Source organism: Oncorhynchus keta, chromosome 23 (genome assembly GCF_023373465.1).
Source record: "Oncorhynchus keta strain PuntledgeMale-10-30-2019 chromosome 23, Oket_V2, whole genome shotgun sequence".
Classification (NCBI taxonomy): domain Eukaryota; kingdom Metazoa; phylum Chordata; class Actinopteri; order Salmoniformes; family Salmonidae; genus Oncorhynchus; species Oncorhynchus keta.
This window is the reverse complement of record NC_068443.1, coordinates 28,044,757-28,188,935: the sequence shown is the minus strand read 5'-3', so window position 1 is coordinate 28,188,935 and position 144,179 is coordinate 28,044,757. Positions and strand designations below refer to the sequence as shown.

Below are 144,179 nucleotides of genomic sequence, written 5' to 3'. Positions count from 1 at the left end.
GATATAGCTTGAGTTAATTTGCACACAAAAAATCATACAATGATGGAAAGACCTGTGTGTTGTCCTTGTTAATGCAGACAGAAAAGAGCTCCAACTTCTTAATAATAGCCTCAATTTTGTACCGCACATTGAATATAGTTGCGGAGAGTCCCTGTAATCCTAGATTCAGATCATTCAGGTGAGAAAAAACATCTCCCAGATAGGCCAGTCGTGTGAGAAACTCATCATCATGCAAGCGGTCAGACAAGTGAAAATTATGGTCAGTAAAGAAAGCTTTAAGCTAGTCTCTCAATAAAAAAAGCGTGTCAATACGTTCTCTCAATTAAAAAAACGTGTCACTTCCGTATGTTGTAAAAGCATTACATGGTCGCTGCCCATATCATTGCATAATGCAGAAAATACACGAGATTTCAGAGGCCTTGCTTTAACAAAGTTAACCATTTTCACTGTAGTGTCCAAAACGTATTTCAAGCTGTCAGGCATTCCCTTGGCAGCAAGAGCCTCCCGGTGGATGCTGAAGTGCACTCAAGTGGAGTAACGGACATATACCAGGAGCTGTGCCAGGCCCGCCACGTCTGTTGACTCATCCAGCTGTAACGCATAGAATTCACTGGCTTGTATGCGAAGCAGTAATTGTTTCAAAACATCTCCTGCCATGTCACTGATGCGTTATGAAACAGTGCTGTTTGATGAAGCCATTGTCTGTATAGTTTTTTTTGGCCTTTTCCCCCAGTATTGTCCCAGCCACATCTGCCACAGCAGGAAGAATGAAGTCCTCCACAATAGTATGGGGCTTGCCTGTCCTAGCCACTCGGTTGCTCACCATATAAGACGCTTCTAGCCCCTTCTTATTAATGGTTTCTTTTGCTTTTATACGTCTTACTACTCGAAAAGTTGTCTTTATTCTCGCTCAAAAAACTCCCGTGGCTTATTCTTCAATTTGCATGTTTAGTTTCTAAACCTGTGCAAAAGCAAAGGTTTCCCGTGAGAGAGTAACGGTTAATGTGATTGTGATGTTAATTATTTGACTAGGCTACCTGTATTTGTAATTGTGTAGTTATTTTGATGAACACTAGATGGTTTAATTATATTTTTTGGCAGTGAAACAGGGCTACTGAGGCGAGAGAAAAAAAACTCACCCAAATGTATAACCCGTTGGAATTTTTTGAATAAAAAAATAATAATATATTTAAATATTTTTTAAATGTGAATCACGTTTTTATTTGGCGCACCCCCGAAATACACCCTCCTTTTCTCAAGAGTGAAATAGTTATATAGTTAACCTACTTGTCACTACTTTTCCCATAATCCTTAATCTTTCTGGCAGAAGGTAAAAGGAGTGTTTTCATACTGCTCAGCTTGTCCAAACAAGAATCTCATGCTTTGTGCTATGCTATCATTTCGGGGAATCCTGTGAACGACACATGTCCTTTTGCTGCTGCCTGTAGGAGAATAAAATGTGAAAAGTGTGGACGTACAGACAGGCTCAGAGAGTATGTTTATCTATGTCATCGGTGGATGACCGTGAATGGGCCTGTTTTTGTTTCCATGGCAGCTGGGGCCCCGATGCTGGCCCTGGAAGTGGCGCAAACACAAACCACACTGAACATGTTGTGCTTCAACTGCACTGCAACTCAGAGGGAGGCGGAGGTTGCCCGAGACAAACTCCCTGGGTGGTCTGTCCGGTGAATGTTTATGATCTAAACCAACCTAATCCAACTGGCTTGTTTAAGGGAATCGAGAATGATTTACAAGAGCTGCTAAAGCCAGGAATAGGAAATCTGAGGAAATCACGGCAGCCTTATGGATCAGGCAGGGCTTTTGCTCTATCTCTTTATTCTTATTATGGCCCTAAAAGACTTCTTTACATCAATGCCTTTGATTGCCAAAATGGTCAAGCTTTGATTGTCATGATCTAGGGCTCAGTGGATTTGCAACGGGTTATGAAGTTATGAAGTTTTGCACCTGCATTTCCATGGTTTCGCATCTATCAAATTACCCACAGAAAGAGGAACGACAAATCTTATTAGCGGCTAGGTTTTTTCTTTCTCTTTCTGAAAATACAATGACGTGTTGAGTCTGTGCAGAGTTTGAATTTGATCGGTAAAAACCACAACGTTAGTTCTAATACTCCCTCTTAAGTTGCACATTCTAACATAGTAGATCAAACAATTGGAAATGAGATATTCAATCATTAGTCTAATGGTATAAGAATCATTACCCTCTGGCCAGGGTTACTAGTGGATATTAATAATATAAAAAATACATCTGATATTTTCAAAGCACTGACATTTGTCAGTATAGCAAAGCGTGAAAATAGTATGGTCTCATAATACCTCTTATAAACGTTTGTTTAGCCTTTTAAGACGCTGCCTTGGTCTGTACTTTGTGCCACACTACTAAGAGCACATTTTCTGCTACTTATATTATTATGAGATTTCAATTGGACCTCACAGTTGCCTCTTCATGTTTTGGGGCCAGAAATGTGGAATGTCATGCGAATGTTGTAAAAAAAAGGAAAAGGGATAATCTCACAGTGTCGGTGCTATGGGTTGACTTTTATGATAGCCTTAGTTTTAGCCAGAACCCCTTTTCGTGACAAGAGTAATGCCATCTGCATGTAGAAAACACCTTGTAAAAGGGTTGATGGTGAGGACCAGGAAAAGTAAAGAAACCATTTGTAGTAGAAGCATGTCATGTGAGCCGGATTTGAATAATGAAGATCTTTGGTCCATGGCTTTTATTCCATCTCAGATGAATACATGCTGCCATATTCTACATCAATCAACCATTGTGAGCGACAGGATCATCAGGGCAAATACAAACGTTGTACTTGGATGTTATGCATGGCTCTTCTCTATTTTTTCAATCATACTTGAAAGTTTTGGAGGAAAAAAGTGAAAGTTCACCCAAATTACAAAGTTACATGTTGGGTTCCATACCCTGTAGGCAGTCTATGGACAAGGTATGACAGGAATACATGCTTTGGTTTTGTTTACCTGGCCACTGTTTCAAATGCTAACTTATTAGCATTTGTGGCACAAATCCAATGGAAGTCAATGGTACCAATATAAGCATTTTCACGCGTCATCTCCAAATCATCTATAAATAACTTAATTGAGTTACACAATCAGTTTTTCGATACTTTAGGTCAGACGATTTAGACATGAAGCATGAAAATGCTTATATAATGTAGGTACCATTGACTTGCATTGGATTTGTGCCACAAATGCTCAAACGTTGCCATTTTAAATAGTGGCCAGGTAAACAAAAACAAATCATGTATTCTTGTCATATCTTCTCCATAAACTGTTTACAGGTAAAGGAAACCAATATGTCATTTTATCATTTGGACGACTATACCTTTAACCTTCCCCCTTTCTTTCTGATAGGCTACCATGCGGTGATTTCAAATTCATTTTTAAAGGAGAACGAATGATTTCTGCCTTCCATATAATACAAATAAAATGTGTGTGTTTAGTTGGTTATAAAAATGTTAGTACTGTACAACTAATATTTATTTGTGATCATTAAGTGGGATTTAATTGGCAAAGTGTCAGTGGACCAGTTATGTACCATGGTATTGAGGAGGTCAAATACTACACTCACTGCCAGTTGACAAACTTCGCTCCCATCATTAACGCATTATTATCCTGGTGGTCTAACTGCTGTTTTTCACCACAGTAAACATTTGTGTGTCTAAGCAGCACTATGGTGACCAGAAGGAGTTTAAAATGCATTCTCATAGCTGTGTCAGTGAACATTTACACAGTTTTCCTCTTTCCCTTCCCTCTCTTCAGAGTGAACTGTGATAGCTTGTCTTGTTATTTCAATGCTTCCACTACAGGCAGCTACCAATGAAGCTCATCTCCAGTCCAGAGAAAACAAAGCCACGCCACATTCCCAGAGTTAAATTTGCTGTTACATCGGAGGTCTGAGAATTGGGGTTTGGGCTCTGTCTGGAGGAGCTGGGTGGCTGGTAATCTGCACTGGTGGGGGCCTCAGCCCAGCCTGGAAATTGCTGGTGTGAGTCCTTAGGAATCTCCCTGTAAAGACACACAAAGTACATTTTCAGCTTTCCTTTCATACATTCTTTTATGATAAAATCATTATAATAAACATCATGAAATCATTTTTAAACGTCAACGTTTTCAAATGAGCATGAGCATGTCAACCAAATAGCAAATTAACATTGTGATAGCTTAAATAAAAAAATATGTGATAAGGATAAAATGCAAAACAGCAGACATGAAAAAGCCAAAAGTTATTTAATTCTCACAAAAAAACAAGCAACAAACATATTGATGATGATACTGATAGTGTTGGTTTTGTTGAATGTTTAAATCCTGATATGTTTCATTCTGACCAATGTCTGTATGAACAAAATATCCGATTTTAGATCTAGTTTTCTCCCTGGCCGATTTTTTGATGATGATGGTTACAATATGGATGTTGTTGTTTTTGTCGACTGTGTAAATCCTGAATTGTTTCATTCTGACCAATGACTGTAGGAACAAAAATATCAGTTTTTAGATATAGTTTTCTCCCGGACTGATTTCATCAACGGTAGGAAGTGTCATCATACAAGTTAGCATGGTGCTAGTCAGTTTATCGAACTGTATCTAATAATATTTTATTGTTTCACAAAAAGTTATTATCACGTATTGGTGAAGGTCTGCACATATTATAATAAGCTCATGAAATTGTTGATCTCGGTTGAGACTGTGGAACATTGCAAGATATCGAACTATTGGTTAGCTTGTTAGCTAACACTTGTGACAGCACAGCGCTGTCATATTGGGGACAAGTATATTGCTGCTGAATAAACAAACCTGTTGACGTTCTCCAAAAGGTAGGTCACGTGATTTGCTTGATCTACTACTGGGAGTCAACCTGACAATTGGTATTACTGCTTGCAAGTACTTAATCCGTTTGTTAGCGATTGAATTGTTGGCTAGTAAGGTAGCTAACATTAGCTAACTGAACATGTTTGTGTGGGTCACGTTTTTGGGATAATGTAGGAACTTACTTACTGTATGACGTCAGCAAGAGAGCAAGCACAATCGTGTTGATGTGGTCATATAAATTGGACCGCTGGTGTGCGTATGTATAACAGAAGATGGAGCTGCAGGCGGTATTGATGGCTGCTGGTGGTGGTTCTCGAATGATGGACCTGACCTACAACACCCGCAAACCTCTGCTACCTGTAGGGAACAAGCCCCTCATCTGGTAGCCCCTCAACCTGCTGGAGAGAGTGGGGATTGAAGGTAATATTCTCTACATTTATGGCTCGATCCAATCAAACCCACTTTGTTGTATTACTTTTTTTCATGTTCAAATAAAATCCCAGAATCATGGTGTTGGATACTACAACTACCAAGTGGACTCCCTCTGGTAGATGCTTCCTGTTTTCATAATAAGAGGTGTGTGTGTGTGTGTACCTACAGGCTGCAATGACACTTTCAAGGTAAAGGAGCTAAATACTTCAACAATGTAAAAGATATTCACATTTCTGTGTGACCTGAATGCAACAGATACCACTTATCCATGTTATTTAAGAATGTATGGGTAACACCGCCAGTGCCACCTCACCTCATCCCACATGACAGAGCAGCCCAGCATGGGAATGCAGTGTGACCCAATAACATCCCCACTCATGCCATATGTCAGTGTTCCCCAACTGGCGGCCCGGGGCTGGATTTGGCCCGCATGTGGTTTTATTTGATCCCCTAAGTTTTCTGAGCAAGAAAAAACAGATTTTAATTTTGGAAATCTCTTCCCAAGTATTCCAACGCATGATAGAGACACGTGATCGTATACAAATGTGAGCAAGGTTTGAAAGGATTGTTTTAGTCAAATATTATAACTGGGCTTCTTGCTGTCAATTTGCAGTCTACAAATGATTTGTAATTATGTTCCGGCCCCCCGACCACCCGCTCAATACAAATCGTCCTGCTGCTAAATCTTGTTGATGATCCCTCCCATATTTGTTGATGCATGAACCAATGGCGCAATAAAGGTCACTTAGGGACTGTGAATAAAAAGTACTGCTCTAGTGCTGTCAGTGGCAAAGCCATTATTTCTAAAAGGATGTATACCACCTTTACAACACCTTGGCCTCCTACTCCTATGTGTGTTTCTTAGTATTTGTTTCAGAATATAATGAGTTGGCTTATAGCCTAGCTAACATGTTTTTTGGAATACATGAGTCTAGCTAAGAAACTTTCAGTTAAGACAAAGCGAATGCATGGGTAGACCTATTTACAGTGTTTATAGGTCCCAGCAGTGGAGTCAGTTTGCTGCCAGGCCTCTATGTAGCTCAGACAGTCAGGCTGCATTTGGGTAATGATAAGTCAGAGGTAATTATTGGGGGATAAATGACTAAGATTGTTATAGAGAGCACATTTTTCTCCTCCAATCATGTGGGCCAGGGCTTGATTTTGGACTCCTCACGGCCTAGTTGTAATAGCCACCACTGTGGTCTGGGAAAGCTGTTCTTGGCCACCTCTTTGCTTCATTAAAGTGCACATGAGGGCCCTCCACTGGAGTTCAGTCTTGTGGAAGGTGTGGTGTGTCTGGTTAGGAGTGAGTGGATTTTGGGGGGTTTTTTAAAATGATTACTTGTTGAGTTCCTCATTATCCTTAGTGTTGAAGTAGCCCAAGGTAATTTCCATGTAAAAGGAGCCATGAGCACCAACGTGAAATCCACAGGAACATGTCAGATGAAAGCTAAGAGTCTATATTTTTGAGAAATGAAATTATATGTACATTTTCAACCATTTTCCATCCTAAAAATGTGGAATAAGCAAAGGCTTTGATTTCTTGTCAAAATATAGAAAATATATAGAAAACATCTACCATAAAAAGTCTTAGAAGGTAAGACCCCTGCCAACTAATATCAACACTTTTATGTTTAGTTTAGGGTCATTTTTTCTGCCTTCTGTATGTTTAAAAAACATTGCCTTGTGCTTTGAAATTTCATTACCAAAAACCCACATCATTCAGATATTTTCTAATTTCTCTTCCTTGTGTGGAGGTAGGATAATGACATTTCACAGAAGTAACAAGTAAAGGTAGACCTATCAGTTAGTGTTTTTATTGATATCAGTCGAGTACAGTACAGTACACAGTAGAGCACACTAGAGTTGAGTACACTGTACTGTTCTGTGTTGTACTCTACTGAGCTCTCCTGTGCAAATAATACCCAAATATGCAAAGGAGAATATTGTATATTTCTACCTTTTGTGTACCTATTTAGGATACATCACCATGAAGAGAATGACATTCATATCCATAATTATGTATTTCTGTGTAGTATAGATCAGGGAACTATGATGAAATTCCTTTACCACAATTCTGTTACCTGATATAATTCAATAACCAAAATAGTTTTCAAACTCAATGTGTCATGCCATAGCTGACACCATTCTTTCTACAGACATCTTGAATCTTAATTCGGAGCAGATATTTAAGAATTTTGGGGAAATGTGTTCATATAAAACTGAGGGAGGTTTTACATCTGCATCTGCACAGTTCTTTCAGTAAATGTGTTTAGTAAAATGTTCAGTGTAAATTGTCAAAGTAGGCCTTGTGCATAGAATTGTATGGTTTGTTAAACTCTGTTTGGCATACATTTTAAGTAAAGAATCGGATTCTTCCTTAACCATGGAATTGCCCCATAGCGGGATTGCCCGTTAAAGCAAGGTTTTATCATACACATTAGGGGAATTTCAACATAAAAAAAGTTCAGGTTCTCTAATTAGTGCATAGAAGTAGGCGATATGGGGTTTTCAAATGGAGATACTGTAGTGAAGGTTAACATACTATTCCAAAATTGTGTAGCTGGTCCACACTCAAGGTTTATCTTTAGTATTTATTTCATTCAGGGGTTGGTAGATATACAAACGTTTCGGCCTAAACCTTCGTCAGTGTCATTAGCGTCTCCTCTGAAGGTGTGCTTCTTTACTGTGGGCTCGTTAAGGGTAACGACTGACAGGTGCACTCACATGACAATAATGCATCTAAAAAAACTTTTTATAATAACGCATTGGAAAAACATTGGGCTATGTAATACACCTATTTCTTTCAATATTGTCACCTCTAGCCCAAATCTTTTCTATACCAATACACTGCAAGTCATCAGTTATATGACCCGCTTCCATAACATGTTTGGAAACAGGACAGGTGACATCACAGCGCCTGTCACGCCTTGGTCATTGTATTTTGTGTTTTCGTTATATTATTTGGTCAGGCCAGGGTGTGACATGGGTTTATGTTATATTGTATTTTCGTATTGGGTTTGTAGTATTTGGGATCGCGGCTGATTAGGGGTGTTGTATAGGCTTGGCTGCCTGAGGCGGTTCTCAATCAGAGTCAGGTGATTCTCGTTGTCTCTGATTGGGAACCGTATTTAGGTAGCCTGGTTTCGCTTTGTATTTTGTGGGTGATTGTTCCTGTCTCTGTGTAGTGTTCACCAGATAGGCTGTATTAGGTTTCTCGTTCCGTTTGTTGTTTTGTATATGTATAAGTTATTTCATGTTTCGCTCTTCATTCATTAAAGTCATGAGTAACTACCACGCTGCATTTCGGTCCGACTCTCTTTCCACAAACGAAGAACGACGTTACAGCGCCAATGTAACATTTGTTTTTGCAGGCAAACATTAGCAAATAAACTACATGTGTAGTGTTGCAGGTTATACAGGAGTTTATGTTATATTTACGATTGGAGATGGGACACATTAAAAAAAGGGTTGGTGATTGGGTTTACAGTGCCTTCAAAAACTATTCATACCCATTGACTTATTCCACATTTTGTTGTGTTACAGCCTTTTTTTCTCACCATTCTACACACGATACCCCATAATGACTGTAAAAACATTTTAATTTATTGAAAATGAAATACAGATATCTCATTTACATACAGTTAGAAGTCGAAAATTCCAGAAAATGGTGTCATGTCTGTAGAAGCTTCTGATAGGCTAATTGACATAATTTGAGTCAATTGGAGGTGTGTCCTGTGGATGTATTTCAAGGACAACTTTCAAACTCAGTGTCATGGGAAAATCCAAAGAAATCAGCCAAGACCTCAGGAAATAAAATGTAGACCTCCACAATAGAGGTCAACGATTAATCGGAATGGCCGATTAATTAGGGCCAATTTCAAGTTTTCATAACAATTGGAAATCGGTATTTTTGGACACCGATTTGGCCGATTTAATAAAAAAAATATAAAAAAATAAACACTGTACACCTTTATTTAATCTTCATTAAACTTGGCTAGTCAGTTAAGAACGCATTCTTATTTTCACTGACGGCCTAGGAACGGTGGGGCAGGGGCAGAACGACAGATTTTTACCTTGTCAGCTCAAGGATTCAATCTTGCAACCTTACAGTTAACTAGTCCAACGCTCTAACCACCTGCCTCTCATTGCACTCCACGAGGAGCCTGCCTGTTACGCGAATGCAGTAAGCCAAGGTAAGTTGCTAGCTAGCATTAAACTTATCTTAGAAAAAACTATCAATCAATCATAATCGCTAGTTAACTAAACATGGTTGATGATATTACTAGTTTATCTAGCGTGTCCTGCGTTGCATATAATCGATGCGGTGCGTATCGTTGATCCAATGTGTACCTAACCATAAAAGTCAATGCCTTTCTTAAAATCAATACACAGAAATATATATTTTTAAACCTGCATATTTAGCTAAAAGAAATCCAGGTTAGCAGGCAATATTAACTAGGTGAAATTGTGTCACTTCTTTTGCGTTCATTGCATGCAGAGTCAGTGTATATGCAACAGTTTGGGCCACCTAATTTGCCAGAATTTTACGTAATTATGACATAACATTGAATGCTGTGCAATGTAACAGGAATATTTCGACTTATTGATGCCACCCATTAGATAAAATACGGAACGGTTCCGTATTTCACTGGAAGAATAAACATCTTGTTTTCGAGATGATAGTTTCTGGATTCGACCATATTAATGACCTAAGGCTCGTATTTCTGTGTGTTATCATGTTATAACTATGTCTATGATTTGATAGAGCAGTCTGACTAAGCGATGGTAGGCACCAGCAGGCTCGTAAGCATTCACTCAAACAGCACTTTCGTTTTGCCAGCAGCTGTTTATGACTTCAAGCCTATCAACTCCCGAGATTAGGCTGGTGTAACCGATGTGAAATGGTTAGCTAGTTAGCGGGGTCCGCGCTAATAGCGTTTCAAATGTCACTCGCTCTGAGACTTGGAGTGGTTGTTCCCCTTGCTCTGCATGGGTAACGCTGCTTTGAGGGTGGCTGTTGTCGATGTGTTCCTGGTTCAAGCCCAGGGAGGAGCGAGGAGAGGGATGGAAGCCTATACGGTTACACTGGCAATACTAAAGTGCCTATAAGAACATCCAATAGTCAAAGGTATATGAAATACAAATCATATAGAGAGAAATAGTCCTATAATTCCTATAATAACTACAACCTAAAACTTCTTCCCTGGGAATATTGAAGACTCATGTTAAAAGGAACCACCAGCTTTCATATGTTCTCATGTTCTGAGCAAGGAACTTAAACCTTAGCTTTCTTACATGGCACATATTGCACTTTTACTTTCTTTTCCAACACTTTGTTTTTGCATTTTTTTAAACCAAATTGAACATGTTTCATTATTTCTTTGAGGCTAAATTGATTGTAATTCATGTATTATATTAAGTTAAGTTAAAATAAGTGTTCATTCAGTGTTGTTGTAATTGTCATTATTACAAATACATGGGGGGAAAAATCGGTATCAGCTTTTTTTTGGTCCTCCAATAATCGGTATCGGCGTTGAAAAATGATAATCGGTTGACCTCTACTCCACAAGTCTGGTTCATCCTTGGGAGCAATTTCCAAACGCCTGAAGGTACCACGGTCATCTGTACAAACAACAGTACGCAAGTATAAACACCATGGGACCACGCAGCCATCATACCCCTCAGGACAGAGACGCGTTCTGTCTGCTAGAGAATGTACTTTGGTGCGAAAAGTGCAAATCAATCCCAGAACAACAGCAAATTACCTTGTGAAGATGCTGGAGGAAACAGGTACAAAAGTATCTATATCAACAGTAAAACGAGACTTACATCGACATAACCTCAAAGGCCGTTCAGCAAGGAAGAAGCCACTGCTCCAAAACTGCCATAAAAATAGCCAGACTACATTTTGCAACTGCACATGGGGTCAAAGAAAGTACTTTTTGGAGAAATGTCCTCTGGTCTGATGAAACAAAAATAGAACTGTTTGGCAATATTGACCATCGTTATGTTTGGAGGAAAAAGGGGGAGGCTTGCAAGCCGAAGTACCCATCCCATCCGTGAAGCACGGGGGTGGCAGCATCATGTGGGTTTGCTTTGCTGCAAGAGGGACTGATGCACTTCACAAAATAGATGGCATCATGAGGCAGGAAAATTGTGACTATATTGAAACAACATCTCAAGACATCAGTCGAGAAGTTAAAGCTTGGTTGCAAATGGGTCTTCCAAATGGACAATGACCCGAAGTGTACTTCCAAAGTTGTGGCAAAATGGCTTAAGGACAACAAAGTCAAGATATTGGAGTGGCCGTCACAACGCCCTGACCTCAAACCCATCGAAAATTGTGAGCAGAACTGAAAAGGCGTGTGTGAGCAAGGAGGCCTACAAACCTAACTCAGTTACACCAACTCTGTCTGGAGGAATAGGCCAAAATTCATCCAACTTATTGTGGAAGGCTACCCGAAATGTTTGACCCAAGTTAACCAATTTAAAGGCAATGCTAACAAATACTAATTGAGAGAACGTAAACTTCCACTGGGAATGTGAGGAAATAAATAAAAGCTGAAATAAATCATTCTCTCTGTTATTATTCTGATTTCACATTCTTAAAATAAAGTGGTGTTCCTAACTGACCTAAGACAGGGAATTTTTACGAGGATGGAATGTCAGGAATTGTGAAAAACTGAGTTTAAATGTATTTGGCAAAGGTGTATGTAAACATCCGACTTCAACAGTAACTATGCACACCCCTGAGTCAATACTTTTTTTAGAAGCACCTTTAGCAACGATTACAGAGTCTTTAGGTTAGGTTAGGTTAGGTTAGGTCATGCTGAAAGGTGAATTTGTCTTCCAGTGTCTGGCGGAAAGCAGATTGATCCAGGTTTTCCTCTAGGATTTTGCCTGTGCTTAGCTCTATTCCTTTTCCTATTTTTGTCTTCAAAAACTCCCCAGCCCTTAACAATTACAAGCATAACCATAATATGAAGCAGCCACCACTATGCTTGAAAATATGGATTGGGGTACTCCGTAATGTGTTGTATTGGATTATCCCGAAACAACACTTTTTTTATATTCAGGACATAAAATGAATTGCTTTGCAACAAGTTTTGCTGTATTACTTTAGTGCCTTGATGCAAACACAATGCATGTTTGGGGACATTTTTATTCTGCACAGGTTTCCTTCTTTTCACTCTGTCAATTAGGTTACTATTCTGGAGTAACTACAATGTTGTTGATCCATCAGTCTTCTATCACAGCCATTAAACTCTAACTGTTTGTGACTTGTTAAGCACATTTTTGCTCCTGAACTTATTTACGCTTGCCATAACAAACGGGTTGAATACTAATTGACTCAAGACATTTCAGCTTTTCTTTAAAAAAAAAAAAGGTTTTCTAAGAGATGGGTTATTGTGTGTAAGTCAGTGACAATTTTTTGTAATTTTAATACATTTTAAATTCAGGCTGTAACACAACAAAATGTGGAAAAAGTCAATTGGTGTGAATACTTTCTGAATGCACTGTAGTTGATTTGGGTATGTAGCACGAAAATGCATACTATCCCACCTGAAAGTCAGAGCCCTCCCAGTCCCTATAGTAACTTCATGTGTGGCAGTATTTACTGTGAGCAGCCAACTAGCAAAGCCCCGCAATTAGCTTTTACAAGACTAAATACAGCAACAGTAAGCAAACTACTTTGGAAGGAACATTTCTGCAGTCAAGACAACCCTTACAATGTTTTCGATGTGTAAAGAAGCAAGTATTACGTTTTAAGTGTTTTGAATTATTTTATTTTATGCACATATTCAAGTAATATATTCTGCCATCTGTCCCATACAGTGGGGCAAAAAAGTATTTAGTCAGCCACCAATTGTGCAAGGTCTCCCACTTAAAAAGATGAGAGATGCCTGTAATTTTCATCATAGGTACACTTCAACTATGACAGACAAAATGAGAAAATAAAATCCAGAAAATCACATTGTAGGATTTTTTATGAATTTATTTGCAAATTATGGTGGAAAATAAGTATTTGGTCACCTACAAACAAGCAAGATTTCTGGCTCTCACAGACCTGTAACTTGCCCCACTGTATGAGTGACTGGGTTTAGTATTCCTAAACATCTTTGTTGGTCCTCTATAGAGGTAATTGTGATCACAACCAAAGAGGTGCAGAAGATGATCAGCACAGATCCCAAGATGAAGCTGGATGTGAAGATGAAGTTAGACATAGTGTGTATCCAGCAGGATGCTGACATGGGCACCGCAGACGCCCTCAGACACATTCAACAGAAAATCAAGGTGGGTCTCAGACTCAGACAGTTGATCTCATAAAGTGCGTCTCAAATGGCACCCTATTCCCTACGTAGTGCACTCCTTTTGACAAGGGCCCATAAGGAGGATAAGATGCCGTTTTTGACACATACACAGACAGTTGACCTCATAGCCAGATTGGCTGCTCTCTCTGCCCATGCATTGACTGGATCTAATGTGGGAGCTCCTGGGGGTTAAATCCTAACCTTTAGTTATGGGTTATTGACGTAAATCATCCAATGAAGTCAATGGGAGATTTTCCCAAAAAATAATGTGGAGTTGAATAAACTGATTTCAGGTTGAGATTTGACTTTCAACCGTAAATACTGTTTAATGTATCCTCCCTATTGTGAACTGGAGATTTTAATGTGTTTAATGTTATTTTGAATGTTATATATCTATCAATATACTGTACAGGCCTGTCAATGCAGACCACATGAGTGTACTGTATGTCCAAGACAACATGGTCTCATAGTAGAGCACCTTGTTGATAAATTGGAATCAATGATTAATTGCTTTGGTATTTGGGGGGCACAGAGTCAGCTGATAATGGCTGATCATTTGAAAGAATGAGAAAATGGGAGAAAATGCCAGGACAAATGTTCTCAGAGTGTGTCAGTGTGTGTAGGGCTGTAGCTGGTGAAGGTGGTTCAGCCAGTGAGGGAGCGAGGGTACTACTAGCCCCAGAATGAGCCTATAGAAGACAGGCGCCCCATGTTTCACTTGGACACGGTATGGAAAGACTGAGGACAGCGAGGCTATTAAAGCAGGAGATCCTGTGTGCCGCTGGGTGACCACTGACCCGTGCGTTCCTGGTCCCGGCTAAGCGAAGGGCCTCATTTCACCTGCTGCAAACCTGCCTCCCCCACTCCCTCCCTACAGCCGTTCCCCTCTCTCCCCCTCCCCTTGCTGCTCTTCAAACAGATGATGTCAGTACTGTCCAACGCACGGAGCGGATCACTGAAACCCACCCTGGTCTGTAGCATTCTGGAGCCAGGACAAGGAGACATGTTGAGGGGTCTGGGATCGCTGGGGAACAGAGGGGAGGGATGTGGACTGTTGACTGGATGGCCTATCTTTCTATATTTTATCATGTTTTTGTTGTTGTCCAAATGAGATCATATTCAATGTTTTTTTGTTATGGTTTTATGCACATTGATTTATTCTAGTAAGGAGTAAGTAAACCAGAGATGTTGTATTGTAACTGTATAAAGTATTAAGACAAGTTCAGACTCATGAGCCCCTATTCAGACTCTGTTTGCATTAAACTTACAGTAAAGCCACATTACAAAAACACAGACATTTCCATTGACTGTCTGGGGGCAAACAGAACCAAGCGGGCTCAGCTGGCCTCCGGGGAGAGAAGAGGACTGGCTCCAGCATGCTCCCTCCCTCAGTGCCTCCACATGCTTTTCTACCTAATCCAGCACAGTCACGTAGATTAAAGGCATTGAATTGCACAGTCCCCCAGCACACAAACTGACCCTGAGGTGATGAGAGAGGAAACCCTGCAATGGGGCTCCAAATCCCCGCATAGGAATCACTCTGTTGTCTCTCCCCTCCCAGACCATCCCATCAACACGAACACACTGCACCTGGGGAATGATGGGTGTATCTGACTAAATACTGTAAATTCCGTTTGCCTAAAGTCACATATTGAGAAAAAGATTAGTGTACAAGGACTTTGTGTTCAGTGATTAAGCATTAAGCCACATTGACGTCTGTGATTTGGGCAGTATGTAAGACACAGAGCAGGCTTCTCATGTGAGTGGGGACACAGGAGACATGGTTGAATGAGAGCGGGAGGTCAGGAGTTCTTGCTATTCCCTCATATATACACACACACACACACACACACAGAGCTTTTGATAGAGCTCCCCCTCTGTCATAAGTGCATACAATAAAAAAGACTACTCTTGAATAAGGCTAAAAACAACTTTGAACCAGTCTATATCTTTCTGATATTTCATTTTTGGGCAAGTGTTGGTGATGAGGTATGAATAAGAATGATTAGAAAGTAATTGTATTGTAATGCAATTGTAACTATTGTGGGATATTATTAGCCTTAACTACGGGACAAAATGCACATTGAAAAATAATAATAATAATATATGCCATTTAGCTGACGCTTTTATCCAAAGCGACTTACAGTCATGAGTGCATACATTCTACGTATGGGTGGTCCCGGGAATCGAACCCACTACCCTGGCGTTACAAGCGCCATGCTCTACCAACTGAGCCACAGAAGGACCGGCGTCCCTCCGCATTATTATTCATGCACACATAACCTAAACTGTTAAATCGAGATCAGTTGTCACTGGAATGTCTCAACTGTATATGCCAAGTTGAGAGTGCTCAGCAGAGACTTAGCCTTATGAAACCAGAGGTGTCTGGCTGATTGATTAGTCCGCTCAATGAGCATGCATGCGTGTTGTGTGTGCGTGCTCCGTGTATGTGCTCAATGTGTGTGTTTGTGCGTGCCGTTTGTGTCTGTCTATGGACTGTGTAGAGACAGCAGGAATCGAGCTGGCAGGCACTCCTGACAGATAGATAGATAGATAGATAGATAGATAGATAGATAGATAGATAGATAGATAGATAGATAGATAGAGAGAGCACACCCTCTCTCCTCTCTACAGTGCTGCGTGCAGGGTGGTCTCACCTGGCTGAGAGTGGAGGGAGCCTGGGAGGGGGAACAGGGCCTTGGGGCAGCCAGGCAGAACCAGGCAGGGGAGGCAGGCAGTGTGGGTGGCCATGACCTAACCACCAGAGATCAGGCCTGCTGAAAGGCCACAAACCCTGTCAGATAATCCTCCAGCTGACACCATTCCAGTGTCACATTATACGTCCCAAATGGCACCCTACTCACTATCTAGCGCACGACTGTTGACTAGGGCCCATAGGGCTCAGGTCAAAAGTAGTGCACAATATAGGGAATAGGGTGCCATTTGGGACAGCCACAGAGTTGCCTACTGACTGTCTGACAACCCTCAGCCCTCAGTCCGCCTCCGACCCACCATCCGACCGCCCGACTGGACAGACAGACCGCTCCCTATTGACCGGCAGTAACAAAGGGATTTTTGCCGCTTTTAGTGGTTGGTTAACTTGGGATTCAGAAATAGAAATGATTGCTGTGTTTAACCATTAGGAGCTGTCTAGCAAATCAGTTTACTCTGATATTGTGACTTCACCTAATGGGGTTTATCTCAGCTGTTGAGAGTATACAACATTGTACAGCCAGATGTATTAGATGCATATGTAGTTATGTGACCTGACCTGAATATAGTAAGTGTAGCCTATTACTATTTTCATGGTGGTAATGTAACTTATGCCTCAAAGAGACACTCAACAGGATATATTTCAAGCAAACGTTACTTTGTCACGATTTACTGTGAAAAGTTTTACAGTGCTTCAAAGTCTTTCTTGACAATATATGTTGAAACCAAACCCTCACCCCCACACATGTCTGTTCTAACAATTCAAACCGGTCTGAAAACCTTAGTGTTGGGATTAACAATAGGAGAAGATGCTCCGGTAGTCTCTCTCCAGTAGCACAGAGACAGACAGTGGGATTGGGGCCCCTGGCTCTGGCCTGGTTGTTATCTGTTGACCATGTGTGCTGTGGACTGTGGAGCAGAGCAGAGCCTCACAGAGCCTGACTGCTGAGCTGCGTGCCCCGTGTGCAGAACGTCACGGCAGGGCCTCTCCCCAGGCCTCCCCAATGAGGCATACAGCCTTTATAGAGCTAGGCATGCTTTAACAGGCCTCACTCCTCACTTGCCTTCCCTGTTTATTTATCCACAGGCCCAAGATGGCCAGAGCAGATGGGAACCAGACATCTCAAACAGAAACAATGGCAAATGCAGTGCAAGATTTATCGCTGGATTCCCCTGTGCCCCTTGCTACACTACGCTAGGCTGCCTGGGAGTTAGGAGAGCACAATGTTTATCAAGGAGGTTCACCCTCCTTTAACGCTCCTTCTCTCTCTCCCTCTCTCCACTCTCTCCTCTCTCTCTCTCTCTCTCTCTCTCCTCTCTCTCTCTCTCTCCTCTCTCTCCTCCTCTCTCTCTCCTCTCTCTCTCCTCTCTCTCCACTCTCTCTCTCTCTCTCTCTCTCTCTCTCTCTCTCTCCTCCTCCCTCTCTCTCTCTCTCTCACTCTCCACTCTCCCTCCCTCCATCTCTCTCCACTCTCCTTTCTCTCTCTCTCTCCACCTCTCCTCTCTCTCTCTCTCTTCTCTCTCTCTCTCTCTCTCTCTCTCTCTCTCTCTCTCTCTCTCTCTCTCTCTCTCTCTCTCTCTCTCTCTCTCTCTCTCTCTCTCTCTCTCCTCTCTCTCTCTCTCTCTCTCTCTCTCACCTCTCTCTCTCTCTCTCTCTCTCTCTCTCTCTCTCTCTCCACCTCTCTCTCTCTCTCTCTCTCTCTCTCTCTCTCTCTCTCTCTCTCCTCTCTCTCTCTCTCTCTCTCTCTCTCTCTCTCTCTCTCTCTCTCTCTCTCTCTCCACCTCCCTCTCTCTCTCTCTATCTCCACTCTCCCGCCCTCCATCTCTCTCCACTCTCCTTTCTCTCTCTCTCCATCTCCCTCTCTCTCTCTCTTTCTCTCTCTCCACCTCCCCCCCTCTCTCTATCTCTCTCTCTCTCCACTCTCTCTCTCTCCACTCTCCATCTCTCTCCACTCTCCTTTCTCTCTCCCTCCACTGCTCTCTCTCCACTTTGCCCACCCCTCTTATGAACCCATTTTCATTGTGACTGTCGTTAAGAGAAACATGGCCAAACTTTTCATGCACTAAGGACTTTTTGAGCATCGTTGGCTCATATGTTCATGCATATATGCACATCGTTTGAGATGAATGTCACAGCTCGAAGAAGCTCAGGTGTTTTGAGCATAAGGTAAAGCTGGGGGGAATAAAGTGTATTTCAAGGCTGGAGTGCGTGATAACTTGTTGAGCATTGGCTAGGGACAGCTAAATGTATTTTCAATTTCATTTGAAGGGTGTTCCTCCTATTAGGCAGAATATTGTCACGGACTCTGATGTCAAAGGGTCCTGGGCATGCTGTAGAAAAAGTTTAAGAGGATATTGTCCTAGATTAAACGGTATATTTCAAAATACCGGCGGTATGATTTTCAATACCGTAATTTTGTAAAAATATATTATAAATAAATGACATTCCGCTCAGTGCTCCAGCTATGCATTTGATTTTCTAACACGATGCTTATGAATCTCTGTGGTCCTCCTCTATGTCTCCCTCCAGACGGACATTTTGGTGGTGAGCTGTGACCTGATAACGGACGTTGCTCTCCACGAGGTGGTTGACCTGTTCCGGGCTCACAATGCCACCCTCTCAATGCTGATGAGCAAAGCCCACGAGTTCACGGAGAGACTGTCCCTGGACAGAAGGGCAAGAAAAAAACGGGTACACAAGATTCACAAAATTACACAACTGCCAGTATTACACCAGGTCTGCACAAAAAAGTGACACACCGCACTACCTAGTCATATCAGTAGTGCAGTGTCAGTTTTATGGATGACATTTGAAGTTGCATTTCCCCAAATGAGGCTATTCCTCGGATAACTGTTCATTTGCTTGTAATATTCTACAATCAAACTCTTTAATGTTTTTTAGTAAATCTGTCTTATTAAACCCAGTGAACATCCATAGGCCTAGATGTTAGTTTACAAGCCGGGCAGATACCAAGCTTGTTAGCCGTGTGGTGAGATCTTAGCCATTGCTGTGTGATTGTTCATCTGGTGTCTTCCTTTTCCCAGGGGAGCAGAGGGACTTTGTTGGGGTGGACGGAACAGGGAAGAGGCTCCTCTTTATGGCCAACGAGGCCGACCTGGACAAAGGTCTAGTCATCAGGAAGTCCATCATGAGAAAGTGAGTATTACTTGAGCAGCACAAGCAATGGTGTACTTCCGGCGCCGACAGAGATGGCCGCCTCGCTTCGCGTTCCTAGGAAACTGCAGTTTTTTGTTTTTTTTTACGTGTTATTTCTTACATTAGTACCCCAGGTCATCTTAGGTTTCATTACATACAGTCGAGAAAAACTACTGAACATAAAAGCAGCGTCAACTCACCATCAGTACGACCAAGAATATGACTTTCACGAAGCGGATCCTGTGTTCTGCCTTTCACCCAGGACAACGGAATGGATCCCAGCCGGCGGCCCAAAAAACCGACTTTGTAAAAGAGGGAAACGTAGCGGTCTTCTGGTCAGACTCCGGAGACGGACTCATCGTGCACCACTCCCCAGTATACTTCTCGCCAATGTCCAGTCTCTTGACAACAAGGTTGATGAAATCCGAGCAAGGGTAGCATTCCAGAGGGACATCAGAGACTGTAACGTTCTTTGCTTCACGGAAACATGGCTCACTGGAGAGACGCTATCGGAGTCGGTGCAGCCAGCTGGTTTCTCCAGGCATCGCGCCGACAGAAACAAACATCTTTCTGGTAAGAAGAGGGGCTAGGGGCGTATGCCTTATAGCTAACGAGACCTGGTGTGGTCACAAAAGCATACAGGAACTCAAGTCCTTCTGTTCACCTGATTTAGAATTCCTCACAATCAAATGTCGACCGCATTATCTACCAAGGGAATTCTCTTCGATTATAATCACAGCCGTATACATTCCCCCCCAAGCAGACACATCGATGGCTCTGAACAAACTTTATTTGACTCTTTGCAAACTGGAATCCATACATCCTGAGGCTGCATTCATTGTAGCTGGGAATTTTAACAAGGCTAATCTGAAAACAAGACTCCCTCAATTGTATCAGCATATCGATTGCGCAACCAGGGCTGGCAAAACCTTGGATCATTGCTATTCTAACTTCCGCGACGCATATAAGGCCCTGTCCCGCCCTCCTTTCGGAAAAGCTGACCACGACTCCATTTTGTTGATCCCTGCCTACAGACAGAAACTAAAACAAGAAGCTCCCACGCTGAGGTCTGTTCAACGCTGGTCCGACCAATCTGATTCCACACTCCAAGACTGCTTCCATCACGTGCACTGGGATATGTTTCGTATTGCGTCAGACAACAACATTGACGAATACTCTGATTCAGTGTGCGAGTTCATTAGAACGTGCGTTGAAGATGTCGTTCCCATAGCAACGATTAAAACATTCCCAAACCAGAAACCGTGGATTGATGGCAGCATTCGCGTGAAACTGAAAGCGCGAACCACTGCTTTTAATCAGGGCAAGGTGACCGGAAATATGACCGAATACAAACAGTGTAGCTATTCCCTCCGCAAGGCAGTCAAACAAGCTAAGCGTCAGTATAGAGACAAAGTAGAATCTCAATTCAACGGCTCAGACACAAGAGGTATGTGGCAGGGTCTACAGTCAATCACGGATTACAAAAAGAAAACCAGCCCCGTCACGGACCCCAGGCAGACTAAATAACTTTTTTGCCCGCTTTGAGGAAAATACAGTGCCACTGACACGGCCTGCAACCAAAACATGCGGCCTCTCCTTCACTGCAGCCAAGGTGAGTAAAACATTTAAACGTGTTAACCCTCGCAAGGCTGCAGGCCCAGACGGCATCCCCAGCCGCGCCCTCAGAGCATGAGCAGACCAGCTGGCTGGTGTGTTTACAGACATATTCAATCAATCCCTATCCCAGTCTGCTGTTCCCACATGCTTCAAGAGGGCCACCATTGTTCCTGTTCCCAAGAAAGCTAAGGTACCTGAGCTAAACGACTATTGTAGCACTCACTTCCCTCATGAAGTGCTTTGAGAGACTAGTCAAGGACCATATCACCCCCACCCTACCTGACACCCTAGACCCACTCCAATTTGCTTACCACCCAAATAGGTCCACAGACGATGCAATCTCAACCACACTGCACACTGCCCTAACCCACCTGGACAAGAGGAATACCTATGTGAGAATGCTGTTCATCGACTACAGCTCGGCATTTAACACCATAGTACCCTCCAAGCTCGTCATCAAGCTCGAGACCCTGGGTCTCGACCCCGCCCTGTGCAACTGGGTACTGGACTTCCTGACGGGCCGCCCCCAGGTGGTGAGGGTAGGCAACAACATCTCCACCCCGCTGATCCTCAACACTGGAGCCCCACAAGGGTGCGTTCTGAGCCCTCTCCTGTACTCCCTGTTCACCCACGACTGCGTGGCCACACACGCCTCCAACTCAATCATCAAGTTTGCGGACAACACAACAGTGGTAGGCAACAACGACGAGACGGCCTACAGGGAGGAGGTGAGGGCCCTCGGAGTGTGGTGTCAGGAAAATAACCTCAATTGATTGTGGACTTCAGGAAACAGCAGAGGGAACACCCCTATCCAAATCGATGGAACAGTAGTGGAGAGGGTAGCAAGTTTTAAGTTCCTCGGCATACACATCACAGACAAACTGAATTGGTCCACTGACAGCATAGTGAAGAAGGCGCAGCAGCGCCTCTTCAACCTCAGGAGGCTGAAGAAATTTGGCTTGTCACCAAAAGCACTCACAAACTTCTACAGATGCACAATCGAGAACATCCTGGCAGGCTGTATCACCGCCTGGCACGGCAAGTGCTCCACCCACAACCGTAAGGCTCTCCAGAGGGTAGTGAGGTCTGCACAACGCATCACCGGGGCAAACTACCTGCCCTCCAGGACACCTTCACCACCCGATGTTACAGGAAGGCCATAAAGATCATCAAGGACAACAACCACCCGAGCCACTGCCTGTTCACCCCGCTATTATCCAGAAGGCGAGGTCAGTACAGGTGCATCAAAGCTGGGACCGAGAGACTGAAAAACAGCTTCTATCTCAAGGCCATCAGACTGTTAAACAGCCACCACTAACATTGAGTGGCTGCTGCCAACACACTGACTCAACTCCAGCCACTTTAATAATGGGAATTGATGGGAAATGATGTAAATAAATCACTAGCCACTTTAAACAATGCTACCTAATATAATGTTTACATACCCTACATTATTCATCTCATATGTATACGTATATACTGTACTCTATATCATCTCCTGCATCTTTATGTAATACATGTATCACTAGCCACTTTAACTATGCCACTTTGTTTACATACTAATCTCATATGTATATACTGTACTCGATACCATCTACTGTATCTTGCCTATGCGGCTCTGTACCATCACTCATTCATATATCTTTATGTACATATTCTTTATCCCCTTACACTTGTGTGTATAAGACAGTAGTTTTGGAATTGTTAGTTAGATTACTTGTTGGTTATGCTAACCATGTGTATGTGACAAATAAAATTTGATTTGATTTGACATGGGTTATTACTGAAATGCATTGCTCAGAGTCATAATGTAGACTCCATAGGCTATATCGCGTCTGGCTCTGATACTGCTCATTATCTACCAGGTGATATATTTACTCTAATGAGGTGTTATTGGATGCCTTGTAAGATTTTCATTCAAATCTTGTTGTTGCTGTGTTGAATCAAGTACTTTTCACACGATGAATGACGTTTCAGAACATTTTCAAATAATGTGACCTGGAACAACAACTAACACCTCTCTGGTTTAGCAATTCAGGGATACATATAGCTTGCTAGCTTGCTATTTTTCTCCCAATCCTTATCAAGCCACCATGTTGTGTGTGTGTGTGTGTGTGTGTGTGTGTGTGTGTGTGTGTGTGTGTGTGTGTGTGTGTGTGTGTGTGTGTGTGTGTGTGTGTGTGTGTGTGTGTGTGTGTGTGTGTGTGTGTGTGTGTGTGTGTGTGTGTGTGTGTGTGGAGCACACAAGCTAAGGCGTGGGAGTGGAGGAGTGTTGGAAGGAACAATGCAAACTTGCTCAGCTCTGACCCTTCATTTGTGTGGGATTGCTAATAAAAACACAGCACTCCCCAGTCTTGACTGTCATGAGACTTGCCAATTACTCCAGCTATACAGGGATTTGCTCCTGCTTTGGCTGTGTTCTGCTGTTTTTCCACGGCAGACCCCCTGTTCCAGCTGAGCGCATGCTGTGGCCCTTTTTCTTTTCTTTCACTTGTTCTCTCTCTTTTTCCAACATCCATTTAGATGTGTTTTTTCAAGAGGCTTTAGCGTTGAGGTGTGTGTGTGTGCTTGCTTGCATTTGGCTGTTCCTAAGCCTTCTAGTTAAGGTCTTATTCCATCACCACCCTAAGTCTTAAAAGATTTCAAGCAGAATTAATGTTTGTTCAAATGCCAAAGGTGTAGCCTAAATCCTACATGTATACCTGGCCAGATGGATAAAATGACATACTGATGTAAAATACTTGTAGATATACTGCCCACCATCTTGGGATTAGGCTGTTTAGAGCTGATGGAACACCATAGTCATTCTTTATTTTTTTAAATAAATTGCTTATCTCAATAATCAGCAAATACTGGTGCGAACTAGTGTGCAAAACGTATCATGAACCCCTTTTTAGCATTATGTTGCGTCCCCAGTGTGGCATGTGTGTATGATGTCTGGGCTGTGAAAGCTGTCAGCACCCTACCAGGTCCTGGACTGCGGCCCTGGGCCCGGATTCACACAGCATCTCAGAGTAGTGATATAGGATCACTTTTACCTTCTAGATTGTAATAAGTTTACGTGGACAGGTGGGGACTTCCTAGATCAGAACTCCTACTCTGAACCTATACTATTGATACGGCCCCTGGTCCCAGATCAGCACTCCTACTCTGACCCTATACTATTGATACGGCCCCTGGTCCTAGATCAGCACTCCTACTCTGACATTATATTATTTTTTTATTTTATTTTTATTTCACCTTTATTTAACCAGGTAGGCTAGTTGAGAACAAGTTCTCATTTGCAACTGCGACCTGGCCAAGATAAAGCATAGCAGTGTGAACAGACAACACAGAGTTACACATGGAGTAAACAATTAGCAAGTCAATAACACAGTAGAAAAAAATGGGCAGTCTATATACAATGTGTGCAAAAGGCATGAGGAGGTAGGCGGATAATACAATTTTGCAGATTAACACTGGAGTGATAAATGATCAGATGGGCATGTACAGGTAGAGATATTGGTGTGCAAAAGAGCAGAAAAGTAAATAAATAAAAACAGTATAAAACAGTATGGGAATGAGGTAGGTGAAAAAGGGTGAGCTATTTACCTATAGACTATGTACAGCTGCAGCGATCGGTTAGCTGCTCGGATAGCTGATGTTTGAAGTTGGAGAGGGAGATAAAAGTCTCCAACTTCAGCGATTTTTGCAATTGTTCCAGTCACAGGCAGCAGAGTACTGGAACGAAAGGCGGCCAAATGAGGTGTTGGCTTTAGGGATGATCAGTGAGATACACCTGCTGGAGCGCGTGCTACGGATGGGTGTTGCCATCGTGACCAGTGAACTGAGATAAGGCGGAGCTTTACCTAGCATGGACTTGTAGATGACCTGGAGCCAGTGGGTCTGGCGACGAATATGTAGTGAGGGCCAGCCGACTAGAGCATACAAGTCGCAGTGGTGGGTGGTATAAGGTGCTTTAGTGACAAAACGGATTGCACTGTGATAGACTGCATCCAGTTTGCTGAGTAGAGTGTTGGAAGCCATTTTGTAGATGACATCGCCGAAGTCGAGGATCGGTAGGATAGTCAGTTTTACTAGGGTAAGCTTGGCAGCGTGAGTGAAGGAGGCTTTGTTGCGGAATAGAAAGCCGACTCTGGATTTGATTTTTGATTGGAGATGTTTGATGTGAGTCTGGAAGGAGAGTTTGCAGTCTAGCCAGACACCTAGGTACTTATAGATGTCCACATATTCAAGGTTGGAACCATCCAGGGTGGTGATGCTAGTCGGGCATGCGGGTGCAGGCAGCGATCGGTTGAAAAGCATGCATTTGGTTTTACTCGCGTTTAAGAGCAGTTGGAGGCCACGGAAGGAGTGCTGTATGGCATTGAAGCTCGTTTGGAGGTTGGATAGCACAGTGTCCAATGACGGGCCGAAAGTATATAGAATGGTGTCGTCTGCGAGAGGTGGATCAGGGAGTCGCCCGCAGCAAGAGCAACATCATTGATATATACAGAGAAAAGAGTCGGCCCGAGAATTGAACCCTGTGGCACCCCCATAGAGACTGCCAGAGGACCGGACAGCATGCCCTCTGATTTGACACACTGAACTCTGTCTGCAAAGTAATTGGTGAACCAGGCAAGGCAGTCATCCGATAAACCGAGGCTGTTGAGTCTGCCGATAAGAATTTGGTGATTGACAGAGTCGAAAGCCTTGGCGAGGTCGATGAAGACGGCTGCACAGTACTGTCTTTTATCGATGGCGGTTATGATATCATTTAGTACCTTGAGTGTGGCTGAGGTGCACCCGTGACCGGCTCGGAAACCAGATTGCACAGCGGAGAAGGTATGTTGGGATTCGAGATGGTCAGTGACCTGTTTGTTGACTTGGCTTTCGAAGACCTTAGATAGGCAGGGCAGGATGGATATAGGTCTATAGCAGTTTGGGTCCAGGGTGTCTCCCCCTTTGAAGAGGGGGATGACTGCGGCAGCTTTCCAATCCTTGGGGATCTCAGACGATATGAAAGAGAGGTTGAACAGGCTGGTAATAGGGGTTGCGACAATGGCGGCAGATAGTTTCAGAAATAGCGGGTCCAGATTGTCAAGCCCAGCTGATTTGTACTATAGATATGGCCCCTGGTCCTAGATCAGCACTCCTACTCTGACATTAGATGGGCACTTCTTTTTTTAATTTTCTTTTTAAAATTAATTTTACCCCTTTTTTCTCCCCAATTTCGTGGTCTCTAATTGTTTAGTAGCTACTGTCTTGTCTCATCACTACAACTTCCATATGGGCTCGGAAGAGACGAAGGTTGAAAGTCATGCATCCTCCGATACACAACCCGATATACTGTCTTGTCTCATCACTACAACTCCCGTATGGGCTCGGAAGAGACGAAGGTTGAAAGTCATGCATCCTCCGATACACAACCCAAGCCGCACTGCTTCTTAACACAGCGCGCATCCAAGCCGTGTGTTGGAGGAAACACCGTGCACCTGGCAACTGCGGCCCGCCACAGGAGTCGCTGGTGCGTGATGAGACAAGGATATCCCTACCGGCCAAACACGCTAGGCCAATTGTGCGTCGCCTCACGGTCGCGGCCGGTTACGACAGAGCCTGGGCGCGAGCCCAGAGTCTCTGGGTTAAGGGCGCTGCAGTACAGCGCCCTTAACCACTGCGCCACCCGGGAGGCCCTCTAGATGGGCACTTCTACTCTGATACTATAGATGCGGCCCCTGATCCTACATCAGTACTCCTACTCTGACACGAAAGATACGGTCGCTGGTCCTAGATCAGCACTCCTACTCTGAGACACTGTAAATATGGGCTCTGGTCTTAGGCTTTGGTTCTGGGGTGTAGGTCTGGCTCTGGGTTATGGTCTGTGCTTTGGGCTTGGGGTTCTGGTATTGGGCTGTGGACTAAGGTCCTGGGCTCTTGGCTGGGCTGTGGGAGCTGGTCTTTTGGGAGCTCGTAAATACTTCAGGGAGCCAGAGCCACTGTAAATCCTGCCCAATAAGAGAGGGGCCGCAGCAGCTGCAAGCACGCTTCCCTGCAAAAGGAAATCAGCCACACACACACTAATGTGGAGATACACACACACACACACACACATGCAAGCATGTATGTACATACTAGAGCTGGGACGATAAACCAAAAATTATCGACACCGACCATTTCAATCAATTATAATTACTTTTCTGATATTGTTCATTATGATAAGTAACCTATTCTAGAGAAATGTCAAGTTTGAAGTGAAATAAGTTTGCTAATATGGGTGATTGTGCAGTGCAGTCAAAAAGGTGATTTTCCTGTGTTTTATATATACAATGCCTTCGGAAGTATTCAGACCCCTTGTCTATTTCCACATTTTGTTATGTTACACCCTTATTATAAAATGTATTCAATTGTTTATTTCCCCTCATCAATCTATACACAATACCCCACAATGACAAAGTAAAAACCGTTTTTTAGGAATGTTTGCAAATGTAAAAAAAAAACGGAAATATCACATTTACATCACATTTACATAAGTATTCAGACCCTTTACTCAGTACTTTGTTGAACCACTTTTGGCAGCAATTACAGCCTCGAGTCTTCTTGGGTATGACACTACAAATTTTGTACACCTGTATTTGGGGAGTTTTTCCCATTCTTCTCTGCAGATCCTCTCAAGCGCTGTCAGGTTGGATGGGGAGCGTCACTGCACAGCTATTTTCAGGTCTTTCCAGAGATGTTCAATTGGATTCAAGTCTGGGCTCTGGCTGGGCCACTCAAGGACATTCAGAGACTTGTCCCGAAGCATAGAGTTGTTTTCCTGTTGGAAGGTGAACCTTCGCCGCCAGTCTGAGGTCCTGAGCGCTCTGGAGCAGGCTTTCATCAAGGATCTCTCGTACTTTGCTCCGTTCATCTTTCCCTCGATCCTGACTAATCTCCCAGTCCCTGCCACTGAAAAACATCTCTACAGCATGATGCTGCCACCACCATGCTTCATTGTAGGGATGGTGCCAGGTTTCTTCCAGATGTGATGCTTGGCATTCAGGCCAAAGAGTTCGATGTCGGTTTCATCAGACCAGAGAATCTTGTTTCTCATGGTCTGAGTGTCTTTATGTGCCTTTTGGCAAACTCCAAGCGTGCTGTCATGTGCCTTTTACTGAGGAGTGGCTTCCGTCTGGCCGTCTGGGCACCATAAAGTCCTGATTGGTGGAGTGCCGCAGAGATGGTTGTCATTCTGGATAGTTCTCCCATCTCCACAGAGGAACTCTGGAGCTCTGTCAGAGTTAATAGACCAGTAAGAAAGAGTTCCAAACCTCTCTGCTAATAAGTTAGTTTTCCCTTCCCCACTCAGACCACTCCTAGAAAGTAAGGTATTTCATTGTTACCCAACAATTATTTGATATTGAGATAAAAAAAAAAACGGCACATCGGACCTTTATTGGGACAATTGATGGCTACAACCATCAAATTAGTAGTTTAAAGGTTAATGAAATAAAAACTGTTGTTATAAACTTATCATTCTATTTATCATTATCACACCAATTCAGGCCATTTTGTCGAAATATGATTATTGTCCATATCGCCCAGCTCTAGTAAATAAAAACACACACATGTATAGACACACACCAGGATGTTACATGCTGAAATACTTGTGTATATTGGAAACATGTGAACATCAAGGCCTACCCAAGACATAAATTGTATCCACACATAAGCAGGCATAAACATGCACAACTTCAAAAATCTTGTATAGGACTACAATTTTATTAGCATTTTCTAAACATTTGAAACCTACCCAAGTTGAGCTTTAAAAGAGAAGTTGTCAATGAGCACTACACCACTTATTGAGAGACTGAGGTGTAGTGAGCTTTATGATATCTCAAAGCTGCCGGCGAGCCTAACTCTTATTAAGCTAACCCAAGTATCGACACTTTGTCGCTTATTTCAGCCTAAGATGTCAAAAGTCTGTTTTGACTCCGTTTCCCCCATTAACCCTCTTTTCCCCGAGAGTAGGAAGTTTGAACACGGTGTTAGACGTCTGAAAGTCTCCAGTCGTTCCCTAGCTGTTTGTCTAAGCTGTCTCCAGAGTCTTTACTTGTCTGCCGTTGTATTTATACAGACATGGACCGGGTGACATGTGGAATGGGAACGCTGGGCTGCTGTCCTGTCCTGTGGTACTGCTAACCTGGGACCTTTGATATCAATGCATGAGTTATGCGAATGGGCAAGTTACAAACGCTGATCTTGTGTTAGGATCATAAGTTAGTATCCACCCCTTAAATATAACGATCTCTTCAGTTATCTTACCGGTATTTGTTTTTCTGCAGTCCTCAAATTGCATGTTCTTGACCCCTGTCCTAGATTACCACCACATTCTTCCCATGCTAGTTGTCTGAGTGGTGACACCTATCACTACCCATTTCCACATGTGAGCTGAAATGGAAGCCGGAAACCTTCTACACATGTGATATGAGTTGGCCCCTGAATTGATTTGACAGTGTGAAGGCTCCTGCAGATTCCTCTTGCATACAATGTTGCTCCACTTTCCACTGTAAACTCAGCAAAGGTGAAGTTATAGTCTTTATACAGTATATACTACCATACAGTGGCGTAGCTTCAGCCGGTGCGGTTACACCAGGACCCGCGACGTACATGGGCCCGGAGCTGCGGGCCCCCTATGTCATTTGAATACCGCCCCACCATGCCCAAGTATTAATTGGTGATGCCGGTCCATCACGTCTAGAATTTGACGAGAAGATCTGTCTTTAACCTAGGGTATGATAAATGAACCCACTAATGGTTTCACCAACAAAATGTTTTTTGCCACTACATAAGTCAGCATGATATTTTAGTGTATTGATGACAATAAATCAAATTAATTTGCGAAATAAATCATATTATTCGATAGTTTCAATACCATCTTATGGTAATGAAATGCATTCTGGGATTCATTGTGCAAATACTCTCCAAAGCGTTGTTTCTGTCATCGTTTTAAGCATTTTTTAACAGTTGAGCTAGCTATCAAGAGATAACGGATTAAAAAAAGAAAGTTGAGAATAGAAGATTACGGATTTAAAAATCAGCAATTTATCAATACAAAAGTGGAGTCCAAAAGAGGAAGGCCAAAAATGAGAAAGCAAAGGAGGTACAGTATCACAATTTGTTTAATTAGATAATTTTTTCAAGTGCAGTTCATGTGCAGCCATTGCTAGCACAAGCAATGTAGCAGGACCAGAAGAGGATGTGGGTTTATCATCGCCAGCAGCAGCTTTTAGCGGGTCAAGTGAGCCAAGGCCAAGCTGTTCCATTGTGCCAGAGTAGCAACTTTGACAGAGGATACAGGCTGTCAGGTATCATCGGATATGACCCTGAGCACAAGCCAGGCCGGACAAGCTATCCCCGGGCCGGGCGGGGAGGAAGAGGAGCATGGCGAGGCTAGAATCGTGGCGGCTGAGGAAACAGGTGGAAGTGGGACAGACAACCTTTTTACCTATTCAACTGATGGGGCATTATGCAACATGTGGATGCAAAAGTTAAACGGCACGTTATTGCATTAGGCTCATGTAAGCCTACTGGCCCATTCCCAAGAGATGACAAAAGGCGGTCTTTTTCCGTGTCCTATTACACCACTACAACCAAGGCTGGAATCAAATTACCACGTACATGGCTATGTTATTCGGCCAAGCTAGATTGCGCATATTGTGAGCCTTGCTGGCTTTTCTGAGAACGGAGTGCCCCTTCTCTGATGCGTGGGTGAATGGGGTGAGAGATTGGCGCCATCTAACATCCAAAATGGCATGTCATGAGACATCTCAGATTCACATGGGTGCCTGTTTGGTATATGAGCAATGGAAGCTCAGTGGCACTATTGACGCAGAAATGGAGAGTGGCGTGCGTAACGCAGCAAATCTCTGCCGACAGGTGTTGGAGCGCATAGTTAATGTAACTCACACATGCATCATGTAATTTGGCGTTCAGAGGGCACCGTGAAAAGCTGGGGTAGGCCAACAATGGGAATTTTCCTCAGTGTAATTGAACTGCTGTCATTTTACGACCCAGTTCTGAAAGAACTTTTAGAAGCCCTGCAGGATCCGTTCACTATCTCAGTCCTTAACCGAGCGTGGGAAGTGTGACATTCAGGGAGGGGTGCAGGAAGCCTCACTTGTTTTCTTTTTTCTATTATTATGGACACAACACCGGATGTATCCAAAGTTGACCAGTTAGGCTAAGTTTATCGCTATGTGAAAGTGATAAGGGATGCAAATAATGTCGCCACAGATCTGACCATCAGAGTCGTTTTTGGGATTTCTGGACACTGCTGACTCATCAGCAGCTGAGCTTCAACATAAAATCCTGGGCAGCATAGAGGATAATGGGCTGGATATTTCAAAATGTCGTGGACAGGGGTATGATGGAGCTGCTAACAAGAGCGGGGTCTATTCGGGTGTGCAGGCCAGAATATCCGAAAAATAACCGCTTGCTGTTTATGTGCATTGCGCAGCGCACATTCTTAACCTGGCTCTCAACGACTCAAAAATGTGCCAGAGATTAAACAGTTTTATCATACACCTTCTGGCATAGCATAAAGAGATGGTCAATGTTGAGTGGTATATTTGATTTTGAACCAGAAAAAGAAAATGTAACTCTAAAACAACTGTGTCCCACCCGCTGGTCATCTAGATATGAGTCCCTTGCCGCCCTGAGATAGAGATATCTCGCTAGCGACCCACCTCGACAACATCCGGTGAAATTTCAGAGCGCCAAATTCAAAATACAGAAATAGTCATAATAAACATTCATAAAAAATACAAGTGTTATACATCTTAAAGATGAACTTCTTGTTAATCCAGCCGCTTTGTCAGATTTCAAAAGGCTCTGCGGCGAAAGCATACCATGCGATTATCTGAGGACAGCGCCCCGCTTACAAAAGCATACAAACATTTTACAGCCAAGTAAAGGAATTATAAGTCAGAAATAGCAATAAAATAAATCACTTACCTTTGAAGATCTTCATATGGTTGCAATCACAAGAGTCCCAGCTACACAATAGATGTTCGTTATGTTCAATAAAGTCCCTGTTTATATCCCAAAACCTCTGTTTTGTCGGCGCTTTTTGTTCAGTAATCCACTGGCTCAAAGGCAGTCAAAACATGCAGACGAATACATTCTAATAGTACCGGTAAAGTTCGTGGAAACATGTCAAATTATGTTTATAATTAATCCTCAGGTTGTCAATTGTCCAAATAATCAATAAAATTTCAACCGGACAATAGCGTATTCTATAGAAAGGAAAAACAACGAAGGGCGCACACTCTGTCATGTGCGCAAACCAGCTCTGCATTCTTCCTCAGTCCACTGACAGAAAGGTCTCATTCTTCTTCATTTTTCAGAAAACAAGCCTGAAACCATTTCTAAAGACTGTTGACATCTAGTGGAAGCCATAGGAACTGCAATCTGGGTCCTAACCCATTAGATACTCTATAGGCATTAAATTGAAAATACCCACATCAAAAAAATCCCACTTCCTGGATGGATTTTCCTCAGGTTTTCACCTGCCATATCAGTTCTGTTATACACACAGACATTAGAGTGTTTTCTATGCAAATCTACCAATTATATGCATATCCTCACTTCTGGGCCCGAGTAACAGGCAGTTTACTTTGGGCACGCTTCTCGTCCAGACGTCGAAATACTGCCCCCAAGCCATAAGAAGTTTTACGTGCCAAGAAGGACGAGAGGGAGGATGCAGCATTTAGTCGTTCTGCAGACTAAGGTTTTAGAAAATGTGAACGTCATCTCCAAAATGCTACAGGCCAAAGACGCAGACCTGCACAGAGCGGTTAGCCTACTCAGGGACATGATAGAGGTCCTGTCCGGATTCCAACAGGATTTTCCGAAGGCCAAAGTCACTGCAAAGACCCTTGCCGGCAAATGGGGAGATCAGAACGCATTTGAAGACACTCGGAGAAGGAAGGCGAGGCGTCATTTTGATGAGCTATGCGAGGATGAGCGACTGTGTGATGGGGAGAGTAGTTTTAGAGTCAAAGTCTTTAATGCAAACCTTTACATCGTTATCCACCAGCTGTCAAACAGATGTAAACGTCCGTGGGCAACATCGAGTTTGTTTGACTCCATCCATCCCACTACCCTGGCCAACACAGATGATGATGAGATGATGCGCTCTACTAGACCGCCAGGCGGTTGGCTGAACATTACAGCAAAGGTGTATCAGCAAGCTTACATGGCTAATTAATCTCTTTGATGGCCTGTTTTAAGAAGGAAATTGCAAAGCACACTACAATGAGAGACCAGGCCAAGACGCTCATTGTGGATTACAATTCAGTCACTGCTACATTTGGGGAAGTAGTTACAGCGACGCTCCTTTTTATGACTCTGCCTGTAAAACGGTAGCCAGTGCCAAGCACTCCTTTTCCAAACTGAAAATAATTCAATCATACCTGAGGAGCAGCATGTGACAAGAGAGACTGAGTGAGTTGGCCATTCTGTCCATTTGAAAACACCAGGGCCAGGACCATGGATTTTAATGCCATAGTCAATGACTTCGCAGAGCGCAAGGCCCGTCGAATGCCAATCAAATGAGTGAGTAAGCTTATATTTTTACAGGGCAGGCTACCCAGACAGCCTATATAAATCAGGCTTTTATTGAGATTAATTTACATTGAGCGTAGTCGTAGATTGACAAGCAATCTGTTTTTTGAAACCGTGTTCTGGTGCACGGCCGCTGAGCCATTTCATTGTCATTATAGCCTATACGTTTAACTAGGCTATAAGAATAATAGTAATAGTAATACGCACATACGTATCATACACTGTTAAAAGGCATGGTGCCATTTAAGCAATCTGTTTGAATGCTCCTCTTGATTGATTTGCTGGTGTTTTTGCTATAGGCCTGTGCGGGAGGCAGATCATTTGAAATAGCGGTATGTCAGTTTTGCCACCGTGCAAAACCTCAGCGAGCATGTACTGGGCCAAAAGATTTATCTTTATGCTGAGGTTTTATAATATTGACTATTGCCTATTATTTACAGATAAAATCGGGTGTTTTTGACCACTTTGTGCTTTCCATGGTGCTGATCGACTTATACTGGTTAATTTCTGACCACCGTCCATGGTGCTGATCGACTGGTTAATTTCTGACCGCTGTCCATGGTGCTGAATGTATTGGCTGTATTGCTGCTTCTTTGGTAACAGCTTCAAATGTGCCTGTAGATTATAGCTTCTGCTCTGCTGTTACAATGCTTAGTAATATTAACACACAGCCTTACCAACAAAATTATTTACATTTTAAGGAAAATATGGGTGGTGACAGGGGCCCTTAATTTTTTGGGGGGCACCTAGGCCCGTCATGATTAAGCTACGCTACCATAGTTTCATTCTCTTTCCGGATGAAACCATGGATTTGGTCAATCACTTGAGGTCTACAGTACCTGGTTCCCGCAACACTAAATATATTTGAAGAATTTAGTACCATTGCAAAACTAGTAATACAGTATGTGTCTTGTCCCCTGTGTGCCATGAAGCACACTCCTCAAACATTCCTCTCTTTAAATAGCGTCAATGTATTGTCCGATGGCAGGGAATATATACATTTAACTGCACATTTTCCCAGCTAACTACCCAAGTCTGGACATTTTGGGGCCGTTTGTATTTACCTTCTGTGCTCAGACACGAGAGAGGACAAAGAGCCAAGGTCTTTATAGTAAAGCGAAATGTAGCTGGATGCGTGAGCAAATTTGTCTGGGCCTTGCAGTGGTGTTGACACAGACTAGGTCCAGAACAGCAGTTAGCAGTGTCCCCTCAGAGAGAAGCACAAGTACTATTACCTCACAGCACTGCTACCATGTGGAATGTGCTCATTTAGGAGGTAGATCCTACTACATGCTGAGGTTTTTAGTAGTCAGTCATAACGCTTGGGAGTGAATCACCATAGCCTGAGGCGTTTTGCAACAATGTTCTGTTTCACTTATAAGCCAGGCCCCCTAGACCAACAGGAATCACACATTAGACTTGTGCCTGGGAAATGCAGTGGCTTATGGCCAAACAATGTGTATTGTATTTCTACTAAAATGATCACCCAAATGGGGATCCTTCCATCAGCATGTAGGCCGTCCCATTGGACGGACAGACTAGGCCTGTAGCCGCTCCTGCTTGTGTTTAACCATGGTGTCCTGCTCCATAAAGGGCACTTGTCGAACCTCACCCCAACCGCTCCCATCCTCGCCACACCACACCTGACCCCCATACACCGTACACTGATCCCTGGGTATCTCTCCTGCTTGGCCTCCCTCCCTGCCTGCCTGCCCGGCCCCACAGGTGCCAAACAAGGATGTCAGATGCTGGGTGTTCCTATAAATCTAGTTTACTTCCATCTGCATTTGGCATACAGTTCACACACACAGGATATGACAACCTGTTTGCTCTGGTCTGTGTGTGGACCGGAGGACCACATTGGGACCACATGTGGGTGGTGTGATGTGCTAGAATATTCCTGTCTCTGTTTTCAGCCTCTTGTTGGTGGATTCAACACATGGCCCCTCTATGAGCTGGTTAATGGAATGGCTCAAAGTTGTCATAATTTACCTCTTGCCTGTTTACCCTCCTCCCCCTCACAACGTGATTTATACGGCCCAGCATCTGGTTCTGAAATCTGCATCGCCAAACAGACCTCCTGACTTATTCTCAATGTTTCAAATCGCATTCTTCACCCAAGAAAAGGCGGAGAGGGGAGGCTCTCACATAACGCCCCGGAGATGAGATGGTTTTCTTATGGTTTCGCTTCATAAATGTCACATTAAGGGGAGACGGGGGGGTATGGGGGGCTCAGTTGAATGTGACACCACCAGGCAGGCTGGATAGCCGGTTTGTTATGGTGGTGCTTCACCACTCTGATCATGGTGGGTGTTAGGTGGAGGTTTCATTTGTTTCACCTGGTGCTCTGATCCAGAGGTCATATAGACTAGTGAGTGTATGGATATGGAATTTTATGATCCATGGCCTTGGTTCTGTCCAAGGAACTGTTTATGGAGTTGGATCTCATGGTCACTTTATGTGAGCAGTGCTTACAGAGGCCTTCTCACAGGATGAGTTCTGCTTTCACCATGGTCATATCTACTGTGCTAGCTTTGCTAACTGACATCACTGTCTTAGAGAATTGATGTTGGCTTCTGTAGGCAATGTCGACTGTAGGCTTAGATTTAATTCTGTAACTAACCACCATTCGGCAAGTATAGAACGTTATATTATCATGATCATTTTACCCGAGGACTTCAAAAATAAAACCCAAACAGCAATTATTCTCAATTAAAGCGTTTCTACACGATACCACCACAATCTCTGATCCTGTGAGTTTTTCCCATCTCTTTCTTCCTGCCTGGTGCAGCAACCTTTGGTTTGCCTTCAGCTGCAACTCAGAGACTTCCCACATCACTCAGACAGCCTGGCTGCTGCTGCTCTCAGATGAATTAGACTAGCCTCCAGGGCAGGCAGCCGCCTTTGGGCTGTGTCCCAAATGGCACCCTATTGCCTAATGTAGTGCACTATAAAGGAAATAGGTTGCCATTTTAGCCCTGGGCTCTATAGCAGCCTGCCCTGCCTGAACACAGAGCATCTATACCCAGAGCATTGCAGGCTGTAAAACAATTGGGGGGTCCGCTGGTGTTGGCATCTGACCAGTTAACGCAGCACTCACTGCAGTTCAGACTGGACACGGCTGCCATGACAGCCATGTTTCTGGGGCAGGGCCTGTGGACAGAGGCTGGCAGGGGACAATACACAGATGCAGGACTGTTATATCACCTCTTTTTTTGTTTTATCATCACAGATGTTCTGTTCTGTCACATACTGCTTTCAACAGAGTAATTAAGGAGGTAGAATGAAAAGCTAAATTAAAGACTGTAGTTATTTTTACTCTTTGTCATCTAATTAAAAAAACATCTGGAGAAGAAACACAAAAAGTGGTTTTGCTCATGTAAAGAAAGAGGCTTGGTGCCTCAGTGTCTGCTACAGGATACTTTATTGTGTGTTGTGCCATGAACAGTGACATTAACTGTGGTACTGGCACCACCTGTGTTCTCAGTAACCAGTTACAGTTCCCCTTAAACCTGTGTCGTAACACTGTTATTACTCTTAACAGTTGACTTACAGAAGTGAAATAGGGAATAATCCTTAGCCCTCTCGGGTGATAGCAAAAACTCCAAACCAATTGCTTGAGTATGTGATAAGACATGTTAGTACAATGTTTCTATAACGACTACTATGTTACGACACAGTGATAGAGGTAATGCAATCGAAAACATCCCCGTCTTCGCTGGCTTTTTAGTTAACACGTGATTTGATTTACCCCCTCCGTCTGTCTCTCTCTCTTTCATTCAGACATCCAAGGATGCACATCAAAACTGGCCTTGTGGACGCCCACCTGTACTGCCTGAAGAAGTCTGTGGTTGACTTCCTGGCTGATAACAGGTGAGGCCATTTTACTTTGCTTGCTTCCTGAATGGCTCTCTATTCCCTGTAAAGTAGTGCACTGTGTAGGGAATAGGGTACCATTGGGATGTAGCCTTTGTGCATGTCATTTTCTCACAAATGTGCTCGTGTTTTATGTTTAATGTATATCAAATTAGTTTTTAAAGGTACCGATAACCATCTACATAAATGTGAATACAGTGCATTGCTATACACAGGTGAAATATTGAATAGCACCTTTTTTGCCAAGGTTCATGCGTGTTGAATTTGAGTTAAATATGAGAACAGACCTTGACTATAGAAAGGCTTGGAGGCTGGTAGGTATTCTTGTCAGGTGTTAATTTGTTTTACAATGTGCCACTTGAGCAGTTTATTAGGCTTTTTAGCCCCCTTGTGCGTTAGTGTCAGAGGTACACCTCAATCACAACTGTGTTGATCATCTCACTTCCTCATACTTCTGGTTTTCTTTTTAACTGCAATCACTTTGGGCCAATCAGAAAGTCTGTTTATTGCCCACTGTACTTTTCTGGGTTACCGTATATAATAGGACCACCACCATCGACTGACATGTATCTTCCAACATATTGAAGTCATTTAATGGATCTCTGTGGTCACCACCACCAGATCAAATGGTCCACAATTTAAAAGATGTACTGGATCATTAAAATCAAGGCCAAGCTATTGAAGGCACTGTTAGATGCTTAGACCACTTAGTTGAAGTGTGTCCCAATTTGATAAATGTACATCCTATTGATGTAGCCTATATTTCTAGTGGTGTTGCATTCATCTACTCACATTCTCCTGCCCATACATCCTAGGCAGGGAATACTTCAGAACTGGGAGGGGGACAGAACAGGGCTTGAATGAGAAATGGGTCTAGTAATTGCCAGCCCCCACCCTCCTTCCCCCCTCCCGCCAACTCCAGCAAGACCAAAAGCAGCAGCACAACCTCTTCCTCCACCCACCCACCCACCTCCCAGTCCAGTACCCCAGTTAGTCCCCCCGTCCCTTTTGTGCTTGTTAAACTGGCATTGTGAGGAGACCCAACAGCTCCTTTAAGTGGTGTTGAAAATAAGTGCAGGTGGCATTAATTGGGGAGTGCATTGACTCACTCACTCGGCCCACTTTCCCTCCAAATAGGAATTTTCTACTGGGGGTTTACATAAATACTCTGCATTGCAGACGCTTGTTCCTGCTGCTTCCCATTGCTTTAACATTTGAATTCACCAGTCATCCTGATATAAATATCATTTAATGTTATCTGCCACCCAGACTCGGGAGACCTCAAAAGCACTAACCGCTTATTTCTTTCTCTCCCGCATCAAAGTAGGTGGACTTTTTTTTTGTCCCCCTTTTTTTCCATGTTCTCCCCTTTTTCTCCCTCCCTCCCTCCCCCTCTCTCTCTCTCTACCTCTCTCTCTCTCTCTCTCTCCATCTCTTTCTCTATCTCTCCCTCTTGAAGCTGCTCTGCTGTGGAGCGCTCAAGGAGAAAAATGGACAGAGTAACTGTTGTTTCTTTCTCTGCATTCAGATGGAAATTCTAATCTCCCTTAAAAGAAACTAAAAAGAGAGTGAGAGATGGAGAGGGACATTGAGTGGAGTGCAGGAGAGCGGAGAAGGAGGAGAAAGTTAAATTGCCTACCGGGCTTACATGGTAGTTTGAAACCATGATTCAGCCTAATCTTTTTTAACCTGTTAGGAAACCCATGAACGTGTACACTGTGAAATGATCGTGGTTATTTATGTTTTCTGGTTAGCGGTAACCCTCATGAGCAGAGATGGGCATAGAACTTGTGAAAGCGTTCAGTGCATGGACATTAGCTATGTACACTCAAAGGCATTTCCCCCTTCTCACCCCCCCTCTCCCTACTTCCTACTTCTATCATTTTGATTGGTCATGAGGAAATACCTGAATCAAAATATAAATAATATGAGTAGAACGGGGGTCCGCATGCAGGTCAATTGCCACGGTCAAATGTTGTCCTCATTCTGATTCTTTGCTATTACTTTTCAAAAGAGTTGGGGGTCAAATGTTAGACTTCATGAGAGTAAAATGTATTTTTTACTTTCAGTGAATGTACCTATTTCAACAACTGAGTAAGTATTGTATTTTTCTCTCAAAGATCTGTCTCTTGGATTCGGGGAGAGTTAGTCCCGTATCTCGTCCGCAAACAGTTCTCTAAATCCATGACCTCTCCGAATGTCAACGATGAAGCTGATCAAAAGCTTAAGAAAAAGGATGGCAATGCAAACGTAGGTAATGAAACCATACTTGAACATTTTAAGAGAGTTTCCATAGCTGGGTTGTAACTCACCTCATGCACACACACACATACACACTCAACTCTGTGTGTCTGCTGTCTGTGTGTGTAGAGATTCAGATCTTGTCCAGTGATGAGGTGCTGCTGCAGCTAACCCGGGAGAGGTCCTGTTGGAATGACCATCGTGGGGACATGAGTGAGGCCTACCACGGAGGACGCCTGCGCTGCTACGTGCACATCATGAACGAGGGCATGTGTTACCGCGTCAACACGCTAGCGGCCTACGTCGAAGCCAATCGCCTGGTAAGTGAAACTAGATGTACTGAACATGTATTCATCTGTTTCTGACTGCTTCATGGCTAGCATGCTCTTCTCGTACACTGCTTTCCTTACCTGCCACATCAAACTGATAGCCGGCTCTGTTCGTAACCCTATAGCTTACAACTTGTAGATGTGATTAACATGACCTTTTATCTGGTGATGTTCCCTGTACATTACTGGCATTATTGTTTCATCCTCTTCTATGAACATGTATATATGCCTTATTGTCTTGTGTTCCAGGCCCCGATGCTGTTTGATGAGCCTGCAGTCCACCCATCAGCAGCGATATCTGTGCGCTGTCTGGTGAGTAGCGAGCCTAGTAGCTAGATGGGTGGTTCTCTTAGATGTCTGGTACGATGTATATTTTCGGACTGCATCCATGAGTCTGTGTCTGAGTCATTAGCAGGTTGTAGTAGAATGAGCGTTGTGAGTGAGGATGCCATTAGAGTGAGTGTGCTTTGGTGAGTCACATGCTATTCTTGTTAGTTGTCTATGAGGGAAGATGCTTTAAGTGTGTGTCATAGGGGATTAAGGAGCATAAGAGGCCGGGGAGGCCACTAGCAGAGGCCCTCAGCTCCTCTTGTCCTGTTCAACAGTTGGGGACATTTGGCAACTACACCTCTTACAGATGTAGGACCATTGTCATGCTGGAGGGTCATGTCAGGATGAGCCGGCAGGAAGTGTGCCACATGAGGAAGGAGGATGTCTTCCCTGTAACGCACAGTGTTGACATTGCCTGCAACAACAAGCTCAGTCTGATGATGCTGTCACACACCGCCCCAGACCATGATGGACCCTCCACCGCCTTCGACGATAAACACGAATCCGACCATCACCCCTGGTGAGACAAAACTGCAACTCGTCAGTGAAGAGCACTTTTTGCCAGTCCTGTCTGGTCCAGCGACTGTGGGTTTGTGCCCATAGGCGACGATGTTGCCGGTGATGTCTGGTGAGGACCTGCCTTACAACAGGTCTACAAGCCCTCAGTCCAGCCTCTCTCAGCCTATTGCGGACAGTCTGAGCACTGATGGAGAGATTGTGCGTTCCTGGTGTAACTCGGGCAGTTGCTGTTGCCATCCTGTACCTGTCCCGCAGGTGTGATGTTTGGATTTATCGATCCTGTGCAGGTGTTGTTACACATGGTCTGCCACTGTCTCCCTATAGCGCTGTCTTAGGCTTCTCATAGTACGGGCATTGCAATGTATTGCCCTGGCCACATCTGCAGTCCTCATGCCTCCTTGCAGCATGCCTTAAGCATGTTCACGCAGATGAGCAGGGACCCTGTGTTTTTCAGAGTCAATAGAAAGGCCTCTTTAGTGTCCTACGTTTTCTTAATTGTGACCTTAATTGCCTACCGTCTGTAAGCTGTTAAAGAAAGAGTCCTGAAAAAGGGATGTTTCTTTTTTTGTTGTGTGTGTGTGTGTGTGTGTGTGTGTGTGTGTGTGTGTGTGTGTGTGTGTGTGTGTGTGTGTGTGTGTGTGTGTGTGTGTGTGTGTGTGTGTGTGTGTGTGTGTGTGTGTGTGTGTGTGTGTATATAAGAGTTAGATTTTCACACTGGAAATTTGACTGATGTAGTAGTGTAGGAAGGGAACAGAGGGAAGTGCCAATTCTGGTGTGGTCTTTTCGGCTTATGATCTCTTTTTCCTGACATCGTTCTACCACATCTGGTTATTGTCTGCCAGATTGGTGCTGACAGCATAATAGGAGCATCCTGTCAAATCTCAGACAAGGCATACATCAAGAGATCAATGATCGGCGTGTCCACCACCGTCAGAGAGAAGGTCAAAGTAACCAACTCCATCATCATGCACGGAGTCACCATCGAGGAGGGGTGAGTAGAGCCTCCTGTATACAGATCTGGACCATTTCTACCACTGTGTCCTTAGACTTCAGAATCTGTGAGCCCAGGACATTTTACCAGGTAGTCACAGATGACACTTTATGGTAGAGAGAAAGCAGTGTAACACACACACTGTTATTTCCATTTGGAAAAGACCGGGTAGTAAACTCCCTTCTCCAATTATGCCCACTATAGTTTTAAACCACAAAGGGGAACCATTAGGTTTTAGAGGCCAGAGTGTATGGATGACTCCGGAGTATGTGTGTCTTTTGGTTTTACTATCTTTGTGGGGACCAGAAGTCCTCACAGGGATAGTAAAACAAGGAACATTTGCACAAGTGGGAACATTTCACCGGTCCCCACAAGCAAAATGCTTTTTTAGGTTTAGGATTAGAATTAGGAGTTAGAGTTTGGGGTTGGGTTAGGTTAGGTTAAATGTTAGTGTTAGGGAAAATAGGATTTGGAATGGGAATCAATTGTTTGGTTCCCACAAGGAGAGTAAAGCAACCGTGTTTGTGTTTGGGTGGGCTGCAGTGCGAGGAGGGGACTGACTGCCTGAGGCTTGTTTTATGTGATATGTGGGGGAAACAGAGAACACTATGTTGACAATGTCCATTGGTGTGCAGTGAACCAGAGCATGCTTACAAAGGCATACATAAACACATAGGTGATTAATATACATGGTTAAACTATGCTGTAGCTACTAGATTCTCAGCAACAACGTATTTCACTTCCTTCATATAACTCACAAGTGGATTTCAAAAAATTAAATAAAAACTTTTACCTCAGTTTTCTACCTTTTTTAAAGTGTCATATTCAACTATTTATTGTGGGTGGATTGCTTACTATGTAAACCTACTATGAATTGTTTTTTTTATTTTTTTTTATTTCAGTCTAGCATTGGGAGACATTTTTAATTAAAGTATTTTCACTCGTGCTGGCTGGTTGAAAGGATGTCCTGGCTGGTGATTGAAAACTGCAAGCATGACATGAATCGCAGGAGAGAGACCACTGAGAAGTAGAAAAGGACCCTGTTATTTTAAATTCAGACATCCTCAAATCCTGGAGAAGAGCTTTATCTGGCATAGTTGGGCTTTAGCACAGTCTCTCTTAAAGACAGGGAGGCCTGAGCCAGCGGGGGTACCCTCATGTCCGAGTTAGTGCGCACATAAAGAGAAAGGAAGAAAGAGAGAAAATAGGAAAATAAAGAAATGGCAATTATTTCGCAACATAAAAAAAAATGTACGAGGGGATTAGCAAATCCCTGGCATGTTAAAGAAGGCACTTGCATTTTTTGGCCCCTTTGTTTGCATGTAGGAGTGCTTGTTTACAAAGCAGAGGCTATTTGGGGGGGCTGCGGTCGAGGTCGCGGGGAAGCAGGCAGAGGATGTGGGTGGTTGAGGTGTGGGGGTGGGGGGGTCACAGCGAGGAGGAGCACAGTGTCAGTAATTAGTGGTGTTTCAGTTGGGCTTCTTTGGTGGTCTCTCAGTTTAAAACTCCAATCCTTGTAATCTCCCATTGCCATGAACCCCCCACCCGGTTCCCTCCCTCCCTGCTCACCCCCCTTCCTCTCCCTCCAACCCTTCCACCACCACCTGAATAGCCCCAGTGCAGCAGCAGCCAATACAGACCTGCCTGTGTTAGTGGCTGCAGGGCCAAGCTCGTCAGTCTCTCTAGGAGGGAGAGACATACATGTTGCTCCCCAGCCTGCCCCACAGAGCTCACTCTGTTTCTATCCTCCAGAGGAGACCTTATGGTGGCCTTAGTCCGGACTGCCAACCCAGGTGGTGCAGAACATCAACCATCCCCGGGCAGGGTTGTCGGTTCTCCTGCTATCTTAAACTAACCCCAACCCAACACAGCACCACCACCTCACAGACTTTCCATCTGTTGATATTCAGATTGTTAGCATGCCTTTGCCTGTCAACCAGGGTCTGGAGCTTCACTATGACAGTTACACAAAGGAAGATTAGATTAAATCCTGAATTGAGATCCATTGATTAATTCAGGATTTTCTCTATTATTGATCAAGTAAAATCATACCAAACTTTATTTAAACATTTAACATCTCAGTTTAAATGTAGAATAGACACAATCAAGGTAATGAAGGAACAATTAAGATGTTTAAAACATGATATTAACAGTTAATGAGGAATTTGAAAGATCACGGTCTACTTACCATAGAGGATTGCTACCCCACTCAAATGAATGAGCATACTGCCTACCTAGACATCACATAAGCCTAATGTCTGAAACCCACTATTTAGACTGAGCTCAGTACCCATAATAATTATAACATAGGATCCAGAATGTTATTTTTATTTCGACATGGGGCGTGTGCTTGGTCTCAGCCTTGATGAACACCTGTCTAAAATGTTTCGTCACCCCCTGCCCTTGACAAAAAAGAAAAAATTAACCGGACGATATCGAATACCTAATATTCTAAATGTCGATGATAGTGTATCAATTTGCAAACACAAGGTAGAGGCTGGTGTTTTTCTTTAATATGTATGCTAATCTAGTTTCTTGAGGAAAATAAAACAAGACAGCTGAAAACTCTGAGGGGTCATGTTTCCTTTAAGGGAGGGGTTAGAGGCAGGAAAGGACAAGGCCCTCCCTCTGCCGTGCAATTAGCTGAAGACATGAAAGAGAAATTTCATTGTAAATATGTTCTTCATGCACCAAGAAAAAAAAGCTGGCCTGGCCCAGGCATGTTAAGTAAACATCAAACTGTGCACATAAAGTTATAAAGTTTTATGGTGCCAAAGTGATCCCATGAAAGAGTGTGTGTGTGTGCGCGTGCATTAATGAAAGCCTGTGCAGTTGAAAGCATCTTCTCAAATATTGCATCCAGAAAACGTCCTCCTTGAAAATGAAGCCTGGTCGAGTAGATGTTCAAATATAGTACACAAGACCAGGATTTTAACTTTGCATTAGGTGAGAGAGCAAGTGTCCAATGGCCAGCAATCAACTCTGCTATGTCTTCGCAGGTACCCACAATCTGCACAGAGTGATAGTGTACTAGTTCTCAAGGGGAATTCTGGTTGATGGTGCTGTGTGTTTGTTCTACAGGTGAAACATTCAGGGCAGTGTGATCTGCAGTAACACTGTGATCGGCCGAGGTGCACACATCAAATATTGCCTGGTAGGGAGTGCCCAGCGCATAGAGCCAGAGGGTGAGCATACTACTGCATACTACTGCCTCACCTTGCCATCACACACTCAAGTCCCACTCACCTCCACTTTATCCGGCAAAAGTAGGGTTGCAAAATTCCAGTAACCCAAAATTCCTAGGTTTTCCAGAAATACTGTTTGTAAGATTCCTGGAATAAGGACATAGAGAATACGTAGGAAATCTGGGAAACTTCCCAACTGGGATTTCTGAAAAATCTGGGAATTTGGGGAAAGGTCCCTGAGTTTTGCAACCCTAAAAAGCAGGAAATAATACGTTACTAGCCAAAGTAGCATGTGTGAACTTGTGTGGGTCAGTGTTTTATGTGACTGTGATGCGTTTTATTCTACGCTTTCTTAGATCGCATTAAAACCGAACCCTCTGTTTATAATTGAGCTTTTACTTTTTTTATATTCCTAATCCCCTTGTTCATACTCCCTAGATGGAGCTGGGGTGGGGGGGGGGTTGTGTGTGTTTGTGTTCCTGTGATTTAGTCAGTGTGTGTTTTTGGGATTGGGGGTGGTGTGGGGGAGGAGGGGTCTGGGGGCTGTTGAATTCCGGGTGGTCCTGGCCTGTTCTCTAACCTCTCCATCAATGACACTGCCAGAGGCGCCCCTAAAATGTCCAGGGCCTGCTCAGCCTAATTGACTGAACAACAGGGTGTTGCTACACCACGGCCCCCTGCACCAAATACTGCAACATTTACCCCCCTCCCAACCAACCCCCTTCCGTCCCTCCCCATCCATGTTCCAAGTTCTCAGCCCGGCCCAGTTATCAGAGTGCGACTGGACCTGATTAGCCTGCCGTAACCTGGAAAGCACTGACTTATGGAGCGGCTCCCAGAAAACCCAAATTACAATCTAGACCCTTGTACTTCCCACACATTCTGCCCCACAGCCCAGCACAAACCCCACACACAACTCCTTTTAAGTTTAAAGCACAGAAAGAGCACAATTCAAAGATATCCCCGAAAAAAGGCTAACCGAGTCTGTAACAGAGCAGAGGTTAATGTAACCTATCATTATAAAAGCATTACTTATAATAACTGCAATAAATGTCTCAAAATAGCCTGGAGGATAACAACAACCGCTGTCTTTAAGTTCTACACTCAAAAAGCCCTTTGATTTCATCATATCAAAGCTCCAATTTCCCATTCAATTTGAATGTTATTAATCTTAATGAATTAAAAAGTAACATCTTTTTTTCTACGGACTGGCTGCGATTCCGGATTTTCTGAACCTGGAAGTTTTCTGCGCATGTTTGGGATCCTCTGCACGCTTTCCCATCAGAGTCCTTTCAGCTACTGCTCAGTGCTCATTCTCTCTGTGACTCCGTTTGCAGCTTCTTCGAACAAACTTAGTTCTTTGTCTGTTGTAGCAGTAATCAAAGCAGACATAAGCACGACACAACAGGCAGTCTAGCGATTTCATGTTCTTTTTTCAGGAGGGGAGTTAGCCTTCATGCAGCTATTTAGGTTAAGTTATATGTTATAAGTTATATGTACACAGCATATCAACAAGCAAGACGCAGACAGGCAGTCAATAGTGATTTAAAGTGCAAACATTAGCTATTGTAGTTATTTTTTCAGCAACTCTGACTATATGCCAGCATAACTATAAAGATTACATCACACAGAAGGCGGAGTTTTGCCCAAATGCAATGTGTAGAGACTGCGTCTTGCTTGTGCTATGGCAATATCTGTAACAACAGCTTTCATATGCAGTACCAGTCAAAAGGTGACTACCTCATGAAGGTTGTTGAGAGAATGCCAAGAGTGTGCCAAGCTGTCATCAAGGCAAAGGGTGGATACTTTGAAGAATCTCAAATATAAAATATATTTTGATTTGTTTAACACTATTTTGGTTACTACAATGTCCCATATGTGTTAGTTTAGTTTTGATGTCTTCACTATTATTCTACAATGTAGAAAATAGTACAAATATAGAAAAACCCTTGAATGAGTAGGTGTGTCCAACCTTTTGACTGGTACTGTGTGCATACATGTAAACTCAGCAAAAAAAGAAACATCCTCTCACTGTCAAATGCATTTATTTTCAGCAAACTTAACATGTGTAAATATTTGTGTGAACATAACAAGATTCAACGACTGAGACCTAAACCTAAACTCATGTTCCACAGACATGTGACTAACATAAATGGAATAATGTGTCCCTGAACAAAGGGGGGGTCAAAATCAAAAGTAACAGTCAGTATCTGGTGGGCCCACCAGCTGCATTAAGTACTGCAGTGCATCTCCTCCTCATGGACTACACCAGATTTGCCAGTTCTTGCTGTGAGATGTTAGCCCACTCTTCCACCAAGGCAAGTTCCCGGACATTTCTGGGGGGAATGGCCCTAGCCCTCACCCTCTGATCCAACAGGTCCCAGACATGATCAAATGGATTGAGATCCGGGCTCTTTGCTGGCCATGGCAGAACACTGACATTCCTGTCTTGCAGTATGGCTGGTGGCATTGTCACTATGGCTGTTGGCCGTGCCACAGGTGCATGTTCATTAATTGCTTTCTGGTTCATTGAACAAGCATGGGAAACAGTGTTGAACCCCTTTACAATGAAGATCTGTGAAGTTATTTGGGTTTTTACGAATTATCTTTGAAAGACAGGGTCCTGAAAAGGGGACGTTTCTTTATTTGCTTTGTTTATATGTCAGTATTCATGCATACAGTGCACTCGGAAAGGATGCAGACCCCTTGACTTTTTTCACATTTTGTTACGTGACAGCCGTGTTCAAAAATGTTGTAAATTTTTTTTTTTACTCATCAGTTTACACACAGTCCCCCATAATGACATTTATAAAAACTGAGTATCACATTTCCATTAATATTCAGAATCTTTATTCAGTACTTTGTTGAAGCACCTTTGGCAGTGATTACAGCCTTGAGTCTTCTTGGGTATGACGCTACACGCCTAGCACACCTGTATTTGGGTAGTTTCTCCCATTTCTTCTCTGCAAATCCTTTCAAGCTCTGTCAGGTTAGATGGGGAATGTTGCTGCACAGCTATTTTCAGGTCTCTCCAGAGATTTTCGATCAGGTTCAAGTCCGGGCTCGGGCTGGGCCACTCTAGGACATTCAGCGACTTGTCCCAAAGCCACTCCTTCATTGTCTTGGCTGTGTGCTTAGGGTTCTTGTCCTGTTGGAAGGTGAACCTTCGCCCCAGTCTGAGGTCCTGAGCGCTCTGGAGCAGGTTTTTGTCAAGGATCTCTCTGTCCTTGCCACTGAGAAACATCCCCACAGTATGATGCTGCCATGGCCATGCTTCATCGTAGGTGTGACGTTTTGCATTCAGGCCAAAGAGTTCAGTCTTGGTTTCATTAGACCAGATAATCTTGTTTCTCATGGTCTGAGAGTCTTTAGGTGCCTTTTGGCAAACTCCAAGCAGGCTGTCATGTGCCTTTTACTGAGGAGTGACTTCTGTCTTGCAAATCTACCATAAAGGCCTGATTGGTGGAGAGCTGCAGAGATGGTTGTCCTTCTGAAAGATTTTCCGATATCCACAGAGGAACTCTGGAGCTCTGTCAGAGTGACCATCGGGTTCTTGGTCACCTCTCTGACCAAGGCCCCATTCCCCTGATTGCTCAGTTTGGCCGGGCGGCCAGCTTTAGACTGTGTCTTGGTGGTTCCAAACTTCTTCCATTTAAGAATGAAGGAAGCCACTGTGTCCTTCTGGACCTTCAATGCTGCATAAATATTTTGGTACCCTTCCACAGATCCGTGCCTCGTCACAATCCTGTCTCTGAGTTGTACGGACAATTCCTTTGTCCTCGTGGTTGGGACCTTATATAGACAGGAGTGTGCATTTCCAAATCATGTTCAACTAAATCAACTAAATGTTTAGAAAATGTATCAATTTTCCACGGTTTACCATAAGACATGAGCAGAATGCATCAGTGATTTGTGTGTTCCTACAACTTTCTGAAGAGGCAACGAGAATGCCCCTTGTCTGTCTGTGTGCGGTGTCTACCAATGTGTGTAGCCGTTAGCTAATGAAAACAGTCTCTGGTAGATAGAAAGGCTTTCCCAAAAACCTTCAGTTTGATTTGACTTAAATGTTAGCCCAAAAAGTATCCTATGCTTAACTGGCAGAATGATATCATGATTATTATTATCAATCCAGTGGGTATTTGGTTTGCAAACTCATGTGTGCTACAATAACACTGCTAAACACAGACTCTTGCTTCGTGCTCAATTGAATTAAAGGGTAAAAAAAAAAATCTAAATTCTCAGCTTTTTCCCAGACCTCAAAAGTGGTGACCTGATGTGGTTTAAACATTGTTGTGCACTTAGAACATCTAGTGTGGTTTTTGTGTAATTTTGAGAGTGGAAACCTGACATAACTGGGAAAAACAGAAACCTGGGAATATGTGGGCTATTTACTTATTTTTTCTGTTTTAATAAAATACATAAATCAGTCAATTTAAATAAATAAACTAGGCCCTAATCTATGGTTTTCACATGACTGGGCAGGGGTGCACCCATAGGTGGGCATGGGAGGGCATAGGGAGCCAGGCCCAGACAATCAGAATGAGTTTTCCTTCACAAAAGGGCTTTATTACAGACAGAAATACTCCTCAGTTACATCAGCTGTCCATGTGGCTGGTCTCAGACAACCCCGCAGGTGAAGAAGCCAGTTGTGGAGGTCCTGGGCTGGCGTGGTCTGCGGTTGTGAAGCCGGTTGTACTGCCAAATTCTCTAGAACGACGTTGGTAGAGAAATAAAAATTCAACAGCTTTGGTGGGCATTTCTGCAGTCAGCATGCCAATTGCACACTCCCTTCAAACATGAGACATCTGTGGCATTGTGTTGTTTGACAAAACTGCACCTTTTATTGTCCCCAGCACAAGGTGAACCTGTGTAATGATCATGCTGTTTAATCAGCTTCTTGATATGCCACACCTGTCAGGTGGATGGATTTTCTTGGCAAAGGAGAAATGCCCACTGAAAAGGATGTAAACAAATTTGTGCCCAAAATTTGAGAGAAATAAAAAAATTATGTGTATGGAAAATTACCAACATTTTACGTTTATATTTTTGTTCAGTATAAATTGTAAAGTCGTGACTTTCTACACAATATAACAACACATTTTTCCAATCTGGGTGGTGAAGTCGATAAAGTATTCAATAATTTCACTGTGTATTTTGGATAGAATCATGGCATTTGAATGTACCCGAGGTCACCAAAATAGAGCTAATGCAAAAAAATGTCCTGGCTGTCTACTTTTTCTGGTAACACTTTACTTGACACCCAGCGGCATATGTCATAACAGCTGACATACTTTATAACCTGTTTATAATATGGTCATAACACTATCATGACACATATTTAGACCTGTTGTGACATCTATTGCATTATTTTATGGCTGGTTATGACACCTACAGTACCCGTGAAAATGTTGGACACGCCTACTCATTTCCAGGTTTTTTCTTAATTTTTTACTGTTTTCTACATTTTTTAATAGTGATGAAGACATCAAAACTATGAAATAACACATATGGAATCATGTAGTAACCAAAAAAGTGTTAAACATATCAAAATATATTTTATATTTGAGATTCTTCAGAGTAGTCACCTGGAATGCATTTCAATTAATAGGTGTGCCTTGTTAATAGTTAATTTGTGGAATTTCTTTCCTTAATGCGTTTAAGCCAATCAGTTGTGTTGTGACAGAGTAGGGTTGGTATACAGAAGGTTGCCCTATCGGGTAAAAGACCATGTCCATAATATGGCAAGAACAGCTCAAATAAGCAAAGAGAAACGACAGTCTATCATTACTTTAAGACATGAAGGTCAATACGGAAAATTTCAAGAGCTTTGAAAGTTTCTTCAAGTGCAGTCGCAAAAACCAACAACTATGATGAAACTGGCTCTCATGAGGACTGCCACAGGAAAGGAAAACCAGAGTTACCTCGGCTGCAGAGGATAAGTTCATTAGAGTTATCAGCCTCAGAAATTGCAGCCCAAATAAATGCATCAGAGTTCAAGTAACAGACACATCTCAACATCAACTGTTCAGAGTAGACTGCGTAAATCAGGCCTTCATGGTCGAATTGCTGCAAAGAAACCACTACTAAAGGACACTAATAAGAAGAAGAGATTTGCTTGGGCCAAGATACACTATATTAGACTGTGGAAATCTGTACTTTGGTCTGATGAGTCCAAATTTGAGATTTTTGGTTCCAACCACCGTGTCTTAGTGAGACGCAGAGTAGGTGAACGGAGGATCTCCGCATGTGTGGTTCTCACCGTGACGCATGGAGGAGGAGGTGTGATGGTGTGGGGGTGCTTTGCTGTTGACACTGTCAGTGAATTATTTATAATTCAAGGCACACTTAACCAGCATTGTTACCACAGCATTCTGCAGCAATACGCCATTCCATCTGGATTGCTCTTAGTCCCACTATTATTTGTTTATCAACAGCACAATGACCCAACACACCTCCAGGCTGTGTAAGAGCTATTTGACCAAGAAGGAGAGTGATGAAGTGCTGCATCATATGACATGGCCTCCGCAATCACCTGACCTCAACCCAATTGAGATGGTTTGGGATGCGTTGGACCGCAGTGTGAAGGAAAATCATGTGGGAACTGTGCGTTGTGCTCAGCATATGTGGGAACTCCTTCAAGACTGTTGGAAAAGCATTCCAGGTAAAGCTGGTTGAGAGAATGCCAAGAGTGTGCAAAGCTGTCATCAAGGCAAAGGGTGGCTACTTTGAAGAATCGAAAATATATTTTGATTTCTTTAAAACTTTTTTTGCTTACTACATAATTCCATGTGTTATTTCATAGTTTTGATGTTTTCATTATTATTCTACAATGTAGAAAATAGTAAAAATATAGAAAACCCCTTGAATGAGTAGGTGTGTCCAAACGTTTGACTGGTACTGTACATATTACATACAACCTGAGAACAGTGGTTCTCTTATACAGAAATGCTATCCATATGAAGCAAAGAGCAGTTGCTTTATATACACTGCTCAAAAAAATAAAGGGAACACTAAAATAACACATCCTAGATCTGAATGAATGACATATTCTTATTAAATACTTTTTTCTTTACATAGTTGAATGTGCTGACAACAAAATCACACAAAAATTATCAATGGAAATCAAATGTATCAACCCATGGAGGTCTGAATTTGGAGTCACACTCAAAATTAAAGTGGAAATCGACACTACAGGCTGATCCAACTGTGATGTAATGTCCTTAAAACAAGTCAAAATGAGGCTCAGAAGTGTGTGGGGCCTCCACGTGCCTTTATGATCTCCCTACAATGCCTGGGCATGCTCCTGATGAGGTGACGGATGGTCTCCTGAGGGATCTCCTCCCAGACCTGGACTAAAGCTTCCGCCAAGTCCTGGACAGTCTGTGGTGCATTGTCTTGCATTAGGAGGAACCCAGGGCCAACCACACCAGCATATGGTCTCACAAGGGGTTTGAGGATCTCATCTCGGTACCTAATGGCAGTCAGGCTACCTCTGGCGAGCACATGGAGGGCTGTGCGGCCCCGCAAAGAAATGCCATCCCACACCATGACTGACCCACCGCCAAACCGGTCATGCTGGAGGATGTTGCAGGCAGCAGAACGTTCTCCACGAGCATCTCCAGACTGTCACGTCTGTCACATGTGCTCAGTGTGAACCTGCTTTCATCTGTGAAGAGCACAGGGTGCCAGTGGCGAATTTGCCAATGTTGGTGTTCTCTGGCAAATGCCAAACGTCCTGCACGGTATTGGGCTGTAAGCACAACCCCCACCTGTGGATGTCGGGCCCTCATACCACCCTCATGGAGTCTGTTTCTGACCGTTTGAGAAGACACATGCACATTTGTGGCCTGCTGGAGGTCATTTTGCAGGGCTCTGGCAGTGCTCCTCCTGCTCCTCCTTGCACAAAGGTGGAGGTAGTGGTCCTGCTGCTGGGTTGTTGCCCTCCTACGGCCTCCTCCACGTCTCCTGATGTACTGGCCTGTCTCCTGGTAGCGCCTCCATGCTCTGGACACTACGCTGACAGACACAGCAAACCTTCTTGCCACATCTTGCATTGATGTGCTATCCTGGATGAGCTGCGCTACCTGAGCCACTTGTGTGGGTTGTAGACTCCGTCTCATGCTACCACTAGAGTGAAAGCACCGCCAGCATTCAAAAGTGACCAAAACATCAGCCAGGAAGCATAAGAACTGAGAAGTGGTCTGTGGTCCCCACCTGCAGAACCACTCCTTTATTGGGGGTGTCTTGCAAAATGCCTATAATTTCCACCTGTTGTCTATTCCATTTGCACAACAGCATGTGAAATTTATTGTCAATCAGTGTTGCTTCCTAAGTGGACAGTTTTATTTCACAGAAGTGTGATTGACTTGGAGTTACATTGTGTTGTTTAAGTGTTCCCTTTATTTTTTTGAGCAGTGTATAAATCACCTGAAGCAATTGCTCCTCAAGGGGCTCAGTATGCCTCTGAGCACCATCCGTATCAGGTGGTTCGCCTCTCTCATCAGAGGATAAATGAAGAGCGTGGCTGGTAAAAGCATTACGCCTCCACTCACGAAGCAGTTAGATGGAAGTGTCTGTCTTCTGTAGAAAGAGACCACCCTGTCAGGCAGCCACAGACCGACTTACGTCTGCTGACTGCGCAGACAGGCAGGCAATCTGGTGGTTGTGGGATTGCAGGTGTTGCTGCTCCTTCATAAAGAAACCAGACTGTTCTCCAGGCTTCTGGGACACAGACACGCTCTTCTCTCCTCCACCTAGCCCTCTCCCTCACTGTCTCTTGGAAATATACTCCTCTCCTAGTGTTCCATGCTCTATTTCTCTTTCCTTCAAACTCTGAATGTAAAAACAGAGCCTTTTGGAATCGTTCACACTAAAATATGTCTTTATATGGATCATGAATCACTTTCCCCACAGTTTAGTTTGGATTAGTTGTCTTTGTCTGGATGGATAGCAGGCTCGCCTCGTGTTTGTGTTTCAAAAGGCTGCTAGGCTTCACCCTTATTTGAAGCAAGGAATTATCTGTTTTCACCTTGTTTTTGTCCTAAAATCCTAGTCCATCTGCCATATTGAAGTGTAGATTTGGCACATCGTGAACATATATACTTTTTGTCTGGGTTGAGCATGTTAACTACCTTATGACATTTAATATCCGCTTGAAAACGCACTTCAAAGACCAGAACATGACTTCAGTCTATCAAACACTTGTTTTACAAAAGGGTCATTCCACCTCAAAAAGCACAAGAAATAGGATTTTGACACCCTTCATCTCAGATTGTTTTGAAATCGTTTCTGTTAGAAACATTAACATTCCTGCAACATTATTTTGTTTAAATATTTGTTTTCTGAGAAATTAAGCTTAATTGATGGCCCAAATGGCCCATTTTTAATTTAGAAGATTCCTATAATATTCAATAAATATAGTACCTAACATCTGATTTGGACCGAACTTGTTAGTAACAATGAATTAGAGATGACTAATCCAAAGAAATGGTAAAAAGCCATCCACGGGACCACACCCCACGCCAATCCCACCCCAACATCAAGTATACAGTATCAGTTCTTAATATAGTATGGAGCTTATTGTTTCTTCATCCCATGTATTGTATTCTCAGTTAATTTGGTGATGACTTTCTTTCCCTGTTCAGAAAATGTTTTATTTGAATTATTGAATTAGTAATTGTTAGGTTCATGTCCCATCCTATTTCCTCGAAGATGGCGCCGACAGATATGGCAGCTCTGCTTCTAGCTCCTAAGCAACTTTGCAGTATTTCGTTTATTTGTGTGTTATTTCTTACATTGTTAGCCCAGGATGTTTTTTGTGTTATTACATACAGCTGGAAATAACTTTTGTATATCAGAGTGGCAGTAACTCACCAGCATTTATGACCAGAAATACGACTTTCCCGAATTGTATCCTTTGTTCGTACCCTCCAGTGCAATTGAACTTATCCCAGAGGCTGCTCCAAGACGCCACCGGCAGAGAAGAGATATTCTAGTCGTACTCAGGAGGCGTGTACACCACCCAGAGGAGCTCATTGTGAGGATCTCCTTTCAGAGAGACATCAGGGACTGTAACATAGTCTTTTTCACTGAATCATAGCTCTTTCTGGATCTACTGTTCTCGTCCATACAGCCAGCTAGGTTCTCAGTACATTGCACAGACAGGAATAAAAAACTTTCCATGAAGAAGAAATGCGGTGGTGTATGTTTCATGATTAACTACTCATGGTGTGATTGTAATAACATAGAGGAACTTAAGTCCTTTTGTTCACCCGACATAGAATATCTCACAATCAAATGTCAACCTTATTACCTCCAAAGAGAATTGTAGCTGGGGATTTTAGCAAAGCAAATTTGAGGATAATGCTACCAAAATTGTATCAACACATTGCTTGTAGTACGCGTGCTACAAAAGCTCTTGACCACTGTTACTCTCCCTTCTTGGATGGCTACAAGGCCCTCCCCGCCCTCCCTTCGGGCAAATCAGATAATGACTCCATTCTGCTCCTCCCTTCCTATAGGCAGAAACTGAAACAGGAAGTAACATATGCCATTTAGCAGACGCTTTTATCCAAAGCGACTTACAGTCATGTGTGCATACATTCTACGTATGGGTGGTCCCGGGGATCGAACCCACTACCCTGGCGTTACAAGCGCCATGCTCTACCAACTGAGCTACAGAAGGACCACAAGTACCTGTGCTAAGGTCTATTCAACGCTGGTCTGACCAATCAGAATCCATGTTTCAAGATTCTTTTGATCACACGGATTGGGATATGTTCCAGGTAGCCTCTGAGAATAACATTGATGTGTACACGGACACGGTGACTGAGTTCATCAGGAAGTGTATAGGGGATGTTGTTCCCAATGTGACTATTAGATGGCAGCATTCGTGCAAAACTGAAAGCGCAATGCACAGCATTTAACCACGGTAAGGTGACTGATAAATATGGTTGAATACAAACAGTGTAATTATTCCCTCCGTAAGGCAATCAAACAGGCAAAACGTCAGTACAGAGACAAAGTGGAGTCGCAGTTCACCAAACCCAGCCACGTCGCAGACATGAACGTCTTGCACCCGGACAAGCTAAACACGTTCTTCGCCCGCTTTGAGGATAACACAGTGCCACCAACACGGTCTGCTCCCAAGGACTGTGGGCTCTCGTTCCTCGGCGTACACATCACTGACAATCTGAAATGGTCCACCCACACAGTGTATTGAGGAAGGTGCGACAGCGCCTCTTCAACCATAGGAAGCTGAAATAAATTGGCTTGGCCGCTAAGACCCTCATAAACTTTTACAGAGGTACAATTGAGAGCATCCTGTCGGGCTGTATCACCGCCTGGTACGGCAACTGCACTGCCCACAACCGCAAGGCTCTCCCAGAGGGTGGTGCGGTGTGCCCAACGCATCACCGGGAGCACACTGCCTGCCCTCCAGGACACCTACAGCACCCGATGTCACAGGAAGGCCAAAAAGATCATCAAGGACATCAACCACCCGATCCATGGCCTGTTCACCCCGCTATCATCCAGATGGTGAGGTCAGTACAGGTGCATCAAAGCTGGGACCGAGAGACTGAAAAACAGTTTCTATCTCAAGGCCATCCAACTGTTAAATGGCCATCACTAGCCAGCTACAACTCGATTTCTCAACATTGCACCTTAGAGGCTGCTGACTATGTACATAGACACTTTAAATGGAACACTAGTTACTTTAATAATGTTTACATAGTGTTTTACTAATTTCATATGTATATACTGTACTCTACTGTAATTTAGTGAATGCCACTCAGACATTGCTTGTCCTAATATTTCTATATTTCTTTACTTCATTCTTTTACTTTTAGGTTTGTGTGTATTGTTGTGAATTGTTACATACTACTGCATTGTTGGAGTTAGAAAAACAAGCATTTCGCTGCACCAGCAATAACACTCTTGGCATTCTCTCAACCAGCTTTATATAGTGGTCAGAGCCTGGTAATGTCAAAATCAAATCAAATGAAATCATATCATTTTAAATGTGTGTGACCAATAAAATGTGATTTCATTTGATTTGATGTTGACATTACCAGGCTCTGACCACTATATACAGCTGGTTGAGAGAATGCCAAGAGTGTGCAAAGCTGTCAAGGCAAAGGGTGGTTACTTTGAAGAATCTCAAGTATAAAATATATTTGGATTTGTTTAACACTTTTTTGGTTACTACATGATCCCATATGTGTTATTTTATTGTGTTGATGTCTTCACTACTATTCTACAATGTAGAAAATAGTACACATTTAGAAAAACCCTGGAATGAGTAGGTGTGTCCAACCTTTTGACTGGTACTGTATATACACTGCTCAAAAAAATAAAGGGAACACTAAAATAACACATCCTAGAACTGAATGAATTAAATATTCTTATTAAATACTTTTTTATTTACATAGTTGAATGTGCTGACAACAAAATCACACAAAAATGATCAATGGAAATCAAATGTATCAACCCATGGAGGTCTGGATTTGGAGTCACATTCCAAATTAAAGTGGAAAACCACACTACAGGCTGATCTAACTTTGATGTGATGTCCTTAAAACAAGTCAAAATGAGGCTCAGTAGTGTGTGTGGTCTCCACGTGCCTGTATGACCTCCCTACAACGCCTGGGCATGCTCCTGATGAGGTGGCGGATGGTCTCCTGAGGGATCTCCTGCCAGACCTGGACAAAAGCATCCGCCAAGTCCTGGACAGTCTGTGGTGCAACGTGGCGTTGGTGGATGGAGCGAGACATGATGTCCCAGATGTGCTCAATTGGATTCAGGTCTGGGGAACGGGTGGGCCAGTCCATAGCATCAATGCCTTCCTCTTGCAGGAACTGCTGACACACTCCAGCCACATGAAGTCTAGCATTGCCTTGCATTAGGAGGAACCCAGGGCCAACCACACCAGCATATGGTCTCACAAGGGGTCTGAGGATCTCATCTCAGTACCTAATGGCAGTCAGGCTACCTCTGGCGAGCACATGGAGGGCTGTGCGGCCCCCCAAAGAAATGCCACCCCACACCATGACTGACCCACCGCCAAACCGGTCATGCTGGAGGATGTTGCAGGCAGCAGAACGTTCTCCACGAGCATCTCCAGACTGTCACGTCTGTCACATGTGCTCAGTGTGAACCTGCTTTCATCTGTGAAGAGCACAGGGCGAATTTGCCAATCTTGGTGTTCTCTGGCAAATGCCAAACGTCCTGCACGGTGTTGGGCTGTAAGCACAACCCCCACCTGTGGACGTTGGGCCCTCATACCACCCTCATGTAGTCTGTTTCTGACCGTTTGAGCAGACACATGCACATTTGTGGCCTGCTGGAGGTCATTTTGCACTGCTCTGGCAGTGCTCCTCCTGCTCCTCCTTGCACAAAGCTGGAGGTAGCGGTCCTGCAGCTGGGTTGTTGCCCTCCTACGGCCTCCTCCACGTCTCCTGATGTACTGGCCTGTCTCCTGGTAGCGCCTCCATGCTCTGGACACTACACTGACATACACAGCAAACCTTCTTGCCACATCTCGCATTGATTTGTTATCCTGGATGAGCTGCACTACCTGAGCCACTTGTGTCGGTTGTAGACTCTGTCTCATGCTACCACTAGAGTGAAAGCACCACCAGCATTCAAAAGTGACCAAAACATCAGCCAGGAAGCATAGGAACTGAGAAGTGGTCTGTGGTCCCCACCTGCAGAACCACTCCTTTATTGGGGGTGTCTTGCTAAATTCCTATAATTTCCACCTGTTGTCTATTCCATTTGCACAACAGCATGTGAAATGTATTGTCAATCAGTGTTGCTTCCTAAGTGGACAGTTTGATTTCACAGAAGTGTGATTGACTTGGAGTTACATTGTGTTGTTTAAGTGTTCCCTTTATTTTTTTGAGCAGTGTATTTCTGTATTTCATTTTCAATACATTTGCAAACATTTCTAAAAACACTTTCACTTTGTCATTATGGAGTATTGTGTGTAGATGGGTGAGAAATAAAATATATTTAATCCATCTTGAATTCAACCTGTAATGTAATTAAGTCAAGGGTTATGAATACTTTCTGACGGCACTGTGTAACATTGAGTTACACAATCCATTTTTAGATGCTTTAGGATGACCTGGATATGAAGTGTAAAAATTCTAAAATACAGTGCATTCGGAATGTATTCAGACCCCTTGACTTTTTCCACATTTTGTTACATTACAGCCTTATTCTAAAATATATTCAATATTTTTTTCCTCATCAATCTACACAAAATACCCCATAATGACAAAGCAAAACGTTTTTTGAAATTTTTGCAAATGCATAAAAAATGTAAAACCGATACCTTCTTCACATAAGTATTCAGACCCTTTGCTACGCGACTCAAGATTGAGCTCAGGTGCATCCTGTTTCCATTGATCATCCTTGATATGTTTTTATATCTTGATTGGAGTCCACCTGTGGTAAATTCAATTGATTGGACATGATTTGGAAAGGCACAATCCTGTCTATATAAGGTCCCACAGTCGACAGTGCATATCAGAGCAAAAACCAAGCCGTAAGCTCGAAGGAATTGTCCATAGAGCTCAGAGACAGGATTGTATTGAGGCACAGATCTGGGGAAGGGTACCAAAAAATGTCTGCAGCATTGATGGTCCCCAAGAACACAGTGGCCTCCATCGTTCTTAAATAGAAGAAATTTGGAACCACCAAGACTCTTACTAGAGCTGGCCACACTGAGCAATCGGGGGAGAAGGGCCTTGATCAGGGAGGTGACCAAGAACCGGATGGTCACTCTGACAAAGCTCCATGGTTCCTCTGGGAGAATCTTTCAGAAGAACAACCATCTCTGCAGCACTCCACCAATCAGGCCTTTATGGTAGAGTGGCCAGTCGGAAGCCATTCCTCAGTAAAAGGCACATGACAGCCTGCATGGAGTTTGCAAAAAGGGACATAAAGACTCTCAGACCATGAGACATAGGGTTCTCTGGTCTCATGAAACCAAGATTGAAATCTTTTGCCTGAATGCCAAGTGTCACATCTGGCAGAAATCTGGCACCATCCCTACGGTGATGCATGGTGGTGGCAGCATTATGCTGTGGGGATGTTTTTCAGCGGCAGGGACTGAGAGACTAGTCAGGATCAAGGGAAATAAACAGAGTACATAGAAATCGTCTATAAAAACCTGCTCCAGAGCACTCAGGACCTCAGACTGGGATGTGGGTTCACCTTCCATCAGAACAAAGACCCTAAGCACACAGCCAAGACAACGCAGAAGTGGCTTCGGGACAAGTCACTGAATGTCCTTGAGTGGCCCAGCCCGAGCCCGGACTTGAACCCGATCTAACATCTCTGGAGAGACCTGAAAATATCTGTGCCGCGACACTCCCCATCCAACCTGACAGTGCTTGAGAGGATCTGCAGACAAGATTGGGAAAAACTCACCAAATACAGGTGTGCCCAGCTTGTAGCGTCATACCCAAGAATACTTGAGGCTGTAATCACTGCCAAAGGTGCTTCAACAAAGTACTACATAAAGGGTCGGAATACTTATGAAAATTAGATATTTCAGTGTTTTTTTGTGATACATTTGCCTAAAAACCTAAAAAGTATAAAAACCTGTTTTTGCTTTGTCATTATGGGGTATTGTGTGTAGATTGATAAGGGGGTGAAACAATTTACAAATGCTAAAATGTTATCATTAAAACAGTGGCCGACTGCATACACGGTAAGGAAACCATAATGTAATTTGGGTTAACTATCCCCTTTACATGGGGAGGTATTCAATGTTTTTTCAATGCAACAGAATTATCTAGTGGTCAGACCCTGGTAACAGGAACAGAATTATCTAGTGGTCAGACCCTGGTAACAGGAACAGAATTATCTAGTGGTCAGACCCTGGTAACAGCAACAGAATTATCTAGTGGTCAGACCCTGGTAACAGCAACAGAATTATCTAGTGGTCAGACCCTGGTAACAGCAACAGAATTATCTAGTGGTCAGACCCTGGTAACAGCAACATAATTATCTAGTGGTCAGACCCTGGTAACAGCAACAGAATTATCTAGTGGTCAGACCCTGGTAACAGAAACAGAATTATCTAGTGGTCAGACCCTGGTAACAGGAACAGAATTATCTAGTGGTCAGACCCTGGTAACAGCAACAGAATTATCTAGTGGTCAGACCCTGGTAACAGGAACAGAATTATCTAGTGGTCAGACCCTGGTAACAGGAACAGAATTATCTAGTGGTCAGACCCTGGTAACAGCAACATAATTATCTAGTGGTCAGACCCTGGTAACAGCAACAGAATTATCTAGTGGTCAGACCCTGGTAACAGAAACAGAATTATCTAGTGGTCAGACCCTGGTAACAGCAACAGAATTATCTAGTGGTCAGACCCTGGTAACAGGAACAGAATTATCTAGTGGTCAGACCCTGGTAACAGCAACAGAATTATCTAGTGGTCAGACCCTGGTAACAGCAACAGAATTATCTAGTGGTCAGACCCTGGTAACAGCAACAGAATTATCTAGTGGTCAGACCCTGGTAACAGCAACAGAATTATCTAGTGGTCAGACCCTGGTAATGCCAGGATGTAGGATGGGTAATAAACCTAACAACAATGACAGTATTGGTATTTATTACCAAGGGGAAAAAAATTCACCAAATTCACTGAGAACAAATTAAATAGGATGAAGAAACATTACTCTGAGCCTCAGCTCCATACTACTTTTCAGACCGAGAGAACTGTTGGGATTTGATTAGTGTGGGGTGTGGAAGTCCGTGGGTGGCTTTTGACTTTCTTTGGATTCCTCATGACTTACTCGTTAAAATAAAAAACGTTTTGTCCAAATCGGATGTTAGGTACTATATTTATTAAATATTATATACAGTGGGGCAAAAAAAGTATTTAGTCAGCCACCAATTGTGCAAGTTCTCCCACTTAAAAATATGAGAGAGGCCTGTAATTTTCATCATAGGTACACTTCAACTATGACAGACAAAATGAGGGGGAAAAAATCCAGAAAATCACATTGTAGGATTTTTTATGAATTTATTTGCTAAATACCAGGTTCTAAAATGTCTAATTGTGAGTGCTTTCTTCTCACTCTGTAGCGGAAAGGACTAACGAGGTGATTGTTGGAACTGACCAGCTAATGGAGACTTAGACCAGTTGGGAGACTGACGAACGACCAGTCCTACACATTGCTGGTCCACAGTGATGGTCCATTGTCTAAATAAAAGCAACTTTGTTTATCCCTAGGCTCAGTTTCAGTGGTGTTCTTTGTGTGAATCTTGTCTGTTGTTTCTGGGTGATTCTATAAGGTTTTGTTGGGTGTTTGTTCAGTCAGTGTGTTCTCATCTATACATACATTCCTCCACACAACTATTCAGCCTAGGAGTCTGTGTGTTCGTGCTGTGTGGTGCAGCAGAGGACCAGAGAAGCACAATGGGGGTTAAGTTTATTTGTACACAAAAATGGTGGGCCGGACCACCCAATGAGATCTCATCAAGTAACACACAATCCCTCCCACTTTCACAAACTGATAGAAACATAAGAGTTGCTCTCTTTGTTTTGAATTTTTCTTCTTACTCTTTGCTGTCAAAGATTTATTGCATTCCTTTGCCAGCTCATTTCTTAAATTACAGGTCTGAAGTTCCTTGTTGACGAACGACAGATCTCCAGGAAGAGGCTCTGTCTACATCGTGTGATTTAGTGGCCTGCTTTATAGTGTGTCTGTGACCAATAGAAGTCATTTAGTGTCATTGGGAGAGTAGTTATGTCTCTTGTCTTTTCTCATCTTTCCTCTTTTGATTTAGTCATTGGTGACGCTAGAATAATTACTTAACTTTTAACTCACTGTTGCTTTTTCATTTTGTCATCCAGAAAATGGATTCAAGTCCCGAAATAAAAGTTATTGTAAACTTTATTTCTGTCCTAATCGAAACTGCCAACCACAATCTTAAAGACCCCTGTTTTGTGGCTATTTAAAGACATAAATAAATAAATGGTTATTCATAAGATAAAGATCAAAAGTGCCATGCAAACAATACAAACAATATAATTGTCACAAAACATTTTGATGTTGATTATTTTTCTTCCTGCTTTAAACTTTAACCCTTTGAGCAGCCTCTGACCTAAGCATCAAGTCAAGTTTATGAGATCTGGCATGGGTTGTTTTGGAAAGCCAGGTTTGTATATTTATACAGCAGCCTACTCTGAGTCCCTGTGGCTGTGCTGGTTTGGTTAGGGGCTATCCAGCGCTGTGTTCAGCGTCAGTCCCCACCCCTCTGGGCCAAATGTGACAGATGCTTGTGTTTTCCAGGGTTCGGGATCAGATGTCATCCAACATATCATATATCAGCTGTCTCTAGGTAGATCTGGGTTAGTCTGCAGGCCCAGGCTGAGTTAGTCTCCATAGGGCTATTTGTTACTATGATATAACAGGCCCTACCACCATGGACAGACTATAAAGGTTGAAATTGATCAGAGTGGTCGTTCAACAGAATTGGGGGACTTTTTTGACGTGATAATCAAATGTCCATGTTCTATGTTTACTAGATCTACAGCTGTAATTGTTTTTTGTTGATTCCCTCTCTCCACACCTCTTCATACCTCTGTGTCAGCTCAGCTGCATAGTGTGAATGTTGGCAGGCTCTCTCATCCAAATGAAGATGCTAATGTTAACAGGCAGGCAGTGGTTCAATGTGCCTTTGGCAGTTACTGTAAGTAGTGTAAGTGCAGTGGTACTTGCAAAGCCCATGGTGGCATAAATCATGAATACATGATATAGACAGTGATATAAATACTGCCCAGGAGCAGGTCCAAGAGGATGTATCCCACGTGGAACCCTATTCCCTATTTAGTAGTGCATTGGGGACGCACCTACCGCCTGCTCTGGTGGAGCAGTACCCTGCCCTGGCTTACTGGGTGGTGGTCACACTGACCACTGATTGCATGGAACTGCCTTCCAACTCATAAAGCGCAAATTAACAGCAAACCTGGTTAAAAAAACAACGTGAGGCAACACCTCATGGCCCAATGCCTCTCCCCCATGTGACCTCCTTTTTGTGTGTACATATTGACGTGTAACTGAAAGCTGCATACTCACACACGCACACTACATGTTCATGTTTTTAAATGTGTTGTATGTAAATTGTAAAGTCTGTTGTATGTATTTTTTGATATGAGTAACTGTCGCCATTGGCATTGGCTAATGAGGATCCTAATAAAATACAATTAAACCAAATGACAGCTAGGGGAGACAAGTTTCAGAGTCTTGAGCAAAAGAGGCCGTCACCCGCTCTGCTCAAATGGAGGAGTGTGTGGTGGGGTGGAGTTTGGGACTTTGAGGGTGGGTGCAAGGTAGGTGGGTGGTTTTGGGGCTGGAGGGCTGAGCGTGTTGGAGGGTGAGAGACTGGTTAGGCCACCCAAGTGGCAAAAACCTGCGTGTTTGTTGCTGACCCCTACACATCAACAGAACACTTCCTCTGTTTGTCTTCTGTGTTCTTGAGGCACAAACCAATTTCCTCCCTTTTTGCAGCACTATCATTTAAGACACTGCTGCGTCCCCCACGCCTCCCTCCAGCCCCACGCCCACCGCCAACGCACACACACACACACACACACACACACACACACACACACACACAGTATCTTTAAGCAACTCATCAGAAAGAACACTTGCATATGCTACTTTTACAAAGGCTGTGTGTGGAGGAAGTAAGAGATTCATCTAGGGGATAATAAACTATAGGAACATGTGAGGCACACCTACTCAGATATCTCAGTAGTACACCACTGTGGCTTTCAACGAGCTACTAAACAAGGCAGTAGGTTTGAATATTATCAACACCACAGTGCACAGCTTTTGTCACCAGCTAATGTCTTCAATTGAGTCAGACAGACAGCTAGTCTGGATCATTCTCTGTTTTTGTAAATTACTATTTTAATTTAATGCTACCAGATCAAATGCATTCCCCGGTGTGATATGTTGTTTTCTTTTATGGATGCAAAGGTCTTCTGAGTTACTTAACTGTTACTGTCTGGTGATAGATGATATATGTTCTTTGCTTGAATGTACCAGCCCTGAACTTTTGTCAGTGCTAGTAGCCAGCTACCACCCAGTACTCAAACCTGTACCTTAGAGGCTGCTGCCCTATGTACAGTCATTCAACACTGGTCACTTTAATGTTAACATACTGTTTTACCCACTTCATACACTGAGTGTACAAAACATTAAGAACACTTTCCTAATATTGAGTTGCCCTCAAAACAGCCTCAATTCGTGAATTAGTTGCCCATGTTGACTCCAATGCTTCCCACAGTTGTGTCAAGTTGGTTGGATGTCCTTTGGGTGGTGGACCATTCTTGATACACACAGGACACTTTTGAGCATGAAAAACCCAGCAGCGTTGCAGTTCTTGTCGCAAACCGGTGCGCCTGGCACCTACTACCATACCCCGTTCAAAGGTACTCAAATCTTTTTTCTTGCCCATTCACCCTCTGAATGGCACACATACACAATCCATGTCTCAAGGCTTAAAAATCCTTCTTTAACCTGTCTCCTCACCTTCAGCCACAATGATTTAAGTGGATTTAACAAGTGACATCAATAAGGGATCATAGCTTTCACCTGGATTCACCTAGTCAGTCTGTCATGGAAAATATCAGCTGTTCTTAATATTTTATACACTCAGTGTATACTGTTTTCTATTGTACTAAATGTATGTATTTATGTCCTTGAGCTGTTCTTGTCTATTGATATTCTGTATAATGTCATTCTGTATAATGTTTCATCTTTTATGTGGAACCCAGAAAGAGTAGCTGCTTTTGCAACAGCTAATGGGGATCCTAATCAAATACCAAATACCAAGGCTCATACTATATAACTACTGCTGTACATACCTTTTTTATTCCTATACTGTTCATAATGTCTCTACACACCCTCGTATACATATATATTTATATTCCAGACTCTTGACATTGGTTGTCTTGATATTTCTTCATTATTTTCTTAACATGTTGGGGATTTGTGTGTATTGTTAGGTATTACTGCACTGTTGGAGCGAGAAACACAAGCATTTTGTCTGCGATAACATCTGCAAAGTATGTACGCGGCCAATAAAACCTTATTTGATTTATGTTTCAATGGATCATGATACAAAGATATGTCACGGTGCACTGACAACACATGTCAAAGTATTTGATCTGTAGTCTGCTCTCCTTGCTTTGTCTCAGTTCAACCCATCTCACAATATAGTCACATAATGGTTCTCAGATTCACAAGTGATAAGTTGATGAGAGCCCCATAAACAAGCAAAGTCTGATTCTGCCTTCGTTGCCACATGCTAAAGTCTGACAATACCTTTGTTAGAGAAACACAAACAAAGATGAACGGAAAAGTGTTGTTTTTTTTCTTTAAAGAAACCATTCACTACAATGACAAAGGGGGAAAGAAATACATTATCATAATGAATCTTATCTCTGGCTGTGTGGCAGGTCTCTTCTTTTATAGACTGACAGAACCCTTACAATACTGATCTGTACACATCATTCTGTTACAATGCACTTTTTGGCTTACGAATATTTAAGAAAGTCTTTTGTAAACATTCATTAAACCTGCACTCACGGAATATTGGTTTAGTTTGTCTTTTTGTTGCTCCAAACAGTAGGCCAATGGTAGAAGTAAACATCACTTAAAATAAGGTGATTTAAGAGTAAATAGGTCCCTCAATGGATTGAACACATGTACATTTGTGTTGTGTGCTTATTACTGTGTGTAAATATACTACGTATATACTTCTGTTATTACTGTTATACTCTTATCACTTCAAATACATGATTGTCGTATGTTTTTTTATTTAATCAAGCCAGAAATCCATTTAGTTAATAGTGATTGTAATAGATTATGGGTTCTGGTTAGACAAATATTGTTTTAAAGTGGACAATTTGTGTAATCTATCTAATGCGTAAAGGAAAATAAGTTATCCTTATACCACGGGCAACATTGTAATTACTTTGGCTACCAAAGTCCTGTACTCACACATACAGTAACAGCAATAGATTTACACAAAGCCCATCAGCCAACGGAAGTTACAATTAGTAGCACTATTGTTAAGAAAATGTAAAATAATGTATCTATAGAGCTTTAAAGTTACTTATTTTGTTGACTTTCAAATGATGTACCAAAAAGGCACAACATGTCAATTTATACTGTTATGGGGTGGTTTCACGGACACAGATTAAGCCTAGTCCTGGACTAAAAAGATAACACAATGTAGAATCTTCATTGAGGGCCAATTTCCCTACACAGATTAAAGACATTCTCTTGCACAGTGAAGAAGTTTAAAGCCGGGTTTGGATACAAAAAAAATTCCCAAGCTTTAAACATCCCAAGGAGCACTGTGCAAGCGAAAATATTGAAATGGAAGGAGTATCAGACCACTGCAAATCTATCAAGACCTGGCCGTCCCTCTAAACTTTCAGCTCATACAAGGAGAAGACTGATTAGAGATGCAGCCAAGAGGCCCATGATCACTCTGGATGAACTGCAGAGATCTACAGCTGAGGTGGGAGACTCTGTCCATAGGACAACAATCAGTCGTATATTGCACAAATCTGGCCTTTATGGAAGAGTGGCAAGAAGAAAGCCATTTCTTAAAGATATCCATAAAAAGTGTCATTTAAAGTTTGCCACAAGCCACCTGGGAGACACACCAAACATGTGGAAGAAGGTGTTCTGGTCAGATGAATCCAAAATTGAACTTTTTGCAACAATGCAAAACGTTATGTTTGGCGTAAAAGCAACACAGCTCATCACCCTGAACACACCATCCCCACTGTCAAACATGGTGGTGGCAGCATCATGGTTTGGGCCTGCTTTTCTTCAGCAGGGACAGGGAAGATGGTTGAAATTGATGGGAAGATGGATGGAGCCAAATACAGGACCATTCTGGAAGAAAACCTGATGGAGTCTGCAAAAGACCTGAGACTGGGACGGAGATTTGTCTTCCAACAAGAAAATGATCCAAAACATAAAGCAAAATCTACAATGGAATGGTTCAAAACTAAACATATCCAGGTGTTAGAATGGCCAAGTCAAAGTCCAGACCTGAATCCAATCGAGAATCTGTGGAAAGAACTGAAAACTGCTGTTCACAAATGCTCTTCATCCAACATCACTGAGCTCGAGCTGTTTTGCAAGGAGGAATGGGAAAGTCTCTCGATGTGCAAAACTGATAGAGACATACCCCAAGCGACTTACAGCTGTAATCGCAGCAAAGGGTGGCGCTACAAAGTATTAACTTAAGGGGGCTGAATAATTTTGCACGCCCAATTTTTCAGTTTTTGATTTGTTAAAAACGTTTGAAATATCCAATAAATGTCGTTCCACTTCATGATTGTGTCCCACTTGTTGTTGATTCTTCACAAAAAAATACAGTTTTATATCTTTATGTTTGATGCCTGAAATGTGTCAAAAGGTCGCAAAGTTCAAGGGGGCCGAATACTTTCGCAAGGCACTGTAGTAACTCTGCTCATAGATTATGCATGTATGAACTACACATTAACATATCCAGCCCAAAGTGGTAGGTTTTTAAAAAATGTAGTCACCAAAATTCCGGAGCATGTCTTTAATCCTAATCCTGGAATAAAAAACTATTTTCAGGGAGAATTTCCATTGAGCATGCTTTTTAGTCCAGGACTAGGCTTAATCTGTGTCCAGAAAATCAGCTCTTCTTAGGGTTTTAAACTTAAACTTCTCTGCATATACTATTTCTCAAAATTGTTTCCCACCTTGTATGTGCTAACTTCAACTGCAAATGATTTAACCCTGTTAGTTCATGTGAACTCTAACCTAGTAAAATGTGTGCCTGTCTCCACTGGGCCATATGAAAAAGAAATGCAAGCACGCCTAGGTTTACGATAAATAAACACATGGTCGACTGCAGCACAGCTCAGCTGTCATGTGATGCGTGAGTGTGACAGTGGTTCTGTACTTTGCAATTGCACATACAGAACCAGGGCTATGCAGGCATGGCCATGGGCCAGAGAGAGCGGTTTATGTTGGGAGGCCTTGTGATGGCAGATATCTGGACAGCGCATGGTCATCTCTGGGGTTTATTTATCCAAGGCCTCTAGACCTTGGACCAGACCTCCCTCAGTTTGTTAGGCTTCAAGGGGCCACACAGGGCAATTCCTCACATTCCACATTAGCTCCAATTTCCAGCTGCCTTTTCCCCTCATCCAATTCAACAAATTGAGAAACTAGCTGATCATTAGTACCACCCCTGCCTGCCACCATGATATGAAATGAATATTGGGCTGAGTGTGTCCTTTCCCACACATCTCTGTCCACGCTCACAGAGTATTCTAGACTAGGCACGTAGGTAAATTATATTGTTGCCATTGTACATATATGCTTCTCAAATATCAAACATTTGAAAAAAGTGAATCTAAATCAAATTCGCAGTCCAATCGTCATCTTGAAGGGCTGAATTGAAAGTGTTCCAGCTACATGTTATCCACAAACTGAAATGTTTGTATAAGTCGGGCAAATGATGAGTAGACTAAAAGTCAGTGTATATCTCAGTCATGTAGGTGTGTGCTAATCTATTTTAATGTGAAGCCATTGTCTTCTCAGTTTTTGAACAATGTTCCAAATGAAAGTGTTATAGAGCTGTAGTCTCCTTAATGGTTTCATAAAGTGGCAACTATTGCTGTTACACATCCAGAATGCGAGTAGCAAGTTTCTTTCATTTAGCAGTTTGTTGTCCAAGCTTGATACCAAATTCATTTGTCGTTATTTAACATTTTTTTGTAATAAAGTGGTTATGAAGACAAGGGAATTGATTTCTTCTTGTATTAAACCAATACAGTAGAGCACCAATATGTATTTGATTCACAAAGCTATACTGTGTATTGTTTTTGTGTAAGCCTGCACCAAGCTGCTGTATACATGTCTATTGTTCACTCTATAATAAACGATATTGCCTTGAGACTCAGGTAAACAATGTTAGAATAAAGTACTTGACAATGGACTGTGACAGAGAGGAAACAAATAACTACCTGGTTTAATGCCTTAATTAATCCAGGGTTGGTAGGTCTACAGCTGTCAATGTTAAAGACCCACACCACACACACTCATCACAGCTGTTTGGCAAACTGCACAGCACAGTGGAATTAAACATGTGTCAGTAAATCCTTAGCAATTAAGTATAAATAGACAAGACAACTACACAGATGATACAGCAATGAAGGGATTACGTTGTTTTGTGAAATAGTGAGATTGGTATACATTAGTCCAATCAATGAGCAAAGTCAAGCAAATTAATGAACTTTGAAAGTGTGAATGATTAGCTACTTTAAACGTAACCTTTGATTGTAGTACAGTTTATAATACTGAGTTTGTTTCTGAAATTATTGCCAATGAATAAAGCTAGTTTAGTACACAATTTCGACTTATTCAGTCTTCTTTTCCCCTTTTATTTGTGTGAGAAACCACTCTGGATTAATTTAGAATTTTGTTTATGTCAGACTGGATTAAATATAAAACGGTGTCTGTTGTATTAATATATGGCATGTGTGATTGCTTCGTATAACAGAGCTAAGGCAATTGGGAATGTGCAGAGCAGAGCCGGCAACAGTGTGCTGAGTTTATTGAAAGAGTTCCTCTCTCTGACGCCCCTTCGTTCTCCCCCCTCCCCTCGATTTGAAGGGCTGCCTGGGTGGTCTCCCTCTCTCTCCACTTTGGTGAGCTGTTGCTTAGCAGCTAATAATAGGAGATGTTTGCTAAGTAATTTGCCTCTTCCTTGGCCAATGAGAACCAGATCACTTTTCCACCAAACCACCCTTTTCACGATTTGCAGAGGGGCTAGCTTCTCCAAATGTCACTGCTACGGGATCAGAGGCAGACTTAAATATCTGCTCGAGACTTTACTTCGAAAAGTTGTTTTATAAGCTATCAGGACGGATGAAGACTGAAGGATCTATACGGATTTGGGCACATAATGTTGGGATGGAGTTGCAAGACTTTGGCTCAAGGAAAGACTAGTATATATTCTCCTAATTTCTACCCGGTGGATGCGCTAGTATTCTATTTTGGATTATTGTCGCTTTTGCTGAACTCGCACTGTTTCTCTCTCGCTTCGCTCTGTGCTTTGTTTTCTTGTTTGGACTATGGCCTCAGATCCCAGAGTCCCAGGGGCCGGTGTTTTTGGAGATTTACCCCCAAGTTATACACGTTCTCCGCCGCGAGTAAACTCAGATCTTCTCCGGAGACCCAGTTACTGCCACGCTGCTTTCGCATTAAAACAGATTTCTAAGGTGACAAAATGCTTTCAATGGAATATACTTTGCTGTTTCAGTCATCATCTCTCTGAATACGTGCTATGTTTTGGGGTTTCTGAAGAAACGGGTGTTACTACCACTCGAAACGAGGAATATTTTAGGGAGTTTTATGTCCAAATGTAGTACAATGTGATATGCTGCCGTTTTCACATAATATTTCGATGTTACATTGTAACATTTACGAATCACTGGCACTCACATACTTTAACCTTCGATCCCGATCCCACTCTGAATGAAAATAACTTTCTCCTTTCATTTTTAGAAGCAATACAACCCATACTAGTTATTTCTACGTGTGTGGGATCTGTTCAACTCTATTAGTAAGAAGTTAGACTCGGGGTCCCCGTTGTAGGCTAGTTTGTTTAAGGCTAGTTGGTTTGAAAATGCGGTGGATTTTAAGAGGAGTTCACTGATTAAGTTTTATCTGACAAAGCATCACTGGACCGCATGAACGGTTGGATATGTGTCAAAACTCCCAAGTGAAACCAAAACATCTGTCCAGTGTGTCTGTACTAGACCGGTGACATTGTTTGTAAAGTTTGAATGGGTATAGTAGACGGTCTTCAGCCAGTGTTTGAATTTTAAATGATAGGAGTAGGGCTTTTTGATATAGGAACTGCTTATTGTCAAATCCCTGCATATCCTTTTAGAAGCTATGTAGCTTATTAAAGAAAGAATGGTAGGCTACATAACTCCTGACTCAAATGTGTGCAATCTTGTAATCTTTCGACTTCCACTTAAAACTAGGCATTAGTGCCCAACAGCATTCGGTTTCATAGTTTTTCCCAGTTGTTAGGGCAGCTGGCTGAGCATTTAAACGTTAAATATAGGAAAAATGTTAGTCCTAGTCCAAGTGTTGTCAAATATATAGCCCCTAGTAGACCATAGATACTTTTTTCATCCTAGTTGTTATTAGTGTATTATATATGTGTGTGTAATAGGCTACACCAGAACAGCATAGATAGATGACTTTATATCCCATTTGACAACTATGCCGTTTTGTTGTTGTTAAACCTGAACCCATGTAACCATAACTGTGAAGTCTTGTGTTTTGACTCCATAGCAAACCCCTGTGCCTCTGGTGATGAGTGGTTAGACTCACCTGGCTTGTGCCAACTGTGAGGGCCCAACACCAAAGACTGGTTGGTCATTGCTTTACCCTCTTTGGTGTCGGGCCCTCAATTACCTACCATCAAATTAGGGTATCTTCTGACTGGTTATGTTCGGATATTCTCGTGGTATCTATATATGACATCACTTCAGGTGATCCAATTCACATATATATGGTTTGCTCACAGGACATCTGACATGAAGACATATCACTCACGTATCTATCTAGTACAGTAGATACGGTAATGTTGAACATGCCCTTAAGTATGCCACGCTATCATAATCATACTCAGGTTATCTATTTTATTGGTATTCTCTGCCCTAGTACGTCATTCTTAGTAATACTTGAAAGACGACTGTATTGATAGTTTATCTTACTTTTATATAATTTTTATGTAACCTTTATTTAAACAAGGCAAGTCGGTTGAGAACAAATTCTTATTTACAATGACGGCCTACACCGGCCAAACCCGGACGACGCTGGGCCAATTGTGCTCCGCCCTATGGGACTCCCAATCACGTCCGGTTGTGATACAACCTGGATTCGAACCCGGGTGTCTGTAGTGAAGCCTCAAGCACTGAGATGCAGTGCCTTAGACCACTGCGTCACTCGGGAGCAGTTAGATACAGTGTCGTCTTCCATTAGTGAATAGTTGTACTTGTCTATGCCATATCCATGCATCCATGTAAAGCAATATGTTGTTATTAATGTGTAATGAAAATGTTTTCTCTCTCCTCCTGTCTCTTTAGGGGACGGCTGTGGGTCAGAAAGCACCGTTGTGGATTCGGGCGAGGTTCCAGGCTCTTCTCTTTTCTTTGGGCTGTCACATCCAGCGACATTGTGGAAAAGTCCTTTTCATTGGACTGCTTGTGTTCGGTGCCTTGTCTGTGGGTTTGCGGGTTGCTGCCATTGAGACGGACATTGAGCAACTATGGGTGGAAGGTGAGTCAGGCGTTCAGTTTCGGGGGATGGTTTGAGGTGTTGTCTGGAAAGGGGAGAGAGAGGGGTATTCTTTTGCCCAAATTAACTTGTTGTAGACATTTTTCCATCCAGGCTACTGGAGGGGGGCACAATAAACTGTATGGGTGCTGTCTGACTGACTTGTTGCGTCAGTATTTTTGCTCTAGTTTTTTGAGGGGTGCTGCTCTTTAGTTATTCATGATTGGGTGGTGGATACTATGAATTTGTAGTTTTTTCTTGAATTTGACCATAACTTAGTCATTTTTGTATTGAAAGTTATTTTAATGTATTCTAACCTCTGCACCTTTGTGTGTGTTGTTTGCTGATGGCAAAGCTGCTTTGCAATGGGAATGGAGAGTAGTTCAAGAAATTCCAACTTTACAAGGAGCTCGTGTTGTTCCTTGCACATGCAAAGCCTTCTCTTGTTCTTCTCATCAGCCTTGTATTGTTTGCCATGGTGGTTCCATGTTCCATGTTTTATTTGATGTCCTTTCTGTGTGCAGGCTGGGTTATCGGTGCATATTCGGGCAGCTTTATTTGGTTTTCACACTGCCAAATTCCTTTTAAGCCCTCTAGGCTTTTGCCGCACTCCTGATCCCAAGAGCAGATGGGCTGTGTGAATCGTTAGCCATCTTTGAGGTGCTGACCCTCCCCCCTAGCTCTCTGTGTGGTCCTTAACTATTCTTGGATTCCATTCAACAATAAAGGCACCCCCTTTCCGACAAAATATAAGTGAATACAGCTGAAGTTTACCCACCTGTTTTGCACACTCTAAAAAGAGTCACAACAGTTGTAGGATACTCTTAGAAAAAAAAAGGGTTCTGCGGCTGTCCCCATAGGATAACCCTTTTTGGTTCCAGGTAGAACTGTTTGTGGATAGGGTTCTACATGGAACCGAAAAGGTTTCTACCCTAGAACCTAATGGGTTCAACCTGGAACCAAAATGGGTTCTTCAAAGGGTTCTCCTATGGAGACAGCAGAGGAACCCTTTTGGGTTCTAGATGGCACCCTTTTTTCTAAGAGCGTATAAACACTCCCTTTATCCCTTCCCAAAACATTGGCTGGGAAGGGCTTAGATGTTGTCAGTTAAATGCTTGTGGTCTGACACTGTGTTTGAGTTTTGGTAAAATTGGTGAAGCCAAAGATTTTCAGATTTGACTCATTCACTTGTCAGATTGTAGTTAAGTGGAGTCTGACTCACAAACAAGATATGAAATTATTGCAGTGTAATTTGTCACAATCATAGTATTTTGTTCATGTACTGGTGTGTATTTCATACACATTAAAGAAGCTAACTGTTGGTCTTCTGAAAGGAAGTTGTTAGATAGGGTTTGTTGTGCCTAATCATGGAGTCATTCTGAGAGTGAAATACCCAAAAGCTGAAAAGGAATGCTGTTCCTTTAAGAGGCAGTGGCCATGTTTCTAAAGTTTCTGCCTGCGTTGTTTCCCCAATAGCCCATTGACAAAGCTGCTCAGAGCTCAATGGAGAGTAAGTGGTTTGGTAACAAGGAGAGGTTGGTTCTCACACACGCACACACACAAAATCACACACACACACAGAGAAACACATGCACACATCGCTCTCTCTCCCTCTCACTCACTCTCAAACACATACACATGCACACATAAACTCTTTCACAAAACAGAGGAGATATATTTCCTAATAGGACAGAGAATTGCATTGCTCTCGAAGAAAAGATGTGATGAGTGTCCAGGCAGCATCATGTTTTATTAGTTGCAGTCAGAGCAGTATATTTTTATTTTGAAGACAGGCATGTTTAAAGCTACTTTATAAATCAACAGCTTACTGTTGGGCCTCAAACTTTCAAAATAACAGGTGTTGCAGGCTTAGTATTTTCTCAATAGAGAACGCAAGTCTATGTGGTCTTCTTGTCAACACAAGCGGAGGTGTATTCTGACCACATATGAAGGATGAGGGTGCTGATATGAGGCCTCCTGGGCTCACACTCGGCCAGCTGGGAGTGCCTGGGAGCATATGCTTCCCATCATATATCCCCAGGCCATATCTGTCTCCCACCCCCAACCAAATGTCATGTTTGCCACCTAGCTAGGGTAGATGACCTGCTGTGTGTGATGTCAGACCACCAGGCTCTTTTTAATTGTTTCCTCTCGCCTACCCTAGCGTTACCCTATACCCTACTCTACCTAGCTTACCCCATCCCACCCTAGCCGAGTTTGCCCTACCCTAGCCAAGGATTTTGTGCTAACACTTGGGCCATAGGACTGTGGCAAATAATGTTTTGGAGAGTATTTTGTTTTCTCAACCTGATGCAAACCCTCCTGTACTCTGTAGCTTGTCTGTTCTGAATGTTGATAGGATATTGGTGGTAGTTAAACCAGTAGTTGGTGCCAGTCAGAAACATATAGGAGAAGGTGTAGTAGTTAAAAACAAGGTACCTGTTGTGAAAGGTGTTCATACTGTGTGTAGTTATATATATATATATATATATATATATATATATATATATATATATATATATATGCCATTTAGTTATAACCGATACGAGTTCAACTGTTCCGTCTCTAGGTGGGTAGACTCATTCGACTGGTTGGCTAATACAGGCAGAGTGATAAAACACACTAAATTCAGCTTAAGGACGTTTTTTTTGTCAGTCATGTTGTTTTCTTTTGGACGTTTATTTGATGAACTTTTCTACTGCAGAAGCAATGCAGAGCAAGAAATAACACAGGAAAATGGCCTGGCAGTCATGGGTGGGACCAGGGGGAGAATGTGACCTAGAGTGCATTGTCTCGGGGAAGAAAGGGTGGTAATAAAGAGGTGAAGTGCAGGCAGATGAGGATGGGGGTGGGGGAGCATTAAGAGCCAAGGTTTTAGGGGTATACACTTTAACATTTCCCCCTTTTCCCTAAAAACAACAGTGTGGCCTCTTTCTCAGGACACATTTCTTTCACCAGTTCAAGCAGGACGAAGAAGAAAATGTATATTTTCTGGGTAGGGAGTTGTTTTTTCTGGGAGTAATATAAGCTTAGCTAGCGTTATTACTATTGCAACAGTCATGTAGATTTCCCAAAAGGTTTGATATTTGGTAGTGGGTAGAATTAATACCACCAAAGAGCACCACGCAGTTTTGAATAGTGCATGTGGAGGGGGAAATAAAGGTTTACAAGTATGTACTTTTAGGCTAGCCCACATGAACTAAACCCATCCTTCTCGACACAGTTTTGGTGATCTTGACAGACATGTACACACAGACAAGCTGTGCAAATATTGCAACGTGCCAGGCCGCCATATGTTTTAGAAAGAGACTGTGTAGAATGGGGGGAAAGAACATATACACAGCATGAATGAGCTACTCCACATGGCGAGCAGTAGGTACCTTCCAGAGCCCTTGCAGCACAAGCCAGGCCTTTCGGAGGGGAACATGTGGACGTTTCAATGTTTGGAACAGTTATCTAAACAAAAATGCAAGGTAAATGCTATAATTCATCAGAAAATACAGTCTTCCAGTTCAGGGCCTGCTAAAAGAGAAAGAAAGCTCTATGAGGCATTATTGGAGGTGAATGGAACGCCACAGTGCCCCAGCTAGATAAATAAACTCCAACTGCTGAGCCTCAGACCTCACCAGTAGAAAGAACAAACAAGGCCAGAGTCAACCTGGGTCAGTTGAAAATGTTTATTTCACCCCCCACCCTCTCCCTCCATTCATCCCCCCCCCACCACCTCCCACCAATCTGCAGTCCTCCAGCCTCAGTCCTCTCCTCAAGGAGCAAACACACGAGCTGAATACTAAACTTCATCAGATCCCTCCATTACTGAAGGAACCGTCCACTGTGTACTGCATTAATACACCGTGCTAATATGCTTTTTGGATATTTACAGTGTTAGAGCAGTGACTCGTATAGCGGTGTAGGCTTTCCCATGTTGTGTGGTGTTTAGTTTTCCAAGGTATATAATAGAGATGAGATTTTATGGTACTTGTCTTTTTTACATTTACAGTAGTGCATCACATATCAGCACTGTATGTAACCGTATACCTGTTTAGTGTCCTGTATTTGATGTTGCTTGAACGACACTGGGCCCATTTTGGGGGGAGTGCTGAAGGACTATCTCTGTTATAGAAAGCACTGTCTCACACATCTCCTTTACACTCTCTGTGTTTCTTGCACTTTGACACTTTTTATATCATGCCAAACGAGATTGTTCTCCTTGGTCCACTGTAAAGACACACCAGTCCACTGTAAAGATACACCAGTCACCGTTTCGGGGTAGAGTTTGCCTGTTTTGCCCCCTTTGGATAAAGAAGAAGGGAGAAAAAAAAATTTCTTGGTATTTGGGGGGAAATAAATGGTGCTTGGGCTCAATAAATTCATTTCTAGGCTGAATGAGACCAGCAATGTGGAAAATGTTTGCCTTTCACCGTGGGATGAATGTATGTTTCAACCACACATTAAGCTGCATTAGCAGCCAGTGGAGTGCCTAATGTGACTATTTTTCACAGCAGCCAACACTAGGGATGATTAGCATAATTAGTACAGGCAAGGCTATACATATGGAAATAGCAAGTGCCTAACTGCCAACACCAGTGGAAATGTATGTCAATGCTGACAGAAGTATCAAGATCTGAATAGATTGTAACTGAAGCGGATTATTTTTGCCTTTTACTTTTGATGGCATTTTTACAGTTTTCCCTCTCAAATTGAACTTCATTTGTCATCCTCTCACTTTTTTTTGAAGGAATACCTCAAAATGTCCTTTTCCCACCCTGTCCAATTCACACACTCTCCCCCTCAAACACGGACGCACAGACACACTGTATTTCTATCGGTAAGGTAGAAAGCCAAGCCCCCCCCAACGCCTGCATTGTTTTATTTGCTGGGAAAAAGTCTAAGGTCCATTTGCTTTTGTTGTGAAAGTTCCCTCTTTATTTTTTCCTGTTTGTTGGGAAACATCTGAAAGAAATTCAGGAGAGGAGTGACAAAAGCCTGTATTCAATCTCTTCTGCCCTGCCTGGATTTTCTCTGTATAAGGAGCTTCTCCATCTGCTAAGTAACACATTGGACTGGGATGGGGAGGTGCTGCAGCACTTGGTAAAGGATGGCCTATTGAAGAAAATGGCAGTAGAACTGAAGCTTGATTTCAATGAAGACTTGTTTCGCTGTGCCAGTCAGGGCCAAATCTATCCCTCTGGTTTTATACTGCATGCTTTTTAAAACCATGTTAAATGGATAACGAAGGGCAGGGAATGGGCAAGATGAGGGACTGACAGTTCCTAAGCAGAACCGGTCCAGCAAAGTCTACTTTCTGTGTGAATGTATAAGTGAGGGAGTGGGTGAGTGGCGAGGCTATGGGTGCATTTGAGTGTGTCCATTTTGTGTACTATAATCTGTGCTACGTTACAGGTAAAGCATGTCTCTTCCTTGTGGGACTTCCTCCAAAGCAGCATGGATCCTTTCAGTGGCTCCATAATCCAGCTAATCTGGCCCACAACACTTTGAAGGTGGTCTCTGCTAATGGAGAGTGGATTTGGACCTTTAGTTAACATGTGAAGGGTGTTGCTGCTGGTTTCAAACAGTTGTGTTTTAGTGACGGCGCCTAACAGCCTCTGAGCCAAGCTGGAGAAATAGCTTGGCTACTTGTGTGGGACTTCTTCCACATTTGATTGGATACATTGTGCTGTCTGTGACCAACACTTTTGGAAGATACTGTTTTGAGTTTGATGGCAAACGTTTACACTCACTAAACCTGTGCACTAGTGTAGGCAGACAACATAGCATACAGGCAGACATGGAGAGGAAATACATTGATACAGTACAGTATGGCAACGGATCCCATACACAGACAGAAGCTCTTGACGACCACCAATCACGGAGTCTGAGGTTTTATTTTAACATAAAATATCTTGATGATAATATTTTTGTCCATTTTTGCAGTGAATGTAACAAATTAAAGGCCTATTATTATTATTCTAAACATTCAGCGTTATGAAAAGTAATGTTAAATTGCTTATAATACCATTAATACCTCCACCTGTTATTCAACTTGGATGACAGGTTGGAAACCACTGCAGTATGGTACGGAAAGGGGGATACCTAGTCAGTTGTACAACTGAATGCATTCAACTGAAATGTGTCTTCCGCATTTAACCCAACCCCTCTGAATCAGAGAGGTGCGGGGGTCTGCCTTAACCGACATCCACGTCATTGGCGCAGTGGGTTAACTGCCTTGCTCAGGGGCAGAACTACAGATCTTTACCTCGTCAGCTTGGGGGTTCGATCCAGCAACCTTTCGGTTACTGGCCCAACGTACTGATGTCTCCTGTGGTCTCCTGAGGTCTGTGGGGCTGGGCTAGGCTGGGTGGTGGTGGGCTGGGTGGTGGTGGGCTGGGTGGTGGTGGGCTAGGCTGGGTGGTGGTGGGCTGGGCTAGGCTGGGTGGTGGTGGGCTAGGCTGGGCTAGGCTGGGTGGTGGTAGGCTGGGCTAGGCTGGGCTGGGTGGTGGTGGGCTGGGTGGTGGTAGGCTGGGCTAGGCTGGGCTAGGCTGGGTGGTGGTGGGCTAGGCTGGGCTAGGCTGGGTGGTGGTAGGCTGGGCTAGGCTGGGCTGGGCTAGGCTGGGTGGTGGTGGGCTGGGCTAGGCTGGGCGGTGGTGGGCTGGGTGGTGGTGGGCTAGGCTGGGTGGTGGTGGGCTAGGCTGGGTGGTGGTGGGCTAGGCTGGGCTAGGCTGGGCTGGGTGGTGGTGGGCTAGGCTGGGCTAGGCTGGGTGGTGGTGGTGGGCTAGGCTGGGTGGTGGTGGGCTGGGCTAGGCTGGGTGGTGGTGGGCTGGGCTAGGCTGGGTGGTGGTGGGCTGGGCTAGGCTGGGTGGTGGTGGGCTGGGTGGTGGTGGACTGGGTGGTAGTAGGCTGGGCTAGGCTGGGTGGTGGTGGGCTGGGCTAGGCTGGGTGGTGGTAGGCTGGGCTAGGCTGGGTGGTGGTAGGCTGGGCTAGGCTGGGTGGTGGTAGGCTGGGCTAGGCTGGGTGGTGGTGGGCTGGACATGAGGGAGATTAGAGCTGACAGGGTCCAACAGTGGTCTGACACCAAGGAGCAGGGAGCTCCTTCTCCTTGGTTAATTACATGCCACTTTCTATACTGCCCACTGAGAGGGGAACTAGCACTCGCACATACACACACATCCACACAAGCCTGATAGGCCTGCCTGGCCCTGTGTCCGGGCTTTTGGGCGGGAGGCCTTCTCCCTCATACCTGCTACCGTTGCCTGTCTGTCTCTCTGGCCAGCCCCAGCCTAGTCCCACTGAGAAGCAGTGAGAACCCCATCTGGATGGAGATGAGCTTTAGCATAGGAATGGCTATTGCAGGCAGTCCTCACTCCAAAATGCCCAACGCTATAAAAAGGGTTGATTGATGGATCGTGTCCCTGCATATGCTTAGAAGATGAGATAGACCATAATTGTGGATAATTGGGCTGTATGGGGATGTCACCTCCGGGGGTTGATGTGAAAAATGGAAGAGAGGGAGAACAAATGGAGGTGCTTTGTTTGGAGTGCAGCACCCTGAGTGGCTTTGTGAAGAAGTATGAGCTCCCTGATCTCTTCTACCATGTTATGTTGATATTATTTACAGTTATCTGATTTCCCCGTCCAATATGGGATTGTTGAAGGATAACTACGTGTTACGTTTTGACAGTCTCCTCATGAAAAATGATTTGGGCCTAATGCTTCACATGTGATTTCGATCCACTTTTAATGTCAAATATTCAGAGAATCACAGGCCCCAAATTTCCTCAAACTTTTCTGACTGCTTGGTGAGAAGTATTTGGGCGACTGTCTCTTTAAGGATGGTTGGTTGCAGGCCGAGCGGATAGGAGCAGAGCGGAGCAGCCTCCATCTGGTGAGTGGCTGAGCTCTCTCTCTCTCGGAGCAGAACAGTGACTGAGTGGCGAGGCCGGTGCTCTAGTTGGGTGGTCCAGATGGGCGGAACAAGACACAAATAGCTATAATTTACTTCAGGAGCCCTGTAATTACAGGCCCAAAGATTGAAAATCAGTTCCTGTAGATGCCCCCAATGTATTAAATATGAGCAGAATGTCCCAAGTGAAACAAAAGTGTCTGTTCTTAAGCGTGGTTTGATTCTGTGAATTCACAAAGTCAACTATGAAGGCTATGAAGGCTAGAAGAAAGCCCAGAAAGATTTTCCAACCCAGTTATAATCTAATCTTACACTTCGAGAGCCGGGGAGAGGATTGTTTTTTTCTTCTCCCTCAATTAGAGGAGCTGCGTCTGGATTGGGTAAGGTGGTGCCAGGAAGAGAGGGAGAGGGGAGACAGAGGGAAAGAGTGGAAGAGAGAAAGCCAGGGAGAGAAGCTGAGAGGCGAGGTGGCTACAGTGAGAGCCAGCCTCTGCAGGATTGTCATGTAGTGGAACACGGAGGGGCAGACGGGCCCACTCTGATCCAGAGCGGTGCGTTTCATGTGCCCTTGGCATTGCCGCAGATACCCTGCTCACTCTTTTCAGGGCAGCCTCTGGTAATTACGGGGCTGGACTCCAGAGTTTCCTCTCAGGGCTTTGATGCTTTCATCCCGGCTCTGCATACCAGATCAACAGCATTTCTGCCTCGTTGTTCTCTCCCATCCAACCCTGCTACCACCTTTATCTCTCTCTCTCTCTCTCTACTAGAATCTCCCTCTCCTTCTCTGATGGGTTCGTTCTGGTATGGTGAAAGTCTGCTGTAAAAAATCGATGGTATGTTGTGCCTTCGTTTTGTACTGAAACAGTCTGACTAGGCTAGACGCTGTGTTTTTGACCATTGTCAGTTTCTTACATGATCAGGTCCCAGGTGAAATAGACTGTGAAACTAGGGATGGTGGTGCTGCCATTCCGTGCCGTGTTGTTAGTGATGGGGTTTGGGCACCAGGGCACAGTGAGGAGGAATTCCCTAACAGGACACATCTGTTTCACAGAGGGAGCCAATGAGAAGCTTTGACCAATTTCTCTTGGCTAGACGTCTTGTGTCTGAAGTGCCTTCAAAACCAACACGGGCAAGGGCGTTGGCCGATCTGTGTTCATGTGTATGTGCAGTGCATATGTGTACTACACTCACTATACTCACGCCACAGTCGTTTCAATACAGGGATCCAACTCGGAACTTGTGTGTGTGTTTGCGTGTTTGCGTGTCTGCAATGCTTGTTGCACTAGTGTGATTATAATATGAGCCGTGCATAGTCATACCCAGCAGATTTCTCTCCCTCTATATCTCGGTCTCCCCCCCCCCCCCCCCTCTCTGCTGTGGGTCTCTGTATCCTTTGGACCTGTGCCAAGGCCTCTGGTTTGAACTACACAGCTATTTAGAATCCAAGTCTTGGGGAGTCGGAGGAGGGTTGGACAGAAATATGAAACTTAGAAAAGCAGCCTAATTAGTGGCTTTTTTCCCCACTACCGAGGCTGCAATTAAATTAAACTGTGCATCTTAAAAAGCTTCATATCTATCCCCAAAAGCCCCCAGAACTGTACACTCTGTGGACCTTTCTGTGCTTCATTCGCTCTGTTGATTGACGTTTTAGCTTGCATCATGCTTCCTCTGCAGTGGTAATGAGGGTCAGTTGTCTTGTCAAATCGCAGCGCAACGAAGAGAAATAACCCAATAGCTCTTATATATGTGGGAGATGAGATGAGTCTTTAACCCAATCCCCCCCCTCTCCATTTCTCTTCTTCTTCTTCTCTCTTCTAGCCGGTAGCCGAGTGAGTCGGGAGCTGCGCTACACCAAGGAGAAGCAAGGAGAGGAGTCTGTGTTCACGTCGCAGATGCTCATACAAACCCCCAAACAGGAAGGAACTAACATTCTAACCCAGGATGCTTTGCTGCTTCACCTGGAGGCAGCGCTCTCGGCCAGCAAGGTCCAGGTGTCTCTGTTTGGAAAGTAAGTAGACCCATGGGTCACTGGGGATTACCCTACATTTAAGTCACAACTAAATAAAAGGGGGTTGTCTGTGGTCACATATCTGATGTTCTGTATGTCTTCTCTCCTCAGATCATGGGATCTTAATAAAATATGCTACAAATCTGGAGTCCCTATCATAGAAAATGTCATGATTGAAAGGGTAAGTTGAAAAAATGAAATATCCCTCCCTGTTATTTTCTGTCCATTGCGATCACCATGCATGGTTTTGGTTATGGATCTGTTTTATGTACTTTTGATAATGGATAATAACTGATGACTGTATCCATGTTTTGCAGATGATTGACAAGCTGTTCCCCTGTATGATTGTTACCCCACTGGACTGTTTCTGGGAAGGTGCAAAGCTCCAGGGGGGGTCAGCATACTTACCGTAAGTTCCAGAATATTTGTCCTTCAAATGGTGCAAATGATTTTCTTCCATATTACTTGGAAATACAGAATGTTTTTTTTAGTGTTTTCAAAAATCAGCTATCTTGAATCCCAGTATTAGAGTTACGTTAGGGCCCCTGTCCATCTAGCTTGGCCCCTTACACCTTATTTATACGCTGGGTTTGGCAGGGGCCAGGGAATGTGGCTTGGCTACAAAATCTCAATTGACCTCCTGGTTCTCACACACTCTTCTTAACAAGAGGCTTTAGTTTGGATCCAATACAGTGGCAGCAGTAATAACCTACAATGGTGGCAGTAATAACCTAACATCAAGCTGTGACTAAAGAGCCGGTTAGCCCTGTTGTTAGGAAGAGGCCTACTTCAGTTGTCACCTATGCTTCTCCTGTCGTCGTAGCTCTGAGTGGTCGAACACACGCGCACACACACACACACACGCACGCACGCACGCACACACGCACACACACACACACACACACACACACACACACACACACACACACACACACACACACACACACACACACACACACACACACACACACACACACACACACACACACACACACACACACACACACACACACAGTCCCCCAGCCGAGCAGGGGAAGGCCCTCATGGAAAGGGGACAGGGAGAGGGAGGGAGGGAGAGATGGAGGGAGGAGATGGCTGCTACTGGGTGGGTTGGTAAAGGGGGGAGGGGAACCTTTGGGTCAGACAATGGTAAGCATTCTTTCAGTTTACGAGTGAGTGTCCATCAGTGAGGGGGCCCTGGAGGGGGGCTCAGCTTTGTCAGCAATGGGTAACACTGTGCATTCTCATGGTAATCGCCCGGGCTCTGAGCTGTAAGTTGTCCAACAAATAAAATGGGCATTATGCTTGGTCCCCAAAGAGTGTACAAGAAATGAACAGTGGAGTTTGGTTATTTTAAGATGCTTTTTATCATATTCCTTGCGGGGGGAAAAATCCTAAAAGATAAGTATCACACTCTAAATTGATATTTCAATAACTCCAATTGTTTTCACTTTCCGCATATCAAATATATTGATTATAAATTCAGGTAAAACCAATAGTTCAGTTTAAGGGTTTTGAAAATAGTTTTTTGCAGCCACAGGCGTGGACATTGAACAACAAACAGTGTTTTCTCCATTCACCTGGCAGGGAGCTCTCTCTCTCTGTCTCTCTCTCTGTATCTGTCTCTCTGTCTCTCTCTCTCTGTCTCTCTCTCTGTCTCTCTCGCTGTCTCTCTCTCTGTATCTGTCTCTCTGTCTCTCTCTCTCTGTCTCTCTCTCTGTCTCTCTCTCTGTCTCTCTCTCTGTCTCTGTCTCTCTGTCTCTCTCTCTCTGTCTCTCTCTCTCTGTCTCTCTCTCTGTCTCTCTCTCTGTCTCTGTCTCTCTCTCTCTCTCTCTCTCTGTCTCTCTCTCTCTGTCTCTCTCTCTCTGTCTCTCTCTCTCTGTCTCTCTCTCTGTCTCTCTCTCTCTGTCTCTCTCTCTGTCTCTCTCTCTCAATTAAATTCTAAGGGCTTTATTGGCATTGCCAAGCAAGTGAAATAGATGTTAAATAGAAATGAACAGTGAACATTACACTCACAAGAATAGAGACATACAGTACATCATGGCAATGTACGTTATTGTAAAAATGTGCTCATAGTTGAAGTACAAAAGGGAAATTAAATAAACATAAATATGGGTTGTATTTACTTTTCCTCATGTAGTGTGAGAGGAGAGAGAGGGGGAGGGCCTTTGATGATCACAGATCCACAAGTATTCCCCTAAATCACAGTGGTGAAATATTTTCTTAAAAAATGTCTGTGTTGTTATTTATTTGCCATTTCTTTTTGCTGCGCTGAAGAGAGCTGGGGGTGGCCTGGCCACTGAGGCTAATGTCCCCTCTAGCTTCCGCTTCAGTTCAGCCGAGTTTTTTAATGCAAAAAGAGGGAGAGAGGGAGAGGGAGAGAGAAAAAAACTTGAGAGAACAAAGAGCAGCAATCTATGGAAAAACAAAAGGGCCTAGGCCGGTTCACTCAAGCAAAAAATAGCAGATAAAGGAGCCTCTCTTTGCAAGCAGGAGCAAAGGCGCTTGGTATGTGGGAATGGGAGAGTAGCAGCTTTATTTGAAGCCACTCTCTTCATGAATCATTGGAGTGAGGTTGGGCCCAGAGTTAGGACACTTTGGGGATTCTTTTCTCTCTCTACCAACTCAAGTAAATGGCCTCAAAGTATTTCGATTATTTTATTTCTTTCTTTACAGCATTTACTTTTTTTATGATTGGTACAGCATTATTTTATGAGTTGTAATGGTCTGAGTTCTTGTTTCTTGGATATTTTATGTTGTTGATAGTTTGATTATTGGATTTTTTTGGAGGTGTGAGAATGTAAATTAAAAATAAAATAATTAAATCGACCAAGGGGGATATATATATATATATGTAAATGGTACAATTTTAACACAGGAAGGAGGGAAAAGTAAAAAACATTACGAGCCGGGAGACATTACGACCTTACGGAGCCGAGGCCATTTCTGGTTGTGTGGTGTATTATGGGTAATGTGGTAGAATACAGATGTTGCAAGGGCAATCCTGTAAAGCAGAGGATGCTTCCTCTTGACAAGTACTCTCTTTGTACTGGTGGGAGCCACTGAGTTAGCGCACTGTACTAAGTTTACTTGGTACGGCAAAAGCTGTCAACTGACACCAAAGAGTTGTCCCTCAGGCCACATAATTGCCTGCTCCTTGGAGAAAATGATAAATGTAGCATGGAGGAGGACCCAGAGGCAGAAGCAGTGAAAAGCCTTAGGATTAGGCATTTTGAAAGGCTCTGTGAACATCGCACCACTAAACAGCGTGAGATGCAGGCAGGCAATCAACCCAACAGAGAGAGCACACAGACAGACTCCCTGCTCAGCTACCCACCAGCCAGCCCTCTCACTGCTCCACTGCAGCCTTATCAAGATGTTTAGAGGCAGAGGTAATTGTTATGACTCGATGCACAAAGTTAAGAAATAGGCGCGAGCAGCCTGCCGCCGTGTTTTTCCCCTCCCCGTGTAACAGGATAATAAACGCTACTTTATAAACGCAGTATCTGCAGCTCCTCGTCACCAGGGAGAGCCCAGCAGAGGCGGGGCAAGATCAGAACCAGCCAGTAGCATACAGGAAGGGAGATGGGGAGGTGTAGGTACGGTGGCATGGGTGTAGCTGGAGGAGGAAAGGAAAGAAAAAGGGAGGGGCAGAACGTGCTGCAGAAAGAGCACAGCTGAACTGGACTTAACAGGACTGTATATAAAGTGATTTCGATAGCCATGGCATTGCTCTACTGTGCCCTGCGACTCCCACTGAGCCTGTATGTTGTTGTGTTCCTCTACAGGGGGATGCCGGACATCCAGTGGATGAACCTGGACCCTCTGAAGCTGATGGAGGAGCTCAGCCAGTTCACCAGTCTGGAGGGCTTCAGGGAGATGCTGGACAAGGCCCAGGTGGGCCACGCCTACATGAACCGCCCCTGCCTGGACCCCAATGACTCCGACTGCCCCCTCAGCGCACCCAACAAGGACCTGAGAGAGGTAGGCTGGTTCCACCCCACCCCCTCCTTTTAAAGAGGAGGGTATTCTTGTGAGCCCGATGTGCCTGGTTGTTAAATAAGCTAACTGTTAGCTCTGCCTGTCTGTCTCCCTCCCTCCGCAGAGTCCTGACATTTCTGGGCAGCTCCAAGGCGGTTGCCACGGCTTCTCCAAAAAGTTCATGCACTGGCAGGAGGAGCTGATCCTGGGCGGTCGGGTCAAGGACACCCAGAATGCTTTGCAGAGGTGAGAGCGGGAGGGGGTGTACACCGGGACAGGGGGAGATTGAGGGCGAGGGTAGTGAGGGCCTAGCTAGCACTGAGGAATGCCTCTGACTCCTAATAACCTCACACATCTGAGGAATGCCTCTGACTCCTAATAACCTCACACATCTGAGGAATGCCTCTGACTCCTAATAACCTCACACATCTGAGGAATGCCTCTGACTCCTAATAACCTCACACATCTGAGGAATGCCTCTGACTCCTAATAACCTCACACATCTGAGGAATGCCTCTGACTCCCAATAACCTCACACATCTGAGGAATGCCTCTGACTCCTAATAACCTCACACATCTGAGGAATGCCTCTGACTCCTAATAACCTCACACATCTGAGGAATGCCCCTGACTCCTAATAACCTCACACATCTGAGGAATGCCTCTGACTCCTAATAACCTCACACATCTGAGGAATGCCTCTGACTCCTAATAACCTCACACATCTGAGGAATGCCTCTGACTCCCAATAACCTCACACATCTGAGGAATGCCCCTGACTCCTAATAACCTCACACATCTGAGGAATGCCTCTGACTCCCAATAACCTCACACATCTGAGGAATGCCTCTGACTCCTAATAACCTCACACATCTGAGGAATGCCTCTGACTCCCAATAACCTCACACATCTGAGGAATGCCTCTGATTCCTAATAACCTCACACATCTGAGGAATGCCTCTGACTCCTAATAACCTCACACATCTGAGGAATGCCTCTGACTCCTAATAACCTCACACATCTGAGGAATGCCTCTGACTCCTAATAACCTCACGCATCTGAGGAATGCCTCTGACTCCTAATAACCTCACACATCTGAGGAATGCCTCTGACTCCCAATAACCTCACACATCTGAGGAATGCCTCTGACTCCTAATAACCTCACACATCTGAGGAATGCCTCTGACTCCTAATAACCTCACACATCTGAGGAATGCCTCTGACTCCTAATAACCTCACGCATCTGAGGAATGCCTCTGACTCCTAATAACCTCACACATCTGAGGAATGCCCCTGACTCCCAATAACCTCACACATCTGAGGAATGCCTCACATGAAGCAGGATCAGTTTCCTCCTCTGACCCCTGCGTAGGACAGACCAATTAAACATGATGGACAGCCACATAAACTAAGGACAGATTTGTTGTTGAGGAGAGTGGGAGAAAGGTAGCCTGCCCTTTTAAGTCAGAGAGAGGAAAAGGGGACACTGACAATCATTTACAATACAGGGGTGTACTAGTACACATTTCCAGTGCTAAGGATTTGTAAAACGTCTTGATATACTGCCGTATGTGTGAGACATGATTCCTGGGCTCTTTTGAGTATTCTGAATACTTTCTTTCATTTCAATTGAATTTAAAACCACAGCACACGTATGAATGGAGTGACAGTGTTGGGCCACTGCCCGGATCACGACCCTGGCAAATCTGGAGGGAAGTGATACAGTCCTTTAAAGCCACAGACTTTATTCCATGATTTGATTTACGGTAATCTCAATCACATTTTTACCCCAGAACTCCCACATCGGTGCCAAGTCGCCTTCAGGGCCATCTGTGCTCGCTGTGGAAAGGCAGCAGGACACCTGCTTTCCCCCGTTCAGGAGTTAGAGCCTGAGAACACTAGCCAACAGCTGACTTCTCCACCCACTTACACTGTATACAACCACCTTTTGGTTTATATGCCACAGATCGGAGTATGTAATATCTATGACAACCAAGACAGGAGTCTCTTGACAAGAGGACTCCTAAGGTTCCTCTGTAGTATTTGGGGGGGTCTTGAATGGGGGGAACATGACTCCTGTGTGTGGCTCGAGCTCACTTGGCCGCAGACGTCTGACTGTGTCTCTCTCTCTGTCTCCTGCAGTGCGGAGGCCCTCCAGACCATGTTTCTCCTGATGAGCCCCAAGCAGCTCTACGAACACTTTAAGGACGACTATGAGATCCATGACATCAACTGGAACGAGGACAAGGCCACCGCCATCCTGGAGTCCTGGCAGAGGAAGTTCGTGGAGGTATGTGTGGGTCAAAAGTAGTGCACTAAGTAGCGCACTATACCTGTTCAATTTGGGACGTAGCCTATGTTTCTGGCCCCTAGCTCCCCCGCCTCTGCCACCTGCACCTTTCACCAACCTGTCTCGACCCATTTGAGTAATATACCGGCAAATAAGAAATCAGAGAGCAAATCATAGTGCGTCCTTAAAGTTGGCCTCGGGTTGGCTTGTTTTTCCCCTAACCTTTTAAGTATGAGTCATCCAGTTTACCTGCCACATGCATAGAGAAGGGGCTTTGGCCCAGGGACTGCAACGTCTGCCTGAATTCCATCAATCCTCAGCTGCCTAGTAAACGGAGTCCTCCGAGGAGGCCACTGACAGACTCCCAGTTATAGGAACAAGCTGTTTTTGTGATAGCTGACACCCAGCATGCTGACTGAATGGCTGGGGGGTCATGCCTCCAGCAATACCAGCTCGCAGAAGAGGAAGAAATAGGGAGAGGAGAGAGGGAGAGGAGAGAGAGAGAAGAGAGAGAGAGGGAAAGCAGAGGGAAGAGAGGAAGAGAGAAAGAGGGAGAGGAGAGAGAGAAGGAAAGGAGAGAGAGAGAGATTGGGAGATGAGGAGAGGGGGATGGTCACTGTAAAAACAAAGTGCAGGGTGTTGGGTTCCCCTAAGGTTGTCGGCCATTCATGTTGCTGATGGAGTAGCTTGAGAGACCATGTGATCTCATTTGATCCCCCTGACCTTTGCTCTCTGGCATCTGTGGTCATTATTCCTGTTGTCAAGCTTCATAGGGGTTCAGCCATATCTTGTTTGCGTGTTGTTGATTTAAAATATGAAGTCATCTTTGAAGAATACATTGTTTGTATGGGAGAAGAATATCAAGAGGAATTTAAGTGTTAACTGACATGACCTCACAAGCCACAACCCAAACTAGGTCACTACTACTGGTGTACTTAATTAAAATGTTAAAAAACTGTACATTCTCTTTTTGACCCCTAACCTGTATTTAAATAAAGTTATTTTATTTTCCCTCCAGGTGGCTCATGGCAGTATCCCCCAGAACTCCACTTCAGAGATCCACGCCTTCTCCACCACCACCCTCAACGACATCATGAAGTCCTTCTCTGATGTCAGTGTCATTCGGGTGGCTGGAGGCTACCTGCTCATGGTAAGTAGTAACCTACTCTCGCTACTGTAGGTTCATCATAGATGTCAATAGTTCTATACTGATTCCTTTTTGCCTGTGCTGAGTTCAAAGTTCAAACTCTCACCCTCTCTCTTATCTCTCGTCTTAATCTAGCTGGCCTATGCCTGTGCGACCATGCTCCGTTGGGACTGTGCCAAGTCCCAGGGGGCCGTGGGGCTGGCTGGTGTGCTCCTGGTGGCTCTGTCTGTGGCAGCTGGCCTGGGGCTGTGCTCTCTGCTGGGCCTGTCCTTTAACGCTGCCACCACACAGGTTCTTCCCTTCCTGGCTCTGGGGATCGGTGTGGATGACATGTTCCTTCTGGCCCACTCCTTCACTGAGACTGGCATCAACATCCCCTTTAAGGTAAGCTAGATACCTCCCCATGCCCCCTAGTTCAATCACCTGTTGACCCACTGTAACCTTGTACTTAGTCTCTGTCCCAAAAGGGAGACACCCTATTCCCTATATAGTGTACTACTTTTGACCAGCCAGGGCTCTGGTCAAATGTAGTGCGGTATATAGGGAATAGGGTGCCATCTGTGATGCATGCTTAGTTATGTTAGTTAGAACAACAACAGTTACTTATATTCTCTGGCTTGTCTGGTATTAACTGTTGGCTGTGTTTTGTCTCTGCAGGAGAGAACGGGTGACTGCCTGAGGAGGACTGGCACCAGCGTGGCGCTCACCTCCATCAACAACATGATCGCCTTCTTCATGGCAGCCCTGGTCCCCATCCCAGCACTGCGCGCCTTCTCTCTGCAGGTACTAGACTGTGCTGTATGCCCCACTGTGTTTACACTGCCTAGCTCTGCCATGGAACCAGTAGTGCCAGGCACACACACCAAGGGAAAACACACACACACCAAGAAAAGTGGGCCGCAGGCCTCTGCCACAAAGAGAAAGAAAAACTTTTCAGAAGTGACATTTATTCAGGGGGGATCTTTGTTCTTTTCTCTTCCTCTTTTTATTGCTCACTGCACCTACAGTGCCAGGACAGCCCCCTCCCCCTCTCTCAAGTGGGGAGGGTAGGGAAATAATCAGAGGAGGAGTGGATCAGTATATCACTGGGCCGTCAGCCTCTAGCTCTGTGATCTTCCCGCCTCCCCCTGGGTGGTCCGTGGTTCCTTGAAACCATACCGACTATAATGTCACCCCCAGGGCGGTAGAGTAGGGAGGTAGGAGGGGTCCTGCACAGACTCGCAGAGAGAGCAGCAGCAGCGGCCTTGCGAGTCCCCTTTCCTTTACCTCAGTTCCCTGGCTTGTTGACTATTTTCGCTGGTGATTTAGGGAGCACTTTTTTTTTCTTTCTGGGACTGAATCCGAGGCACTAAAACAGCAAGGGAGCTTGAATGTAAAGCCCTTTTTTGTGGAGCTCAAGCGGCAGCTGTGGAGTCGGGTGGCGGCGTGGAGCGATGTCATGAACAGGGTTGGCCCCTCTCCTAAACAGTATTTCTCTCTCTCCTTTATTTCTCCCCCTCCTTCCCCCTCTCTTTCTATCTCTCTCCCTAGGCGGCCATTATTGTGGTGTTCAACTTCGCCATGGTGCTTCTTATCTTCCCGGCCATCCTGAGTTTGGACCTGCACCGTCGGGAGGTCAAACGTCTGGACATCCTATGTTGTTTCTACAGCCCCTGCTCCTCCCGGGTCATCCAGATCCAACCCCAGGAGTTCTCCGATGCCAACGACAACACCACCCATAGCCACGCGCCTGGCGCCCAGACTACAACGACCTACACAGGCTCCACCATCACCACTAGCACCCAGATCACCACCACCGTCCAGGCCTTCACCCAGTGTGACGCTGCGGGCCAGCACATAGTCACCATCCTGCCCCCCACCTCCCAGATCTCCACCAGCCCTCCATCTGTGGTGGTGGCCACCTCCCCCGCTCCCCCATCCCCCACCGACCCCTACGGCTCCCAGCTCTTCACCCCCTCCAGCTCCACGCGGGACCTCCTGGCCCAGATGGACGAGTCCAAGGAGGCCAGGGAGTGTGTTCCTCTCCCCTTCTTCCGCTGGAACCTGTCAAGCTTCGCCCGGGAGAAGTACGCTCCTCTCCTCCTAAAGCCAGAGAGCAAGGTGGTGGTCGTGGTCCTCTTCGTGACTCTGCTGGGGCTCAGCTTGTACGGAACCACCATGGTTCATGACGGACTCTACCTGACCGACATTGTGCCCCGCGACACCAAGGAGTACGACTTCATCAACGCCCAGTTCAAGTACTTCTCTTTCTACAACATGTACCTGGTGACCATGGACGGCTTTGACTACGCCCGCTCCCAGCGTCTCCTGATCCAGCTGCACAACTCCTTCACCTCGGTCAAGTACGTGGTGAGGGACAGCGACCAGCAGCTACCCCGGATGTGGCTGCACTATTTTCAGGACTGGCTAAGAGGTAAATACAGGTTGCCTAAAGGAGATCTTGTTTTATTTCATTCCAGAAGCCCCATAGTGATTCTGTTATTAGGCCTAGTCAGTCAGTGTGTTTGAAAAGGAGCTCTGTTTGTGGATTCTTCCCCTGGAGGTATAGCGTTTTAGTGATGTCAGGGTCTTTAGAGGGAGAGGTTGGTTTTTGTTGTTTACCTTCAGTGTAAGGACGAGGGTGGAGGATGGGGGGGTGAATAGGAGGTGAGCGGTGAAAGTTCACTCCCATCCAGCAGGGCTGGAGGCTAGATGATGTAGAAGAAAGGCCAGAGGTTATGTCCCTCACCTTTTGGCCTCTTCCCTCTGGCTAAAATATATTGGAGGTCCTAGACTAGTCATGAGGAAGTATTAAGCTATGAGGCGAATCGAGGCTGGGCCGCGGGTAACCAGGCTCGGCAATCCAAAACATGAGAAACAGAACTCTTCAATCGATTGAGAACTGGAGTGACATGAAAGACTCTCTCTCTCTCTCCACTCCTCCCTCCACGCTATTTCCTCTCTAGTCAGGTTCTCCCTGTAATTAGAGAAAGGCTGTCGAAACTGGTTTTTAACTGCCGCCAGACTTTGTCATTTAGAAAACACGAAAGGCTTTGCTGGTTAGTTTACTCAGCCCACAGACATATTAGGAACAGAGATGCGTGTTTTTGGATGTGTTTGTGTGTGGTTTTTGTAGGAGGTTAATGTTCAGAACACTCTGTAAAACGTCTTATTTTACATAGATGACTCATTCCAAACGCACCATCGTGTTTTCACTACTCTAAAGCATAACTCCTGGCATAGTGCTCCAAACATCTCAGCTTATGTTGTGGCCCTGTCAGCTGTATAATATAATAAACATGAGAATGTGGTGGTGGATCAGATCGGTCTAACTCTGTGCTCTCCTGTGTTCTCGCTCCTCTAGGACTGCAGGCTGCCTTCGATGCAGACTGGGAGGCAGGCAGGATCACCTGGGATAACTACCGTAATGGCACTGAGGATGGTGTTCTGGCCTACAAGCTGCTCATCCAGACCGGCTCCAAGAAGGACCCCTTCAACTACAACCAGGTGTGTATTGTCACAGTACCATGCTCCTACTGCCTTCGATAGAACTCTGTTCCCCAGGTCTCCCTTGGGAAAAAGGTATTCTGACCTCAATGGGACTTCCTGGTTAAGTAAAGTTTAAATGTAGCTTGGATATATTTGATGGTATAGTCCCAGTCCGGCCACTGAGAATGCTAACCCCAGTCCCTCTCTAAATGTCTAAAAGCTGACTTCGCGTCGTCTGGTGGATGAGGACGGTTTAATTCACCCAGACGTCTTCTATATCTACCTGACTGTGTGGGTGAGCAACGACCCCCTGGGCTATGCTGCCTCTCAGGGTAACTTCTACCCTCACCCCCGTGAGTGGATCCACGACAAGTACGATACCACCGGAGAGAACCTGCGCAGTAAGTCTCCCACTTGGCCTCTCTTTAAATTCACATGAAAATGCACATTTTTTAATGAAGTTTCTACCATGAGCCAAGGTCATATGGTCTAACCTCTCGTGGTGCATTGCAGTCCCTGCCGCAGAGCCCCTGGAGTTTGCCCAGTTCCCCTTCTACCTGAACGGCCTGAGGCAGGCATCCGACTTCATTGAGGGTATTGAGAGCGTGCGCACCATCTGCGAGGAGTTCACCCGTAAAGGCGTGCTCAACTACCCCAACGGGTACCCCTTCCTGTTCTGGGAGCAGTACATCGGCCTGCGACACTGGTTCCTCCTGGCGGTCAGCGTGGTGCTAGCCTGCACCTTCCTGGTCTGTGCCATCCTCCTGCTCAACCCCTGGACCGCTGGCATCATTGTAAGTCCCCTCAGCTCAGCCCCCCTCTCCTTCTCTTTCTCCTTCTCCTCTTTCTCCTCCTACTCCTCCTCCTCCCAGGCCTCCCTCCCTCAGCACAGCTCAATAACCCTGCCACAGAGGGAGCGGAGGCCCCATCTCTGGGGAGGGCCCTTGGCGTGTTGGCCAGAGGGTGCTGCTCACACCCCCCAGGCCTTTGTCATTCTAATCTGTTCTGGCTGGGTTTAGAAAAGGAAATGCAAAGGAGCTCTCCTGAAGACTTTACCTCCAGCTCCCTTTGTCAAAGATTGGGGACAGGACGGATCTGCCCAGTCGCGACCTTGGCCTGCTAAACCCATCCATCAGGCCTGGGAGGGAGACGGCCTGTCAACTCAGCGGCTGGGAAACATTTCACAAAGCCTGGTGGTGAGGGGAGGGTCCCTGGGCCGCCCGCCTGGTCAGACCGCACTGAAGGGTGACTCTCGTGACCGACCATTGGGGCTGTAGTGGCACAATTCAGTCAGTGTGGCACAAGTTTCAGTTGGGATTGGAATGAATTTAACTTCTCTATTTAAGTAGTCAGTCCTACTGGAAGACAGACTGCACAATCTTCAGAGAGATTGAGAGAGGAGAGAGAGATAGAGAGAGAGAGAGAGAGAGAGAGAGAGAGAGAGAGAGAGAGAGAGAGAGAGAGAGAGAGAGAGAGAGAGAGAGAGAGAGAGAGAGAGAGAGAGAGAGAGAGAGAGAGAGAGAGAGAGAGAGAGAGAGAGAGAGAGAGAGAGAGAGAGAGAGAGAGAGAGAGAGAGAGAGAGAGAGAGAGAGAGAGAGAGAGAGAGAGAGAGAGAGAGAGAGAGAGAGAGAGAGAGAGAGAGAGAGAGAGAGAGAGAGAGAGAGAGAGAGAGAATGAGCGAGAGAGAGAGAGAGAGAGAGAGAGAATGAGCGAGAGAGAGAGAGAGAGAGAGAGAGAGAGAGAGAGAGAGAGAGAGAGAGAGAGAGAGAGAGAGCGAGAGAGAGAGAGAGAGAGAGAGAGAATGAGCGAGAGAGAGAGAGAGAGAGAGAGAGAGAGAGAGAGAGAGAGAGAGAGAGAGAGAGAGAGAGAGAGAGAGAGAGAGAGAGAGAGAGAGAGAGAGAGAGTGAGCGAGAGAGAGAGAGAGAGAGAGAGAGAGAGAGAGAGAGAGAGAGAGAGAGAGAGAGAGAGAGAGAGAGAGAGAGAGAGAGAGAGAGAGAGAGAGAGAGAGAGAGAGAGAGAGAGAGAGAGAGAGAGAGAGAGAGAGAGAGAGAGAGAGAGAGGGAGGGAAGGGGGGGGGAAAGGTCCTTTCAGGCCTACATGTGCACAGTCACATTGTCTCTCTTTAAGCTGGAGCCTCTATAGTTTCACTGCTTATATGTGGCCGTGCAATAAAACAGAGTTTTATCATTTCCAATTTAACCGTGACCAAATTGGGACCCCTGCCAACATCAAAGGTTCACGAGGCTAAGAATTTTCAAAGTCCTCTCTCTCTATCTTGTTAAAAAATAGGGGAATATAACCCCGAGAGAGGGAGCAGCCCGGGAGGGTGAGGAAGAGGGCTAGGGAGAGTGGGACTAGGGCCTGAGTGTAATTCGATGTCATGCAGATGACAGTGAGATCCTCCCAAATGTCGGGTCAAATATTCTGTTGTGTAAGACTTAACTCTTACCTAATAGAATCATGGAAACAGGCACTGGTGGTTGTGGGTGCAAGACATGCTGTGAAAATGATTTCTAACATTTATACCTATTCTTTAATGGATGTGTTTCATTGTGACTCCAGAGTTTGAGGCAGTGTCTAACCAACCCATGTTCCTCTCCTCAGGTCTTCATCCTGGCCATGATGACGGTGGAGCTCTTCGGTATCATGGGCCTGATCGGCATCAAACTCAGTGCCATCCCAGTGGTCATCCTCATCGCCTCTGTAGGCATCGGCGTCGAATTCACCGTCCATATCGCACTGGTAAGCATTTCGCTGCACCTGTGATAACATCTGCAAATGTGTGTATGTGACCAATAAACATTGATTTGATTTGATTTTGGTAAGGATTTTTCCTCCCTCACTCTATGGACAAACTAGGAGAAAGTCAATGAAGATAAGAAGTAGAGATACACTACTACCATGGATGGAATGATGATGTTGCCACGAGCCACTACTTTTTCCCCATGAGTCTGTTCTGGACAGCCTGACCCTAACCCTCTGCCTCTGTCCTCTCACTTGTCCCCAGGCCTTTCTGACGGCCGTAGGGAATAGGAACAGGCGTTCTGCGGTGGCCCTGGAGCACATGTTTGCCCCTGTGATTGACGGGGCCATCTCTACTTTGCTGGGAGTCCTAATGCTGGCTGGCTCCGAGTTTGACTTCATCCTGAGGTGAGTGTGAAAGGCTCCAATTCCTCCTGGGCAGATTCCCTCCAGTATTCCATATGTCGCCTTACGGAGGAAGTGCTAGTGTTGTGTTTATGCTACTGAAGGGGGCGGATGCATGGAGACAGTTGTCTGTTTCCCTCTGGGGGAGGGAGCCAGGGTGGGTGGGGGGCCACAGCGGTGCATGCAGGTGGGAATGCGCTCCCCCCCACCTGGCACTGTCTGTCAGTCCTTCGTGCTGCTGCCTGCAGGCCTCGCTCACCGCCCAGCGCCCAGAGGCCTAGTGGCCCAGCCCCCAGAGGCCTAGTGGCCCAGCGCCCAGAGGCCTAGTGGCCCAGCGCCCAGAGGCCTAGTGGCCCAGCGCCCAGAGGCCTAGTGGCCCAGCGCCCAGAGGCCTAGTGGCCCCACCCTCACAGGAACAACAAATGGAGAAAACATCAAGGGTGTTGAACAGCTGCTCATAAACATGGACATGTTCTACTACCCACTGAGGGGTGGTGACTCGCACACACCACACATATGAGCACAGACACACACACACATACACGCAAACATGAGCGCAAACACACACACATACCATTCTCATAAGGAATCTGTAAACTTTCCAATCATCCGGCTGAAAACATTTCTGCCCAAATAGGGCACCACAATAAAAACAGCCTGGGTTTGAGCTGGTCAGTGGTACCCCTACCAGTAGTCACCACCACCACCTCCAACCACCCCCCACCACCACCTCCAACCACCCCCACCACCACCTCCAACCACCCCCACCACCACCTCCAACCACCCCCACCACCACCTCCAACCACCCCCACCACCACCTCCAACCACCCCCCACCACCACCTCCAACCACCCCCACCACCACCTCCAACCACCCCCCACCACCACCTCCAACCACCCCCACCACCACCTCCAACCACCCCCACCACCACCTCCAACCACCCCCACCACCACCTCCAACCACCCCCCACCACCACCCCCACCCCCACCACCACCTCCAACCACCCCCCACCACCACCTCCAACCACCCCCCACCACCACCCTCACGGCTTCTGTTGGAGAGTTCTTTTTCACTGCTGAAATGCTTCAGTGGAAAAAAACAAATAGCAATGTTTTTCAGCTGAATCTGGCCTCAGCTGGAACCAAACCACAGCCTTGAGAGCAGCCTCAAACAGGCCCATGACATAAAAATTGCTTACTGAGAAAGCAGGGCAGCACATTGAAAATATAAATACGCTCAGGGTGGCTTTTTGGCAGAAACGCTCCAAGCATTCCCATTCTGTTTTTGTCAAGCGACATGGAGGAACTGGAAAGGATCGTTTTTCCACCAAAAAGGCAGAGAAGGGAAAAAAAGAGGAGAGGAGGAAGGACAAGAACAACAGGGTGGGAATAGAGAGTTGTTAGGAGGAGGAGGGTAGGTGGTTCTAGGAGAGTGGTGGAGCTTGAGAGGTTGGTTGGAGAGCTAACTGTGTGCGTTGTGGCGGTGGGCTAGCAGGCAGCAAGAGGAGGGCATTCACACTAGGAGGTCCTGTTTAGATGTAGCAGAGCAGAGCCGTCCCTCTCACTGGGGAGTAGCATAAATACGTTGTTGTAAACATCTCCTGGCGGTGGTACGCTGAATAAATAGGCCAGAAAGCTCAGCTGCCCCTATCCAAAGAAGCCAGCCCTTCCAACCCCCCGACTCCAAATGGAAAAGATTACAGATTCTATAAACAACAGAATTCCTAACACTGTCTTCTTTTGAGGGAACGTGGATGGTTAAGGGTCTCCTTTTCAACCCTTAAATAAATCAAGCTCCACTTTCGGAATGTTGACGTTGTAAAATAAACGCGTGACTTTTTTCCTTGACTTTTCACGGACGCAGGATGGCCATAGTGAGTGGCTGTATCTAACGAGTTGAACGGTAACTAGAGGTGAACACTGACGGGGGTTCCTGTTTCATCTGGTTTTCTGCTCTTCCTTAGGGCATGTGTGTTTTCATTTGAAACTACTTTCAAGGGCATAAGAAGTGACCAGTCACATTTGTGCCTCTTTTTGAAGTGAGGCGTGTGGTCATGGCTGAGAAGACTGAACTGAAATGTTTGGTGAATTATTTTGTCATAGCAAGTTAAGTTGACTTCGCAGAGTAAAACGGAGCGGACTCCATTGGCCTTGTTAAAGAGACAGACACAGGGAGAGTGGAAGAGTAAATGGGAAGGCACAAAGGGAGGTGCACATGAGGTGCAGAGAAAATAAAGATACGCTCGATACCAAACTTAAAAGTGACCTTCCCTTCTGAGGTGTGACACCAACACAGCCGGAGTGGTAGATTCAGGCAGGGATGAATGAAAGTTCCAGAATGCTATTATCCTTGTTCTTGTTTTTCATGATCCACTCTATTTTTCTTACTTAAGTCTGGACCGCAGTTAAAAGAGCCGAGCCCTCTGTTTTCTGTTAGCGTTTAAGTGGAGTCCTCTCTAATTTTCTCATACACTCTTTCTTGTGGCAACCGCAGCCCTTCCTCAGAGCACAGAGAGGCTCACAGAGACCCAGGCAACCTCACAGCTCTGTGGCCCATTACAGAGCACCCTTCACCACGCAATCATTTAGGGCAGAGCTAGGAACCACAACAGCTCCATACAACTCCAAGAGAGACAAAGAGAAGGCTCTTAACAGTACTACGAGCATCAAAGGATGTTTTAGTTGGAGCATGTTGAGAGTCTGATTTACCCCCTGCCCTTAACACACAAACACACATTTTCTTCCAGAGCAGCTTCCCATCCACTCCGGTTCCCTTCAGATACTAGACAGAGTATACAGTTCCCTCTCTGTTCTCATCACGAAGGGACACTGACTGTATATACACTACATGTATCTCTACTACCAATTGTGGCCCACTCCACACACTGACCAACAGTAGTAGTATTCAATATAAAACACGATAGTAGTAGTAGTAGTAGTAGTAGTAGTAGTAGTAGCGCTGAGTGAGACTCATCCACCCAACAGGACTTTGTTTATCTCTCTCATGTAGTGTCTGTGAGGTGTGAGGTGACGTGGCTGACATAGGCAGGCAGGAAGAGCAGGCAGGAAGAGCAGGCAGGAAGAGCAGGCAGGCTCCACTGGCCAGCCCAGTATAAACACAGAGGTGCCTTGCCCTCGCCACGGTGAAATTGGAGCTCATTGACTTCAGATATTAAGTTGTTGAAAAGGGAAATTACATTAGAGGCAGCAGCGGCTCGGAGGCCAGAAGAGGGACACTTCTTCTCCCCAGCCTGCAATGAGACAGGGAGGGGAGGGAGGGAGGGAGGGCCCTGGCGTTTCTGACGTGTAGGATCTGCTGGCTAATGTAAACACATATTTTCAGGAAGTGGCAGTGCTGTGGTGATAGATGAGGGCTCCCAGGCGGAGAAGATGGAGCCCAGGAATTTTCTTCCAACTTGTCAAGTTGCCAGTAGTAGAGAGGGACGGACAGAGGGAGAGAGGAAATGCAGGGGAAGGGAGGGAAAGAGAAGGAAATGGGGCCAAACATAGGGCTTGAGAGAGGGTGGTCTGATTCTACCCCCCCCAGCTCTGCCGTGTCCTCCCTTCCAGTGTGTCCTCGTGTCGCCTGTTTACTAATGTGGCTGAGTGCTGGTGGCTCTGCTTATTCCCATTCAGAAGGATCCTTGGTGACTAAATGTTCTCTCTGTGTTGGTTGTGTTCCAGGTACTTCTTTGCGGTGCTGGCTATCCTGACCGTGCTGGGGATCCTGAATGGACTGGTGCTGCTACCCGTGCTGCTTTCCCTCATGGGCCCACCCCCGGAGGTCACCCCGTCCGACAACGGCAGCTGCCTGTCGCCGGAGCCCCTCCCCCCTCCCATGACCCACCACGGCTACTACGCGGGACACGGCCCACTCAGCCCGCGACAACAGGCCTTCTCAGAGTCCTCCGAGTCAGAGTGCTACTCTGAGACGACTACCACGTCAGGGATAGGGGAGGAGTACAAGTACGGTGACCGCAGTCCTTACATCACCCCTCCTCCCTCCCACATACTGCTGGAGGCCAGCAAGAACCCCAGCTTCCCCAAGCTCACGGTATGAAAGCACCCCAGTATTAGTTGCTACTTCGTACATAATACAGCCCAAATACAGTATGATGTGCAATACATTGTTATTAACAATGAATATCGTGATTCTAATCATGTCTGTTATTGTTCTGCTCTTCCAGGTGGTGAAACCGTTCCAAGGGAACCAATCTGTAACTGCTCAGAAAGAACTCTTAAATGAATCTTCTCCGAATGCGGTTAACTCGGTCAGCTCTCAACTCAAGCAGTGGGATAACAAACATGATTACAATTCTGACCAGGGACCCAGGTGGGAACATTTACCCAGTGACAGGACCCAAGGTCCTGGGAGGACTAATCACTGTGGTCCCAGGTCTCAGACACACAAAGGGCCTCAGAACAGGACTAAGATGCCGGCCTATAATGGCGGTACCGTGCCCAGTAGTTCTGTTACTACCATGGTTACGGCCACAGCCTCGGTGACTGTGGCGGTGCACCCCAGCGTGCCGGGGGCCTACCAGGGTTACATGCATGAGGGCTACGAGGACAGTGAATCAGACTGTTTTAAGGACACTAAGAGGACTTCACAATCTTGTGGGAAAGCTCCCCAATCTTCCAAGCGTGAATCCTTGGAGCTTCAAGACCTGGAATCTGTACAGAACCACTATCAGGCAAACCAGGCACAAGGTGAGTCTAACACTTAAAGTTAAACACACTTTTACATACTTGGACTTTCATTTTATGGTAGATCAACATGAGGATATATTAGAATATTTTCACATTAACATTCTGTACATAGGCTGTCTGTGAATATGTCTGTGTGTGCAGCTATGACTGGTGTTCAACAATGGTTCTCACAGTTTTCTTTCTTCCTTGCTCTTGTGTTCCAGGTGGCCCATGGATCCAGGCAGCCAAAGATTGCTAGACACCCTGCTACCCCACCCTGCTACCCCACCCTGCCCCTGTGTCTGGAATCCTTCTCTGGCTGCCTCCGATACCCAGCCCGTTCTCTTTGATCTGTACATAGACCTCACACAGACAAGAGGATTTATTTGTAAAGATATTAAAAAAAAGGTCTTGTTTTAAGAATATATAAATATATGAGTATATATTTTAATACTAAAAAGAGGGAAACAACTATTTAAAAGAGTACTGTATAACTTGGCTATTCTCTTGTGTAGAGTCAGATATATAAGATGATTGGGGGAGGGGGGGGGTCCTCCCTTTGTATAGATTTAGAAGATGCTATATGTAAAACAGTTCAGAGTCAGGGGTTATTAAGATATTAGGTTGTTGAAAATACAAGGCCAGTGTTTGTTTTTTTGCTGCTACACTTCAAAAAAATGGAAATCATTTGCAGTACCCCCCTCCCCCGATCTAAGTTGAGAATGAACCTGAGATATTCTAGATGTTCTTACACTGAGAGTGGAGGGTGCCTTATTGATTAAGCTCCATAACACACACACACACACACACACACACTAGCTATGATCTATTCAGATGATCCATTGTTGGTCATTGATTGCACTGTACAAATACAAACAAGCTCAGTAAATATTTTCTTCCTCTTCTACCAATAACAACCATTGTGCCTTCACAACACCTACCCTCTTGGAATTCATAAGCACAGTATATATATATATACAAAGTTGGATGTAAATATGATATCTGTCCTGTTTGTTTGAGAGCATCATTTCATACCTTTTTTTTCCACGTTTAGAATCCCCTGATATGTACAAGACGTGTCTTCATTTACTGGTGTGATATGATGCAAATACTATTAGCAAAACAATAGCATATTCTCCTTTGGTTTCTTCCATAATACACAGGCTGCTCATCCAGAATAAAGCCCGTGTTCAGACAGTAAATTAATATATTACCATGTATTGGTCCATTTCAATCACCTGTAGCTCTGTATGTCTGTATGCAGTCAGCAACTTGACTTGGTGTCACTTTGGGTTGAAGTTTCTTGAGCGTCGTTCATTGTGTCCCAGCTCACTGGCATGTTGCATTATGATCGTTGTCTCGTTGTTATTTTGCAGTCTACATGTTTTATTACTTGAAGGAGCTATGAGAAGAGGTTTTTTTCTTTCCTGGGGTTATCTAAGCTGTACTTTGGGTAAGGCTAACTTTGTCACCCCCCCGTCCTCCAACTCGACTGGGGTCTAAGGGGTCATATTTGACTAATGCTGGTTGTTTACCCAATTTTATTCTGAAAGGGAATTTATATCAAATGCAAAGGGAGGTTTTTGTTTTCTTTTAAATGTTTTGGCTGCTTTAGGTTTGTGGTAGACATTATTTCAACCCTGTGCAATTGTTGACTAGGTAGTGCATTTTGTGCAGAGAACTACTCCAAGAACCACTCTCTCTCTCTCTCTCTCTCTCTCTCTCTCTCTCTCTCTCTCTCTCTCTCTCTCTCTCTCTCACATGCAAGCCAGCATTTCTGTGATTTTGTTTTTGTTTAATTTGTACGTTTGTATTATGGACAAAGTTCAGTCGTTCAGTATTGGTCACATCACTGCCAATTTAAATGCAGGGAAATGTAATAGATTTAAGTGGCAGCTTGGGTTTCTTTGGTACATAGAGTTGTGAAAGAAAAGTAAAGTAGCTACTGTGCATTCTGGAAGTAAACAACAAAATAATAAGAGAACAACCTACATTCATTCACTGCTTCAATACAGAAATACCTGAGTGTGTAAGTTATATGAGTGGGAGGGTGGGGGTTCGTTCAAATGTGTGTCATGCCATATAAATTATTTATATAAAATTTTATTTTTGTAGTTTGTACAGATGTTAGTCACTAGACTGAAGTTCTATTTTTAAAGAGTAAATATATATTATATATAATTATATCTATTGTTACAGATTAGTTTTTTTTGTTGTTTTTGTTTGTTTGGTTGCTATTATTTTTGTGAGGGGTGGGAGAGCGGGGGGGAGTGGGAGGGAGTTGTCCACAATGAGTAGAGGGGGTTTCAGACAGACCCTGTTTTGTTTTTGTTTTTTGGAGAGAAGGGTACACTTGGAAAATGAAGGAGAGGTGTGGCAGACACTGTCCACCATGTTACGTTTCCTTACCTTTCCTTCTTCATTTAATGATTTTGAAGTTGTACTCTTTTTGTCGATGTCTAAAACACTGTGACTTCCGAAAACTATGCTCAAGAAAACCCTTTGTGTGACCATTATTTTCCCTCACCTTCTATAGGAATTTAACTAACAAAATAAATTCAAATGAAAAAAAAAATCCTGTCTGTTTCAATGTGTCTTTTCTCAGTCAACTTAGTCTGTTATGGTTTTTCTGTTAGCTTCTATTAGCAAAGTCAACAACTTAATGCCTCCCTAGGTCATCTTACAATTCTTCGACTTCCTGCTCCATTGTTACGACTCCAACACCACTGTCTCCCGCAGGCCCACCTGTGTAGATGAAAAAGCTCTATGCTGTAAACTCCTCTACTTCCCACAACAACATCTCCGTTGTCAGCTACCTTGGGCCTGTCTGAATCTGATATGTCTGGGACTTCTGAAGTTACTGTCGTGCCCCTAGAGCCTTGGGAGAGGGAAGGTGGGTGAGAGGAAGGCTCCTTCAGTATTAAGTATACACCGTGCATTACCTTCCTCAACATATTCTACTGTGAAAGGAGCTTCAAAATGCTAGGATTTAGTCAAACTGAAGCCTATAATAAGCACTATTTTATTCCAGAGAAAAGTCCAAAATTCTTACAGCGTCTACGTAAAAGCACATGTATTACCAATACGTTATAGTCATCATTTCAGATAGAGGAATCAATGTGAAAGTGGTTATTCAAAGAGAGTTTGTCTACTTTCTATTTCCCATAATAGTTTCTATTTAAAAAAGTAGTTGAAAAAGTAGCCGTCACTATTTACAGCTGCACAGAGGTGCTGGTGACCATGAAGTGGGAGAAGATGTTGCTTTCTGACCTCTATTGGTCAGCGTAGTGTTTGCTGAACTCCGTGGAGTGCTTAGGACTGTGCGACTGCACCGCACCATCTGGTTAACCTCAAATTGTGGTTTACAATTCTCCTCCAAACAGTGTCCAGACAGTCTGAAACCTACAGGGCTCTTCTGTCTCCAACCCAGGATTCACTCTCTCTCACCCTCACAAATGTAGTGTAATTGAGACAATGCTTACAATATGCATGGCTGGATGCATTTAGAAGGAAGCAGTAACACTCCATACTAGGGGATAAAAGCAAAACGTCCAGTTTTCGATGGCATTGGTTCAGTCAAGTTGACTTAGATACGTTTTTCCAAACAAATAGAAAGCCACAGGTTTTTTTTTTTTTGGGGGTGATGATGGCACTGGAGGTCTAAGGGACACGTTTCACAGCCCACAGAGTTTGGTCCTGACATAGTTTTAACTGCTTCTTCCTGTGGACCTCTGTGACGTAATGTATGGTTTCAACAGTAAGCATCAGGCTGATGGTGGGAGTTGATATGGCACTGCTCATTCATGCCTGTTCCCTGCCTGGCACAGCTCTGACTGCATAGGCACTGAAGCCAAGAATCAGACTGAGTGGCACTTTGGGCAGCAGCAAAATCATGGGGGAGCTCTATTCTGTGAACAGTTCTCTCTCTTTATCCTTCCCGCTTCTATGAACTTTATCAAGACAGATTAGTGTTGAAGTTTGAAAAGGGGGTGGAAGGGAAGGATAGCGTGGGGGAGAAGCATGTGTGTGTGTATGTGTGTGTGTGTGTGTGGGGAGAGGGGGAGTGAAGCTGTGCGTATGTGTGTCCATTAGGTGGGGAAGTGTGGAGGCAGGGGACAGCAGCTGGCACTAGCTGAAAGACCTTATCCCCCTTAAATAGCCAGCAATATGTGGGTGAGATAACAGCTGACATCTTTAACAACAGATAACTAGATCTTGAAGGCAAAAATCAGGACCAACCAGTCTCTGTAAAGAATTGGCTGAGGAGAAAAAACATATGGGGAACAAAAGAGCAAACATGATCTGCTTGTGCATCTTGGGTGGCCTGAGGATGAGCGGCCATTGTTGTTAGAATTCAATAGGGCTGATTAGTAAGAAGTGTATGTGTGTGCGTGTGTGTCTACATGCACTGGAATACTTGTTTGAGTGTGTGAGGGGGTTCTGTGTTTGCAAATTTGCAGCAACAGTGGAAAAAGGTAGGATGAATAGAATGACCAATGAAAAAAGGGAAAAAATGTACTAGTTGAAACACATCTCCCAAATCTCATTCCTTCTGGGAAGTGTTCATTTGGATTAATACCCCTAAAGCATTGTGAAACATTTTTAACAGAGTGAATAACATCGCTTTAAAGAGGTACAACTCAAATTACTAATGCTATAGTATTCACTGGCAATCACTATCTTAAATAGAGTATGCCACATATTTTATTACTAACTTAATAGTAGTGGCAAATTAGCACAATATAAAACTTGATGCAATTTGCATTGTGTTTGTGCAGGCAGGCACCTATGGAATGTTGCTCCGATAGAATGTTCCTCCATTTTGTTTCTTCTAATCAGTCGTCTGACGACACTCCATCACGCAGAGATCAATATTTACAAAATGTACGTCAAGCTAACAAATGTGTTTGCAATTTATACATTCTCTCTGACTGGAGGAACAATATGAATTTCCAGGCCGGCCCCTGCAGTGTAAACATGTTTTAAATAAACAGGAACCAACGTAATGCCCTTTTAATTGATTCATTCTGGGCCGCCATGTTTACAGAAGGGCCTAAATATGAGCTCGTAATGCAAACCTAGTGTTTAGAAGTGGTTTGTTTGGTTAAAACAATAACAATTTGAATGCCAGCCACATCGGGGTTGATTGCATTGTGTTTCCATGGCTGGGGCTCCGTTTTGGGATGACAGACTAGCGAATCCCTGCTGGCTACTCTTTTACAAATTACACACCACATCTCAGTGTGACTGTGAAATAACATAAGACTGGGTTCTAAATTCTAAATTGGAATGAATAATCATAAGGTGGCATGGAATTGTACAGTGATCTGGAGAGGGAGAGAAGCAGAGGATTATAATTAAACACATGCAAGTGGCAGTAAAAGCTAATGAATAGTGCAGACTGGCAGGCATTTAACGTGGCCGGCTCAACATGGCGTATAGCTGTGGGAGCTGCACCATATGTCCCTCGCTCTACGCAAACATCTCAGTTCTGTCCATAAAAAAAAGATGCTTGAAACCAATGCTAACAGCACACTGATGTGTTTCTGCACTGGCTATTTATGTTCCTTTTTATGTTCTCCCTCGGCTAACATACCTCTCTTTCTCTGTTCTGAATCCCAAGCGAATAGAATAGGTTATTAGCCAAAACAGCATATGTTATATCTTTATCCTAACGATGATTTCTATCGTCTAAAAACTACCTTGACTAATCATTTTGAGGAATGCATCCCAAATTCCACCCTATTCCCTGTTATAGTGCACCACTTTTGACCAGACTCTTATGGGCACTGGTCGAAAGTAGTGCACTAAATAGGGAATCGGGTGCCATTTTGGTTTCAGGCCAGAGCTTTGGCTTGTTCTGTTCTATTCCAAACCAGAAGTCTGTCTGCTCTCAGCTCTACACTGAAGAACGACACAGGGTGGAGTATCAAATCAAAGTTTATTGGTCGCATACACAGATTTGCAGATGTTATCGCACGTGGAGTGAAATGCTTGTGTTTCTAGCTGCAATAGTGCAGTAATAATACCCAGCAATACAAAACAATAGCACACAATCCAAAAAGCGAAAAGAAAGAAATTAATAAATATCAGAACGAGCAATGTCAGCGTCTGGAGTATATATGTACTGTATAATGCATAAAACGGTGTGTATAGATAGTATGGTCAGTATATGAATAGAAAATAGTTAATAGTTAATAGCAGTAGTTACCGTATATAGGATGTGCTTTGACTTGAAAACAGTATGTAAACATTATTAAAATTAAGTGTTCAATGAATATGTACATAGAGCAAAGCTGGCTAGAACAGTGATTAAGGTTCAGGGCAGGGTACTGGGTGGTAGCTGGCTAGAACAGTGATTAAGGTTCAGGGCAGAGTACTGGGTGGTAGCTGGCTAGAACAGTGATTAAGGTTCAGGGCAGAGTACTGGGTGGTAGCTGGCTAGAACAGTGATTAAGGTTCAGGGCAGGGTACTGGGTGGTAGCTGGCTAGAACAGTGATTAAGGTTCAGGGCAGAGTACTGGGTGGTAGCTAGCTAGAACAGTGATTAAGGTTCAGGGCAGAGTACTGGGTGGTAGCTGGCTAGAACAGTGATTAAGGTTCAGGGCAGGGTACTGGGTGGTAGCTGGCTAGAACAGTGATTAAGGTTCAGGGCAGGGTACTGGGTGGTAGCTGGCTAGAACAGTGATTAAGGTTCAGGGCAGGGTACTGGGTGGTAGCTGGCTAGAACAGTGATTAAGGTTCAGGGCAGGGTACTGGGTGGTAGCTGGCTAGAACAGTGATTAAGGTTCAGGGCAGGGTACTGGGTGGTAGCTGGCTAGAACAGTGATTAAGGTTCAGGGCAGGGTACTGGGTGGTAGCTGGCTAGAACAGTGATTAAGGTTCAGGGCAGAGTACTGGGTGGTAGCTGGCTAGAACAGTGATTAAGGTTCAGGGCAGGGTACTGGGTGGTAGCTGGCTAGAACAGTGATTAAGGTTCAGGGCAGGGTGCTGGGCGGCTAGTGGTGACTATTTAACTGTCTGATGGCCTGGAGACAGAATCAGTTTATCAGGTCTCTCGGTCCCATCTTTGATGCACCTGTACAGTCTCCTACTTCTAGATGGCAGCGGGGTGAACAGACAGTGGCTCAGGTGGCGGAGGTCCTTGATGATCGTCTTGGCCTTCCTGCGATACCAGGTGCTGTAGATGTCCTGGAGGGCAGGCAGTGTGCCTGATGATGTATTGGGCTGACCGTACCACCCTCTTCAATGAGACTGAGGACCAATAGGGAAATTGAGAAAGACAGAGTGGCCCTACGGACTACTTACCACATGTAGAAAGGAGGGAAACTCTGCTCAAGCATAACAGCAGCTCCAGGAAAGGCCTCTGGAAAAAGACTGTTCAAGTGGGGACCTACACTTCTAACTCTAATACTGAGTAGAGCACTGAAGGTCATCAAAGCTACAAGTCTTACAACTGTAGTTATTAGATTAGGTCACGTTATATGACTGTTATACTTAACTCTACACTATAGTGCATAGGAAATCATGTTGGAAGCTGTAAACATCATTTCTAAAGGATGACACTGTTTTAGGTATTAAGGTGCTAAGCACAATGAACTGTTTTCAGCTACAGTGTAATGGTTTGACTTGGGGGTTGATGAGTATGCCATGCTAGAGGAGGCTACAAATCCTTAACCCAATGTTTTCATCACCTACATCCATCAGTGGTGGGGAGTAGGTTGAGCTCTTCTAGGAGCCCAGCCTACCTAGCCCCAACCCCAGTTCACCCAGCTCCAGCCCAGATTGCATGCTGCCTGCCCCAAGAGGGCCTTACCCCATGAAACATGGGGTCTAGGCCAATGGTCTGTTCACAAAGACACATAAACTCAGCGAAAAAAATAAATGTCCCTTTTGCCCCCGTCTTTCAAAGATAAAACGTAAAAATACAAATAACTTCATGATCTTCATTGTAAAGGGTTTAAACACGGTTTCCCATGCTTGTTCAATGAACCATAAACAGTTAATGCACCTGTGGAATGGTCGTTAAGACACTAACAGGTGGCTGAAGTCCTTGATAGGCAATTAAGATCACAGTTATGAAAACTTAGGACACTAAAGAGGCCTTTCTACTGTCTCTGAAAAACACCAAAAGAAAGATGCCCAGGGTCCCTGCTCATCTACGTGAATGTGCCTTAGGCATGCTGCAAGGAGGCATGAGGACTGCAGATGTGGCCATGTCCGTACCTGCACAGGATTGGTACATCCGAAAATCACATCTGCCGGACAGGTATAGGATGGCAACAACAACTGCCCGAATTACACCAGGAACACACAATCCCTCCATCTGTGCTCAGACTGTCCGCAATAGGCTGAGAGAGGCTGGACTGAGTGCTTGTAGGCCTGTTGTAAGGCAGGTCCTCACCAGACATCACCGGCAACAACGTCGCCTATGGGCACAAACCCACCGTCGCTGGACCAAACAGGACTGGCAAAAAGTGCTCTTCACTGATGAGTCAGGGTTTTGTCAAACCAGGGGTGATGGTCGGATTTGCGTTTATCGTTGAAGCAATGAGCGTTACACCGAGGCCTGTACTCTGGAGTGGGATCGATTTGTAGGTGGAGGGTCCGTCATGGTCTGGGGCGGTATGTCACAGCATCATTGGACTGAGCTTGTTGCAGGCAAGGTAGCTGTGCGTTACAGGGAAGCCATCCTCCCTCATGTGGTATCCTTCCTGCAGGCTCATTCTGACATGACCCTCCAGCATGACAATGCCACCAGCCACACTGCACATTCTGTGCGTGATTTCCTGCAAGACAGGAATGTCAGTGTTCTGCCACGGCTAGCTAAGAGCCCGGATCTCCATCCCATTAAGCATGTCCTGGACCTGTTGGATCAGAGGGTGAGGGCTAGGGTCATTCCCCCCAGAAATGTCCGGGAACTTGCAGGTGCCTTGGTGGAAGAGTGGGCTAACATCTCACAGCATGAACGGGCAAATCTGGTGCAGTCCATGAGATTACTTTTGATTTTGACCCCCCCCCTTTGTTCAGGGACACATTATTCCATTTATGTTAGTCACATGTCTGTGGAACTTGTTCAGTTATGTCTCAGATGTTGAATCTCATGTTCATACAAATATTTACACGTGTTAAGTTTGCTGAAAGCTAACGCAGTTGTTTATATATTTGCTATCAACCATATTTAAGATTCATGGAGGGAATTCCCTTTCAAATGGGACAAGACACATTTGTTTCCCTTCTGAGCATGGCAACAGCCCAACCTAGGAACTTTACGTAAGCCCAAAGATATAGCTGAGGGAAAGGGGAAAACTAAACAGTTGCACAGCTGAATGCATTCAACCTTAATCAAGGTCCATGTCGTCGGGGAGTAGGTGTTGTTGGGGAGTTAACAGCCTTGCTCAAGGGCATAATGGCAGATCTTTCTTACTTGTTGGCTTGGGGATTAGAACCAGCAACCTTTCAGGTTACTGGCCCAACGCTCTTAACCACCAGGCTACCTGCCACCCCATAGAGGACTAGACACTTCACATATCACTTCATTACTGTAAATAGGATCTTGAGTAAATGTGCTGCTATAATTTGTTGTGTGTAGGGAAAACATTTCTCCTGAATTAAGTATTGTAGGCCTAACTCAATGTGTGGATGAAATGTGAAATCATTAGCAGTGCTTGTAACTACTGGTCAAACAAATTGTATTTGGTTGCACCTGTGTGTACCAAGCTGACAAAAAGATTTTAGCAGCCAGCTGGGCAAAACTACACTAAAATGGGGTGTGTTTGAGCAAATGTGGATGGATGGATGCAGTAAATTCAGTAAGATGTGCATACAGTGCATCATTCTTGAGAACTGACATAAATCAAACGAAAATTAGTGTTTCGGGCAAAATTCTACAAATGTGACAGGTTGGACATTGTGTAAAGAAACAGGGCATTTCAGGATAAGCCACAATTTACAAGTATATACAGATTTTCTGGCATGCAGTTCTCTTTATTTAATCGCACTGAAAGATTGTATGAGTGGCCTACTTCATAGCAGCCCCTGTATGTCTCCCCTGGTTGCAGTTAGACTGACCTCTGCTGGTTAAACTGCAGAATGCATTATGAAACTCATACCAAACTCACACTCATACCAAAAACAGAGCCAATATTTCAAGCCAGGCAATTACAATAACAGAACAAAATGTTCTACAGATTTATTTTACTAAAAGTGTCAAGAGAATGTGACTAAGGTAAACAATCGTGTTAAACCAAATAACACGATTTAATTGCATCATAGGTAAAGACAATACATATATAGGAATTAAAAACTACGCTTTCAGTCCCATGTTTGGCTTATGTATCCATAAGTGGGTCCATTAAAAGGATCAGCCTGGTGTTTAGTGCTGCAGACAGACAGGACTAATGTTGACAGACACATACACGCTCTTGTTCAGATAACAAACACCATAGAGACAGACAGCAGTCCTGAGAGGATTACAAGAAGAGATAATCAGAGGGAACAAGGGAAGGAGGCAGGAAGAAAAGAAAAACAAGGGCTGGCCCGGCGCGCCGTTGATGGACTAACTCACTGGGTGGTTTGTCTGTTTATTTAGTCTGTGGAGGTGATGGGAACCGAGCAGCAGCCACTGCCAATTTTCTTTGCACAGAGAAAATATTCATGTGGACAGCTGGAATCCAGGGAGCAGTCAAAAATGGGGCACTGGTCAAAAGGTAGCGCACTATAAAGGGAATGGAGTTCCATTTGGGATACATCCAAACAGTCTGAGCCAAGAGATACAAGTCCCAGCTCACATAAAACAACGCTCCCCATTCAAATCTCAGCATCGATGAGGCTTTAAAAAAAAAAAAATTTACACCCTCCAAAAATCTGAAAATAATTTGGAATTTGAAAGGAGACATAAGGGGATTTGGCAAAGTAATTAACAATTCCAAGCAGAAATGATCAGTGTTGTGAAATAGTAGATAAGAGTGAATTAAAGTCTGAATCATGAGCCTATGACCACCTTTTACAAATGAAAGATTCAACGATGTACTGCAACTGCTAGTCTCATAACTGATTGTGAAGTAAATGCAGTAGGTTGAGGTTCTGTTAATCCTCTATACAACTGAATGTGCCTTTATAAAACCAACTATACTGAACATCACTATAGAGATCAGAGTGGTTCCTGATATCGCTGTATTTTACATAACAAAAGTGAACAATATGCTACCAGACGACTGAAGCACACAGCTGAGGGTGAGCGAAACAATTCAAATACATTTTGGCAACAACACGAGATGGACATCAAGAAGCTATAGAACTTTCAGCAATTTGATGTGGCTACGTGCGGTCTGTTTTCAAATAGTTTTCTAAGCGATCAAAAAGAGAAAAAAAAGCAGAGCTACATATCACCACGAATAATAAAAACACTGCTCGTTAACCATTATTGAGACGCAGAGTTAAAAGAAAGTTAATGTGTTATACTAGGTCATTGAAAAGTGTTTTGCATAGCACTTGCCTGTGAGAACAGGCAGACAAGACTGCTGGTTGGGGGAGGGTTGGTTTGGGAGAAGGGAGGGGAGTACCACCCAGTGAGATGGGGGTGGGGGTTGTGCTCATAGGAAACAGTTGTTCTGCATGCAAGGCCTCACACCATGCTGTGGGGCCACCCAGTCGCCAGCAAAATTTGTTTATTTTTATTCTTTGGGGAAAATTGTTCAGTGTGAGATGTTTATTAGAGCTTTGATATGTCATGTGTCAGCTTTTGCTTGCAGGGTATGTGTATACACAAGCTGGACTTGTGTATAGTGGAGGTTGGGGTCGAGAAGCAGAAAGGAAGGAGGAAAAAAGGGAGGTAGAAACAAAGCCCCCACACAGAGTGCTAGGCAGATGTGCACGGGTCATCCACCTGCGGACTAGGTTGATGTCATGGGGCTAGAACACAGCTCCGTGGTATGGCATGGAATACAAACACAGGGAAACACATTTACATTTCTCAATGGAAATTAAAGAGCAGTAGCTAAATGGTAGGTTGATAAATGCTACAAAATAACACATTGGTAAATACCTTTATTATATTCACAAATCATTTAAATGCTGGACAAATGAATACAAATCCATTTAAAACATGAACTGTTAACATACTTTCACAGAGATCTATGGTATGTAGTGAGAGGCTTTAGACAGAGGTAAGGTTCTTTCATGTACCATTAAATGAAAGTTAGCGGAAGGGAATTTATGCCCAATTGAACAATAATGAATAGTTACTGCATGATAAAACTTATCAGAACATTATTCCCAAGTGAACAAGTTGAGGGATGTCCCTCTCAGCAATAACCTGACTTGGGTGACATCCTTGCCAGTCGCTCTCCATCAATGGCAGACTGCAATGCCAGGACAGTGTCTGCGAGAAGAAACAAAATCAGCCAAAGCCACAGTGTTATAAAAGCTAGACGATACTTGGGATGAACTAGACTGAGAATGTGTTGTTGATGGAATTACAAAATGTAGCTGGTCTGTTAACACATCCACACACCCAGTAATTTTCTTGCGTAGTCCACAATATCGGTCGCCCCAGCCTCAATGTCATATGATGGCATCTCCATTAGCTTGATAATGTTACTTGCTCCCTGTATAACACAAGACAGTGAACTGAGTGATACTTTTTTTTTTTTATTATAAAATAAAGCCATTACACAGTATCATTTACATTTTTTAACACTACAGTTATTTGTTATTTCAAGCCCAGTTGCAGTGATTGACATGAACTTTTCAGCCACTTGTCCTTTTTTACTTGTCCAAAGGCTCAAGTCACTTGCTCCCTCACCCCCAAAAAACATCTAACACCATTGACCAAAAAGGTGATTGAAAATGATGTTGTATGATGCAAGAACCACTACACAGAAAAACCTTCATTATTATCACTAGTATTGACAATGGAAGGCTGCTGGTCTCTGATCCCATGTATTATATATCTCCCCCCATTGAGGCCTTGAGCAAGGCACTTAACCCCCCCCAAACTAAAAAACAGCACTGACAGGCTACTGTATAAAACACATTGGGTCCATCAACCCTTTATCTGGAGAGCGACTGGGGGTGCAGGCTTTCGATCCAACCTTGCTTAAACACACCAAACTCAGATTATCTGTTGAGCAGCTGATTGTTCAAGCAGGCCTGGAGCAAAAGCCTGCACCCCCAGTATCTCTCGTGGATTCTCCAGGAGGGTTGGTCACGCTGCAACATTATTTTACAACCAACTACTTTTAGTCTTCATAAAATAATTCCCTCATTCAACGAACCAGGGATCAAATCGCTAAGGTGGACGAGGTGGCTAACAAAATACGTTTATCTATTGGTAAGGTTACATTTTTCGGTGTTCATGGGTAATCTTGACAGCATAGAAGTTACTTGTCAATTAAGAAGAATTTTGTCAGAATTACATGGCTAGTATTGAATAGTGGAGAACCCTAGCCAATTTTGAGTGCTTGAGAGACGGTTTTAGAACCGGAGTATGCAGCATTGGTTTCATCAACTGTGTTTTGGCCAGTTGCAGTTAAACAATAGTGCCAGTGAAAACTTATTTTAGGACATGGGAAATGACAATGACATTAATGCATGCTAACAGCTAAATCGTTCATTAGTGAGATAACCAGCCAACCAACACTGTTTTGAATTGGTTATCATCTAGTTAGTCTGTTGTATGTAATTATTTTACCTGCTGCACAAATGTCTTGCTCACTCCCTCCTCTGGCAACTCAAACGCAGGTGATGCACACATTATGACTTTTCATTGCTAACCAAAACTTTGCTACAACTGGGAAAATAACTCACTAGCAATTATCAACAAATGTGCAAACGCAGCTAGGCTCATTTTGACCTCAAAAACACATCTGGCAACTGAATGATTGAAAGACAGCTTGTGCTGTAAATAAATATACTCCGATGCGTTCTGCAGAGATTGGGAGGACAGTGGGTAAAACATCACATCTGGAGGACACGGATCTAATTATGATCGGAGTAGCCAAATTGTTTGACAGCAATTTCTTTATTTTACTTGTCCGCTCAGACAACTTAAATCTATATAGTCTGCTTGTCCAACAATTTGTTTTACTTGCCCCGGACAAGCATTAATGTCAAGCCCTGCAGTTGCATCAAATTATTATTATATTGCAATTCTAGGTCCAGGATGTGTCAAACAAGGAGTCTTTTGGACAGAGATATAGGTATTACCGTCAACTCCTCGTGCACCCTCTCCTCCAGCTCAGAAACCTGGGATATGGCCTCATACACGTCAGTCATGGGTACAATGGAGTCCTGCAAAGACCAGAAGTTAATAACATGCTGTTTAGTACTAATATACATATTTTTTAAAGGAACTCAGACCGGTTTTAAACTTACTCTTGAAAGTAGTAATAGTAGAACGCACAAGGTGCAATTTGGAAATGGGGTTGTGCATCAGCTCGTCTTGTCAGCCATGGCATACTTTAGAGTTATTTATAACCGGTCAGAAATGTCCAGATCAAGTAGCCATGTCAGATAACGTTTTTTGATTTAGTTTTTTTTAGCCCATAGATATTGTTGTAATGTTTTTGTCACATGAATACACACTAGACATAGCAAAATGTATATAATTGCAACAAAAAGTTAGCTTGAAACCCGTAAAGTACTCTCCAACAACAAGAGGGGTGTTTTTATTTTTACTAGACAAGTCAACAAATTCTTATTTACAACGACTGCCTACCCCGGCCAAACCCCCAACGACGCTGGGCCAATTTTGAGCCGCCCTATGGGACTCCCAATCATGGAATCGAACAAGGGTCTGTAGTGAAGCCTCTAGCACTGAGATGCAGTGCCTTAGACCGCTGCGCCACTCAGGGTGTGAACAGTTTGCCTCATGAACAGTGTTTTTTCCACATAGAAATAGACATGGCATGTGCAGGGGATGTTCCCCAATGCTAGAAGAGCCCCCAGTGAAGAGTGAAAAAGTTTGGAAACCCCTGCTATAACACAGTCTGTCCCCTGAGGACCAATCAGTGGTAAGCAACTAAACAGGGGTTGCATCTTATTCCCTTATTGCATCTTCTATAGCGCTCTAATTTCAACCAGGGCCAATGAGGGGCCCAGGGTCTTTTGAGCTCACCTCTTCTGATGAGGAGCTGTCCTCCACTTCCATCTCATCAATCTTCTTAGGAAGATCCGCATCATTCATCTTTAACGTTCCATTCAGTTCCTTCACTCTAACAATAAATAAAAAGTTACATTTACGCCTACTACTGGAAATATCGATCGATCAATTGATTTGACAGTACCTGTCTGCATAGCGTAGTGTGTTCACAGTGGAATCGCATGAGGACATTCCAGGAGACACCATTGCAATCTGGAAAATAAGAAAAACAACAAACAATAACATTATGGCCAATATTAGGTCTACCGTCTAGTACATTATGGCCAATATTAGGTCTACCGTCTAGTACATTATGGCCAATATTAGGTCTACCGTCTAGTACATTATGGCCAATATTAGGTCTACCGTCTAGTACATTATGGCCAATATTAGGTCTACCGTCTAGTACATTATGGCCAATATTAGGTCTACCGTCTAGTACATTATGGCCAATATTAGGTCTACCGTCTAGTACATTATGGCCAATATTAGGTCTACCGTCTAGTACATTATGGCCAATATTAGGTCTACCGTCTAGTACATTATGGCCAATATTAGGTCTACCGTCTAGTACATTATGGCCAATATTAGGTCTACCGTCTAGTACATTATGGCCAATATTAGGTCTACCGTCTAGTACATTATGGCCAATATTAGGTCTACCGTCTAGTACATTATGGCCAATATTAGGTCTACCGTCTAGTACATTATGGCCAATATTAGGTCTACCGTCTAGTACATTATGGCCAATATTAGGTCTACCGTCTAGTACATTATGGCCAATATTAGGTCTACCGTCTAGTACATTATGGCCAATATTAGGTCTACCGTCTAGTACATTATGGCCAATATTAGGTCTACCGTCTAGTAATGTAGGGAGGGAAGGCCAATCTCTTAACTTTGCTCAAATAAAACAATGTCTTTAAAAAAAATGGTGAGCACATTATCCTTTTCAAGAGGGAAAAGGGGGGACCACCACAGCTTAGCCTGGTCCCAGATCTGTTGGTTCTTGTGACAACTCCATTGATGTCATTATCAAGCACATGTGCATCTAGAGCTAAAGCCCAAAGAAAGGAGACAAGCCTTACCATGCATGTCCTGGAGTTCTCGCCGATGAAGGAGTCTCGGAGTACCTGTGTCAGCTTGCTCATCCTGAAGGGGATGTGGTGGCTGTCCATCCCCAAGGAGCGAATGCATTCCTACAAGGAGAGGAAGGAGCAAGCACAGTTTAGACTAGGGGTGTCAAACACACAGATCCAATTAAATCCAGCACGAGGGTGGTTTGTGCAAAGAAAAAAAAAAGTAATACTTTTTTTATTTTTTTAAATAAACTAGAGAAACTCTCAATTCGACACCGAAATGACTAAAACCTAGGGGTGAGAATCTTTCCCATTCACTCGATACGCATCTAGGTACATAAGCTCCAATACGACAAACGATTCAGTGCGATTTGGTTCGATGCAGTAACATCCAATTCATTTTCCATTCCAAATCTGGTGCTGGGCCTCCTGAGCTAGATCTGTCCAAGTAGACTTCTCTGCGTACGTAAATGATGCATGTCTATGGCGTATACAACTCTATGTAGGCACCTAATCTGAGCCCATTACCTCCAAAACATTTGAATAGAAGATGTAACATTTAAATCTAAAATTCAATCGATATTCAATAAAATGACAGAAAAGGGAATCTCATGCTTATCTGAATACTTGTGGCCATTATCACAATGCATGTCGTTAATTTCACAACGTAAGAAATCAACATTTGAAAATTGGACAATTGCTATTTTGGATGGCAATTTATGAGAATTCAGTGTTCTTTTACTTTTCTTCTCGGCGTAAAACAGTATATCGGCAGATGTATCATATTGGTAAGTTTTAACCCCCAAAATCCAGACACAAAAAAATTGGTCAGGCTCTACTCCGGACCGTCGGGGAAGATCGAATGCAGCCTGCAAGGCTAACTGAGTTTGACACCCCTGGTTTAGAGTAAGGAGCTGCAGCTCACAGCATGGTTACATTTAGAAAGAAACCCTCCACAGAATTAACTCCTCACATCATACACATTTAAACTCTCATTTTGGGTTAAGATATATATTTTTTTTTACATTGATACCACTGGTGACATTACCAACACATTTTTGAAGGGTTTTGCATGCCTGCTATATGATCATATTCACTAGGCACAAAACGGAAGAAAACTGACCGCAGAGGAACTAACTGAACATGTCCAATAAAAAAATGGTCAGTTTCCATTTTCCGTTGCAGAAGGTTTTGCTACCACATGTGCACTAATGAATAGGACCCAGGTAAAAGGGATGTCTAAAGAGTGAGAATGAACGGACAGCAGGCTAGTAGTTGTATTCACCTTGAGAGCCAGCAGGCTGCGGTTGATCTCGGCCGTCTCTACGAGGGTCTGTCTGTCACTACTGCGAACGTCAATGCCCCTCTCGTTCCCTGCTAGGTCCACCAGGGAGAACTTCCCGTGCACCTGGTTCCTCCTTCGCAGGATCACCTGCAGGACGGCGTGGGAGCGAGACGAGTTGGCGTTGGCTGACGTCTGGCCGGACGTCCTGAGAAAGAAGTGTGTCCGATCATTATTCACTACGCTAAAGTTAATATATTGGCAGGGGTGAAAGTAAAGTGGTACGTCAATCCGGCAAAAATAAAGTGGGGGTGTCGTACCGGTAAAACATAAGCCTGTCACAATAATGAACACAAAATGTCAAGAAAAATAATGGTTTATTAACCTACAGTTATCATTACCACATGTCAGAGGCATGAAGCATTTGCGAATAGACTTGAACGGGTGGTATAGTTTACCGCTCGCGCCAACATGCGATCTGGTTTGACGAGAACATTGACATTTTGCCAAGGCAGAGATGAGTGGCCGAAACCGAACGAGAACAGCAGTGGAGGCATTCATTCTGTCCTAATGACAATCGCCAAATGTCTTTACACTTGAGTAACATGTCTCTTTCCATTCACCTATTGTTTGGAGGCTTGAAATATGTTGCGAGTGAAGGAACGCGCGCGGCTAGTCTAGTAAAAGGAGCCCTTTGAAGTGACTGACAGATTAAAACAATGTGACTGGTAATACATTTTAAAAAGTCAAATCTTGATGACTAGGCTTACATGACTAGACCTGCTATTGAATTAATATGGATTTTAAATAGAACTCGATTAGGTCCCACAGCAGGCCCGCCCATTAGGGTGGCAGTTTGATGTGGGCGACATTTACCGACCTAAAAACTGACCAACAACACATCACATTATTCTGCCCAAGAACAATGACAACTTCTCACCCAGTGGCATTAGGGCTATATAGATGAGCGCTGATGCCGCCCCATGATAAGCAGTGCCCACTTTGCCAAAGGCAGGGTGCAAATATTTAGCTTGTCCATGCCCAGCACGCCTCTCCAAGGGGTTGTTGGAGAGACGCAGCCCTGCAGTACTCCAGCAAATTCATTTAACATAGGCTAAATGATGTAGCCTACAGTAGAAATAGTATTACCATATGTGTTTTTTCTGTAGCCCATAGACTGGAGACCAAATAAATGTATTACCATGTCACCAGAGACATTTAAAAAAATCATTAACTTATGAGGAGTGTGCAGGAGAAAGTCAACTAAAAAGGCAAACATCAGCTTTGGAGCGGATGTGGCAGAATCAGAAGTGGACAGCAAACAGTGCAGAAAATAAGCATTTAACTAATAGTCTTTAATAGTCTAATAGGCTTTGTTGGAGCTTATTTCTTCCTATATATATTTTTTTTAAAGTAGGCCTACCTCTGACAGATTCAATTTAGCTATCCATAGATTTGTCAGTATAGCTAAATCCTCCAATACTATCACCATGCACTCAGTATAGACTGAGGACTTGTGTTTGGTTAAAACCAGGACTAAATTGAGGTGGGATATGCCATGCCCTTTCTTAAAAGGGTAAAAACATTTTGAAATAAATAATCCAAATAATAGTGTTTTATAACAATGCTTAACTCCATGATGCCTTTTGATGGAAACAAGCTTTAAAATAGCCACAAAAGATGTGACTGATGCATATGGGGATATATTGATTCGTTTCTATTACTTTCTGAAGCAGCCTTCAATATTTTAGGAGACAAAATGTACTTTGCTCCTTTGTCCCCATTAATTGAGCTTTTCACTTTCTAAAAAGAGAAGATGCTTAATGATTTTCTCAATGTAAATCAGATTGAAAATATTAGGATATGTTACAGATATTGAAGTGATTTATATAGCCTACTAACCAGATTTGTTAAAAGTAGTTTACATTTGTAGCACAGGCATATGAATTGGGCTGCTGTTATGTTGCTCTGCTGCCTATTAGGTGAGAAAAAAAATTGGCCCAAGACCAAACCTACTGCCAACCCCTGCTGTATCCTACACTACTCTAGTTTAGCGGGGATATTAAGGGGGGCAATTGTCTCTTCTAAGGCGGCAGAGCATACAGGGCCATAATGCCGCAGATGTAAAAAAAATTTTTTTTTACAGTGCACACACAGGAGGTCCCGTAGTTAGAAATGTCTGGAGACAGGAACATGCACACCAGTGTAGGCGGAGTAGAACACTTAGAGAAAAGATAAGCAGTGCTCCGACGCAATGCTGCTTGCTTTTCTTTCCCCTTCTGAGAAAGATATTGGTGCCATGTCAAAAAAACAACCAAGAACACACACACAGTTGACAAAGTCACGAGAGAAAGATAAAGGGGCCTGTTCAGGAGGGCGCAATGTAACAGAACGTTCAGATAAAAAAGTATTAGGTAATCAGAATAGGTAATCATGTCAACCATAATAATTTGTTCTTAACTGACTTGCCTAGTTTAAAAAAAACAACATTCATTACGCTTCTATCTGTAGGTACTCACTGAATACACCCTGGGTGGAGTAAAAAAAAAAAAGTTTAAAATAAGTAGTGTGTACCTGCATGCACTGCCCATCTCAATCATCTTGATGACATCTTCAGCACACGAAACGTACATCTCCTGCAGGCCGACCACCTGGACCTGTTGTTTCTCATCCTCTAGCACTCGCAGCTTGGCCTTCTTGTTCAGCAGATCAAATACCTGAGTAAGCAAGTATGTTAGCAAAATGTCAAATGAGTCTTCTCTTCACTTTTGTCCTGTTATCATGGATTCTCCATCAAAACTAAAAAAACATGTCAACCATCCAAACCACCAAGTTGCTCGAGGAGCGCTGAGCTTTTCCTTCTCACCTTGCTGTTGTAGATCTCAAAGAATGTCACGTAGGGACACAGGTCCAGACCGGAATATCTCCTCTGCTTCAGGAGGGCGAACACATCCTGAGCTGAAGAACAAGGAGTTACAGGACACTGAAAGACATCATTGAAGTATGTCCTAAGTAAAGGTTATTCACATATAAACTTCATGTAAAAAACCCTTTTTGTATATAAAATGTGAGGTGGACAGATCTATTCATTAGTCCTAGATATTTCTGAGATCAGTACTATCACAATATTTCCTAATCAAATAAGGTAATTGCTCACGTAAACAGGTTAGCAGATGATATAGTGGGTGCAGCAAAACGCTTGTGGTTCTAGCTCCTACCAGTGCAATACAAATGTAAGACAAGTACCAAAATCTATTTTAAAAAATGAAAGAATCAAAGGATACCTCATAGGGATGTGAATCTTTCCTTTTAAAGAAGTTTCAGTTTTTTTTTTTTTTTTAAAGACTCAGTTCGACACGATTCAATAACATGTTACATAAACATACATTTTCCATTCTAAATTCAAATCTGCTCCTGATGGAGCTCATGAGCTAGGCCTCTCTGAACTGACCGCGTCTGGAAACTATACGTCTATGGTGCATGTAGGCACCGGAGCTGAGCCATAAGGGAAACTGGGTATCTAGCCAGCAACGTTGCAGTTCTTAACACTCAAACCTCTGTCTTGCCCATTCACTCTTTCCAAGAGACTGACCGGCTGAATGCTATGATCTCTTATTGATGTCACTTGTTAAATCCACTTGAAATCAGCGTAGATGAAGGGGATTTTTAAGCCTTTTGAACAGGGTACGATAGTCGGTGCAAGGCGCACCGGTTTGTATCAAGAACGGAAATCCTGCCGGGATTAGGAAGGTGTCCTTAATGTTTTGTACACAATCCATGTCTCAATTGTCTCAAAAATCCTTCTTCAACCCATCTCTTCCCCTTAATCTACACTGATTGAAGTGGATTTAACAGGTGACATCAATAACAGATCATAGCTTTCACCTGGTCAGTCTCATGTAAAGAGCAGGTGTTCCTAATGTTTTGTACACTAAGTGTATAGCACAACTTTGGATTTCACAGTCTCATAATCAAATGGTTTAGACCTTTTGGAAGTTGACAGATTTGGAGAGCTTATCTTGTTCTCTCGGTTGGACCATGCAGTACGGGTGGCAAAAGTATCCTGCGGCAGATGGCTATATAGGTCAGCTAATACATGACTAAAGTCCCAGTGCGCTACTTTTGTGAACAATATATATATATTATTTTGAATGGTGTGATGCAGCACCCCTACATCCCACAGCCAGGCTAGAAGATCAATGACTCAACATAATTACATGCTTAGTTGTCACAGAAAGTAGTAAGAAAGACATTTAAGCAAAACAATTACGCAAACCCGTGATTGGTAAAATGTGAATCTATTTTCTGACCGTTGCATGCTACATTTGGATCGGTTAGGAGTCCCAGCCGAATCACTGTTCTCATGTCTTAAACATTTGAACCAGGGACAGATGCGCAACGGTGAATTGTTACATCCCTAATAACTAAGCCAAAAATGCAATGTTGTTGAAGCCAATAGCTGGGAGACAATGAATTACCTGCCATGGCATAGATCCCTTTCGCGTTGTTCTGGCTTTTCCCTGAAAAATCTCCTCCCATTGTCTGGATAGGGTAAAAGATAGGTAGACATTTTACATGTTAAAAAAAATCTGGTGGACTTTGAGTCAAAACTGCTCTAGTCAGTCTGTCAGGTAAACGGTAAGACTTACATGAGTTTTACCACTTCCAGTTTGTCCGTAAGCAAAACAAGTTGCCACCCCACCATCAAAGATGGTCTGGACAAGGGGCTTGGCAGTGAACCTACCAGTGAAAAATATTGGTATATAACCATGTTGCAAAAACAAGTAAATGACAAACTTCATAGGAGAACATACTTGCAAAGGGTATTAAATTGTTTTTTTATCAGCAAATTGTAAAATAATCCTGATAGAGAAAAACAGAACACTACTGTTTAGAAACCAATAAATGTGAATACCTGTACACTAAGTCATTGGTGGATGACTCGTCAAAGGAGTAGTCAAAATGGAAGACCTGGTTGTCAAGGTACTTTGTCAGGTCCACTTTCTGCTTGGGCTCATGAAGGAGCAGCGTTCCATTACCAGGGATAGAAACCACATCAATATCGTTCTTAGTCACCTCTAAGACAACCACACACAGAAAGTCAACATGAGAAGCAGCTTGGTGGATACAGGTCAGTCAGAGAAAAGTTTTAGTTTGGTCAATTAAAAGTAAGTAACCTTTACTGTTGAGAGGACGCTTGCGAACGCACACACAAATTCTACGAGCTTCAACCTGTGAATCAAAAATAAAATGACATAGCTGATAAACACTAGTTAAGAAAGGCCTCCCACATTTCAACTCTTCTCCTCCATCTTACCATATCAGACAGAGATAAAGGAAGTACTTCCAAGGTCTCTCTGAACTCCTCAATCATCTGGTAAAACTGCTTGTTCGGTCGGTTTGTGTCTTCAAACTACAGCGAGGAGAAATACATGTAACGGAGAAAGTGATGGGTAGTAGTATTTAATATTGCCAATACATTAGTAAAGGCTTTTAATGTGTCCACAACGTCAAATGAAAATAAAAGGAGGAAATTGACAGTAAGTCCGATCTACCTACTGGTATGCATCTACAAAAAGAATTAACACAGGCCAATAGTACCAGGTAAACAGACAAACAGTGGCCGTCTCTGAATACCCATACTGTAGTACTACATACTCAAACTGCAAACTAATTTCAGTGTTTGATCTAGTAGAACCCACTTGTCTTTTCCAACAGCTGATAATCAGATAAATTGACATGCCGTACCAAAATTAACAAATGACTAAGTCATTGCAAGTGCACATTAGGAGTACCATTTTCAAAATGTCACGTACTATAAAACTTTATTTTCTCGCATACCATTTAGTCATGACCTCGCCTAAACTGTACCCCCGCACATTGACTTGGTACCGGTGGCCCCTGTATATAGCCTCGTTATTGTTATTTACTTTTATTGTGTTACTTTCTACTTTGCAAATATAATTTTAAAAACAATTTCTTGAACTGCATTGTTGGTTAAGGACTTTTAAGTAACATTTCCCAGTAAGGTCTACACTGTTGTATTCGACGTATGTGAAAAATGTCATTTAACTAAAATGGGTATTTGGACATGGCCACTGTCTCATGTGACCAATTCTCTTACTTTTCCTTTCTTGGGCACCATGTCCAAGCTCTTGGCTGCATGGGACAACCTTTTGTTCACTGGTTTGCTCATGTCTTGGGGTAGCACTGATCTCCGTCTGCCTGAAAGAGTGAAGTATCTAATGGGATGAAGATGCTCACAAAAGATAGCAGGGCGTCTCATACTAGGATCAGGTCCTCTGGTCTATTTAATCTTATTCATTGTGATCTACAAGGCAAAACTGATCCTGGATCAGCACTCCTCTTCTTAGGCAATATAAAAACACAAGCCCAAGGAAATAAACATAGTGATGATGTGTGTGACTCAAAGATCCTAAAGCTCACTTGAGGTGACCGAGGAAACACTCTTGGCCTCATTCTCCTTCAGGGCCTCGTTGACTGGGGGCAGGACAGCAGTCGGTCTCTGACTGTTCTTTTTCCTCTCTCGGTTGGGCACACCTGGAAAATGAAGCATGATGACAAAGGTGAATATCAAGAGGTCTCCGAGTCACTGAGTGAAGCATTCAGAGGGTAATGGGATAAATTATGCCAGTATGTTTGTGCCTTCATGCCAACTCCTTGTCACGCCAAACAAAGGTTTGACAATGACTGCAATGGAGTTGGCAAGAGCACAAACGGATCTGGGACCAGGCTATAGGGGAAAGGCAATAAGTCAGAAATCATTGAGGCACACCCCACCTGAAGCTTTGAGGACAGAGGGTGGATACTCTGAAGACAGGGAGTCATGCTTAGTCTTAGCAGCAAGCTCAGAGACAGGAGCAAGGGTCCGGAACAAGCATGTCTGCCGTGTAGACTTTCTTGGAAGTGGAACTGAGAGGAAATTAGTACATTTACCACTACAGTTAAATGAAGTAGATTAATAACTCCTGTTCATCATCCTACTGATCCCAATAATAGATACCAAACCATAAAAATAATGATTTTATATGTAGTCCTACTAAACAGATGGCCACCTTCATACCACCCCTAATAAGTGGGTTCAATTTTAGTTTGGTGAATCTGGCATGCCATAATCAAATGAGAATTGCAGCAAATGCATTACTTTTGATTTCAATATAAGCTGTAAAACAGAGATGAAGCAGAAACAGTGACGTGTTTAAAAGAGAAAAGCTGACAGTAGCTTTGGGAACGACTTCAGTGCTTATTAGAAGGAATTGTGGCGAGTTTGTGGAAACAAAGAACACATACTACTAGCATGCTAAGAAATAAGATCCAAATCACAGAGTCTGCATTTCACTAGAAAGAGTGCTAGTACACTTATGCAAACTGCTCAGGGTCACTATTCGAATTATATTGACATATTCACACAGTCTTTTGGAACCCATCACATAAGGAACCTTTTGTCACAAAAAGGCATTCTATACTGAACAAAAATATAAAAACACAAGTATTGGCCCCATGTTTCATGAGCTGAAATAAAAACCCATACTTTTTTTCACATGCACAATCCCTTTTAGTGAGTATTTCTCATTTGCCAAGATAATACATCTACTTGACAGGTGTGGCATATCAAGAAGCAAATTAAATGGCATTATCATTACACAGGTGCACCTTCTGCTGGGACAATAAAAGGCCACAAAAATGTGCAGTTGTGTAACACAACAATACCACTGATGTCTCAAGTTGAGGGAGCATGCATTTGGCATACTGACTGCCGGAATGTCTATCAGAGTGGATGCCAGAGAATTGTAATGTTCAATTATCTACCATAAGCTGCCTCCAACAGCATTTTAGAGAATTTGGTAGTACGTCCAACCGGCATCACAACCGTAGACTATGTGTAACCAAACCAGCCCAGGACCTCCACATTCGGCTTCTTCACCTGCGGGGATTGTATGAGACAAGCCACCCGGACAGCTCATGAAACAGAGGAGTATTTCTGTCTGTAATAAAGCCCTTTTGTGGGGAAATACATTCAGATTGGCTGGGCCTGGCTCCCCAATGGGTGGGCCATGGCTGTGCCCCTGCCCAGTCATGTGAAATCCATAGATTAGGGCATAATGAATGTCAATTTAGTGATTTCCTTATATGGACTGTAACTCAGTAAAATCGTTGACATTGTTGCATTTATATTTTTGTTCAGTATAGTTTACAGGTAACTGCCAAAATAAACGAAACACCAACAAAGTGTCTTAATAGAGACGTCGAGCCAGAACAGCTTCAATGCCCCTTGGCATAGATTCTATAAGTGTCTGGAACTCTATTGGAGGGATGCAACACCATTCTTCCACGAGAAATACCATAATTTAGTGTTTTGCATTCTATTTGGAAACAGTACATTCCACATGATTATACTCTACATTAGTTAATCTGTTATGTACAGAAAACATACAGTCCCACTTTTGAAACAAAAGCATGTCCACTCAACCCCACTAGTAAGTAAAGACAAGAGTACAATTATTGTGCACCTGAAGATAGAACCACATAATGGCCTGTATCTTCAAATCAAGGTATCAGGCTGCCCACAGGGAGCCCCATTCCAAAATGTTACCCAATTATTGGCAAAACATCTGATCGGTCAAAAGACCAATTAATGTCAGAAGATCAGAATTTGGTTGTCTGTGTGTGTGGAAATAGGCCTATATGATGTGATTCCATCTCATATAAAGTGATTTAGCATATGATTTGCTTAGAGAAGAACATGCTTTGCATGCAAACCTGTCTCCTCAGGAGGACCCGCTGGAGTAGAAGCTTATGAAGGAAATATCCATAATTAACCATCAAACACAAAACAATGAAATCCACACTTAAAACATACTGGAACTAGGCAAAAAAATCACTTACGACTGGAAGGAGCAGGGACTCCGGATGAACGAAGACGGCTTTCATATTTCTGGAGAAGAAAAATCACAGGCAAACATTGCTCCTGACGTTAGGACCACAAACTTTCAAATGAATGCACTTTGAACCTCAAGTTCCTAGGTCCATCCCGAGAGTACACTTACCTTCTCCGGAGGAGCAGGTATACTAGTTGGTTTCATGCGCTCAAAAAGCTCTTTGTTCAGGGACCATAATTCATTCATTTCAAGCTGAAGAGCAAAGGGCAGGAATAGTAGTATGTCAACAATCAGTTTCAGTTGACAAGACTTACAGCACATAGTATCTTTCATTGATCTAGCTATGCTAATGTCTGTTAGTATTTTGATAATTATTGCACTGTTGATATGTCAGCAGTAAAGTTTTCAAGACGGAACATTTTCAGTACAAAGCTGGAAGTGTGACGATGCAAAATGCATAATCATGACACTTGCTGAATTGTACTCTAACATAACGGGCTAAACTCCACAGTGAAGGAAGTTCACCACAGAGTGGAGTTTAGTCCAATATCTGTACAGGGATGCAAACTGGTGAGGGCCCAAAAAGGTGACACTTTTCTTGCACTGAAACATGTAAAAGAAATCCCTGGAAATACAGGCTAACTAATTAAACAAAGAATATGACATACATGATCAGTCTGTGTGTAAAATAAGTGGTTCATGTGAACCTAATACATAACTAATCAAATGTTTAGAGAATGTTATGTTGCCTAGACTTCACTGCAAATGACACTCAAGCCTTGAGAAAAAGAACAATACACTAAATTGTTGTTAGCCATGACAGCCTTTATAATAGAATGCTTGTGGCACATTCACAGAGTAAAAACATGTAATAATCCCCCACACACACACACGTTACTGTCAAGTTCAACAAAACCAATATATTTGGGCTACACTGCATTATACACTTTCTGCCTGTGGACATCTGTTCTACAATGTACCAGCAGAGCATGAAACCCTTTGTTGGCATAATTGTTATCTTTCAGGTAGAGAGTACACCTGGCTACACTCTTTTAATCCACTATATTGAAAAAGTGAGAAAGAGAAAGTGTGTGGTGTTCCTTTCACCTAGTGGCATCCAGCTTAAGCCAGGCCCAACTCCACTCGTTTAAAAAGCAACATCTTATTTTCACCTAATTCTCTCATTCTGAAAATTAACCACATTCGGTAAAGGGAAAACATTACTTTGTTAGCTAATGAACACAGATTGCCAGGGTCCAGAAAGCAACTAACACGTTATAACTTGAGGAACGGTGTTGTGCTGAAAAACTCCCCTCTGCCAGAACTCTCCCCACCTTCACGTGAACACGCACACACTCAATTCATTGCTGCAACTTGCTTGCTAGTTGAGATTTCTGCCCTTCACTCCGTTGTCAGTTTAGCCAGGCACTAGTAATGTCTGCAGTTTTCGGTTTGACTATTAGTCTATAAATAAATCTCTTTGCAAAATTGAAATGTTTATTGCCTGCCTACATTTTACTCCCTCTATGTTTAATACAACACACATACATTAATTATTAATTTTGGTTGCCTACCCTGTGTGCGACAGAAAGCATTTGACTTTAGCCACAAAATTAAGGAAATTAGAAGGGGGGGAGGACATCGCCAAGACCATTTTCTTGCCTGCTGAAATCCTCCCCCTCTTCTAATTTCCTTAATTTTGTGGCGAGTGTCAAATACTTTCTATAGAACAAACTTTACATCAGGATAGGCAACCGAAATGAATATATGTGTGTTATAAACAGAGGGAGTAAAATGTAGGCAGGCAATAAACATTACAGAACAACTACTAGTCGAATAAGACAATGGGAGAGATGACACATTTTGGCAAAGAGATTTATTCAGACTAATACACTTGAAACAAATAGCCAAACCGAAAACTGCAGACATTACTAGTGCCTCCCCGCGACCAAACTTCCATCAATTGAATGAAACGCAGCCTAACGTGATCATTGACAGCTGCCTTGAAGGACACAAAAATGCATTCTGCTACTAAGATCAGTGAAATGTAGGATAAACTGACAAAAGAGTGAAGAACAGAAATCTCAACTAGCAAGCAAGTCGCATCAAATGAAGAATTGAGTGTGTGCACGCTCACGCAAAGGGGAGGGGGTTCGGCACAACCGCAAGGAGTCGTATAACGTTACCAGTTAATATAATAGCGAATTGGTTAGGTTACTAACGTTAGCTGTCTGACTTTCATTAGCCAGCTAATTTTCACACCATTAACTCAATTCTTTGATCAGTAAAGTTGGCTCTTGCTCAACATTTATCTGGCTAGCAAAAGTCGTAGGTCACCTATTTTGGATTCAAAACGGCAAATTTCGCCAAAAGGTGACTAGTTTGCATCCCTGAATCTGTAACATGGATAAGGCACTTGTCTCGCTCTCGAGCCACTTACCTCTTTTCCCCTGCATACAGATTTCTCTAACCATTCAACCGTCACAGTACGCTTTGTGGAATCCACAGATTTGACATTTGCAGTATGCACTCGCCCTGTAAAACACATTTAGAAGTAGTAATATCATGAAAATTAAACCCGGTTTGCTAGGCCACACCAACGCCCTAGACCAGAGCTACAGTTAATTTAGAAAGTATTCACACCCCTTGACTTTTTCTACATGTGTTACAGCCAGAATTTGATATGTTGTCACTGGCCTACACAAAATACCCCATAATGTCAAAGTGTAATTATGCTTTACATTTTTTTTTATACAAATTATTTAAAAAATAAAACTTAAACATTAAATCAATAAGTATTCAAACCCTGTTAAGTCAAGACTAAATAAGTGCTTAACAAGTAACATAAGTTGCATGGACTCACTGTGTGTAATAGTGTTTAACAAAGGTGTAACGTATTTAAGTAGTAGTTTCAAGTATTTTTACTTAAGTAGTTTGTGGTATTTACATTTGACAACTTTTACTTCACTACATTTCTAAAGAAAATGATGTACTTTTTACTCCATACATCTTCCCTGACACCGAAAAGTACTCGTTACATTTTGAATGCTTAGCAGGACAGGAAAATTGTTTAATTCACACTTATCAAAAGGACCAGGCGGCGAATCGCATCTCTGCATGTCTGGCAGACATATCAGTGTGGATGACGGAGCTGCTCTTCCTCCCGGGGAAGGACTGCCCGTTCCATGATCTCGCCATCACTGTTGGCAACTCCATTGTGTCCTCCTCCCAGAGCGCTAAGAACCTTGGCGTGATCCTGGACAACACCCTGTCGTTCTCAACTAACATCAAGGCGGTGGCCCGTTCCTGTAGGTTCATGCTCTACAACATCCGCAGAGTACGACCCTGCCTCACACAGGAAGCGGCGCAGGTCCTAATCCAGGCACTTGTCATCTCCCGTCTGGATTACTGCAACTCGCTGTTGGCTGGGCTCCCTGCCTGTGCCATTAAACCCCTACAACTCATCCAGAACGCCGCAGCCCGTCTGGTCTTCAACCTTCCCAAGTTCTCTCACGTCACCCCGCTCCTCCGCTCTCTCCACTGGCTTCCAGTTGAAGCTCGCATCCGCTACAAGACCATGGTGCTTGCCTACGGAGCTGTGAGGGAACGGCACCTCAGTACCTCCAGGCTCTGATCAGGCCCTACACCCAAACAAGGGCACTGCGTTCATCCACCTCTGGCCTGCTCGCCTCCCTACCACTGAGGAAGTACAGTTCCCGCTCAGCCCAGTCAAAACTGTTCGCTGCTCTGGCCCCCAATGGTGGAACAAACTCCCTCACGACGCCAGGACAGCGGAGTCAATCACCACCTTCCGGAGACACCTGAAACCCCACCTCTTTAAGGAATACCTAGGATAGGATAAGTAATCCTTCTCACCCCCCTAAAAGATTTAGATGCACTATTGTAAAGTGGCTGTTCCACTGGATGTCATAAGGTGAATGCACCAATTTGTAAGTCGCTCTGGATAAGAGCGTCTGCTAAATGACTTAAATGTAAATGTAACATCCCTGGTCATCCCTACTGCCTCTGAGCTGGCGGATTCACTAAACACATTCTTTGTAAATTGTCCCGAGTGTTGGAGCGTGCCCCTGGCTATCCGTAAATTTAAAAAAGAAAATAGTGCTGTCGGGTTTGCTTAATAAGGAATTTGAAATTATTTATACTTGATTAGATTTTAGGGCCATTTGACCAAGGAGAGTGATGGTGCTGCATCAGATGACCTGGCCTCCACAATCACCCGACCTCAACCCAATTGAGATTGTTTGGGATGAGTCCATATCTGATGTGACCACCATTTGCCTCATGCAGCAGGACACATCTCCGTTATAGAGTTGATCAGGCTGTTGATTGTGGCCTGTGGAATATTGTCCCATTTCTCTCCAATGGCTGTGTGAAGTTGCTGGATATTGGTGGGAACTGGAACACGCTGTAGTAAACATCGAGCCAGAGCATCCCACACATGCTCAATGAGTGACATCTGGTGAGAATGCAGGCCATGGAAGATATGGGACATTTTCACCTTCCACGAATTGTGTATAGATCCTCACGACATGGAGCAGTGCATTATCATGCTGAAACATGAGGTGATGGCAGTGGATGAATGGCACAACAATGGGCCTCAGGATCTTGCCACGGTATCCATGTGCAATCAAATTGCCATCAAATAAAATGCTATTGTGTTTGTTGTCCAGAGCTTATGCCTTCCCATACCATAACCCCACCATGGGTCACTCTGATGTCAACATCAGTAAACCGCTCGCCCACACAACCACATACAGTCTGCTATCTGCCCGGTACAGTTAAAACCTGGATTCATCCTGTATAGCACTTCTCCAGCGTGCCAGTGGCCATCGAAGATGAGCATTTGCCCACTGAAGTCAGTTATGACGCTGAACCATTTTATTGTCCCACCACAAGGTTCACCTGTGTAATGAGCATGCTTTTTAATCAGCTTCTTGATATGCCACACCTGCCAGGTGGATGGATTATCTTGGCTATGGAGAAATTGATTGATTCACATTGATCCAAGATGGCATAACAGTTCAGACGTCTTTTGTCCTCGTCTTGTCGTGTCCTGTATATATATATATATACATATATATACACACACACACAACTTTTTTTCACATACATTTTCCATCAACTCATCTTCAAAACACTCTCCTGCAACCCGCCTCACCAATTTATATTTATAAAAAAGTATTATTTACCTCAAATCTGTAATCCTCCAAGAAGCTAGCCAGAAACTCCAAGAAGCTAGCCAGGAGCTAGTTCAGAAGCTAGTTCAGAAGCTAGTTCAGAAGCTAGTTCAGAAGCTAGTTCGCTTCTTTACTGGCAAATCATTAGTATTCAGCTAACCACGGTTTGTGGTCATCAGCTATCCTTTAGCTCGAAAATCTATCGCCAGTTTTGTACGGCGCAGCTCGGAACGGAACATACCGGACCAATTTTCTCTCCATGTCCCTGGATTTCAACCGCTCTCTGGACATTCATACCTGGATCTCACAGCTAGCTAGCTGCTATCCGTGTGACTATCGGCTTTCGTCGATTCCGGAGCAAACATCAATTATTCCGGAGTTAGCCAGCTCCGTCAATCACTCCTGGGCTGCAGTCACCTATCGGGACCCGTTTTACTGCCTACGCCCCACCGGGCCTTCACAACTGGACTGCCGAACGTCATCTACCCGAAGGAGTTATCCGGCTGACTCCTCCGTCACGACGTTACCTGAACGCCCATCTGCGGCCTGCTAAACGTTAGCTGTCTTATCGGCTGCTATCTGAATAGACAATCGGACAATTTATTTATTTATATTATTATTATGTTTTCTTCTTGGGCCTCTATAACTATATCTATTGTTTTTATTTTTGTTGTTGTGTGATTTGGATTAATCCCCTCTACCACACGGAACCCCACTAATCTACCGAGGGAACGCAAGAGGTGGCTAATAACAGACCTCCATCCTATGCTAGCTTGCTACCGATGGCCTGGCTAGCTGTCTAAATCACCGTGACCCCCAACCAACCTCTCCACTCACCAGACCCTTTTGATCACTCGACTAAGCATGCCTCTCCTTAATGTCAATATGCCTTGTCCATTGCTGTTCTGGACAGTGCTTATTGGCTTATTTCACTGTAGAGCCTCTAGTCCTGCTCACTATACCGTATCCAACCTATTAGTTCCACCACCCACACATGCAATGACATCTCCTGGTTTCAATGATGTTTCTAGAGACAATATCTCCCTCTTCATCACTCAATACCTAGGTTTACCTCCACTGTATTCACATCCTACCATACCTTTGTCTGTACATTATACCTTGATGCTATTTTATCGCCCCCGTCTGTTCCAGACGTTCTAGACGACCAATTCTTATTGCTTTTAGCCGCACCCTTATTCTACTCCTCCTATGTTCCTCTGGCGATGTAGAGGTGAATCCAGGCCCTGCAGTGCCTAGCTCCACTCCTATTCCCCAGGCGCTCTCTTTTAACGACTTCTGTAACCGTAATAGCCTTGGTTTCATGCATGTTAACATTAGAAGCCTCCTCCCTAAGTTTGTTCTATTCACTGCTTTAGCACACTCTGCCAACCCGGATGTTCTAGCTGTGTCTGAATCCTGGCTTAGGAAGACCACCAAAAATTCTGAAATTTTAATTCCAAACTACAACATTTTCAGACAAGAGAACTGCCAAAGGGGGCGGTTTTGCAATCTACTGCAAAGATAGCCTGCAGAGTTCTGTCCTACTATCCAGGTCTGTACCCAAACAATTTGAACTTCTACTTTTAAAAATCCACCCCTCTAAAAACAAGTCTCACCGTTGCCGCCTGCTATAGACCCCCCTCTGCCCCCAGCTGTGCTCTGGACACCATATGTGAACTGATTGCCCCCCATCTATCTTCAGAGCTCGTGCTGCTAGGCGACCTAAACTGGAACATGCTTAACACCCCAGCCATCCTACAATCTAAACTTGATGCCCTCAATCTCACAAAAATGATCAATGAACCTACCAGGTACCTCCCCAAAGACTTAAACACAGGCACCCTCATAGATATCATCCTAACCAACTTGCCCTCTAAATACACCTCTGCTGTCTTCAACCAAGATCTCAGCGATCACTGCCTCATTGCCTGCATCCGTAATGGGTCAGCGGTCAAACGACCTCCACTCATCACTGTAAAATGCTCCCTGAAACACTTCAGCGAGCAGGCCTTTCTAATCGACCTGGCCGGGGTATCCTGATCCTGATCCTGATCCTTGATCTCATCCCGTCAGTAGAGGATGCCTGGATATTTTTTTAAATGCCTTCCTAACCATCTTAAATAAATATGCCCCATTCAAGAAATTTAGAACCAGGAACAGATATAGCCCTTGGTTCTCCCCAGACCTGACTGCCCTTAACCAACACAAAAACATCCTATGGCGTTCTGCATTAGCATCGAACAGCCCCCGTGATATGCAGCTGTTCAGGGAAGCTAGAAACCATTATACACAGGCAGTTAGAAAAGCCAAGGCTAGCTTTTTCAAGCAGAAATTTGCTTCCTGCAACACTAACTCAAAAAGGTTCTGGGACACTGTAAAGTCCACGGAGAATAAGAACACCTCCTCCCAGCTGCCCACTGCACTGAAGATAGGAAACACTGTCACCACTGATAAATCCACCATAATTGAGAATTTCAATAAGCATTTTTCTACGGCTGGCCATGCTTTCCACCTGGCTACTCTTACCCCGGTCAACAGCACTGCACCCCCAACAGCAACTCGCCCAAGCCTCCCCCATTTCTCCTTCTCCCAAATCCATTCAGCTGATGTTCTGAAAGAGCTGCAAAATCCGGACCCCTACAAATCAGCCGGGCAAGACAATCTGGACCCTTTCTTTCTAAAATTATCTGCCGAAATTGTTGCCACCCCTATTACTAGCCTGTTCAACCTCTCTTTTGTGTCGTCTGAGATTCCCAAAGATTGGAAAGCAGCTGCGGTCATCTCCCTCTTCAAAGGGGGGGGGGGGGCACTCTTAACCCAAACTGCTACAGACCTATATCTATCCTACCATGCCTTTCTAAGGTCTTCGAAAGCCAAGTCAACAAACAGATTACCGACCATTTCGAATCTCACCATACCTTCTCTGCTATGCAATCTGGTTTCAGAGCTGGTCATGGGTACACCTCAGCCACGCTCAAGGTCCTAAACGATATCTTAACCGCCATCGATAAGAAACATTACTGTGCAGCCGTATTCATTGATCTGGCCAAGGCTTTCGACTCTGTCAATCACCACATCCTCATCGGCAGACTCGACAGCCGTGGTTTCTCAAATGATTGCCACGCCTGGTTCACCAACTACTTCTCTGATAGAGTTCAGTGTCAAATCGGAGGGTCTGCTGTCCGGAGCTCTGGCAGTCTCTATGGGGGTGCCACAGGGTTCAATTCTTGGACCGACTCTCTTCTCTGTATACATCAATGAGGTCGCTCTTGCTGCTGGTGAGTCTCTGATCCACCTCTTCGCAGACGACACCATTCTGTATACTTCTGGCCCTTCTTTGGACACTGTTAACAACCCTCCAGGCAAGCTTCAATGCCATACAACTCTCCTTCCGTGGTGTCCAATTGCTCTTAAATACAAGTAAAACTAAATGCATGCTCTTCAACCGATCGCTACCTGCACCTACCCGCCTGTCCAACATCACTACTCTGGACGGCTCTGACTTAGAATACGTGGACAACTACAAATACTTAGGTGTCTATTTAGACTGTAAACTCTCCTTCCAGACCCATATCAAACATCTCCAATCCAAAGTTAAATCTAGAATTGGCTTCCTATTTCACAACAAAGCATCCTTCACTCATGCTGCCAAACATACCCTTGTAAAACTGACCATCCTACCAATCCTCGACTTTGGCGATGTCATTTACAAAATAGCCTCCAATACCCTATTCAACAAATTGGATGCAGTCTATCACAGTGCAATCCGTTTTGTCACCAAAGCCCCATATACTACCCACCATTGCGACCTGTACGCTCTCGTTGGCTGGCCCTCGCTTCACACTCGTCACCAAACCCACTGGCTCCATGTCATCTACAAGACCCTGCTAGGGAAAGTCCCCCCTTATCTCAGCTCGCTGGTCACCATAGCATCTCCCACCTGTAGCACACGCTCCAGCAGGTATATCTCTCTAGTCACCCCCAAAACCAATTCTTTCTTTGGCCGCCTCTCCTTCCAGTTCTCTGCTGCCAATGACTGGAACGAACTACAAAAATCTCTGAAACTGGAAACACTTATCTCCCTCACTAGCTTTAAGCACCAACTGTCAGAGCATCTTACAGATTACTGCACCTGTACATAGCCACCTATAATTTAGCCCAAACAACTACCTCTTTCCCAACTGTATTTTATTTATTTATTTTGCTCCTTTGCACCCCATTATTTTTATTTCTACTTTGCACATTCTTCCATTGCAAAACTACCATTCCAGTGTTTTACTTGCTATATTGTATTTACCTCGCCACCATGACCTTTTTTGCCTTTACCTCCCTTGTCTCACCGCATTTGCTCACATTGTATATAGACTTGTTTTTACTGTATTATTGACTGTATGTTTGTTTTACTCCATGTGTAACTCTGTGTTGTTGTATGTGTCGAACTGCTTTGCTTTATCTTGGCCAGGTCGCAATTGAAAATGAGAACTTGTTCTCAACTTGCCTACCTGGTTAAATAAAGGTGAAATAAAAAAATAAAAAATGCTCACTACTTTTTGTGCATATGGAAAATGTCTGATCTTTTATTTCAGTTCATGAAACCAACACTTTACATGTTGTTCAGTGTAACGTTAGGTCACCCAACTTTAGCACTACAACGGCCATAACTAGTAAAAACATAAAAATAATTGCTTTATTATCCTATAACTAGCTGTGTCTACTAGCTGCTAACTGAACCACACAAGTTATGTTAACCGCACATGCACCAATAACAATACGTTTTTCGATTAGCTTGAGTGGCATTCAAGTAACGTTAGCTAAATCAATTCGTCGAGTTTTGTAACTTATTCACCTATAACTTACTGACCTGCGTTAAAGTGTATTACAACAAATAATGTTCATATTAACTAGGTAACGTTATATTATTTGGGAGGTAAATCTGGCTAACTGCAACACTAACAAGCGAAATAAACAAACCTAGCTAACAATTCCTTAAACTAGCCAAATTAGCTTACCATCGCTTCTTTGGATGTTGACTGAAAGTCCAACAAGAAGGTTCGCCATAGTTGAATCCATGTTAATGCGTAAACTCACTTGCCAACCTAACGTTAGCTGGCTACAGTCAAGCACCAAACAAATCCCAATCCGCCGCCAAATGTTTGAAATCAGTTTCTCGTCAGCGGATGAAGTAGAAAAGGGCGATGCTGATTGAAGCAAGGGCGTTCTCAAAGATTGTCTATCAGAAAAAGTAGCTCGATAGCCATGTGGTATTATTGATTTTTTTTATTAAGCTCAGTGAGTATAACCAATAACGATACATTTGAACGAATATAGTTTGTACATAGTGAAACATTGTTTGCATTTACTGTTTTGAATACAGGTATATGATGAAGAAAAAAAACAATACAAATAAAATACAATGCAATGTCATACATAACCACGGTGTGGCAGTAGCTAGCTACTATACCATTTGGAACCTCTGTAGCTACCAATTGCATGGCATGTTTGTTTGGAACCTCAATAATCAACTATTTGTTACTTTGACTCATTGCAAAGACACTCATTATTTGCTTATTATGTTAGTGTAATAAGTGCATAGGCCTACAGTCTTGAGCTTGATACTCCCAGCCCTGCCTGACCCCCCAAATGTTTTTGGAATCTGTTTTATGAGGACATCATTACCCTTTTCAGTGTGAATTGAGGGTAGTTACTTTATCTGCCATTTTATCCAGTTGTTTGGGATAATACAGTCATTTTGTTGGGCAATATGTTCAAACTAAAGTGCTACAGGTTGTTCTCTCCTTTATTTGTGGGTGGGTTTGAAAAAATAACTAGCCTAATCCATACATGGGGCGGCAGGGTAGCCTAGCTTTGGACTTGTAACCGAAAGGTTGCAAGTTCAAATCCCCAAGCTGACATGGTACAAATCTGTCATTCTGCCCCTGAATGGGCAGTTAACCCTCTGTTCCTAGGCTGTCATTGAAAATAAGAATTTGTTCTAAACTGACTTGCCTAGGTTAAATAAAAACTTTTAAATGGTTATAAAAAACTATTTACCAATACAGAACGGCCAGGTTACAAACCATGAACACATATTTCCCCTGAGATAAACTAACTGTGGATGATAACCTGAGTCTAGATTAGAGGTAGATTAGACTCAATCAAAACCAAACCTGGCCAGAGTAGACATATTGTAGCTAAGATTGGGAACAGATGGACTGAGTTTTCAAACCCTCACTGACATGAGTTACAGTATTGTGGGGGGGGTGTTTACTTCATTGAGCTCAATGAGCTGTGATGATATTGTAAACAGAGTGGGTGATTGCAAATGTGTCTAATAAAAACATTGCATTCAACCTCCCAATTTATGAATGCATTGTTTTTATTGTCAGAAACCACATAATTCCATGTTTGCAGCTGCACCCTGACAGCCTATGATGCTCATATAACATGAACTTTATGCAATGTATTTATGGATAGTATAGCTCAGCATGATGCTCGACTGCTCTGATCATTGAAGCACATGCTCTCTCCTGCAAACCAAATGTAATGAATAAACAAAGAAATAACATAAGGAGGATGGATCTAATAATCAACTCCTTGACGTTCATGAAACTAATGATTATGGCCTATTCTGTGAGGTAGCATTGAATGGCTGTAAGTGTAAAAAGTGTTGCGCAACTATATTGACCAGGGGTTTATGATTCACCACTTCTGCTGAGATAGGAATAGGTTTTTTCTTGGGAAGAGCCTATGAGGAGAAAGGTTGTGTCCCAAATGACACCCTATTCCCTATGTAGTGCACTACTTTTGACTATGGCTCATGCCCCTGGTCAAAAGTAATGCACTACATAGGGACAGGGTGACATTTGTGACGCCCTTGTGCCTGAAGTGGTGTGAATGAACCTTACAAAACCCTGTGAACAAAACCAGCCAGTGTGATCTGAGCACTTACTTCTGTGTCTTATAACGGGGTTTAGGCCCAGAATGCTAAACCAGTTTTCTATGACAAAATTATGCCATATAAAATCTTCTGCACACAATACAGTAAAAACTCAAGGGATTCTACTCAGGGTTCTTTCACTGACATAAATACACACACGAGGGAGATTCTCTTGATTGCCGAAGCAGAGCCTTGAGCAGAGCCTGTGATGTCATGAATCTTAATCTCATCTTTTGAGTGGATTTTATGACCATGAAAGACGACAGTTGTTCTTTCATTACAGTTCGGTCTTGTGTGAGAACTGGGGAGGGAGATGGATTGATAGACCAAAATAGGTTCTGTTTCTACTAAATCTGCATGAGGCCTATAAGACAAAGTTCCCCCAACCACCCTCTCTTGTACACATCTCTTGTACACATTTTTCTCTGACTCCATCGGAAGATGAGACATTGAAGACAAACCTGATCACTCAACAGAAAATATTAGTTTTCCTTTCCTGTTTCTGTTTTATAAGATTTCTCCACAGTTCGATTGATTCCTTCCAACCCCTAAAGACAAAGACAGATTGCTTCTTTATTGCTGACTAACCCATGTGCTGGTGATTGATGACTGACAAAGGGAAGAGTGAGGCCAGGGTCCGTATCCATAAAGCATCTCAGAATAGGAGTGCTGATCTAGGATCAGTTTGGCCTTTCAGATCATAAGTGACAAGATTATCTGGACAGCTGAGTCCTGATCCTAGATCAGATCTCCTACTCTGAGATGCTTTGTGGATACAGGCCCAGATCCAACTCTGGTGCTTCATCCCAGATGACTCAAAGATATAATATGAGAAAATATGTAATATTTATATGGACTGCCATAATGACTGACTAGCTGAGGTTTATTAGTAGCAGTGGGACACTAGGCTATTTCACAGACTAAAAGGACAAAAACAGAGAACAGTACTTTTTGAATGAATCTGGAGATTGCAAATGTGTCTAATAAAAACATTGCATTCAACATCCCAATGTATTAATGCATTACTTGTATTGTCAGAAACCACATAATTCCATGTCTGCAGCTGCACCCAGACAGCCTATGATGCTCATATAACATTAATATATAATAATAATATAATATAATAATATATTATTATTATATAACATTAACTTTATGCAATGTATTTATGGATAGTATAGCTCAGCATGATGCTCGACTGCTCTGATCATTGAAGCCCATGCTCTCTCCTGCAAACCAAATGTAATGAATAAACAAAGAAATAACATGAGGAGGATGGATCTAATAATGAACAAAAGAAGCCCTGTTTTACTCCCAGACGTTCATAAAACGAATGATTATGACTCTAAATAAGGTAAGTTGCATTTATGGTACAGTAGATTAGTGTATAGATTACATCTGAGCTGTAGACGTGTGTGATCTGTTACTCAGTCACAGGCAAATATTTACACTGCTTCTGTGTTTAAAGCACATGGAGTCTGACAGGATGTGCCAGGACTTCAGTGAAGTACAGTAACTGCAGTGGTGTGGCCACATGCAGGATCTGTTGTTCCCATCATGCCATGGGAAGTAGGCGTCGACGTTGGCCTTGGCGGGGTGTTGCTTGTGTGAGTCACTCTCTCGTTGAGTCAAGCTTATAGTCCAGAGATGGATGATATCCGTAGAAATGACCACACCCATTGAAATGTCACCTTCAAATCTTCAAGCTACAGTAGTTATACTGTATGACCCCTTCACTTCCTCTAATAGTACTTCAAGTAAATCAAATATTAAATTCCAGTCTTAGAAGAATGACAGATACTCGAATGACTGCTAGAAAATAAATATTGTTGTTTGTGGTGAAGAGTGTGTGAGGAAGTTCCTTATCCCACTTCAAGTGATGTAGACCTATTCTGTGAGGTAGCATTGAATGGCTGTAAGTGTAAAAAGTGTTGTGCAACGATATTGACCAGGGGTTTATGATTCACCACTCCTGCTGAGATAGGAATAGGTTTTTTCTTGGGAAGAGCCTATGAGGAGAGAGAAAGGTTGTGTCCCAAATGGCACTCTATTCCCTATGTGGTGCATTAGTTTTGACTATGGCCCATGCCCTGGTCAAAAGTAGTGCACTACATAGGGAACATGGTGCCCTATGTTCCCCACCCTGATGCCTGAAGTGGTGTGAATGAACCTTACAAAACTCTGTGAACAAAACCAGCCAGTGTGATCTGAGTACTTACTTCTGTGTCTTATAACGGGGTTTAGGCCCAGAATGCTAAACCAGCTTTCTATGATCAAATTATGCTATATAAAATATTCTGCACACAATACAGTAAAAACTCAAGGGATTCTACTCAGGGTTCTTTCACTGACATAAATACACACAAGGTAGATTCTATTGATTGCCGAAGCAGAGCCTTGAGCAGAGCCTGTGATGTCATGAATCTTAAACTTGTCTTTTAGTGGATTTTGTGACCATGAAAGACGACAGTTGTTCTTTTATTACAATACAGTCTTGTGTGAGGACTGAGGAGGGAGCTGGGTTGATAGATCAAAAAAGGTCCTGTCTTTACTTGATGTGCATGAGGCATAAATAGCTGCCAGACAACAAAGCATAAAGTAATGGTGGCTTCAGTGATTAGTTGGGCCAACTCACTGAAACACACCATGTACTGGCAAAGTGGCAATTCTTTATTTACTTATTGTCCACTGATTTTTCAGTTGATGGTTGAGAACAGGAGCACAACTTTCCCTGGGGACAGGGGGGACATGCCCCCCCACCCCCACACACATTCTGAAATTGAATTTTTGTCACCCCCCAGTTTTATCATTGGAATGTAATACAAAATGAGTCAACGGTGTGCTTTAGGACCATACGGACGCCTCACGAGTGGTCGGGTAGGCTGTTTAGAGTGCTTATCAGACTGGATAGAAAAATATATATATAATAATAATAATTCTGTCCTCCACACTTTTAAAACCAAAGTTGCACCCCTGGTTGAGAATATCAGGAAAACACAATATCCTTGAGGAGAATGACAAGATTCAAGTCAGTGAAAGGGGAAGTACTACAGTTAAAAAGCAAGAGAAATTCTATCCCTGTAATCTTTTGCTGACAGTTCTATCAAATCTCAATCGTATCAAATATTTTAAGAAAACTTAGGCTCAAATGTCCATAAACAAAACATTGGACTATGCCTTGAAGCTTGTGACAAACGTATCAACACAAAAAAAGAGAGCATTAGAGGTGATGAAAATCGCATCTGTCAAGTACCAAGATCATGTTTATGTAAAGATACGTTTTAAAAGAGAAAGTTCCTCCAACCACCCTCTCTTGTACACATCCCTTGTACACATTTTTCTCTGACTCCATCGGAAGATGAGACTGAAGACAAACTTGATCATTCAACAGAAAATACTAGTTTTCATTTCCTGTTTCTGTTTTATCAGATTTCTCCACAGTTCGATTGATTCCTTCCAACCCCTAAAGACAAAGACAGATTG

At 43.7% G+C, this 144,179-nt stretch overlaps 2 protein-coding genes, 1 long non-coding RNA gene and 1 pseudogene across 4 annotated transcripts; 3 read left to right on the top strand and 1 right to left on the bottom strand.

The window, feature by feature from the left end:
* Window positions 1-4,593: 4,593 nt before the first annotated feature.
* LOC118402538 (translation initiation factor eIF-2B subunit gamma-like) lies at window positions 4,594-62,486 on the top strand (annotated as a pseudogene).
* Window positions 62,487-70,941: 8,455 nt separating this feature from the next.
* Window positions 70,942-104,405, top strand: LOC118402111 (protein patched homolog 1). Its single transcript, XM_035800022.2, has 20 exons — window positions 70,942-71,456; window positions 73,341-73,533; window positions 83,249-83,438; window positions 83,550-83,619; window positions 83,756-83,847; window positions 87,227-87,422; window positions 87,544-87,665; window positions 89,562-89,709; window positions 90,728-90,859; window positions 90,992-91,240; window positions 91,514-91,639; window positions 92,387-93,269; window positions 94,200-94,342; window positions 94,545-94,725; window positions 94,838-95,118; window positions 96,929-97,066; window positions 97,332-97,474; window positions 101,154-101,523; window positions 101,657-102,179; window positions 102,383-104,405. The coding sequence occupies exons 1-20, from the start codon at window positions 71,310-71,312 to the stop codon at window positions 102,415-102,417; spliced, it is 4,362 nt and encodes a 1,453-aa protein (XP_035655915.1). The 5' UTR covers window positions 70,942-71,309; the 3' UTR covers window positions 102,418-104,405.
* A 4,065-nt stretch (window positions 104,406-108,470) lies between these two features.
* On the top strand, window positions 108,471-109,269 carry LOC127911117 (uncharacterized). The gene is made up of 3 exons (XR_008077623.1): window positions 108,471-108,663; window positions 108,711-109,039; window positions 109,087-109,269. It is a non-coding gene; the product is annotated as an uncharacterized LOC127911117 (long non-coding RNA).
* Window positions 109,270-114,189: 4,920 nt separating this feature from the next.
* LOC118402109 (kinesin-like protein KIF2C) lies at window positions 114,190-138,994 on the bottom strand. Of its 2 annotated transcripts, XM_035800021.2 has the most exons (22): window positions 138,769-138,992; window positions 131,002-131,096; window positions 128,730-128,813; window positions 128,569-128,617; window positions 128,443-128,475; window positions 126,463-126,594; window positions 126,109-126,222; window positions 125,786-125,886; window positions 124,979-125,074; window positions 124,839-124,893; window positions 124,577-124,739; window positions 124,311-124,401; window positions 124,140-124,203; window positions 122,528-122,619; window positions 122,236-122,378; window positions 119,665-119,869; window positions 118,389-118,499; window positions 117,446-117,513; window positions 117,277-117,373; window positions 116,367-116,450; window positions 114,673-114,766; window positions 114,190-114,540 (listed from the first exon to the last, which is right to left on the bottom strand). In XM_035800021.2, exons 1-22 carry the CDS (start codon window positions 138,827-138,829, stop codon window positions 114,464-114,466), a joined length of 2,109 nt encoding a protein of 702 aa, XP_035655914.1. In that variant the 5' UTR covers window positions 138,830-138,992; the 3' UTR covers window positions 114,190-114,463. The 2 variants fall into 2 exon arrangements, with proteins under 2 accessions (XP_035655914.1, XP_052332935.1); XM_052476975.1 differs by lacking the exon at window positions 128,443-128,475 and having other exon boundaries at window positions 138,769-138,994.
* Between the last annotated feature and the right edge of the window lie 5,185 nt (window positions 138,995-144,179).

What these genes read in the sequence shown, in the direction of transcription:
- LOC118402111 (XM_035800022.2), top strand. Translation starts at nt 71,310, where the DNA reads ATGGCCTCAGATCCCAGAGTCCCAGGGGCCGGTGTTTTTGGAGATTTA. An exon ending in GGCAGAGGAAGTTCGTGGAG is followed by an intron (nt 89,710 to 90,727) that starts GTATGTGTGGGT and finishes TTTTCCCTCCAG; the next exon opens with GTGGCTCATGGCAGTATCCC. An exon ending in TCACCGTCCATATCGCACTG is followed by an intron (nt 97,067 to 97,331) that starts GTAAGCATTTCG and finishes ACTTGTCCCCAG; the next exon opens with GCCTTTCTGACGGCCGTAGG.
- LOC118402109 (XM_035800021.2), bottom strand. Translation starts at nt 138,829, where the DNA reads ATGGATTCAACTATGGCGAACCTTCTTGTTGGACTTTCAGTCAACATC. An exon ending in TGGTGCCCAAGAAAGGAAAA is followed by an intron (nt 125,075 to 125,785) that starts GTAAGAGAATTG and finishes TCCTCGCTGTAG; the next exon opens with TTTGAAGACACAAACCGACC. An exon ending in CTTTATCTCTGTCTGATATG is followed by an intron (nt 124,894 to 124,978) that starts GTAAGATGGAGG and finishes TTTGATTCACAG; the next exon opens with GTTGAAGCTCGTAGAATTTG.